Source organism: Malania oleifera, chromosome 12 (assembly GCF_029873635.1).
Source record: "Malania oleifera isolate guangnan ecotype guangnan chromosome 12, ASM2987363v1, whole genome shotgun sequence".
Classification (NCBI taxonomy): Eukaryota; Viridiplantae; Streptophyta; class Magnoliopsida; order Santalales; family Ximeniaceae; genus Malania; species Malania oleifera.
Window position 1 is genome coordinate 6943682 of NC_080428.1, and position 144179 is coordinate 7087860.

General features: G+C 35.5%; 5 protein-coding genes across 5 annotated transcripts; 4 read left to right on the forward strand and 1 right to left on the reverse strand.

Moving 5' to 3' along the window:
* The first annotated feature begins 5715 nt into the window (after positions 1-5715).
* LOC131144995 (protein trichome birefringence-like 20) lies at positions 5716-7063 on the forward strand. Its single transcript, XM_058094008.1, is given in 9 exon segments — positions 5716-5932; positions 5935-5976; positions 5979-6075; positions 6077-6109; positions 6111-6162; positions 6246-6313; positions 6315-6642; positions 6645-6944; positions 6947-7063. Coding segments are annotated over 9 exon segments (1254 nt in total).
* Positions 7064-8036: 973 nt separating this feature from the next.
* LOC131143804 (uncharacterized) lies at positions 8037-42201 on the reverse strand. The gene is made up of 6 exons (XM_058092173.1): positions 41737-42201; positions 32201-32323; positions 20603-20791; positions 20404-20485; positions 8611-8675; positions 8037-8471 (listed from the first exon to the last, which is right to left on the reverse strand). The coding sequence occupies exons 1-6, from the start codon at positions 42022-42024 to the stop codon at positions 8166-8168; spliced, it is 1053 nt and encodes a 350-aa protein (XP_057948156.1). The 5' UTR covers positions 42025-42201; the 3' UTR covers positions 8037-8165.
* A 4808-nt stretch (positions 42202-47009) lies between these two features.
* On the forward strand, positions 47010-47666 carry LOC131144997 (uncharacterized). Its single transcript, XM_058094011.1, has one exon. The coding sequence runs from the start codon at positions 47010-47012 to the stop codon at positions 47664-47666; it is 657 nt and encodes a 218-aa protein (XP_057949994.1).
* A 168-nt stretch (positions 47667-47834) lies between these two features.
* LOC131144998 (uncharacterized) lies at positions 47835-49085 on the forward strand. Its single transcript, XM_058094012.1, has 2 exons — positions 47835-48530; positions 48636-49085. Exons 1-2 carry the CDS (start codon positions 47835-47837, stop codon positions 49083-49085), a joined length of 1146 nt encoding a protein of 381 aa, XP_057949995.1.
* A 32997-nt stretch (positions 49086-82082) lies between these two features.
* On the forward strand, positions 82083-83996 carry LOC131143805 (transcription factor MYB60). Its single transcript, XM_058092174.1, has 3 exons — positions 82083-82426; positions 82733-82862; positions 83039-83996. Exons 1-3 carry the CDS (start codon positions 82294-82296, stop codon positions 83730-83732), a joined length of 957 nt encoding a protein of 318 aa, XP_057948157.1. The 5' UTR covers positions 82083-82293; the 3' UTR covers positions 83733-83996.
* Positions 83997-144179: the final 60183 nt, after the last annotated feature.

The following is a 144179-nucleotide window of genomic DNA, read 5'->3' on the forward strand; positions in this document are numbered from 1 at the left end:
TAAAAATGCTACCTAGATGCAGTTAGGATGAAGTGAACATGGATTAATCAACTTGATGTTCTTCATTTCATTTGGTTTTCTTGTACAAAAAGATAAAATTGTCTTTGACATAAACAACACTACCTATAATAATAAAAAGATGAATTAGATTTATTTACAAAAAAGGAAACTATTAGAGACAAACAACAAACCAGTGTATAATTGATAGGTGTACCATGTAGGTCAACTTGGTCTATGAAGGATCAAACTACCTTTGACATGGAGTACAAATCACTGCATCATTTGTTGGTAAACCATCATAGTTTACAAAAGAATTCAATAGGGACAAAAGAGGTGAACCTACTTGGTTTGCAAAACTTCATGTCAAATGAGATTTTTTGGAATGATAAGAATGCATAATGCATAATATAAAAATGCTACCAAGATGTAATGAGGATGAAGTGGTCCCTACGTAATCAACTTGATGTTCTTCCCCTCATTTGGTTATCTTAGGTTCTTTTTCCACCATTGAAAGTTTTAAAGCTAGATTCTTTACCACTCAATTGTTTTGAACCTATCTAGGTTTGGGCAATTGAATCCAATCTAATTCATAAGAAGGCTCTGGCTTGTGAGCTTGGAACCTAGAATTTCTTTATCAGAACAAATAAATATCTATTTTATTTTCAAGTGAATCCATGATTTCTCAAATAAGTATATATCTAGATGTAGTATTAAAATAAAATAGAAATAAAGTATGAATAAGGTATAATTCAAATGCGATTCAATTTTCCAATGATCAAATTTGTACGATCAAACTTGTATTCTGTTTTAGTAGCCTAATGCGTAGTCCAATAAACAATAGCTTTACCCAAGATTGAGTTATCTTTATCGAAATCTTAATTTTGGAACTCAATTCACTAGATGTTTATCTTCTTCAATGTCTTGGCTTCTATTGATGTCATTTCTAATAAGAATGCATTTTACATAATATAAAAATGCTACCTAGATGTAATGAGGATGAAGTGATCGTGGAGTAATCAACATGATGTCCTTCCCTCCACTTGGCTGTCTTATGCCCTTGTGCTACCATTGAATGTTTTAAAACCAACTTTTTGACCACTTAAATTGTTTCAAACCTATCTTGTTTTGGGCAATTGAATCCAATATGATTTCTAAGAAGGCTCCTTAGTTGGCTTACGAGCTTGTAACTCGTTTAGGGGGATCTTTTAACAAATAGTGCAACCTAGATATCAGAGCACATGGACATCTAATTTATTTTCAAGTGAACTCATGATTTTCTCAAATAAGTATAAATTTAGATGTAGTATTAAACTAGAATAGAAAGAAATTATGGATGAGATATACTTCAAATGAGATGAAATTTCCAATGATCAAATTTGTATGATCAAACTTGTATTTTGTTGTAGCAGCCTAGCGCCTAGTCCAATGGACAATAGCTTTATCTATGATTTAGTTGTCTTTAACTCACTCCACCAAATGATCATCTTCTTCCATGCATTGGCTTCTTTTGACGCCATTTCTTATTTTTATCAAAATTGGTGCTAATTGACTATTGCCTTCATGGTTTTTAATACTTGACTTGGTGCTAAAGGGCATTGCTAACTTCTATCATTCACTAGAAGTATTTTGACTACTCCAACCCCAACTTGAAGTTGTGAACTTGGCCTTGATCCATCAATCCTTGTGTGTAATGAAGGCTTTTTTGAGTATCATAGCTGAATTTTTTAGCCTCGAGGTAATTCTAATGACATGGACAAAACATATGCAAGGTTTTAAGGTAAAAGAAAGATGTGAAACTAGGCTCAAAAACTCCATTGATGGCCTTACCCCCTAGTAACATTATTGTGTGTGCTACATAAGCAATTAGGTTAATATTTTTCAAGTTGCTTCCAATTCTCTATTGATTCTAAAATCCAAGTATATGTAGTAGTCAAATGCATTGTCTTCCAAAGATTGGAAAAAAGTTTGGAAAAATTATTTGACAAAGGTCACCCTATATGCCAACATGCTTGTAAGTTTGATTAAATAAGTAATAGTTGTTTGGGTTGCCTTCCTATCAATGTAGTCAAATTTGGGATATTAGTAACCATCTGTTATCTTCATATATTAGTGACCATCTGTTATCTTCATGTTGTCAATGTGCTTTGCATATGACTTTCAATACATGAGAATGCTTTAATGAGGACTACCATATGAAACTTAGATCATGTTCATTATCATGGCTTTTAGTTGAGATGATAGGGCAACCAAAGTGGAGTTTTCCTCACGATAAGTCTTTAGAGCCTTCTTTTCCTTTCCTTTGGTTACATATGATGTTGGGGGCAAAGTCACAACAATATGTGTTAACCTTACAAGTCATATCTCATTTTGATTATGACAAAAACTTTAGTATTTAATGGTGGCCGAGTTTTTGTGCAGGATAAAATTGGCAAAGCTATATGGCGACTTGAAGCAAATGAAGACCCAAAGTGTTTATTGTTGTAATTTATATTTCATTTTATTTTGGGTCTGTAATATTAATTATGGTTTGTAATAATTAATACATTGCATGCATGATAGAACAGATAAGCTCAAGATCATAGATTGACCTTAGGGATCACCCTTCGGTCGATTGATGCCGAATTTTTGGGATTAAGTAAAAAACCTTAAAAAAGACCGTAGGTCCTTGCACAAGCACTTAGGAAAGTCCTAATTATCATATATGCTATCAGGGGAAATCAATTTTTTTAATCAAGACTTAAGTGTACACTTTTAGTGTGTTCAGTCGAACGGACCCAAACCTGCATAGACTATTCGGTCGACCGAACCTCCCAGGGTCAACAGGTTGACTATTCGATCGACTATTTTTAAAATGAACTTGAATAGTCTGGTCGACCGAATTGGCACGTGGCTAATTCCCAACGCCCTGGTCGGCCGAACTTTTAGTTGTAAAATGACCTGATCGATTGAACCTCTAAATTTGGTCTACCGAACATATCCTGGTCGACCAAACCTCGGAGGGTCCAAAATCACAAGAATGTGGTTGACCATATGTTGCAGTTCAAAAGCCCTTTGGTCGACCGAATTTACAAATACGGCCGACCGAACTTAAAATGTGGTCAACTGAAAACTCTCAGGTCGCCAATTTTTACTGAGGTAAAACTGAGGTTATTTTTAATTAACCATACTTAAACTTTTCAAAAAATATTGAATGAGTGCCGAACAGTTATATTTTTTGGAGTGTATAAATACTCTCTCATTTGGTTTGATTAGGAATTGATTAGCAAACATCATTAGCAAACTATCCTTTGAAATTTCTTAAGTCCTATTTTCACATTCAAGCTTACATACTCCACCCATTCTCATTCATTTGCAAAAACTACTTTGGTGAAAGTACTTTGAGATAATCTACACTGCCATTACAAGCTTACACTCTCATTTGTGTTGATTGATTTTGTGATTTTATTGAGAGTAAGCCAAAAGTTTTCCTCCGTGATTTAATCCATAAATCTATTTCGTGGGGAAACTTTCATAAGCTTGTGAGTCTTTGCATTCTTGTTGCAAGACTCATGAGCTTGTCCTTTGTTGCGAAGAAAATATTTTTGACAAGCTGATTTTCTAAATATCTCGTGAGCTTATCTTTGAAAAATATTTACGAGATTCTTGCTTGGGTATTTCAGATCTTTGATAGTGAGCATTGTGATTGATATTGTTATTTTGAATCAAAGATCCCTACACATACACTCTCACACTCTGACTACTATACTTGCATTATTTTTAAGAGTGGACATTAAACTACATTGAGCTTATCATATCCTATCATATTGTAGTGTATTGATTATACTGGTACAAATATGCTTGTTGGAGAAGCATTCATTTTGTACACACTTTGTATTTTGAATTGATTGTATTCCAAGAGTGGCTTGAGGGGGCATTAATCTAGCCTGGAAGGATTGGTTGTAAAGGTTGAGGTCAGTTCTGCTTTAATTTGACTTGATTGTATTTGGTCCTGCTCCACCCATTAAGTGAATCGTAGTGGAATCCTTATACTTGTGGGCCAAGGCGGGGACGTAGGCAGTATTGGCCGAACCCCGATAACTTATTTTGTGTCGGCTCTCTATTTAATTTCCGCACTTTCAATTCCGTACATGTACGTTGTACTTGAACTGCTGTGAATGTTTAATTGCTTTAAATATTTGCATACATATTTGCTTGGAGCATTGAGTCTATTTTAGAAAGACTCTAGGCTGTGTAATACTGTTACTGGATTAGTTGAACCTAGGGGAGACATTTTTTAAATCTCTAATTCACCCCGCTCCTCTCTTGGGATTGCACTAAAACAACATGCAAGCTCTTGGCTCGAGTCATGCTTTTTTTGTACTGCTACTAATTCATGAGCTAGGCAACTTGGGAATTTCTCTTTGATTTTCTTTTCAAAAACCTCCTTTCCATTTATATGATATTCTTCTCCAAAGTAGTGGTGCTAGTCATCATGAAATGCATGACATTGATTTGTGAAGGGGTATGTAAAAAAGTGGATGAGATCTCTCACTAGAGCTCCCAAGTGATGACTGTCATATGAGCTAGTTGGAAGAGTAATAGTTTGTCTTATAAAGATTGCTTTGAGATGAGCAATGCTCCCCAGTTTAATATTTTTTGGCAAGGAGATCAAGCATTATTGTGGGTCTAGGTTTAGTCCTCTCGATTTGTGAGTGAATTTCTACCCTCTTCTAGAGGGATTATCTAGAAAGCGAGCCATTTTGAATACATTCAGACAAAAAGCTGACATAGATATTATGGTTCAAATTTTATATTTTTTTTATAATTTCATTCATGTCTTAGATCTGGAAATTCAACAGTTTTCCATACCATAAAGAGTTACTAGGCCTTAAAGGTAGGATTGTTGGTGAAACTCATATCAGCAGTAGAAAATTTGGAAGCCATGAAAAAGTAGTGGAAGCATTCCTAGCTTGATTTTTAGTTGGGAGTGTTGAATAGAACAGCATGAAGTAAAAAACATAGTGCAAAAGAGAAAGCCAAGTAAAAAACATGGGCTATCCGAGTATGAAAAGAACAATAATTATAGAGATATTAAAACCCATATTAAAGGGCCAAGTAAAAAACATGGGCTATCCGAGTATGAAAAGAACAATAATTATAGAGATATTAAAACCCATATTAAAGGGCCAAGTAAAAAACATGGGCTATCCGAGTATGAAAAGAACAATAATTATAGAGATATTAAAACCCATATTAAAGGGCCAAGTAAAAAACATGGGCTATCCGAGTATGAAAAGAACAATAATTATAGAGATATTAAAACCCATATTAAAGGGCCTACGTATCACTGAACTTCGAAACCATAACTTTAAAACTTTGCTGCAAAGCCATGCTTGTGCTGTGCCACTAAACACTGCAATCACCGTTGTGGCCCATGGTGGCAGCAAAATGCATCGACGAGTGCATTTGAAGTTCTCAAACGCACCTCTTACTCATCACACTGATCATGACATGTTATCCATATTTCGAATCCGTTGCCAATGAAGTTCTTCCTTCACTTTCACAATCAATCAAACCCCACAAAAAAAATAATAATAATATAAAATAAAAAAGGACAAAATTTCCAGATGATAGAAACTGTTTACAGCGAATGCATCCTTTTATAAATAGATTGATGAAAAAATATATTCACGCACACGCCCAAAAGCAAAGCTCCTTGCTTCCTACTTCTCCAAGATGAAGCTTCAAGTCATTGAGCTTCTCCTCCCTAGGAAGAATGAGCAGCGCAACAGGACTACTAATAACAAGGCACTCCTGCTGGTGACCTTACTTCTCCTTACCACAATCCTCCTACATCTCTCGACCAATTTGCGTTTGCCAATGCAATCCCAGAACATTGGCATCACCAGTTAAAGAAGCACAGAAACAGAGTACAAGTGTTATATATTTAGCGGAAATGGGTTCCTGTTGGTCCTTACTACACAAATGCAAGTTGCTTGAGATCATGGACCAGCAGAACTGCTTGAAGTTTGGGAGGCCCAATACTGAATTCCTGAAATGGAAGTGGCAGCCCAACGAAAGTGAGCTGCCTCTTTTATGCTGTTGGGTTCTTGGAGCTTGTTGCCTTCGTTGGACTCTCTCGGAAGGAATCAAATGCAGTCATTGTTGTGCCTGTTAGCCACTGTAGGATCTAAAAATCTTCAATCAATTGAAACTTATTTTCCTTCACGCAACCCAGAAAATGGGACTAACTCCACATTTTTAAGGTAGTCCATGCAGTGGATATTTCTCTGAAGCATACAGCTGATACAAATTTCAAGCGCCGGTTGTACACATTATAACTTTACCTTAGCAACATTCTGGTCACCACCCTTGGTTAAATCCGCTGATTCAGGTCCCAATGGCCATTCCCTCAACAGCCTCATGAGCCTACATTTGGACAAGGTCGATTAGGCATGGGCAGCTCAAGTCGGGAAATTTGACTATGTGATCATCTCAGCTGGCCAATGGTTCTTTCGGCCACTGATGTTCTATGAAAACAACCAGCTTGTTGGGTGCCACATTTGCCATAACAAGAACGTAGCAAACCTAACAAAGTATTTCAGGTATAGGATGCCTCTTCAAACTGCCTTGAGACACCTTCTGAACCTGGAAAACTAACGCAGAGAGGGGGGGGGGGGGGGGGGGGGGGGAGTTCACTGGCACATTTTGAGAATGGAGAATGGAACAAAGGTGGGAGTTGTACTAGAACAAAGCCATTTGTAGAATGGGAAATGAAGTTGGAGGGGTATAATCTAGAGTTCCATTCGACTCAAGTGGAGGAACTAAGGACAGCAGCGAGGGAAGGAAGGAAAACGGGCATGGAATTTAGGATGCTTGATGTTACAAAAGCTATGTTACTCAGGCCAGATGGTCACCCAAACCATTATGGGCACTGGCCACATTAAAATATGACAATAGCTGATTGTGTGTCCACTGGTGTCTGCCTGGCCCCATTGATACAAGGAATGAAATTTTGCTTCAGATGCTGAAGATAGTAGGTGAGAAACCAATTGATGGAGTGCATCATATAAAGGCTGGATGAATCTCAGTTGCGCATCTGATAGTTATCAATATGATTGATTCTATTTATTCATTATGTAACTAGAGGAATTTAGACGTATATAGCAGAGAATCAAATAAGTGCATATATTCTTATTCACTTTGTAAATGTTGCTTATCTACCTGTTTATTTCAGAATTCTGCTTTCAGAATGCAAAACCAATGCCAATTCCATTGTCTCTCAGAAATATTTGAACTAACAGACGATTAAAAAGGCCCTGGTGGAATCTCCATAGCAACTAATAATGAAATAGAGGATGGCAAGAATCATGTAAGATAACTAAAACTGGCGAAACCCCATTAATTTTTATGAATCATGAGAATGCCTTAATAAAACATTTGCCTGTGACAATAATTGATGGAATTATGACAATCCTAACTGAATTTTCTATAATAATGGCACATTGAGCTTCAAACTCTCAAACATGAAAAAAAGATAGAAGATTGAGCTTGCACCATGGAACATACCATCATGATTATCCAATCACCAAAAATCCACATACACAACTTAGGTAGTTATATAATTTTATATCGATTGTCCAAAACATGACAGATGCAGACTCAGATGGGCACTTGCAAGCTTTTTTTTTTCCCCAAAATTCATTACAAATTTTTCGAAGACAAGAAAATATTCAATCAAATACTTCAAGCTCAAAAAAGGATAGTATAAACCAATATGAATACAGCAAGAGGTCAGTGCAATTTTTTTTGGGATTCTTAATTAATTAAACTTCAGGTCATATTACCTAATTAGTCAACTGTTGTTTATTTGAGAGTTCGACAGCATACAGATCAAACTGCTTCACAGAATGCAGTAACAGGAGCAAGGGTTTGACAATACCATCAGACATCAAATCCCAACTTCCATACCCTGCATTCCTAATGAAGAAATTAACAAAAAGAAGCTTGATACTGTATGAAAAAATTCAGCAGCATGTTCAACTCCTAAAAGAAAGTTAGAAAAGAGAAGATTATATTACATCCACATCAGAATGTATCATACTATACATAACCAAGAATGCTTCAAGTTCAACATGGAAACAGTATCTTGATAAAATTTCAAAGTAAAAAGCATCGGGTAATCTTCAGAACAAAATCTTGATGAAGACCAAAATGTGCAGGGCTAATATGTAAAGAACAAAAGTCGACCTGAGTAGCATTAGCTTCTTCTGGTTCTCAGTTCTGCCCGCATGGTAATAAGAGGGCTTCTGATGAGGGTCTACAATGTAATCTGAAGAAGCAGATCCTTTCATGGAGCCATTTCTTCCGAACCGATTCCTGGCAGCACTTGCCTCCATATTCCTGGTTTCAAACCTTCTCCACAGCCCATTTAATCTTTCTAGCTCCTTCTCTTCCGCATGAACTTCACTAACCAAAGCCTCTGCTTGTGTCTATAAACACGGATGAAATGACAGTTACTTTACTATCAAGAGAGGAGATTGGAAACACTAGTTTACGATGAAAAATGAAATTATTACAAAGTCATATTACTGAAGTGAGAGAAAATTATTCACTCTAAAAAAGTCTTACCTGCTTTGCTGCTAGTTGCTCAATAAGGCTGTGAAGCTGTTTATCCAAAATCCTCTCTCTCTGAGCTACACAAAAATTTCCTTCAGTGAAATATAGTAAACAACATATGCTTAGTGAGCATGTAAAATTTGATATAGTGATTTTTCGGTATTTTATTTTGCAAAACAGAGGAAAGTCATATGATGAAGTTTCCATATAATAATAATTTATGACACAGGAAAAACCAACTATTAACTTTATGAATGGCAAAGATGTAATGAAGCATAAAAGGAATCTGCAAAACATGCCTGTCCCGGGGGGGGGGGGGGGGGGGGGATGGAGTGCCCACTGCCCAGGAAACATGCTGTTGACCCAAACAACATAATGGAAATACCAGTTCTTGACGACATTGAGAAAGATGCAAATAGGAAATGGGAAGCCCACTTCCTTGGAAACATGCCATTTAAGCATGCAACATAACGCTTCCTAGGACAGGTTGCAATGGATCCAACATAGAATGCAAAATAATGCTTCATCCATAGTCCTGTTATCCGATCAGACATTGTGCAAGAGTTTGATCCAATCATCTGATGAGGACCAAATCCATTAATCCATTAAATACCGTTAAACAAACAAATCAAGTTTGGATTTGTATTGATATGCTCCAATAATATTCTGATCAAACACACATATATACAGAGTCAGACACACACACAGAAAATGCATTAAGTAATCAAATATTATGTTTTGAGAAAAATATGCATCCAATCATGATTTTATACAATGATATCCTTATATAGGGCCATAGGCCAACTTTAATTAATAACTATAATATTATATTGAATAATTTTCTTTAATAGTACTTCTAAATTATTGAAAGAATGCAACCATGTATTTTTTCCACTGACATATATTATTCAAATTGCAAAATTCTTTCTTTGGGAAAAAAAATAGCAGCCTATACATTTCTAATTCTACAAGCCAAAAATTGTTTTTGTAAAATATTCCTCCACTTATAAACTGATTACACAACAAAAAAAAAATCAGATATCCCCTAACTATTAATATCTTAGAACTTTAGAGTATTTTTAACATCCAAAAAGGGGTTAAATTAAAACGCAAATTAGTACGTGCAAAGCATGCAAAGTTTAATTCGTATTTTGGGGGAATATCTAAAAATTTTCTTAAGGATGCTTCACGAGATGATTTTACTAATCTCATTTTTTCTGATTAAATTCTTTCATTATTATTTCTTATAAAAAAAAAAAATCCTTCAGACTCCTAATACCCTCCATGCATAGTAATAATTTTGCTCACAAATGTTTCTTTGCCTTTTGTGCTTCTTCATGTTATACAAAAGCTTATTGAATATTTTAAAAATTTATTAAGATCCCTAAATTATAAATCAGTGTAAATAAAATTTCACTAATGTTATTTAACTAATATGAGGGCAGTCCTTGACCCAACAGCATGTTTGTCACATTCAAACCTAAAGGTCAAAGGAAACAGTCTCACCAAGAATGGAGGTAAGACTTCGTACACCTTGTTCTCCCCAAAACCCTGATGGTGTGGGAGCCTTGTGCACTGCTTGTTAAATTGTTTTCATTAATTAACTAACAACTTTTTATACTTTGCAAGACTTAAGATTAAAATATTGACAAGTATAATTTAAGTTATTATTTTTAATTCAAACCCTAGTGGGAAAAATAATTTTCATGCAAAGATTATCTATGGTAGAATATTTTTTTTTTTTGTGTAATTTATTATCATTATGTAATCTGTCCATAAGTGGGCATAACTATTTTCTTTTCAAACATTAAAGTTTGGCATTGGAAGAATCTGCACCTTCCTCAAAGACACTCTGCATTATTTTTTCTTAAAGAAATAGCATACACACACAAGCACACATGTACACCCGAATGCACGTTAGTGTGTTTGTATAACTGATTACATAAATATTTGGATAGATGACCCAGTGTCAATGAGGGTTTGTCCACTACCAGAATACGAAAGAAACCTTAAAAACTAAAACAAGGTAAAGTAATATCTCGCCCCTTATTCTCTCCACTACAGTTCTCTGCAGCATGGTGGTTCAGCCATCTTTGTTTTCTCTCATTCTTCTAAAGCAACCACTTTCAAAACCATCACAGGAGCATCAGCACCTCCAAATTCCAGGGAAAAATTGAAAATTTTCTTGTTAATTTAAATTACTATTCAAGAAAAAATTGTTGATCTATGGACCATCTTGATCACTGTTGACAAATGCCGATGTACCCCGTTAGGGATTAGAAGATCGGGAGCATGTACTCCCAACCTTTTCCATTGAAGGATGGTCACATTGAGAAGATGGAGTGGAATGGGCTGGGTTGTGTGAAGAATGGGGACTGTGAATCCAACGGAAATGGTGTGGACTTGGAATTGGCTGGGCCAGGTATTCTTAATGTTACACTAGATCTGGGCAGCTTTTGGGTAGTCTTATATCAGATAAAACATATAAAAATGGGCCTCCAACTCAGGCTTACAAATCTAACCCCCAGCAGGTCCATTTATATATCAGGCTCAGCAAGTTGAACCTGGTAGCAATCAAGACCAAATCTCAGGTTATTTTTTCAATGGGCAGCATACGATTTCCTCCTCCGAAGCAGATCCATCTTCTGGTTTACAGCTGGAGAAAGGGCAGGCGGCTACCTCCTCTTTACTGGGGAGAGATTTCAGTCCAGCTAAGTTTGAAGGACGTGAGTCAATTAACTAGGTGGTTGATGTGGATGCACCTTCAGTGGGAGCAGAAACGCATGCAGAGGAGAGAACTGCAAATGAGTCTCCAATGCTGGTTGTTGATAAGGGGGCTAATACAAAGGACCTGAAAACTGGTGTTATCAAGACTCAAGGGAAAAATGATAAGTCTTTGGGGCGGTGATCTTTTGGTATAGGAACCAAATTTGATAGGTTTAGGGGCCAAAAGGATTATGCTTGTTGGAAGGCAGTTTAGGTGGGTGTGAAAACGAGGAAAATATTTGTTGAAAAGTGAGGTTATCCTAGTGGAATAGCGCCAAAGTTTTAATGAGAGATAAAACGGAAGTTATGTATTGTGGATGATCCAAATGTTCAGAAGGGTGCAACTAGCGAGAGGGGCAGCAAATGTATGGAGAGAAGAAGAAATTGGTGGATCTCTAGGATAATGATAGTTAAGTCCTTAGTGAGTTTCATTGTCATGGGGGGGTGGGGGGGTTGCTTTTGGATGAAATTCGAGAGCAATGGATATGGTTCTGATTCTTGTAATTTACCCTGTGACTTATTGTGTGTGCCTCCATCTCTAATGGAAGGATTGGAGAGGATCCCTATTTTTGAGGATGATGGAATGGATAATAAGCAACAGTGTCAGGATGGAATTCTGCCTGCCCCTGTGCAAGAGGTTTTTAGGAAAGATTCAGAAGCACAGAAATTGATGGATAAGATGGGTTTAAGACTGTCTGATTTTGAAAGTGCTACAAGAAGCATGAAGGGCGAAAGGGAACTAATTAATTTGAAGTGCTTGGTAAACTAAAGTGGAAGGGTTTAAAGAGCGGTTTTCTTGGATAATTCTCATTAGTTTTGTATTCATTCTTTTCCAAAAAAATTTATTCCTATTTTGATTTTGATTTTTTAATTATTAGAGGACTTCCTGTCTTCGTCTAGGTTGTAATTTCCCCTTTCTCTATCTAATATACCTTCTTTTATAATAATAATAATAATAATAATAATAATATAGAAGAAGAAGAGAACAACAACAACAACCAAATAGGCAGTAGCATAACTCATATCTCCAACTTTTCTTGCTAGTTAGAATAATTCTTAGCCATCCATCAATATAATAATGTTTGAAGGTAAATCTAGTAGTATGCTTTCAATTGACTAGAACTCATGGTCATATATTTCCACAAAATTGTCATAGTTTCTGTCAAATTTCTGATTTCAACTACCCTTAAAATTGAAATAGCAGGTGATTTCCATCTTACAACTTTTCCTCTGAAACTTCCACAAATCATCTGAAAAATTTCAAAATCATGAAATTTCAAAGAAATGTTGGAATTCGTTGAAATTGACTACAAACAAAATTTCTTTGAAATTGAAAAACATTTTTTGTATATGGTTCTGATAAATGATGGAAATTTTGAGGGTCTGATAATTTTCATAACAAGTTTTTTTTTTTTTGCAAAAAAAATGGAAAATTTTCATTAAATAAATCTGTTGATTTAGATAAATTTTTAAGTGCTAAAGAAGTTTAAACAAAAATTTGATAATTTTGGCAAATCTTCAACCATATTTTTAGCAATATCAAACAGAAAATGGCCCTTTTTAAAATTTGTTCTACCCCACGCTACCGCGCCCCCCCCCCCCCCCCTTTTCCCCATTTAACACCTTAATGATATCAAGTTATAACTTCATCATCTACTCGATAATTTGGGCATGCAATTAGTTTCAATCTTGGTTAAAAAAAAATTTAACAGACAACTTATATTGTAAATTATTTGTAATTCTAATTCTAAATTTATGGGTTCATTAAATGATTTGATAATCTTGATCTCACCAACAAAATTGTGCCATAATAATAAACAAATAGATCTAAAACTATAAAATACATTTGCTAGATTACTCCTTTTTTTTTTTTCTAACAAATAAATATATTAATAGAGAAAAAAAAAAAACCTAAAGCCAGAAACAACCAAAAAAAAAATCAACAGGAAAAAATAAAAAAGGTTAATTAAGAAAACCCTTTTTAAATCCTTTCCATCAATTAATTGGACACTGCAAGTTTGCTAGCTCCATTTGTCCCTTTTTCACCATTCTCTTCCCATCATCCAATCAAATTTCTTGTGCTCCAGGAAGTGCATTTTTTTTTTTTATAGAAAAAGATATTTATTAGATAGAATAAGAATGTACAATCAGGAGAAGTGACATCTCCTTCACAAAGTCTGGGAAACCTCAGGGAAAAAAAATTAAAAAAACAAAAAATTGTAGAAATCAGCAAGCCCTAAGACGTCAACAGAAAATGCCAATCCTGCTGAGTATCTGAGAAGCATATCCCCTTGAAATAACCATTACCCACACACCACAGAGAATCCAGAAAATGAATCTTCTCCCACACCAAAAAAAAAAAAATGCTAATTTCTTCCACACCAGGAACTGATAGTTACAAACCCATCTTACCCAATAACTGAGCTCTACATCCTTCTCATTAATCTCATCAACAGGAGAGACAGGTAGGCAAAATACCATCCCCAACCTGCTCATTTTCCCAGTGCTTATTCACCATGCTATTATCCTCAAAAATTCGAATACCCTCTACAAACCATCAAGCAGAGTAACTGACACATGAGAAGATTACCAGCAGCATCTGAAGAATCTGATACATAACCGAATTGTTCCCAAAACTCATCCAATATTATTCCACCATCACATGCAAAATTACTATTGAATTCACTCATTATCAGGCATAGCACCACAATCTTTAGTTTCCTTTCTTTACCTCCCTACTGCCCTTCATTATTGTACTCTGCTTGGAATCATTCAAACCTTCCTCAATACAATAACTACCATCTATATTTCTTTTTTAAAACTTTGCTCACCTCATAAATCTTCTTTTTTAATTGAAAACAGAGGACAGGAATGACAGCTTCAAGCCTCTTGAACTTTGTGTGTAATGCTGAAGTTATAGATTAACTAGAACTCTAGAACAATTATGTTCAAACTATTTTATATAAATAAGTGGTGTTTGCATATGATTTAGTTGATTTATGAATTAAATTTTATATGGACTGAATATCTTCAAGATCTTATAGTTTCTAGATATTGAATTAATTTTAATCAGAATTAAATTTTAAATCTTTCGTGGACTATTTCGATATAGAAAGTTTGACGACCATAACTTTCAATTCCTTTTTGATTCATAAGATTTGAACCCTATATATCCCACCTTAACCTTTTAGCACCTAAGCCAAGCCTCATGGGTGACCATGGTGTTCAATTCTTACCAAAGAGTGATGTTTGAGTGCTATAAAAAAACTTAAAATGACTATTTTCAAATGGTCCTTTCCTGAAATGTGGTGTCATTTTGGGTGAAATTATCAAAACTATCCATAACAGGTCAATTTGGCAATAAATCTAAATTACCTGAAAAGAAATCCTAATGTCCTGGGTTGATGGCATTTTTTCCTGAAAATAGAAGATGTAAGACTCTTATTTCACATTCCCTTTCATCCAAAATCCTAACTTTGTTATATTTAGATTAATGTGAACCTGTGAATTCTTAAAATAAAAAAATAAATGAGATATTCCCAATTTTTAGCCTCTGTACCCTATCGGGCCTAACTCAGTTGGGCCATTGTAGACATGACACCCCCCCCCCCCCCGGCCCGGGAGGGGGGGGGGGTGGAGGTGGGGATTTGGTGTGTCGTGGGAGCACACACAGCCCCAAATATTTAAATTAATACAAATAGAGAAACAACTTGCTCCCTTCATTTCAGGAAATTATGGCTACTATTTACAGAAAGAATGAACCATCCTAATATCAAAATGACCCATAAGATAGACAATGCAAGCTTATACAGAGAATCAATTTCAAATGACAGGGTAGATTTTCTCTCTATCCTTTCCCATCCCTTCTGAGTAATCAATTTATACAGGCAAAGAAAAACAACTGGAGCTGTACGCAAGTCTCCAGGAAACTGCTGCCTCAGTCTTTGTCTTCCTTTTTTCTTCTTTTCTTCTCTTCTTCTCTTGTTTTCTTCTCTCATCCATCTCTAAGTTTACAACATGGTATCAGATCATTAATCAGTTCTAAATCTGATTTATCACAGATGTTTCTTTATATACTCTGTTTTCCGTTTTTTCTCTTATCTTCCCCTATTTAATTCTCAAATCTGATTTTATGGCTGGTTTGAGAGTCACTTAAGGACCCTTTTTCATTGTGGTTTGTCTGTGCAGCGTCCTTGATAGGATGCTGTCTGTTTGTGGTGGTTTGCTGAAGTGAAGCATACTGCATGTGCTGTTCTGCTGTTCTGGCTCGTATTGGCATGATGAAGCTGTTTTAATTTTAGGTGTTCATGATTGCCTGTTTGCTCCCAATATTGTTTCAGTTGATGGTGGTTTCAATCGGTGTTCACTTTGCACTTTCTTCTAGTTGCTGCCAGCAGCAATTCCTGTAGCTGCTGTGCTAACATATAGTTTATTAAGTGCCCATTGTGCTTGTATGTGGTGCCTGGTTCTCCATTGTTGCTGCATGATTCATTCATGATACAGGTGTGTGCTGATTGTAGTGTATAGAGGTTGGTTTTGATGGCCTCTACAGATAAAACTTCGGCTGATACTCTCAACGTACAGATCACAGCCATCAAATTGGTTGGATCCTCTGACTACCGATTGTGGTCTCAGGCGGTGTGCATGCATTTTATCGCAAAAGGGAAGTCCAAGTATTTGTTGCATTCTCCTCCATCTCTAGACTCCAAAGATAATGAAGATTGGATGAAAGAGAATGATATATTGCTTGTGTGGTTGTGGAATAGAATGGAACCACGAATTGCTGCGAACTTGATGTTTAATAGAACAGCCAAGGCTGCATGGGATGTTATCTTCATGAAAGCTTCTCTCAAGATAAAAATCAAACTCATATTTTTTACTAGTATGAGAATTTTTTCATATGTGACCAAGAAGATAGGTCCATTAGTGAGTATTATAGCACTTTGAAGGGTATCTGGGTGGAACTAAACATCAATCAACCAGTTAGTTCTGATATTGAGATGATTAAGAGGCAAAGGGCAGAACTTTTGGCTGCCAAGTTTTTGTCAAGGTTGAATCTTGAGCTTCAACCCATTGATCCAATTCTAGCCAATGAATCCATACCATCAATGAATTAAGCATACACTAGAATCCAATGGATTACTAAAGATGCCTCTCAATTTTCTCCTCAAGCTTCTTCTCGTGTGACAGTTCAGCAATGTTTAGCAATACCTCCAACCATAATAAGGGAAATGTAGGAGGATCAAGATGAGCTTTGGAAGGCAAAGGTAGTGTATCTAGGCAAGGAGCCCGTTGTGGCAATTCTCACATTTGCACACATTGCAGCAAGCAAAATCATTTTATTGATTGTTCTTGGGATCTCCACAAAAATCAACTTGAGCCAATAAGTCTGTTGTTGAGGGTGACTCCATCATTGAAAGTTCAAGTGCACCTAGCCACTTCACTAAGAAGTTGAGTACATCACCTGCTGTGTCTCGACAAGAGAATAACAATCTTGTCTGCATGGTTCAACAATTCCAAACTCATTCTTCTACATCTAATGCTACCGTGGCCCATTCAACTACAAGGGCTTCTTGCCTCTTCATCCTCTTCACCTTGGGTTATTGATTTTGGTGCCTCCTCCCATATGACAAGTAGTCCTTATTTATTCCAGTCCTTGAAACCCACTACTTTACACTCTTTAAGGTTACTCTTGCTGATGTTTCAGTGACTCTGGTTTCTGGTTGTAGCAATATTCTCTCCTTTCCTACTATGCCTCTTTCTTTTATCTTGTATTTGCCTAAACTTCCTGTGAACCTATTATCAATTAGTCAACTAACAAAATCTCATGATTGTTTTATGACCTTATTTCCTTCTCATTGTGTTATTTAGGATCTGCAGACATTGAAGATGATTGGTGGAGGGCTTGAGAAGGACGTCTTGTAATATTTTAATGGTGGTGGTGGTCAATCCAGTTCTTGTCATATCGCTTCTTTAATTTCTACTCATGGTGTTTCTCTTGATTAGTGGCATGCTCATTTGGGTCATCCATCCCTTCAAAAACTACAAGTTTTTCCCATGTTCAAGTTTGTTTCTCATTTAGAGCATATTGCACATCAGTTGGGAAAGTATGTTAGTACATTTTTTTTGTCTAATATTGAGTCTTGTAGTAAATCATTGTTTTCTCTTATTCGTTTAAATATTTGGGGTCCATGTAGATCAAGAATTTCATTGGTCATCAATATTTTTGTGTCGTTTGCAGATGATTTTTCGCGTATGACCTAGATTTTTTTGTTAAAAGATAAGTCTCAACTTTTGAATGTATTTACTCAATTCTACCAAAAAATAAAAACTCAGTTTGGCATCCTTGTTCAACCTTTTCGATCCAATAATGCACTTGAATTTGTTCAAAATGAGCTTCAATCGTTTTGATTGGCCAAAGGGATTATTCATCAAGCATCATGTATACATACCCCTTGGAAAAATGGAGTGCCTAAAAGAAAAAAAAATAGACATTTGCTCAACATAGCATGGTCTCTCCTCCTTCATATGCATGTTCCTAAAACTTTTTGGATTGATGCTCTTCTTATAGCTTGTTTTTTGCTCAGTACGATGCCCTCCAATGTTCTAAAGGGACAAATACCCTTCTCTGCCGTGTATCCTAAATCATCAATGTCCTTTGTTGTGTGTCTTCAGTTGCACATGTTTCTTTCAAGTTCTACATATTGGACAAGACAGGTTCTCTCCACATGTTATTAAATGTGTCTTGTCAAGTAATTAAGAACTTGGAAAGGTTATAGATGTTATGATCCCCACAGTAGCAAGAAATATGTTAGCGCAAATGTAATCCTTTTTGAAGGGATGTCATATTTCTCTAATGCAGAGTCCTCCTTGGATGAATCTATTTTGAGTCCATTACTGATTTTTTTCCCCTCCATGTGCTGATCCTCTAGTTCCTTCCATTATGCCTCTCCAAAAATCTTCTAACCCTTTTCCAAATCCATTAGATACAGAAAAAGATAAACAATTGAGGGTTTATGAATGAAGAAAAGCAGGCATAGACAACACAATCATCGTGCACCCACCTCTTTCGCCCATCACTATTTCGACTTCAAGTTCTGGAGTTCCATCCTAGTGTGACTTGGATTTGCCTATTGCTCACTAGAATGGTACTCAAACATGTACATAGTCCTTAGTTACTCATCCTATTGCTCATTATGTTTCAATTCTTAACCTTCCTAGTCCTACGTATTATTTTTCCTTGTCTATTTACCTTGTTTTTATTCCTTCCTCACATGTTGAAGCGCTTGCCAACCTTGGGTGGACACACGCAATGGATGTAGAAATGGATGTTTTTGACCACTCAAGGGACATGGGACTTGGTGGCTCTGCCTCCTTATAAGGAGTTGGTTAGGTGGCGTTGGGTCTACATTGTTAAACGTCTTTCTGACGGCTCTATTGGAGCTCGATTGGTTGCCAAAGGGTACACCCAAACATATGGTATTGATTATTTTAAGACCTTCTCTCCTGTAGGCCGACTAAATTCCATTTGTACGTTGATCTTGTTGGCAGTTAATTTTGATTGGTCCTTATACTAGTTGGATGTGAAGAATGCCTCTTTCTTTTTCTTTTTCTTTTTTTAATGGAGATTTGTAGGAAGAGGTATACATGGAGCAACCTACTTAGCATGTTGCTCAGGTGGAGGATGGTAAAGTATGTAGATTGCATAAGGCCATTTATGGTCTTAAGTAGTCTCCTCAAGCCTGGTTTAACAAATTTAGTGTGGTATCTCCACATTTGACTTCATCCAGTGCTATTTTGATCATTCAGTCTTTCTCTGCAAAACATAGGCAAGTGTGGAACTTCTAGTTGTTTATGTTGATGATATCATCACATTGACAGTGACCAGAGCAAAATTGCAGATGTTAAGCAGTGGTTTCAAGCTAGATACTGTACATTTGTGGGAGGTAATCCTGTTATTTGGCATAGTAAGAAACAAACCAAGATCTAGTGCTAAAGTAGAATACTGAGCTATGGCTCATACTGCAAGTGAGCTTATGTGGCCAAGATCTCTTACGTCCGAGATGCAGTTTTCCTTAACGAAGCCAATAAAATATGTTTTGTGATAATCCCACTACCATTCATATTGCTCACAATCCAGTATTCCATGATAGGACGAAGCACATTGAAGTTGATTGTCATTTTGTGAGGGATTTTGTATTGAAGAAGGTCATGAGGACTCGTTTTGTGAAATCTGCAGATCAGTTAGCCGATGTTTTCACAAAGCCTTTATTTAACAATGTGGGGTTGCGTAATATTTATACACCTCCAGCTTGAGAGGGGGTGTTAGAAGAGAATATGTTATTTCAGAAATTAGGTTGTGTGAGTGGGGGGGGGGGGGGGTGTAATTTTTGTCCTTAAGACTTTTATTGTTATCAATATATAAGAGAGCAGACCTGGAGCTGCACATAAGTCTCCAGGAAACTGCCGCCTCAGGCTTTCTCGTTCTTTCTTCTTCTTTTCCACTTCTTCTCTTCTTTTCTTCTCTCCATCTCTAACTTTCAACAATACACAATCTGAAGCTTAAATAAAATCAATCCTAAATGACCATTTACAGGCACCAATCAGCCATGCAAAACCAAAACAACTCTGGAGAGGGTAAGGGTGACCAGGAAAGATGCAGAAGGTTGTTTGCTATAACCATAAAGCATGATTAAGAAAATGGATGTTGCCATCCTCAGCGCGGAAAAGGTTACTAGATTCACATATCTTTCCAAAATTAGATATCCCAGACTGCACATTGACTGGAGTCCAGGTAACTCATTTGAGAGATGAAATATTATAGCATTTTTTACTTGTTCCACTTCCAACTATCAATTAATAAAAATTATTTCAACTCTATCTGAAAATATAGATTATGCTTGATGGAAGAGAATATAATAAAAGAAATTAATCGCAAAACAAAGTAGAAAGCTTATTTTATTGTCTATCAACATTAAATTGAAATTTTAAAAGGCTATAATCACCTATAATTTCAGATAGATTGTCAATGTAAGATACCTGGGGAAGGTTGTTTCAAGGCATTATCTTGAACCTGTGCCCATTTCTCCTCTAAATCTTGGACCATTGCTTCCATTGAAGCCTGAAGACATTGAGTCATATTTCAGTAAAATTAAAATTAAAGAGGAAAGCAAAAAAAAAAAAAATGAAAGATAGAAAGAATGAGAAAATATTTTTTTTGAACAAAGATGCAGTGAACCAGTTCTTTCTTCTTGCTAGCCAAAATCTCTAATATGTCCAGTTCCAAAGGTTCTGTATCTGTGTGAAGTTCAGCAGATGTTTCAGATTCAGCCATCAAATCACTAGATGCTCCCAATCGTTTTGTGTCCCTTGCAGCTTGTGCACTTTCCAGCTCAGCCCTCAAGTTTTTCTCAGTCATGTCCACTTCCTTCAAGGCACCAAAAACTCACAGCAATGATTATCAGTGTCAATTACAGGCAACAACATTCACGTGTATGAATTCATTTTAACGATAATGTATAAAAATATGCATTAGTATGTATGTGTGTGTGTGTGTACTTAATATATGTATATATGTGAAGTAATGTATATGTATGAAATATAATATATGCATATGTGTGCATTTAAGTATGTAAATTAGTATATAAGCATTAATGTATGTATATAAGTGTGTATCTAAGTATTTGTATAAATATGTGTGTAAATGTGTACATATTAGTGTTTAAGTATTTATCTACAATATTTACAACAAAAACAACAACAAGCCTTAAGTCCCACTAGGTGGGGTTGGCTACATGAATCCTTTTCCGCCAATTCATTCAATCAAGATCATTTTCCTCTATTAGATTAAGGGCTATTAAATCCTTCCTCACTATACCTCATTTCAAGTTATTTTAGGCCCACCTCTCAGACACATTAACTAACTCACTTCTCCTTATAGGTGCTCTACTAGGTCTGCGTTTTAAATGCCCAAATCATCTAAGCCGCCCCTCCCTTATCTTGGTTTCAACTGGTGCTATGCCTAAATTATTACGTATATGTTCATTTCTTACTTTATTTTTTAATGTTAAACCACTCATCCACCATAACATTCGCATCTCAGCAGCTTTTATTTTTTGTACATATTGTTTCTTAGTTGCCCAACATTCTGGACCATAAAGAATAGCTGACCTTATAGCCATCTTATAAACTTCCCTTTTAATTTTAAGGGTATTCTACAATCACACAATACACTGGATGCACTCTGCCATTTTACCCAGCCTGTTTTAATTCTATGTACTACATCTTCTTCAATATCCCCTTCAGCTTGCATAATATATCCAAGATATCTAAATCTATTAGTGCTATTAATCTTTTGATTATCAAGTTTAATCTTCTCTCTATTGCTACTCCTTACACTACTGAAATTACATTTCATATATTTATCTACAATATTTCATGCAAGTAAATAAAATGTCTGCAATAGATAATGCTAGTTATGTTTATTCACAACCAAGCTTCAAGGTCAATCAAGCATCCTTGTGCATTTTAGAATCCAGCTGTTACTTATAAAGCAAAATTTTTGGGCCATCTCATCAAACTTGGTTATTCAAACCATTGATAGACTTAAACTTCAGCCCCAAAGGCTCTCATCAATTTTACAATACCAAGTGGCCCACTCTAAGAAACCAAACAATTGAACAAAAAAAAGTGCAACGGCAGAAAAGACATTAAAGATGATTTATATTCATAGATATTTGGTAGTTTGGCTTCCATTACATTACCATTATTTCAAAGAATGAAAGAAGATGGGAATGAAATAATTGTTGTATAGGGCATGGTAGTTTAGACAAAAAAGGGGGGGGGGGGGGAGAATTCTAAGGAAAACAACCAAGCAAAGTTGGTTTTATTTATTTGATAGAAAAAGAATATCATTAACAGAAAAGAGATAGAATTACAAAAAGTAGAGCGTAAGAAATCCGCTTAAAGATACCAAATAAATAGTTACAATAAACTCTCACCCCACTACTCCCCCCCCCCCCCCCCCCAAAAAAAAAAAAATTCCCATTGGAGATGAGTCAACAACATTCCCTGAAAGAAATGAGTGATGCATGAGATTGTCAACCTTGAGTAACTATAGGCCAATTACTTCGATATCCACAATGGATGCCAATCACTTTTTGCAACAAATTATTATCCTTGATTGAGGGTGGATCCAGGAAATCCCTCCCTAGAGGTGGAAGAAAGAGATGTATTTTTGGGGGGGGGGGGGTGGGTGGGAAGGGAATATAGAGGAGATAATTACAATTAAACCAAAACATCACTAGCTTCAAAAAGCCTCTTTTGATTTCCCTACAAACTTAAGCATCGAAAGGTTTTTTTGAAGCTAGCTTCAATCGCCCTATGTGTTCATCTTTATAGACCCCATACAGAGGCGTATACCCAATCCATGAGGCTGCAGTCTTGACCATTGACATATGTTGCAAAATAGTTGGCCAGCCCCTAAGGCCAATTTTCAAATCAATAGTTTGGCTCCGTTTGTGGAAACCCATAACAACAAAGCCATATCACACCCCTGTGAGGGATAAGAAGGGAAAACAAATCTAGAGGATAGTCGAGAGCATGTTTCCATGTTCTCCTACCCTAACAGCCCTTCTCAACAAGGGGATTGAGGGCCTGCGGCATGTTGTTTTCATTTAGCAACATTTACTGATTGTATTAACTAGCTGACTCATCAAGCAAGTCTTGTAAAATTTGAAACTGTTCGATGAGTAACTAACAAAGCGGGCCCTTCAATCAAGTTAGTTCAACATCAATTATGAGCCTTGCCCTACCATAAAAGCCCGGGTAGTCACTGATTTTGTTGATGAATGAGCCACCCTAGATACTAAAGAAAGGGGAACCCATCATCTTTAGAGGCTCTTTGTAGATAGGGCTTCAATGGCCAGCTTTGGGGCAAGCACGACTCATTGCTCCAAATAAGGGTATTATGAAGCTACCACTGCAGTTTCGAAGAATAAACAAAGAACAAGGTCCTCACCTTTTGGCTTGGCTCGAATGAGGGAGTCAATGATGTAGAGGTGTACAATGATTCCCAACTAGTGCAAACCAACTCCTAGGAGGCTTCAAGGCAAAGGAGACCTTGACGTAGTAATACCTAGCAGCTGCCCTAAAGGAAAAAACCCAATTCCAATTATCTTGAATAAGAAACGTTCCCAAGGAGCCAAGGCAGATGCCCTCTCCAAACTAGCAATCATGGCGACATCCAAAGTCAAAAAGATGGTGGCAATAAAAAGTTGATTGTAGAAAACTATGGAGGACATGGATGCACCAAAAGCTAAGTTCAATGGACCAAATAGTCAATTATCTTGGCTGGGGGGAAGGGAAGGGAGGGGAGTTGTATCATTTGACAAGGTGGAAGCAAGGAAGATTGCTCGCAAGACACCTCGATATACCCTCTAGAGGGAAAATCTGCACCGAACATCATACAACCTTCCTTATTTTGCATTGTTTGACCCTTTAGGAGGCAAAGTATGTCCAAAAATAGGTCCATAGAAGATTTGCAGTTATCAACTTGGCAAAAAAAGGACTTTGGCCCACAAGATCCTTTCCCAGAGGCACTATTGACACAAATTGTAGAGGGTCAAAGAATATATCCACAAAACAAGCCACTATAGGTCCAAGCCACTCATCTAACCCAAATGGAACCCTACGGCCCTTTGCCTAATGTGGAGTTGACTTGCTCAAGCCATTCAAAAAGTCCTAGGCAGAGAAACATCTTGATTGTCACTATAGATTGCTCCACTAAGTGGATCGTGGCAAAGGCCTTAGCCCATATCTTAGAAAAGGCATGTGAATCCTTGATATGGAAGACAATGGTATCTGAAGTTTCAGGATACCACACATAATACTGAAAAATAATGGAAAACAGTTCAAAAGCACTAGTGTCAAGGAATTTTGTGCCAATCTAAGAACATGTACATGGTACACCTCAATGAGTTATCTCAGTCCAATGGCCAAGCCAAGGTGATCAATTGAACCATTCTCCACGCACTGATAACCAAGATAAAAAAAAGGCATCAAGAAATTGGGTAAATGAGCTCTCAACAATAATATGTTCATATACGACCACCACCTAAGCAGTATGAGAACCTAGTCTTTCCTTTAGCACTAAAGCAACGGTCGCGATAGAGAAATTACTATCCCAGCAAGTCTAGTCATACAATCTAGGCAACAACAAGGACTTAAGACCAAATCTAGATCCCTAGAAAGAAGCCAAGGAAGATAACCTCAATCCAAACCACAACATATCAACAGAAAGCAGCTCAATATCACAACAAAAGAGTCCAAGATTGATTGTCTTGGAAAGCAGATATTTTGCTCAAAAGGTCTCAAGCAACTCGTGCTAAAGTGGAAGACATAAAGCTTTAGGCTAATTGGGAAGGGGCTTACATGAATGCTGAGGACATAGAACTAACACTTCCAATGAACTTGAAGGAATAAAAGAACAACAAATGAAGATTGTTAAAATGGTAGGCAAAGGTGAAGACCTAACTATGACGTATATATACGATTGCCAAAAGTTCACTCTTAGTTGGAACAATTTTTTAGCTCTTGATCATATTTAATATTTCCATCCTCCAAAGGGCCATGAGCCCGATATTGGGAGTAAGATTACTAAAGTACTAACAAAAGCCCTAGTCCACAAGGAGCTAAGATCCATCCATTGTAGCAACATCCTTAACATTAGTCTACATGACACTTGCATCTTCAAAGTCCTCTACTGCCTTAGGAGTAGTAGAGTGAGCTTTGGCCTCAACCTTGACTTCTAGAGGAGGTGCCTCATCATCATCCAATAGCTCCACTGTCATAGTGCCCATGCCTTCCAAGAAGCTTAGGGAGGTAATTCTCGAGCATAGAGCCTAAATGACTACCTTCTAGCACAGCTCAAAATCATCAACCCACGCAATCCCACACTCATCATTTAGCTCATTCTAGAAAGCCTTGGAGTCCTTGAATCCATTTGTTTCAGCCTCCTTCGCATTTGATAAAACCTACTCTGCGTTTGCTAGGGCAACCTTTACCTTGGAGACTTCCTCCTTAACATGGACCATAGCAACATCCTTAACATCAATCTACATGACACTTGCATCTTCAAAGTCTCTACTGCCTTGGGAGGAGTAGAGTGAGCTTTGGCCTCGCCCTTGAATTCTAGAGGAGGTGCCTCATTGTCATCCAATAGCTCCACGGTCATAGTGCCCATGCCTTTCAAGAAGCTTAAAGAGATAATTCTCGAGCATAGAGCTTAAATGACTACCTTCTAGCACAGCTCAAAGTCATCAAGCCACGCAATCCCACACTCGTCATTTAGCTCATTCTAGAAAGCCTTGGAGTCATTGAATCCCTTCGTTTCAGCCTCATTCGCATTTGATAAAACCTACTCTGCATTTTCCAGGGCAACCTTTACCTTGGAGACTTCCTCCTTATGGAAGGCATGGACCATAGGAACATCCTTAACATCAATCTACATGACACTAGCATCTTCAAAGTCTCTATTGCCATGGGAGGAGTAGAGTATACTTTGGCCTCGCCCTTGACTGCTAGAGGAGGTGCCTCATTGTCATCCAATAGCTCCACAGTCATAGTGCCCATGCCTGTCAAGAAGCTTAAAGAGATAATACTCAAGCATAGAACCTAAATGACTACCTTCTAGCACAGCCCAAAGCCATCAATCCACGCAATCCCACACTCATTGTCCAGCACATCCTAGAAAGCCTTGGAGTCTTTGAATCCCTTTGCTCCAGCCTCCTTCGCATTTAATAAGACCTACTCTATGTTTGCCAAGGCGCCCTTTACCTTGTAGACTTCCTCCTTAAGGAAGACAAGGCATGCTCCTTCTTTAGCTTTCATATGATCTTGCACTTGGAGACTAGGCCTTCTTGGAGATCTTACTAAGTTGATGATTCTCCAACCTAAAATATCTAACAACTGTGGGCATCTCGGCCTTGCACTTCTTGATGAAATACTGAAAATAAGGCAGAGTAGCAAAACTTGGAAGGACGATTGCACTACAGCTAGGCACTCATAGGAGCCATCACAAACAATGCCCTTTGGAGGGAAGGATGTGAGGTTGTCCAAGGTGTAAGTGAATCCCTTCAAAGTAGTAACAAGAGGAGAATGAGATTCAGACCATTCGTTGTGCATCTAAGGTCCAAGTCTCTTTGCAACCTTCTCTCGCTTAGGAGATCAGAACTTGGTCCACACTTAGGCCCTAAGCTCGGGGCATCCCTAGGTAGAGCCCTAGCAACCCTTACGGTTCTCACCTTTGTGGCCAATGCCTTCCTGGCTAAAGCTAAATTTAAAGCCTTCTAGGCAAACTTGTCAAGCCCCTATATGGTTTAAAACAGTCTCCCAAAGGATTGTTTCGTAATTCAGGGTTGTTGTACTTGAGTTTAGTCTTTGACAGTGTGTAGTGGATCGCTCTAGATTTTATCGTCATACTTCATCGGGTAGGATCCTTGTTATTGTGCATGTGGATGATATTGTAATTATAGGTGATGATGATCAACTTATTTCAAGCCTTAAACATTTTCTACAGACTAAGTTTCAAACCATTGATTTGGGACTGTTGAAATACTTCTTAGGTATAGAAGTATCCAAAATTCATACAAGGACCATTTTGTCTCAAAGGAAAGTGTGTTCTTGATTTGTTGGATGAGACTAGGCTGTTAGGATCCAAGTTGTCTGATACACCCAAGGATCCTAGCAGGAAGTTAGTGCTGAAAATGGGTGATTTGTTTCCTAATCCTAGATCATACCAGAGACTTGTTGGAAAGTTGAATTATCTCACATTCACTTGGTCTGACATATCTTTAGCAACAAATATTGAGAGACAATTCCTACATTCTCAAAGGAAGGGCCATTAGGACATAATAATTTGCATCTTGACATATCTCAAAAGTGCACCTAGGAGAGGTCTTTTATATCAAGATCAAGGTCACACTTATATTCAAGGATATACAGATGCATATTGGGTTAAATCACCTTATGACCGAAGATCCACAATGAGGTATTGTATCTTATTTGGTGGTGATTTGGTTTCTTGGAAGAGTAAGAAACAAACTGTGGTAACCAAGTCAAGTGCTGATTTAGAGTATAGAGCTAAAGCTCACACCAAGTATGAACTTGTTTGGTTAAAGAACATGTTGGAAGAATTGGGCTTTCAACATTCTCAGTCTATGGAGTTGATGTGTGATAATCAAGAAACTCTTCATATTGCCTCCAACCCGGTATGAAGCACATTGAAGTTGATTGCCATAAAATTCAAGAGAAACTTGTGTAGAAACTCATAGCCACCACTTATGTGAAGTCCGACATGCAGCTTGCCAATTTGTTTACCAAAGTTTATGGGGGTGCTCGTGTTAAATTTATTTGTAAACTAGGAGCATATGATATCTATGCACCAACTTGAGGGGAAGTGTTAATGGTTATTTTAGTCTTTTGAGTATCATTACGTGTGATAGTGTTATGTAAATTAGTGAGAGTTAGTAAGGGTATTATGGTCATTAGAATTAAAGGGAGAGACCTATCTTTGAGTTAGATATTCATTTAATCAAAAATTTCAACATGAGGGTAAAGCCACATGTCATATACAACGAGCCAATGACTAAGCACACAGATGCTGCAAATGCAATCCCAAGACTTCTACACAGTGGGTGGAAGGCTTCCACCATCATTAACTCTAGGAAACAATAGCCTGACGTAGATGATGCCGACCTCAACAACCCACAACTTGGAGACACTGGTAACTTGCACACTTGGGGTGCAACTAATGAGGGTAAAATATGCAGGGTACATGCAAATGTGCACACTCACACCCTATGCTAGTGTAGGGCCAACACCAAGTAACTGGCGCAGGCCGATTTTTTTGAGTTTTTAAAAATAGGTTCAAAAAAAGCAGGTCATTTTCTAGGAGAACTAAAGAAGGTGCTTTGGTGGGATCCTCATGGACAGAAAAAGATTATAGTCGGTTTGATAATGATCGAGTGACATTGCTACTTTGGCCCGAACTGAGGAATCCCAGCCCATCACGTCCTGTAACAGCCCATTACACCTGATTAAGGGTGGATTTTGAAAATCCTAACATGTAAGGGTAAGGAACGATGTATAAAAAAAGAGAGAACAAAGGAGAATAGACACTAAACCCTTATAACAATAATAACTAAATCGGGCCGTGTTAGAGAGAGAAGCTCTCTTCCCTCTCTAAGAGATGCACGGTACTAGGGCTGGTTCGTCTTCTTGCTTTGGATTTTCCATTGATTTCTTGGTTCTTGGCTGCTGGATTTGCACTTCTAAAGGTGGACAAAGGTTTCTCCCTAACCTCCAGGGGTGTTCGAGTGCTGTCTCAGATTTTTTTCCTGGTTCCCGCCCACCGAAAGATTTGAAAATTGAATTTTAGGGTGTGCTCATGGGTCGCAACGTTGCGAATAGGGCACGGGCACTAGGAAAATCTGAAAAGGAAGATGATTTGAAGAAAGAAGTGGAAGATGCAATGAAGTTCATTGAGATTAAAGGGGGAAAGAAAGGATTGTGGAGTAAAAAGAAGAATCATGAAAAACTTGCTGAGTTTGCTCGACTTATTGGAGAGGTGTTACAAAAAAACTCAAGGAGATTCAAGGGACATGCAGATAAACTTCAGAAACAAATGGGAATAGTTGCGAGCCCTTCCACCAGCAAACAGAATGATATGGTAATGAAGAATGTCCCTATGATGATGAATGAAAAAATACTTGAAGAAATGGGGTTAACTGAGGATAGTTGCTCGCAGATGGAAGGGGTTAACAGTGATAAGGGGGATGGAAAGAGACAGTCGTGGGATGATGACGAGCCCTCTGTATCAGAAACATTGGGTATGAAGGATACGAGTAATGCTATGGATGATATAGAGGGGACTGCTACTATTTGTGACAGGGTTCAGGAGCCAATCTCAAAGAAACAAAATCCTGTTGAGAGTAAACAATCTCAACAGGAAACCCAAGAAGGGAGGACAATTATGAGGAATAACAAAAGGGTTGCCTAGGTTGAGTTGTTTGCAAACAACAGGAACCCTTCAAATTGTGGTGCTATTCCAGCTTTTACAGCAAATGGTGATGGTAGTTGTATACCTGCTTCAGAGTTGATTGATTGAGTGGGGATTTCAAGCAAACACCTGGTGGGCTATTTCACTGGTAAGCATCCAGGTAAGTCTGCTTTTAACTCTCTGGTTAGATCATTGAAAGTGCAAGTAGACTCTATTCAACATGATAAGGAGTGGATAATTTTCAAATTCCAGAGAGAAGAGGACCTCTGTAATGTATTACAGAATGGCCCTTACATGATTTATGGGAGGACCCTGATATTGAAGAAGATGCCCAAGTTCTTCCAATTTGGCTCTGAACAGAGGACCACTCTCCCTGTTTGGGTGCAACTAAAGAACTTGCCACTTGAGTTGTGGACTCCAATGGCTATTGGCAGAATATGCTCAGAGATTGGTAAGCCAATGTGCACTGATAAATTAACTACTAACAAGGACAAGGTTTTGTATGCCAGGGTTCTTGTTGAAGTAGACATTGCAAAGGAGGTGAAGCGCAATGTTAAGGTGTGGCTTCCTGATGATATACCCATAATGCAGGAGGTGTATGAAAGTTTACCCAGGTTCTGTAAAAGATGTAAAGCAATTGGCCATACAGAGAACTTCTGCAATCCTAGGGAGGGAAATGAAAAAACTCCAGGGGTTAAGAACAAAGGCAAAGATCCTGTATTTGAAGTAATCTCAGAGAAGGTTGGTGGAGGCCTTACAGGTAAAGAGGGTCCTGCTGTTGATGCTGCTGAATGCAGTCATCGGGTGGTTCACTCTCAGATTGTTGGAATAAAGTTAGTGGAAGACCAAAAAGGTATAGGTGCTGACAGTGACACTGATAATCCAGTGGATCCACAAGCAGAGGTTGAAACTCATGTGGTGATAACACCAACACAGAATCTGGAGGGAGAACAGATGGTAAACAAAACCAGGGAAATGCTTCTCCTAAGGCCCAAGTTGGAAAACAGACTGAAATTTCTGATGCTTCTGATGTAGTAGATAATGGAAAAGAAGGAGATACTGATAAGAACAAGGGCAAAGAACCCCTTGTGGATATATTGAAACAGAAGTTTAAAGAGAAGGAAAGAGTAGAAGAGTTCGTACCAGTTAAGAAAAAGAAGAAAGGTAAGGGATCTCAATTCAACATTCAGACTTTTGGAAAGGGGTTAAAGCCCCCTTCTAAATCAAAATGAAGATTGCAAGCGGGAATATCAGGGGCTTTAATAAGCCCCTGAAACACAATGGGGTGTTGGACCTCACTAAATCGAAGAAGATTGATGTGCTTAGTATCTTGGAAACCAAGTTGAATAGTAGAAAGTTGGAGGACTTTATGAAGAAGAGATTAGCCAACTGGTGTAATGTCAACAACTTTGATGTTCATGAAGTTGGTAGAATTTTGGTAGTTTGGAATCCTCAAAAAGCTAGAATCCAAGCGTTAGACAAATCACCTCAGGCAATACACTTCTCTGTTATCTGTTTGATTTCTTCTACTTGCTTTCAGGTAAGCTTTGTATATGGACTCCACACTACGGTTGCTAGAAGACCCTTGTGGCAGAGAGTCCCATGGTTGCTGCTGGGGGACTTTAATTGTGTGATGCAGGCTTGTGAGAAAAGGAATGGTAACTCAGTTACAGCTTATGAAACTAAAGATATTTCCGAGTGTTTTTCTGTTAATGAGCTGTCAGATGTGAGATCAACTGGCTGCTACCTCACCTGGTCTTGGTGTAAGTTGGATCGAGCTGCTGTGAATAATGAATGGATTCGAATGGGGCTGGGGGCACATGCTGAATTTCAATTCCCTGGGTTGCTCTCAGACCTTGCCTCATGCATTGTCTCTCTGTTAGAAGAAGATAACCTTGGGAGAAGGCCTTTCAAATTCTTCAATATGTGGACATTGCATGAAGATTTTCAGAAAGTGGTTAAGTCTGCTTGGAAGGTCAGATTTGAGGGATGCAAATTATTCAGGTTGGCCAAGAAGCTACAGGTTGTTAAGGAGCATGCAAATTTTCATGCTCTCTTCACAAGGTAGATTAATTATTATATTGTATTTAATTTTTTTTATATAGGAAATATATGCTACTAGGGATGCAATTTTTTTATTATTATTTATGAATACCACACGTTATGTATTATGGATGTGGACTACGTTTAAGTTTTTCTACGGCTGATTTGGATACTTGATTGAACTTCCTATGTGCCTATTGCATTGATTTGGGAAAATATCCTATGTCATAAAGAAGACTGAAAGCACAGATTGGTGTGGCTTTTTGCTCAATTGACCTTCTAAATTTGTAACTCCATTCCCAAACCCTAATCTTCTCTAGAAAGAAGCCTTTACAATATTGGAGTCAAATTTGTAATTTTTTTTCTTTTTTTCATATTAAAAATAGTAAGATGATTCATGATCAAAGTAGTGGGATTCCTATAATTTGTATCTAGCAATTAGAGGTGTTGGCTCTTTGATTATGGTACCTATCACTAGGCCTCATGTCATTGCAGTGATGGTCTGCCACTGATCTAGAAGATTGTATGCAAAATTATAACTTCCAACATTTGAGTTTACAGTAATAAGAAATATCCTAAAATCACAAAGTGCATTCCAGATAAAGAAAAGTATACTATCTTCAATAAATCCCCAAGGGCATGGAACTTTTATAAGCACAATAGAAGTATTACTTATCACCACATGGCAATTTTTAGAGCAGCATGTACAAATAGATTTAGAAAACTGGCACTGACCTCTAATTTTCTTTGCAGCAAATCAGCTTCCTGCAACTTTTCCTGTATTCTGTTCTCACAGTTTGATATAGCCTTTTCATATTCAGCATTTTCTTCTTGCAGTGTAACTTCTCGTAATTGGGCCTGGCCACAAGGATTAATGCCAATAATTTAATAAATAAAAATGGGAAATGTCGCCAATTAATGAAAATTTGGAGCCTCAAAATCAAACTCATTCTCATATGTTGACAATTTAAGTATATGTAAGAATCCACAATGCCAAAATAATGTAGTATTAAAATAGAACTGATGATTTCACTTAATTTTGCTTCAAGCACAATATTATCATCCCTTTTTTCTAATGCATATCACAAAGAACAAAAAAGAAAAATTAGTAAAAGCAGCAAAAAAAGCATGGGAGCATACCTCAACCAAAATCTCTTCTATCTAACCTGATAATTGTTATAGCAATATCATGAGAAAGAAACAAAAGCATGTTTGCTGTATGAATTGTGTTAAGGTATAATTTCCATACTCCAACACTGTTCAGCTTACTTATAACTTTGTTAGGAAAGGGAAACTGCTATTTATAATCTTATGGGCGTAAGTCATTATTAAACATACATATATACAAACATACATACATACATACATATATATATATATATATAATTGTAGGGTGTGATTTAGAAATTTGTTTATGTGAAGAAAAAAAAACGTAAATGTGTACTTTGCTTGTGTAAAACAAATTCTTTGTATACACAGTTGATCCCAAGCCCAGATAAAGGAGCAAAGTTGCTGACAACCAGTGTAAAACTTTGTCTGATCTTATTATCATGAATTCTTACCAAATTCACCTAGGTCAAGGGAATAAACCAGGTCAGTATAAAAGGGAGAGGATAAATAAGTTAGCACAAAAAACTAAGATTAGATTAGCAACTTGGAATATAGGGACTCTTATGGGAAAAAGTATAAAAATAGTGGAAATAATATTTAGGAGGAAAATTAACTTAATATGCCTTCAAGAGATGAAATGGGTAGGAGAGAAAGCTAGAGAAATTGAAAAATCAGGATTTAAACTTTGGTACACTAGTAAAGAGAAACATAAAAACGGGGTGGGTATTATTGTAGACAAAGGCCTAAAAGATAATATAATAGATATTAAAAGAATAGGGGATAAGATCATTAAAATCAGGATAGCCTTAGGCTTGAAGATAATGAACGTCATAAGTGCATATGCTCCCCAAATAGTGTAAGAAAAGAAGAAGATAAAGCTGCTGCAGAAGGTGTAAAAACAGAGAAAAGGAAAAAGCAAAGCTGCTGCAAAAGGCTCTGAAAATTGTATTAATTTTCTGTATGCATAAACTGTACACAGGCTTGGTTATTTATACAGGGAAAAGGAAAACAGAATGCAACAACCAAAGAATATTCTAACAAGAAGTTAAAACAAATTGAGTAATTACAAAATGATACAAAGACACCTCAGCTGTGGATGAGGCTATGTGTAAATTCCATGAATTAGCATCACATGAGGTGTACCCAGCTGGTGTAGGAGATGGCTGAGTTGCAGCATGGGCATGGGACTGCTCTGATACCACCCCGCAAGATGGAGAGTAGATGTCAGCTACTCCCAACTTGGAAAGATGTAAGTAGAGTAAGTGAGATGGTAAAGACTTAGTAAACATGTCTGCAACCTGCAACCGAGTAGAAACGTGAGCAGTCCGGAGAGTACCAGCTTGAATATTGTCCCGAATAAGATGACAATCCACTTCAATGTGTTTTGTCCGTTCGTGAAACACTGGGTTCGCAGCAATGTGTAAAGCAGCTTGATTGTCACAAAATAACTCAGCTGGTTGAGGGTGAGAGATGGAAAGGTCAGCCAATAAATGTCGGAGCCATGTGAGTTCAGTGGAGATGGAGGCCATGGCCCGGTATTCAACCTCAGCAGAGGATCGGGAAACCACAGTTTGTTTCTTCGACCGCCAGGAGATGAGAGAGTGTCCCATAAACACACAAAAACCAGTGACGGACCTGCGAGAGTCTGGGCAAGAAGCCCAGTCTGAATCAGAATAACCAATGAGCTGAATAGAAGAAGCTGCAGACAAGAGGATGCCTTGGCCAGGTGTTTGCTTGAGGTAGCGAAGCACTTTGTGTGCTGCAGCAAGGTGAGTAGTGGAAGGGCGATCCATAAATTGACTGAGGACTTGAATTGGATAGCTAATGTCAGGTCTGGTGATGGTAAGGTAAAGCAAATGACCAATGAGTTGGCGATAAGGAGTGGGATTGGACAAGGGAAGGCCAGAGGATTTGGATAATTTTTGGTTCTGATCCATTGGAAGTTTAAGGGGTTTGGAAGCAAGATGTCCAGTGTCAGCTAAAATATCCAATGTGTATTTGCGTTGGCAGAGAAAAATTCCTTTGGGGGATCGAGCCACTTCAATGCCTAAGAAATACCGTAGGGGACCAAGATCTTTGATACGGAAATGGTTGTTTAAAAAATTACGGAGAAGGGAAATGGAGGTAAGGGAGCTTCTAGCAACGATTATGTCATCGACATAGACAAGAAGAGCTGTGAAACCAGTAGTAGTTAGACAAGTAAAAAGGCTATAATCAGCCTTGGATTGTTGGAAACCAAAACTTATTAAAGATTGAGAAAATTTTTCATACCATTGTCGGGAGGCCTGTTTAAGGCCATAAAGACTTTTGAGGAGTCGGCAAACCTGGCATGGGTGACCTTTAGTGTATCCCGGGGGCTTCTTCATATATATTTCTTCATGTAAGTCACCATGAATGAAGGCATTGTTAACGTCAAATTGCTGCAAATGCCATCCTTTAATGGCAGCCAGGGCAAGCAGAGTGCGAACTATAACAATTTTGGCAACGGGAGAGAAGGTTTCATGATAGTCCACACCCTCTTGCTGAGTAAAACCTCGAGCAACTAAGCGTGCTTTCTTCCTTTCAAGAGTACCATCAGAGTTGTATTTGCTTTTATATACATATTTACAATCAATTGGAGATTTTCCAAGAGGCAAATCTGTGAGAACCCAGGTGTTGTTGAGTTCTAAGGCTGCGATTTCAGCTTCCATTGTTTTGCACCAGTCATGGTCCTTGGCAGCTTGAGTGAAAGAGTGAGGGTCTTGTTGTGAAGAAATGGAAGAAGAAAATAAAGCAAAAGAAGGTGATAATCGTGCATAAGAAATGGAAGAAGACAGAGGGAAAGAAATACCTGGGTGAGGGGCTGCCATGTCCAATGGTTGGTTGGATGAAATGAAGCTGGCCTGTTGGCAATGAAAGTCATGTAAATAATGAGGAGCTGTTCTGGCACGAGTGGATCTGCGAAGGAGGGGAGGAGAAACTGTGGAAGGTGAAGGTAGATTTGGTGATAATTCAGCAGGGAAGGTGGGAATTGGAGAAATGGGAGAATATATGATCAATGAGGAAGGTGGAGAAGGAATGTCTGATGTGGAGTTGGGAAGAATTTCGGAAGGAGGAGAAGGGTGTAATGAGGTAGATTGTATGGGATAAGGAGAGGGTAAAGATGAAGATGGAGAAAGGGATGCAGGAGTAGTTAGTTGATGGAAGGGAAAAATGCGTTCATGGAAGGTGACATCCCTAGATATGAAAACAGACTTGGTGTTGAGATCAAGTAATTTGTAGCCTTTTATACCAAAAGGGTAACCAAGGAAAACACAATGGCGACCTCTTGGATCAAATTTGTGGCGATTTTGGGAGATGGTGGAAGCAAAACAAAGACACCCGAATACTTTCATGTGGGAGTATGTGGGAAGTTTGTTAAACAAATGCTCAAATGGTGTTTTATGTGAAAGTAATGGACTAGGAATGCGATTAATAATGTAGGCTGCTGTAAGGATGCAATCTGTCCAACACAAGAGAGGGAGGTTGGACTGAATTCTTAAGGCTCGGGCAATGTTTAATAAGTGCTGGTGTTTACGTTCAACCTTTCCATTTTATTGTGGAGTTTCCACACAAGTTCGTTGATGAATAATGCCTCGGTTGTTGAAGAATTCAGTCATTTGATTTTCAAGACCATTATCACTGCGAAGAATTTTAACTTTGGTGTGAAATTGAGTGTCAATCAGATTGCAAAAGGCCTCAATACACTTCCTGGCATCAGATTTGAGTTTAAGCAAATATATCCAAGTACACCGAGAGAAGTCATCAACTATGGTTAAAAAATATTTGGTGCCATCATATGCCATAATGGAATGAGGTCCCCATATATCGCAGTGTATGAGTTCGGAAGGGGCTGTACTCTGGTGAGTGCTATCAGGAAACGGGAGACGATGATGCTTTGCAAGTGGACAAACAAGACATGGATTCTTATCAGAGACAATTAAAATATGATTACTAATGCAGGGATCTTTGATTACATGAAGCTTTGAAAGGGGAGTATGACCCAATCGACAATGCCAGAGATCAGAAACTAGATTCACATCTTTGGAAATTGCTGAAACAGAAATGGATTTATTTAATGAAATGGGAAAATGATCGAAAAGGGCTGCAGGAGGTACTGGAGCAGTTATCAGGTTGTAAAGTCCAGCTTTCATCTCACCCATGCCAATCGTTGTCCATGACAAAAGGTCCTGGATAAAACAAAATTGGGAAAAGAAAAGAACACAACAAGAAAAGGAGTTGATTAGCTGTTTGACAGAAATCAAATTGAAATGGAAAGAGGGAACACATAAAACATTGTGTAAGGTTAATTTGGGATTGATACTGACAGTACCAATGTGAGAAACAGGAGCTGTGTGACCATTAGGTAGCTTGACAAAACATGAAACAGAAGATGTTATTGAGGAGAAAAAGGAAGTGCTGCAGATCATGTGATCTGTAGCTCCTGTGTCCATTAACCAAGGAGAATGTGAAAATGGAGGGATACCATTCATGGTGGGTGAGTGTGAACATTCTGCCTGGACATTGTTGACTGAATGTGTAGCAATGGAAGTCTCAGAAGGCTTCAAAAGAGCCAACAACTGCTGGTATTGAGTTTTGGTGAAGGTCATCTTGTCTTCTGAGAAATCTTCTACTGGACCGAGAGAAGACATATTTGCATATGGATTGAATTGCGTGGATTTACCATGAAACTTGTGGCCTGGTGGGTACCCATGCAGTTTATAGCACTTTGTAGCAATATGGCCTGTCATATGACAGTGGGTGCAAGTTGGGGGTTGAGCATTTCCTGCTTTGAAGCAAACATCAAGAGTGTGGCCTTGAATTTTGCAATGGGTGCAAAATGGTCGGTCATGTTTGGATGATTTGGAAGGTTTAGGAGAGAATTTATAGGAAGGACAAGGTCGGTTAACAGCAAGTGCCATGGATTCAGTAGATGGGAGATTACGTACCATGAGATGTTGTAGTTCCTGCTGTTGGACCATAGAGAAAACTTTGTTTACGGGAGGTAATGGATCCAAGATCATAATCTGATCGCAGGTGGCATTGTATGAATCATTAAGGCCCGTAAGAAATTGGATTACATAATCCCTTTGATATCGATCAAGGAGAACAGCCAACTTGCCACAGGTACAGTCAGGTAAGGGATCATATAGAAGAAGCTCATCCCACAGAGTCTTCAGTTTGCCAAAATAAACAAAAACAGAGTCATGGTCTTGGGTGAGACCTGTTAATGCCTTTTTAAGTTGAAAGATGTGATGACCATTGGATTGAGTGAATCTCTCTTGGAGTTCTTTCCAGACCTAAGCAGCGTCATCTACCAGAGCAATGCTGGATTTGAGAGATGGATTTATGGAGTTATGCAACCAGGAAACCACCAACTCATTGCATCGCTCCCACGCATCAAAGAGTGGATCTGAGATGGAACTTGGTCTGGAGAAGGTGCCATTGATGAAGCCAAGCTTATTTTTTTGCACGAAGAGCCCTGCACATGGCTCTCGACCAAGTAGTGTAGTTATCGGCAGTAAGAAGATCAGGAACTAGGGGAAGAGATGGATTATCTCCATGGTCAAGTCGGTAAGGGTTGGTTGGGTTGGAGAAATCCAGAAAAGAAGATTTGGATGAGTTGGGAGCTTCAGCAGCCATTAAAAAAAAAACTTTACGCTGAACTTGGCTCTGATACCATGTAAGAAAAGAAGAAGATAAAGCTGCTGCAGAAGGTGTAAAAACAGAGAAAAGGAAAAAGCAAAGCTGCTGCAAAAGGCTTTGAAAATTGTATTAATTTTCTGTATGCATAAACTGTACACGGGCTTGGTTATTTATACAGGGAAAAGGAAAACAGAATGCAACAACCAAAGAATATTCTAACAAGAAGTTAAAACAAATTGAGTAATTACAAAATGATACAAAGACACCTCAGCTGTGGATGAGGCTATTGTGTAAATTCCATGAATTAGCATCACATAAGGTGTACCCAGCTGGTGTAGGAGATGGCTGAGTTGCAGCATGGGCATGGGACTGCTCTGATAAATAGGACAAGCAGAACATCTTAAAAGACAATTTTGGGAAGATATGGATAGTATTTTACAAGGAGTACCAATGTCTAAAAAGACATTCATAAGAGTTGATTTGAATGGTCACATTGGAAAGGATAATATAGGATATAAGAGGATACACGGAGACCATAGATATGGAGATAAAAATGAGGCCAGTAATACAATCTTAGATTTTGTCATGTCTTACCATTTGGTTATATTAAATACTTGCTCAATAAAAAGAGAAAAACACTTAATAACCTTCAAGAGTGGGTATAGTAAAAGCCAAAGAGATTTCTTCTTAACTAAGAATGGGGATTGTCTATCTTGTAAGGAATGTAAAGTTATTACAGGTGAAATTTTGGCTACACAACATAGGTCTTAGTATTAGATATACATATAAAAAAATGGAAGAGAAGGAGTAGCATAAATCAACACCAAAGAACTAGATGGTGGAACTTTAAGGGAGAAAATATAGTAAAATTTAAAGATAAAATTATCAAAGGGCGTGATTGGACAGTTAGGCTTGTTGTTGTTGTTGTTGTTGTGTGATTAGATAGTAGGGGATAAGGTTGATTCAAATACTGTTTGGAATAGAATGGCAAATTCTATTTTAAGGATAACAAAAGAGGTTTTAGATACTCGGGTAGTAAATAAAGTTGGTGGTGGGATCAAGATGTCCAAAAAGTCATTGAGACAAAAAGAAATTGGTATAAAATATGGTCAAATTGTAGAAATATAGAAAATCTTGAAAAATATATAGAAGCAAGAAAAAATGCAAAAAAAGACTATTAGTGAAGCTAAACATAAAGCTTATGATATAGATATACTAAACTAAATATAAAAGAAGAAGAAAAAGACATTTATAAACTTGCTAGAACTACAAAAAGAAAATGCAAAGATTTAGGTGATGTAAAATGTATAAAGGACGAGAACGATAATGTTTTAATTAGAGAAGAAAACATAAAAGAGAGGTGGCAAAGATACTTTGATAAGTTGTTTAATAAAAACCAAAATGAAAATTGAACTTGGAAGTGACAAATGAGGAAAAGACTAAAAATAAAAGATTCAAATTCACAAAATTAGTGTCCTTGAAGTTAAGATGATATTAGAAAAGATGAAAAGTGGGAAATCTATAGGACCGATATAACTTACCAATTGAAGTTTGGAAATGTTTAGGGGATAAAGGAATTAATTGGTTACCTAATCTATTTAAAAATTTTATAAAATTATTAAAAAATTTTATAAAAAAAACAAGTAAATGCCAGAAGAATGGAGGAAAAGTACATTAGTACCTTTGTACAAAAATAAAGACAATATTCAAAACTGTAATAGCTATCGTGGTATTAAGATTATGAGTCATATGATGAAATTATGGGAAGGGGTAATTGAACGTAAAATAAGATTAGAAATGAAGACTTCAGAAAATCAATTTGGTTTTATGTTATGCTTGGGAGATCAACAACAGAAGCTATTTATCTTTTAAGAAGTTTAATGTAAAAGTTTATAGAAAAGAATAGGGACTTGCATATGGTTTTTATTGTCCTGGAGAAAGCTTATGATAAAGTACCTAGGGAAGTTCTTTGGTAAGTCTTAGAAAAAAAGGGAGTTTGTAGTAGATATATAGAGATCATTAAGGATATGTATGATAGATTAGTACCTAGCGTTAGGACTGTAAGAGGTGAATCTAGAGATTTTCCAATCATAGTAGGTGTACATCAAGGTTCTACTTTGAGCTCTTATCTTTTTACTTTAGTAATTGATGAACTAACTAAGAATATTCAAAATAAGATCCCTTGGTACATGTCGTTTGCAGATGATATCATGTTGATTGATGATAGTAGGAGCGCAGTGGAATCTAAGCTAAATCTTTGGAGAGTCACATTAGAATTTAAAGTGTTCAAGATAAGTAGGAATCAAACAAAATATATGAAATATAATTTCAGTTATGTAAGGAGTAGCAATAGAGAGAAGATTAAACTTGATAATCAAGATATTAATAGCACTGATAGATTTACATATCTTGGATCTATTATTCAAGTTGAAGAGGAAATTGAAGAAGATGTACTACATAGAATTAAAACAGGCTGGGTAAAATGGAGGAGTGTATGATCGTAGAATACCCTTAAAATAAAATGTAAATTTTATAAGATGGCTATAAGGCCAGCTATGCTTTATGGTTCCGAATGTTGAGCAATTAAGAAACAACATGTATGAAAAATAAAAATTGCTGAGATACGAATGTCAAAGTAGATAAGTGGTTTAACATTAAAAGATAAAGTAAGAAATGAACATATACATAATAATTTAGGCATAGCACCGATTGAAAACAAGATAAGGGTGGGGTGGCTTAGATGGTTTGGGCATAGGAAATGCAGGCCTAGTAGAGCACCTATAAAGAGGAGTGAGTTAATTATTGTCTCCGGCATGAAAAGGGGTAGGAGTAGACCTAAAATAATTTGGAATGAGGTAGTGAGGCACTCTTGATTAGGTAAATTGACAGAAAATGATTCATGGAGCCGACCCATCTAATGGGACTTAAGGCTTGTTGTTGTTGTTGTATATATATCAACATATCTGGTCAGAATGAGAATCCTTACCACTAATTCCTCTTTCCCATTTCCCACTGTTTTTCACTTTTCAGTTCTCTTCGTCTCTTTTTCCTTCTCTACATCTTATGTGAACCAAACAAGCGAAATGAAGAGAAACCCATTTCTTTTTTCTTCTATTTTCTCCACTTCTCTCTTAAGATTCCAAACTCATGGAACTACAAAGTGTTGTCCATGGTGCGGGATGATTGTTTGTTAATGGGTTCTATAAAATATAAATACAATTCCGAAACACCAGTTCACAATGCAGCCACACATTGAATTTGGATCTTTCACTTTTTATTTAAGTTCGCAAATCCAGACAACCAAACCCAATCTTAATAATATTCCGCCGATTCGCAAAAACCTATGAAGAATCGTGACCATACTGTTCAGAATTAGAGAAATGAACTAAAATTGAAAGACGCGCAAACGAATCCAACGACACGCTAAAAATTCCGCGAATTTGTAGGGAGGCATCGACCACATTGAACAAATACAAAAAAATAAACCACTGACTCACCTGCTCCTTGGTGGCGGAGTGAGAATTCAATTGGAGGGCAAGAGCGGCGTTTGAAGCGAGGGAGTGGGCGTGGAGGTGGGGGAGACGTTGAGAGATGTCAGGAGGAGGAAGTCTCATCCGGAGATCTTGGATCGAGCGGCTGAGGGAAGCCGCCTTGTTAACCAACTCTCTGGCGTATTTTTCCTGCTCAGGAGTGAAAACAACTGGAATTCTATCATTATCGTCTTCCTCACCGCCTTGCCCACCACCTCCGACCACGTCTGCTGCCCATGCTAACAGCCCAGCCATCTCTCTCCTGCCTGCCTCTTGTTAGTCGTCAAACTTTCGTTTCTTCCTTTCTATTCCTGGGCTGGGAGAAGAACGGTGGAGTGTCTACCGGCTGCCGGCGATCACTCCTTTCTCTCTGGGGTCACTATAGGAATTAATTGACAGAATTAATAAAGTTTTGGTCATTGATTCACATTCATGCGACTTTCATAAAAAGTATCATTTATTAGAGAAATAATTATTAAAAATTAAAATTAAAAATTACGAAACAGTAACCTCATAATATTTATAAAATTAATATAAATTAAAAAGTTAATTAAATAAACAAATTAAAAAGTTAATTAAATAAACATACATTTTCATCTTTAAATCAAAATATTTATAATAATATAATTTAAAATAATAAAATTTTAAATAGTATGCATGAAAAAAAATTTCATAATAGAAATATAATTTATTGTGATTATTTTACTTAATTATTTTACTTTATAACAAAAATTTTATTGGAGATGACAATTGAAAAATAATAAAAATATTTTTTTATTGGTTTTATTTTTTTATTTTTTTAAATTATGTCTATTTTCTATATTTAAATTCATATTATCATTTAATTTTGAGTTTAATTTAAAAGTGTGTAAAATAAATAGTTCAATCCTGAAAAACTATTGGTTATTAAAACAATGAAAGCTATAAATTTTGATTTTTAATTTTAATTTTTTTTTTTACAAACAGCTAAAAATCAACAATAGAAATAGAAAAATTAAAAGTCAAAACAAAAGCGCTCTTATAATCTGTTCTTTCACTGTGGAGAAACTAAAACTAAAACAACACTAACACTAAATAGACCCTTGATTTTTTCGTGATTATATCGATTTAAGGAAATTTTGTTTCAATTAATCAAATTATCTAAGTAAAATTGTATATATCTTAGGGTAAAAGATATTACATCTCCTAAGATTTGGCCAAATAAAAAATAAAGGTCTCTCATGAAATTTCAAAATTTGCATAAATATTTCCTGAGATTTAAAATGTTACGAGAACCTTCCTTGACATTTTATTTTTGGAATATTTATGACCCTTAAAAAAATTGGTTTGTATTAAGTATTAGGAAAGGCTTATGTTTTTTTTATAAATTTTAAGGGATGTTTACTAAATTTTTGAAATTTCAAGAAAAATTTTTGAAATTTTTTAAAACATCCAAAAAGGTAGGGTCAAAAATTAAAGAAACAAGAACCAAAATTAGGAATAAAAACTAAAAATTAGAAACCAACAACATTTTTGGTTAACATTTATAAAGCTAAGACAAATTAAAAACATCATTAAAAAAATCTCCTTTTCATTTTTAAATCAAAATATTATAAAAATGTGATTAAAATAATAAAATTACAAATAATACACATTAAAAATTACTTTAATAAAAATAAAATTTATTATGATTATTTCACTTAGTTGTTCTACTTTCATATTTTAGTTTACAATAAAAATTTTATTAGACATGACAGCTAAAAAATAATAAATGTATTTTTTAATTGGTTTTATTATTATTTTTAAAAATTTATGTATATTTTTGTTTTAATTATATTTAAATTTTATTCATCATTTAATTTTTATTTTAATTTAAAAGTTTATAAAATATATAATTTAATTTTAAAAAACTATTTCTCGATATTAAAATTTCTGGCAACAAGTTATTTTTCTTATAATTATAAAAATTTCCTGAGATTTCAAATGTTACAAGAACCTTCTTTGGCATTTTATTTTTGGAATATTTATACCCCTAAAAAAAATTTTTTGTATTAAGTATTAAAGAAGGCTTATATTTTTTTGACAAATCCTAACGGAAGTTTATAAAATTGTTGAAATTTCAAGAAATATTTTTGAAAATTTTAAAACTTCAAGAAAGGTAGGGCCGTTTGATGTCACTGTCAAAAACACCAAAATCAGAAATAGAAATTAAAAATTAGAAACCAACAACATGTTTACTTAACAATTATAAAACTAATACAAATTAAAAACTTCATTAAAAAATTATATTTTTCATATTTAAATCAAAATATTATAAAAATATGAGTAAAATAATAAAATTACAAATAATACATATAAAAAATTATTATAATAAAAATAAAATTTATTATAATTATTTCACTTAATTGTTCTACTTTCAAATTTTACTTTACAATAAAATTTTTATTAGACATGGCAATTGAAAAATAATAAAATATTTTTTAATTAGCTTTATTATTATTTTTTAAAATTTATGTATATTTTTATTTTAATTATATTTAAATTTATATGATAATTAAATTTTGATTTTAATTTAAAAGTGTATAAAATGAATAATTTAATTCAAAAAAACTATTTCTAGATATTAAAATTTTTTACAACAAGTTGTCAAAACAATTGAAAACCATAAAATCTAGTTTTCTATGGTTTTTAGTTTTTTAGCAAATAGCTGAAAACCAATAAGAGAAACAAAAAACTGACAATAGAAACAAACACATTTTTATAATCTATTTTTTTCATTGTAGATAAACATAAACAAAAAATAGGAAATAACAATGATATCAAATAGGTTTGTATGTACAGTTTGTCACTCTGGAATTCTCTCATGACTTCCAACAAAAATATCTCAACCAAGGATATACTCATATACACATGGGGGCTGTCAAGCTCTATTTAACCTTTCACGAGATGAAAGGTCTTCCAGTCAGTTCTATAATTGCTTTACTGGATTCCAAGTTTTGCAAGTATGAGCATGCATGCATCGCTACTATGCAAACAACATTAAACGCAGGAACGGTGAGCTTCACGATCTTTCCAAACTACTGCATACCTTTGACTAATCCAAGTATGAGAACAACTCTCAAGGACCAAATTCAAATTGTTGGAGCTCCGCAGATCTCTGATTCTTGTGCGGCTACTCTTCATCACCAGATGGTTTACAGACAACAAAACCATTCCTTTGACCTGGTTGCGCCAAGAGAAAACCAAAATGCACTCCTGATTAACTATGATACCAGTCTTGTTCCTAGCCATGTCCATATTCCTAGACAAATATCTAAAGAAGAGCTCATCAAACTTTTTCTAGAAGCCTGGATAACCAAATATGAACAACTCCATCATATCCCCAAACTAGTCATCCTTCATGATCCCGTTTACAATAACATGTCAAATGGAGACATCCATATATCCTTTCCAAAAACCCATGAATCCACAACAATTTCCCAACCAGTATTTCCTACCATGATGATTCAGCCATATCACAAAAATCCCATCCATCCAGAAGAGCAGAAGACAGATATCAAACCATCATCCCATAATGTCAACTTGGTAGATCCAAATGTATTGGGATCTAATATCCCAATTCCTTACTTCCAAAGAGATGGCACTCTTGCGTATCAGCCCTACACAAAGGACGGACATAAATGGTTCGATGTTGATTGCATATGCAATAACTGCCTGACAAACCCCATTTATGATTTTGAAGTTGACTAGAATAGAAAAAATGGAAAAAGAAAATAGAAGAAGAAGAATTCTCAACAGCAGCTCAAAGAAAGATACAAAGAAGGAGATCCAACAGTAGGTTTGTTGGGAGAACCCTCCGGAAAGTACGACTACTATGTCAACTACAGAGCTGGATGGCCATATAGATGTCCGGAAGAACATCAAGGCGATGATCATAGATATCCCTAAAAAGGTGATGATGTTCCTCAGGTCAATATGATCAGAACCTCAAACTATGAAGATGATTTTCCACCATTGGAGTATGAAGACCCAAGATTCAAAACAAGACATTCCTAGAAGATTAGAGACCCTGGTATCATCAATCCAGACGGATCCTCTAAGAAAATTTCTGCAGCTGAAGCCACCCTCAACTGGCAATCTGAAAATGCTTTTGCCTATAACAAAATGCTCCAGTAGATTGTTGACAATCAAAGGGAATTGGCAAATAAAATTGACAACAGATTTGACATCATAACCATTCTCATCGATAAGTGCCAAAGCCAAATCCAGAGAGTCAATGAAGAACTCATACAGATAATTTAGCACACTTCATCTTTCTCACCTGCTTTTAAGAAAAAAGAAGCAGAAATGCAACACCTCAAAGATCAACTGAATTCTCTCAAGCAAAGTCAACAACAACAACACAAACAGACCAGGATTGACCCGTTATTCCCACCAACCTGCTTGGCATTCATCTTTCCTCAACCAACATTCCAGCCAATATCAATGCAAGCTTCATTCAAAGGAAGTGATTCCTTTTTGCATCTAAAGAAGAGACAACATACGCAACAGCAACCAACCCAAACCGAAAGGGTTGAAACAACGCAAGCCTCATCTGCCAAGAAGAAAGACAAGCAAAAGATTTGGGAAACAAGCAGTCATGAACCTAATGTGGGAATTCTGGAGAAAGATAATTCCATCTCCAAGCTTCTTTCTAACTTGGCGACACCTTCCCAAGAATCTCCAAAAGAAATCCCTCGAAAGGATGAAACACTCCTAACTCTCCAAATAATGGAGGATGATTCGTCCCAATGTTCATTTGAAGAGGAGGATTCATCGCCTAAAGCGGAAATGATGACTCAACCATCCGCTCATAGATCAGGATACGAAAATCCCTCTGATGAAGAAGAAATCGAAGACAACATCAACCTCTTTGAAGGAACTTTATCAGCCAATCCTCCCCAAAGCTCGAATGCTTCAAGCACAAATGGTCCATCTGTCTCGCTTGAAGGACTTCCATTGAATCAATGGCGAAATAAGATTTTAGAACTTCATGCCTAGTGTATGGCAGAATAATGAAGGAAGGAATCACGTTAAAAGAAGTCATCACTCGAGCTGTCTCAAAGTTTGTTGGCAGATTAAGAATTTGGTGGATTGACCTAGGAGAATATAGACAGCTTCAACTCTCACAGGTTTTGAGCCTGGATGTGTTCATCTCCCAAATCCTCAAAGAATTTTGTGGAGCATGGGAATATCACATTTCCTAAGCCCGAGAAGAGTATATGAAGATTAAATGTTGCTTTCTTAAAAGAAAAGATCTTGAGAAGCATTATAATCTTATCTCTCAAAGGTATTATACTTTGTGCGAACTTGATGACATCAATTTGAAGCAAGCTTACCTGAATAGCTTGCCAAATCCACTTGGAGAAGAAGTGCTTCGAGAACTCCAGATGAGTGGAAAAAGACTAGAGAATACCTCTTTAGGTAAACTCTATCAAAGTGCTCTTATGAATCTGGATGCGCTCTGCAAAAAATACGACACGTACAAGAGAGTCCAAAAAACAGACATAAAAATTACTAGAAAATGTAAGAGGAAGGATCTTTGCATCAAGTGCAAAGGAGATAAACATTGCTTCTGCTCAACAGGAGAACCTAGAGAAGTAGATTTCTGGATACACAAGAAATCTAGAAGGTTGAGACACAAGAAGAAAAAATGGAAGTATCTAAGAAAAAGGAAGTATCGAAGAGACCCAAAAAGAAAAAGATGCTACATCTGCAATCAAAAGGGGCATTATGCCAAAGATTGCCCAACGAAGCATAAACTAGTAAGACTTGTTCATATATTGCACAAGAACACAGAATGGGACTTTGAGGACGACATTGAATCGGTATTCTCCCTCGATGATGATCAAAATGATGAGTCAATCCTCGCGTTCTAGCAGACATATGAGACAGATGGAACAACTGATATTTCAGATGATGAAGATGACAAGCTCGAAAGTTTCTAGATCTATAAGTGCTCCAACATTCGACCCATCAATAATGATGATTGTCCCAACATAACAAAGGAGGATGAAATCCTTAACCTTTTCTCCATCCAAGAGACAATGGCAATTGAGTTCAAAAGAGAAAATCATATTACTCCAACAGCTTCAGTTTGGGTACTAGCTGAAAAATACTCAAAGCCCATCAAGGTCATTACTCTCTTTGATACAGGGTTAGCATTTAGCTTCTTGGATCCCAACTTCCTGCCCAAAGACAAATGGAAACCGTGTTCCCAAGGTTTCAAAACTGCCAATGGAGGAAATTTTGGCGTTCAGAGAAAAAGTGTTCCAATCTACATTAGACTCTACCCTGGTCATTTAATTAAAGCCACATTTTATGGATTCAATTTTCTTGGAGAAGAAATGCTTATTGGGTTCGATATTATCCAACACATAGGAAAGATCCAGTGGACAAAACAAGGACTCAAGTTTCGAAACTATCTGGTCCAATGGATAAGGACTCCAATAGTTTTCCATATTACTCAAACAATGGAAGAGATCAAGGCCCAACTCATCCATTTTAACTGTGCAGATAACCACAATGAATTCTTGAAGAAATGTCTAAAGCCGTTATGGAAGAATTCAGAATTCTTTGTCAACCTTCCTTTCAAGAAAAATGAAGACATTAACCCAACGAAGGCTAGTCACAAAGGAATGAACCCAGATCATTATGCATTGGCCCAAGCCGAACTGACCCAATTACAAGATAAAGGGTTAATTGAACCCACCAAACCACAATGGGCTTGTGAAGCCTTTTATGTCAATAAATGGGCTGATTAGACGAGAGGAAAACCTAGGTTAGTCATCAATTACCAGCCACTCAACCACTTTCTTGCTGATGATAAATTCCCATTGCCAAATCAGGTTAGTCTCTTTTCACAGCTTTCGGTGGCTCAGGTCTTCTCAAAGTTTGATTTGAAAGTTGGATTTTGGCAACTAGGCATTAGCCTAAAAGATAGGCCCAAAACAGCATTCTGCATTCCAAACCACCACTACCAAGGGATTGTCATGCCATTTGGGCTTAAAGTTGCTCCATCTATCTTTCAGAAGGCAATGACCAGAATATTCCAACCCATGCTCCATCATGCCCTGGTTTACATTGATGATATCCTATTATTCTCAAAAGATGAGGAGACACATGGCAAACTTTTGAATGATTTCAAGAAATTAATCACACAATATGGGATTATGCTGTCTGAAAAGATGATTATTGGAGTTAATACTGTGGATTTTCTCGGTATGAAAATTTGCCAAGGAAAGTATGAACTCCAACCACATATTGCGACACAACTTAACACTTTTCCGGACAATTAGATGATGACAAAGCAACTGTAGCAATTTCTTGGTATTGTTAATTACATGGCAGACTCTATCCCAAAGCTGGCAAAATACACAGCACCTCTACATCATCTTTTGAAAAATAAAAATGCACCATCATGGGAATCTAAGCATACCGCAGCAGTTCATGCCTTAAAAGCAAGGGCTAAGTAGTTGCCACCACTCCAGATTCCTAACAAAGGAAAAAGAATCCTTCAAACTAATTCTAGTGACTACTATTGGGGTGCAGCTTTAATAGAGGAAAAGAAAGATGGGACTAGACATGTTTGTGGTTACAAAAATGTGCCTTCAAAGAATCAGAATTACACTATCACTTGACTTTCAAAGAGATTCTGGCAGTAAAAAGAGGAATTGAAAAGTTTGAATTCCATCTAATCGGCCATACTTTTACAGTCGAAATGGATATGTCATCTTTTCCAAAGATGATCCAATTCAGGTAGAAGATCTTACTGCAAGGCCAATTTCTTAGATGGGCAAACTAGTTCTCATAGTGTAAATTTGAGGTAAAGCACATCAAACGAAAGCACAATATTCTTAGTGACTTCCTCTCCAGGCCAACAAATCCTCAAGTCCTTTTCCTTATGTCATCTTCATCCAACCAATCTCTTCCTAGACTTGTCTAGACTCTCCCAAATGAAGTCCAAGATGACCTTCTTCGTTATACAATAGGGAAAAGGAACAAAAAAATGATCTAGAGTCTACAGTCCATCCTCCTTTCTAAATATGGACTTGTTGATGCTCCAATCAAATGCATTGACTGGCATCCACTCTTTTCGTACATCAACGGTCCTTGGGTCCCAACGCTGTCCTACATCAATTTTCCTAAAGAAACCTTCCTTCTCATCTGGTATCTCGCAAGAGCTTACTGTATTGGTATGATCCTCCACAAACCATGAACATTTTCCTTCCTCACCAACCATACCCAAAGGCCTCAGTAGTATAGTTATCTTAAAGACTGGCTTCTTTTTTTCATGATAGAACAGCAATGGGTTGAACACCTCGACTTCATGACCGGATTCCTTTACCTTCTTGGCACATTCCACTTACAGGGAGAAATTCAAAATAACAAAGGGGATGGGTTTGTTAACATTTTTCCAATCTGTGAAAGGATCAGAAGTTTCATGGAAAATCCCTTTGCTGACCCACACTTTTCGGCATGTGACTGGATTAATACTAGAAAGAGCCTTTGTTATATTAACCATGTCAAACCGGATAAGTTACCACAGGACCTGTTCAACCCAGTTCATTTCCAAGATGAGGGAAGGGCAAAAAATACTCATTATCCTGTACGGTTCCCTCATTTTTATAGCATATATCTCATGAATAGGCTAGCACTTTACTACATGGAACAAACTGGCACCAATGGAGGCATTGATGACCTGGAGGTCCTAACAGTTTATCCTCAAGAAGAGGAAGAAGACTATAGAGCCAAACACCTTGACAAGATCGCATGGCCGTCTATCTTTAGTTTTTTCTTCCTAGGTTCAACTAATCCAACAACAGTATTTCATAATCTAGGGTCTGTCTAAGCAAATACCAATCACCCAATAATAAATTAATTGAGAAAATAATCAAAGCAAATATAGCAAGCTCAGTTTATACAAAACATTCACAATAATTAAATTATACACTCACATTCATAATTAATTAAATATAAGCATACATGTGCAGGAAATTGAAGTGTAGGAATTTAAGAGGAGACACAAGATATATTATTGGGATTCGGCCAATCCTGCTTATGTCCCCGCCTCTAGCTCGCAAGTCTGAGGATTCTATTAAAGCTCACTTAACAGGTGGAGCGGCATCGTATACAATTAGGTCAAATTAACGGGGCTGAGCTCAACCTTTACATACAATCTTACCAGGCTGGATTTCTACCCCTTCAGGCAGTGCCTGGAATACAACAGATTCACAATACAAGTATCGTGTACAAAATATGTGCTTCTCCAACAAGTAGATTTGTACCAGTATTAACTAAAGCACGTCAATAAGATAAGAACTATAAGCTCAATTCAATAATGTGTAATCACGCTCAATCCAATGTTAATAAGCAATTAATTGCAGAAGTGTATTCTCAATATATCTTTGAAACAATATATCAAAATATATCAATCACAAATAGGGTTCCAAAGATTTCCAAAGAGTGCAATCAAAATACCTCAAAATGATTTTCTCAAAGCTAAGCACAAGAGATAATAGTAGTATAAGCTTGTCAAAACAATTTGTGCTTCACAATCACAATACAAGTTTAGGAGTTTTGCAATACAAATGTCAAGACTCACAAGTTAAAAAGCTTCCCCACACAATGGATTTATTAATTAAATCGAGGGGAAGACTTTTGGCTAAACTCTCTATAAAAAATCAATCACACAATCAAGGCAATGAGAGTTTAAGCTTAAGTAAGCAATGTAGGATGATTTAGAATACTCTCACTCAAATAGATTTTGCAAGGGAAAGATCAATGGAAGAGTATTTTGACTTTGAGTATGAAGAAGAACTCTTAAAATTTCACATAAAATATTTGCTAATCAAATCACTAATCTATTGTTAATCTTTGCAAATGAGCATATATATATAGGCTCACTCAAAAACATAACCGTTGGGACATAAGGGTAATAATCAAATTTGTTTTTAAACAAGTTTAACCCAAATAACCCTATTTTACTTGAAAAGCAAGGTGTGATCCCAAGGGGGGGGGGTTGAATTGGATTTTAAAACTTTCTTTTAATTCCTTTTGAGAATTTTTAAACTTCTTTTATTTCTTTTAAACAATTATTCACTTGTTTGTTAACTCTTTAATCACAAAAGAACTTAGATTCTTTTATCCAATCAACAACACTATTGTTTAGCCAAACAAGCAATCAATCATTCAACCAAACCAATTAGGCACAATGTTTAAAACAAACAACCAAATGATTTGTCAAGTATAAATTAATTGTAGCACTATTTGATTAATGGAAGATTCAGCACTCTTTGGAATATAAACACAAACCACTCAATATCAAACTTTAAACCATTCAATCACAATATAGCTTATGTTGTCAGCCCTGAAAATTGAATTAAGCCCTGTATGAATGAATTTGTCTCTTTAATATGATGTGTAATATAGAATCCAACACTCTTCCCAATATTCAGAATCCAAATAAACTCTTAGTTAATTCATCTTTGGGATGTTTAACCAAGTAACGTACTCCCGTTTGGTTTCTGCAAGATATAGTTTAACCAACGTACTCTCTTTTGATTTCCGCAACCCAAATCAAAATTAAACTTTAAATTTACTTGATTCCCAAATATACGTAGTATATATGATTTTCAATTTAAACCATCCACACAATTTAAATATGCTGAAAATAAAAAGTAAGGAAAGAGAGAGTGAGACGGAGATTTTTACGAGGTTCAGGTTATACCCAGCCTACGTCCTCACCTTTGGAAAACCACCAAAGGATTCACTAAACCTGTTCCTTTAACGGGTGGAACAATACCTTTACACACTCCTTCAGTAGGCTAGAACCCGCCTCTCCAAACGATGTACCCTCGCTTGGCCACTCCTTCAATTAGGTTAGAGCCCGCCTCTCCAAACGATGTACCCTCGTTCGGTCACTCCTTCAATTAGGCTAGAACCCGCCTCTCTAAGAAATATCCCTTTGCTTAGCCAATGATCCAAAACAATCCTTGGAATCGTCAACCTACAAGAAATACAACCAAAAGGTGTGTACAAAGAATGCTCACACAAAGAGCTGATTAGTACAAGTTAAATCTATATACTTCAATCAAATTCACAATATGAAAAATATGAAGCTCAAGAAGATATCACCATAAGCCTTCTTTCTAGGTTGAAAGAATTAAGAGTAGAATCAGAATTTTCTTGATAAATTCATAGCAAATCTCTGTAGTGAAACTTAGAAATTGATTGCACAAGAGAGCTTTGAGAGAATTGGGAGATTTGAGAGCAAGAAAGCTTGTTTGCTGTATTTTCTAGGTGTATTTAATCCTTAGCCTTGGGGGTTTTATTTATAGATGATAAATCAAGTCTATTTCGTATTCCCCAAGTGGCTTGGAGTGTTTCCCAAGTTTATAGAAAGTTTGGAGCACAAGAAATATGAATTTGAATTTAAAAAATTTTAAAAAATATGGCCATTAACAGTGTTCAGGAGCCTGAAGTACCGGGGTCAGTCGCCTGAAGTTTCAGAAAACTGTAATTTTCAAAGTCAGTACATGTTCAGGCGCCTTAACTCAGAGGGTTAGTCGCCTGAGGTTGTTCTGTATGCTGTTTGGGCGCTTGAAGTTCCGCCGTGAACAGTGTTTGGTCTACTGATAGCTTCGACCTAGCTTCAGTATTCTGATCATAAATTTTTCTACATTTGTTATCATCAAACCAAGAGGTGAAAGCCTTGTTAGGCTAACAATCTCCCCCTTTTTGATGATGACAAATAAGGAGCAAAAATTTATAAAAACTTGTAGAATGCTCCCCCTTACAATAAGCCTAGATTCAAGTAATATTTCCCAATATTTGCATTTGCATAGTTTATTTATATAGTCAATTTTCATATTACATTTTTCAACATTCAGCATAGTATTCAATTCAGCATTTTATATAGTCAACATATAATGTTTTCAACATATAGTCAATTTCGTGCATATTCAATTCAGTTCAATATTCAATTCATATTTTTGCTCTCTCTAAACTATCTCTCCCCCTTTGACATCATATAAAAAGGGTACTCAATTTTAATACAAAGAGCAAAGAACTATATAGATATGCATCTAGAAAACCATCATCACTAAGATGTGACCTATAGCAGTACAATGCATCACAAAAAGAAATGTCAATCATCATGTCCTTCCAATTTTAAAATATAATGTGTGATATCAATTGATTAATAGAAAAATGATTATACACAAGTGATAAATCATAGCACTCCCCCTATCAATCAGCATACTCAATAATTTCTTGTAAGTTATAAGTTCATAAGGTTCAAAGTTTCAAATTTAACATTAACATTAGAACTTATAGTACATCAAACTTATAACAAAACATTTCATAGGTTCAGAGCTAGAAACAAATACATATAGAGATTTATAGTCTTTGCTTACACATACTTCCCATTTTTACATCAACAAAAGAGTAAAATACATTCAGAATTTTAGCATGTGTAGCATACAAAGTGGCAAAAACATCATCAAAAGTCTATGTATCAGAGTTAGTGTCACTATATTCAGCAATTCCTTTTCCTTTGGATTGCTGTGAGCCTTCTTCTTCTTCTTCTTCTTCTTCATCTTCCTCTTCCTCGCCATTACTAGCTTCCTCTTCTTCTTCATCATCTCCTTCTTTCTCTTCTTCAGATTCTTCAGCTGATGAATCATCACTACAGGGTATGGAGCTAGTGTCCATAGGATCACCGTGTGAGGAACTACCCTAAATCATCTCAATGCGCATAAAACGCTGATCTAAAGAGGAATAGTTATCCTAAAGAGTTTTAAGAGCTTTGCATATATATTGGCTAAAGGAGGTGAATTCATTATAGAACGGTGTGAACCATGAGGGAGCTTCAGAGGCTGAACCTTCTGGTTGATCCTGAGGTGAAGGAGGAGATGCAGCAGCTGCTCTTCGTTGTCTACCTCCTTTTAAGAACCACTCATGATTTCATTTGTCATATCCCATCTGTTTGAGAGTGGTTGAGGTAAAGAGTTCATATCTGGTCCTTTTTATGAAAAATTCTTAAGAAGATGTGATATTCTAATTTGCAAAGATCATATTAAGAGCTCCCCCATATGGAAGAGTGACTCGTTTTGCATCCATCTTTTCCCACATCCATTTCATAATGAGACTAGCCAAATCAAGTTTCTTCCCTTTTAATAGACACAACACAAAACAATCGATATACGAGAGATGATCATATGACCCAGCTTGTGGCAAAATATTATTTGTGATGATCTTTTGAAGGATTTGGGCTTTCAAGTTTAGCTGCTTATAGAGTGGCGGATGTCCAAAGTAGATAGGTTCATTGTCCATGATTAGTGGCAAAAACTCTTCTGGTGTAAACTCTTGTTGAAGTATCCAAGATTGGGCAAATGCAGGACATTCAAACTCTCCTGGAGTTATTTGAAGAATGGGAGCTGACGATTGAGGAGTGAGCATTATTTTCCTACCCTTGACTTCAGTAGTTAAGTTATTCTCTCCTTGAACTAAATTAGCATAAAATATTTTGACAAGATTTGGAAAAAGTCCTTTAGCTTGGTAAACAATGAAATTCTTCCATCCTATGGTTTGAAACAACGACAGAATATCCGGAAACTCTGAGTTGAAGAATTGAACATCAAGGACCTTACCAAATATAGGATCTATGAACTGAAGATGGGTTCGATAAACATGCTTTGCATAAGAGGATACCAGCCATCGATCGACATTAGGATCATCTTTACCAGAAGATGAGCCATGATTTGTCGTTTGCTTAGTTTGAGGCATTGTGAGGTTTTCTTGGAGCTGCAGATGCCTTCTATCAAACCCTAGAATACGTATGATTGAGTTGAGAAGCTTGGAATCGAAAGTTTTAGTGCTGCAGATTGAAGGATGTTTGGTGTTTGGAACTTCGGGTGAGTGATAGGTCTTGGTTCAGGAGCCTAAAGTTTAGAAGAAATCGGGTTTCGCGCATTTAAAGTATGAGGACTCTGCGACTTTAGGCGCCTAAAGAATAAGTACAGGTGCCTGAAGAATTTTCTGAGCGAAAATTCAACAGGCAATAGCTGTTCGGTCGCCTGAGGTATGGAGCTCAGGCACCTGAGGTACATGTAGGAGCCTGAGGTTATCTGCTCAGTCAACCGAAGTTCTTCAACTTCTGAAATTTTATTGTTTCCTTGTTTTAAACCTTTCTAACTTATTTCCCTTATTGTATAATGGTTCAAGTTTCTCTTTTTATTGATGTATACCTATCTTTTAACAACACTTATGTTATAAGCTTTTAGAGTTTCTTTTTTGTTTCATTTAATCATCCAACCTTTATGGATCCTTCTACTCTCTATTTTATTTTTGGTACCCATATCTTCTTAGTTCCTTTTGATTTGTCAAGGGATGTTTCTTTTATTTTCCACACCTGTTTAGTCTTCACACCCTTTCTCTTAAATGAACAGTCAAACTTGATATGCCCATTTTTCTTACATTTATAGCATATTGTATTCGTATAGGCTTTACTAGATATGGTAGCATAGTCTTTGGATTCTTTTGAGAAATATCCTATATACAGATTCTTTTTCTTTTTATTTTCAACTCCATTGAAACCAATGCCTTCTTTGTTTAATGACATTCTTTGTGAGCCAATTACCTTATCAAGGTTTTCCTTTCCTTTTGTAAAGTTGTAAATAATTTTATCCTTATCTTTGATTTGATTCTTGAGATCATTTAACTCTATGTCTTCCTTGTTGTCAACCTTCTTTAATGATTTCTCTAGCTCAAGAGATAATTTTCTTATTCTATCCTTTAATCCAGAAATACACATATCTTTCTCATATACCGTAGAGGATAGGGATCGAAGGTCTTCTATCATTTGTTCATTCATTCTTTCTAGTTTCTTGATTTTCAAGTTTTTTTCTTTTTCAGCAAGATTTTTGGATTCTATTTCTTTCATTGCTAATTCATACTTATGTTCTATTTTCTTGATCCTTGAATCCTTTTCTCTTTCATTTTCTCTTTCAGCATTTCTAAGGGATTCTAATTCTTTCATTATACTTTCATTTTTATTCTTCAATGAAGTATTTTGTTTAGTTACTTTAACTAGCATCTTATGAACTTTGAATAAATCATTTTGAAGTTCTTCATATGATGACATGCTCTCATCATCGGATTCATCACAACATGAATTATTTGAAGATTTAGATGAGGAACTTTCCTCGTTGTCCCAAGCCATAAAACATGTATAAGCAACCTCTTGGTCACTTGATTCATTTTCTGAACGACTTGTACTCATCATGTCCCAAGTAGTGGCTTTCATGGCCTTTTTCTTTTTCTTCTTAGATTCTTTCTTTAGTAGTGCACATTCTGGTTTAATATGTCTAGCTTTGTTGCAATTGTAACACGTAGGAGTTTTATTCTTTGATTTCTTGCTAACTTCTTAGATATGAAGGCTTCTTCATCTTCATCCATTTCACTACTTGAGTTTTCTTTTAAGGCTTTAAAGGCTATTGATTCTAGGGCTTTGGTTTTTCCAAACTTTTCATTTATTGCCATTCCGTATGAAAGGAGAGAACCTATAAGCTCATCTAAGGAAGTGATTTTTAGATTTCTTCCTTCCATTATAGCAATGACTTTTCGTTCCCATTTAGGTGGCATCCCTCTAAGAATTTTCCTTATCATCTCATAAGTAGTGTAGGTTTTTCCTAGTGCATTTAGGGAATTAATTATATGAGTGAACCTAGTAAACATATTAGTTATGGATTCATATGAGTTCATCCTAAAGGCTTCATATTCACTTGTAAGCATATCAATCCTATTATCCCTAACATCTATAGTTCCTTCATATGTTACTTCTAATTTGTCCCATATCTCCTTAGCTGACTTGCAAGCCATTACTCTATTAAATTCATTGGCATCTAAAGCACAATATAAAGCATTCATAGCACTAGAATTAACTTACAACATCTTATGATCTAAGTATGTCATATCATTTTTCTCTTTGGGAACTTGTTTTCTATCTACTAATTTAAAGGGAATTTGATCACCATCCATAACAACCTCCTATGTTTTCCAATTCATGGTTTGAAGGTATATTTGCAATCTCTTTTTTCAAAAGGCATAGTTTAAATCGCAAAAGATAGGAGGCCTAGTTGAAGATTGTCCATCTCTAAAGGGAGCTACGCCTAAGTTAGCCATTAAGATCTTTTTATAGCTACTAATTAAGATTTGCTATAACCTCGCTCTGATACCAATTGAAAAGCAAGGTGTAGTTCCAAAAGGGGGGTGAATTGAATTTTAAAACTTTCTTTTAATTCCTTTTGAGAAATATTAAACTTCTTTTATTTCTTTTAAACAATTCTTGACTTGTTTGTTAACTCTTTAATCACAAAAGAACTTAGATTCTTTTATCCAATCAACAACACTATTGCTTAGCCAAACAAGTAATCAATCATTCAACCAAACCAATCAAGCACAATGTTTAAACCAAACAACCAAATGATTTGTCAAGTATAAATTAACTGCAACCCTATTTGATTAATGGAAAATTCAGCACTCTTTGGAATATAAACACAAACCACTCAATATCAAACTTTAAATCATTCAATTACAATACAGCTTATGTTGTCAGCCTTGGATATAAAATTGAATTAAGCCCTGTATGAATGAATTTGTCTCTTTAATATGATGTGTAATATAGAATCCAACACTCTTCCCAATATTCAGAATCCAAATAAACTCTTAGTTAATTTATCTTTGGGATGTTTAACCAAGTAACGTACTCCCGTTTGGTTTCCGCAAGATATGGTTTAACTAACATACTCCCTTTCGATTTTCGCAACCCAAATCAAAATTAAACTTTAAGTTTACTTGATTCCCAAATATACGTAGTATATATGATTTTCAATTTAAACCATCCACGTAATTTAAACATGTTGAAAATAAAGAGTAAGGAAAGAGAGAGTGAGACTGAGATTTTTGCGAGGTTTGGCTTATACCCAGCCTACGTCCTTGCCTTTGGAAAACCACCAAAAGATTCACTAAATCTGTTCCTTTAACGGGTGGAACAATACCTTTACACACTCCTTCAGTAGGTTAGAGCCCACCTCTCCAAACGATGTACCCTCGCTCGGTCACTCCTTCAATTAGGTTAGAGCCCGCCTCTCCAAACAATGTACCCTCATTCGTCCACTCCTTCAATTAGGCTAGAGTCCGCCTCTCTAAGTAATACCCCTTACTTAACCAATGATTCAAATAATCCTTGGAATCGTCAACCTACCAGAAATACAACCAAAAGATGTGTATAAAGAATGCTCACACAAAGAGCTGATTAGTACAAGTTAAATCTATATACTTCAATCAAATTCACAATATAGAGATATGAAGCTCAAGAAGATATCACCGTAAGCCTTCTTTCTAGGTTGAAAGAATTAAGAGTAGACTCAAAATTTTCTTGATAAATTCACAGCACATCTCTGTAGTGAAACTCAGAAATTGATTGCACAAGAGAGCTTTGAGAGAATTGGGAGATTTGAGAGTAAGAAAGCTTGTTTGCTGTATTTTTTTGGTTTATTTAATCCTTAGCCTTGGGGGTTTATTTATAGATGATAAATCAAGTCTATTTCGTATTCCCCAAGTGGTTTGGAGTGTTTCCCAAGTTCATAGAAAGTTTGGAGCACAAGAAATATGAATTTGAATTTAAAAACTTTTAAAAAATATAGCCGTTAATAGTGTTCAGGCGCTTGAAGTATCGGGGTTAGTCGCCTGAAGTTTCAAAAAACTGTAATTTTCAAAGTCAGTACATGTTCAAGCGCCTGAACTCAGAGGGTCAGTCCCCTGAGGTTGTTCTATTTGCTGTATAGGGCCCAAAGTTCCGTCTTGAACAGTGTTCAGTCTACTGACAACTTCGACCTTGCTTCAGTATTCTGATCATAACTTTTTCTACATTTGTTATCATCAACACAAGAGGTGAAAGCCTTGTTAGGCTAACATTACCCTTAATAACTCGCAGTAAAAATAGGCCAACCCAAGAGTTTCAGTCACCCGTTCCATAGGGCCGGTCGCCCGAACACTCACAAAATGAAAAGTTCATTTTATCAATTCGGGTGCTCGGTGAAGGGTTTGTTTGGTTGGTCTAGGCAATTTTTTAACCTGTTCGAAGTTTGGTCGCCTGAGCCTAAGTTCGGTCTGTCGAACTTCAACATTCGGTCACTTGAAGTCAAAATAAATGTGAAGTTCGGGCACCCGTGGATGGTGAAAATGTTCTCAATAAAAGTTCGGTCGACCGAGAACACTTAGTTTATTTCGGTTCGATTGCCCGACCTTTAGTCAACATTTTAACTTTCCACACTTTCAGTCGACCGAAGCGTTTTCAGCACACAAATTTGGTCACCCGAAGACCTTTCCAATTTAGAACTTAAGTCATATTTTAACCCTTGATTGCATGAATAATAGAGGGAAATTTCCTAAGTGTTTGTGCAAGGACCTTGGGTCTCTCCAAGGTCGTTTTGAGCTTGTAGTTCCTACCATGCATGACATGCATTAATTATTATAGACCTTGAATAATTAATATTACATACCTGAATGATTTGAAATATAAATTACAACAATAAATACTTTGGGTCTTCATTTCCCTTCAAGTCCATGTGCACCATATGATACTACCAATTGAACCTGCACACAAACTGAACACACATAAGTACTAAGTGTTTTGTCAGCATCGAAATAGAGATCGGACTCTAAAAGTCAACATGTACTTTTTTTTTTTATCAACCTTTAATAGGAGTAAATGTCATTTTACCTTCTATTATATATATATATATATATATAATACTTTATTTTTTTTGGCATTTGGGCTTTGGCCCTTTACAAAAACACCCCCAAGTTGTCGCTACCTTGACTCTTGAGTCCCAAAACCCAACGCCCTTCATCAGCTTTGCATAGTCCCAAATCAAATAACCTTTAACCCTAATCATTGACCCCCTTCATTCCTTCTTTACTAGTTCATCACCTTCACTAATCACTTTAGTCTTATTGTTTGTTTGCCTTGTGATCTCAGACTCTCATAAATCGCGATCCTCTTGGTTTCTATCCTTCATCATTGATTCGTGACATTTGCCATTTTGCGAGTTACAATCCTCCATTGTTGACTCACCATCCTCTATTAAGTCAATGTGACCCAATCCAAGTCAGATCTCATTGAGTGATCTTCCTTCCTCTTCCACCTCCATCGCCAATTCACCATCCCAAGATTTGAAGCTAGAAGGTAAGGTTTTTTTAACAGTTGATAATATGACAGTATTGTTTTCTTTATTGTAAAAACCCTACCCAAGATATGTAGATTTAATAAATAAAAAAAGGATAAAAAGGTAAATGTAGCAGGCTTCGTCGACAAAGCCATTGTTATCATCGACAAAGGCCCTCATACTCTTTGTCACCAAAATTCAGAGCCTTATCAAAGAAGAGATACCGAACGAGTTGTAAAATATTAGAGTAGGGTTTGTCGTTGAAGGAGCTGGTTCATCGACAAAATGTGTAGATGATTCGTCGACAAATTGGACTAGGTCAAGGGTCTATAAATAGGATATTTTGTTGTTTCATTGCTAAGAAACCTCAAAACCTCTCTCTTTCTCTCTCTCTCTAGAACTAGCTAAATCTCTCCTTCTCTCTTCGATTCTTCACTGTTTATCGCTTGATTCAGCAATCCGAGTTACTGTGTGGATCAAGGGAGGAATCTTTACGTTTTTAGCGGATCAGAAATTCGTTTCAAGGATTTTTGGGTTTTGACCCAAAACCAAGGTAAGGGTCCGATTTCAGTTTCGTTTCGGTATATATGTAGTAGTAAGAATTATAGTGAAGTATAGTTCTTGGATGTTTAGGTTTTGGGAACTCGGTTCATAGTTTTGGAGCCGTAGAGTTCAGGTTTGTAGTATTCGGGAAAAGATAAGGGGATTCTGTTTATATCAGTTATTTTTGAAATTGGGATCGGTAAACCTGTAGTTTACGATCGTATGTATATTTTGGTTACTTATTTGGGAAAATTTATTGAGTGAAAATGCGGAATTTTTGGGTTACAGTTTTTAGGAAAACTTGGGGTTTTAGGTATCATCTCTATTTCAGTTGGGAAATCATATGTTGTATAAAATGGTAGTAATGGGATGATCGTACCTGCATTTTTATTAAACTATATTTCTCAAACTGAAAATGATATAATTTGTGTATGCTCAAATAAGTGTAGAATAAACTGTCGTATGTAAAATGTTCTAGGTTTCGTAAAACAGCTACAGGCGGCTAATTACTGTACACTGATGAGTATAGGAACATGAGTTCCAAAATTGTCCAGGTTTTGTAAAACAGCTAGGGGCGGCTAATTACCATATGCGGATGCTATATCTTAGCTAACTACCGTGGGTGAGAGTGTCCAGCTCTATATCCGAGGGTGTGAAATATCGCTTGTTTGTTCTGGCTGGTCACTGATCGGTGTGAGTGGATACCGTACTAGCAGCGATATCACTGTGAGGCTTTGGTTATTGTAGGTTATCGTGTGTTTGAGTGTGACGACATTGACCGTACATATGGTATCATATGTATTGGAGCTGGATTGTGAAAATACTAGAACTGTATTGTGTTATATTTTATGTCGAAATAACACTTGTATGCCACACACTAATATAAACTGTTTTCTTCCTTACCGAGAGGTGTCTCACCCCGAATATACAAATATTTTTCAAGTCCTTCGAGTAGTCGAAACTAACATCCTAGCATTTGGGAGCATGGGTGTCAGTTAGCTACGTAGAGTACTTATGTAAGTACGGATTTTGTAACTGAGTTGTCATTATGGGGTTTTGTAGACACCCAAGATATGTATGGAATTTTGGAGCTTAGACTCTAGTCATGAATAGACTCTGATATGGTATGATGTATGTACTAGAAAGAATATTTTCGCTGCGTATTTGATGAGTATTGATATGTATTTGAATGTGTATAGGGTGTACGTGTACGCCACGGGGACGGAACCTCATTCAGTATAATATCATGTATGTTTTAAATGATACAGAGACAGGTTAGGTTCCTTTGGATCAGAAAAAGGAAATGAAATTTCTAACCAAGAAGTTTAGCCAAAGGAACTACAGAGTCAACTCCACCATTGAAGAACATGGCATCACTGTCTGGCGTTACAAACTTCCTAACATTGCGGTCGGGGAGCATTGATTTTAGATTTTAAATTTTAATTTGAGTGAATTTTAACAAAATTCAATACAATTTTATATTACTTTTTATCCAAATCCACTGATCTACACAAATCCAAATTCAAAGTATTTCTCAAACATAAGGAAAGGAAAACTAAGGAAAAGCACAGTTAATGTCGAGGGGTGAACCGTTTCTACTCTAAGGCAATGTAGGTTATAGAATGCCTTGAATATGGTCATTTGGAATAATCACCATGTCAAATAAATGTAGTAGTTTCCCATCATTGACACACTAAAGAGGAAGACATTCTGAATGTCATAAATCTATAATCACCAGTACATTAAACTGAGAACATGAGCAGAATTAATAAGAAAAATGGCATTTGGCGGCTGCTCATAACCAGGAAAACATGCCCTGCAACACAATTGGAAAGAACCAAAGAAAGAGAAGACACCATACTTGTTGCTGACAACATTTTCATCTTGCCATTAAATTTCGTGGGCTATTGAAGACCTAAAGGCAGAAACTTTGGTGACCACTAACTGTCACTAACATTGATAAAGCCTTCGATCCTAATTCCAGTTTGACAACATGCCTATGAAGATCATTAATAATTACAACACATAAATAACTATAAATGCCCAAAATTTAAATTGTTATACACATTAAAAAAAAAACATACTTTCTATATCATATTTCAAGGAAATTGGAAGATCCTAATTTCAAGTCCACCACATCCTCGCAAAATCCAAATCATAATTAGAAAACTAAAGCTTTCAAGCCACATAGAATATAGCCAGTAAACTTACTGTACAAACAAACAGTAAAATGAAGCATATATTTTGCAAAAAGTAAAAAAATCAGAAAATGAGTTGCCAAAGTGCAGTGTGTAAAAAGTCATCCACAAGGTCTCAGTTAGTTGCAGGCAATGGGTCTTGGACTCATTTCTGGGAAGACTCTTGGGTGGGTTTTGGACTCTACCCAAAAATCTCAACTAAAACCAAGCATCACAGCGAAGAAATTAATTTTTATATGGTTGAGAAACTTAGAAATTGAGTAAATCGCAAAAAAGGAGATTAGGCAAACAAGGATTCTTCTTATCGAAAGAAGGATTGGGCGAAGAAGGAGGGAATGTTGTGGAGTGATGCTGTGAGAAAAAGCGAGATTAATTGGCAAATGATATATAATTGGATATCACGATGGAATTAATTGGCACAACATTGATGGATAGTTTTTTCGCTATTCATCAAATTGGGAAGTCTTCTTTTTGACAAATGGTTGTGCATTAAGTTGGGTGAGGGGTTCTATTTCTTTATATTTTGGATAATGAATGTTCATAAGATATTAAAGTCCCTTTTTTATTCCTACCTTTTTCAATAACTGATATTAATTCTATTTTTTTCTATGTAAACTGCAATAAATTTTATTTGGTATACAACATTAAGTCATTTTCATTTCTGCATTATAGAAGAATTCATAGTCTCAAACTCTATCTCTCAGAATGGATTAAAAAAACATAATTACTTAGGATCACCGAATTGTTCTTCCGTGAATAGTTCCCCAATCTCAAGCTTGTCGGAGAGTAATAACAATATAAATTTGAAAGCTATAGAGCCAAGGCTTGGTCTTCTTGGATCTTAATCATTGAAACACTTAACATATATGGATAGAGTGTTCAACATGCCAATCAATTTTTTTTTAATAAATGTATTTGGATGGATGAAAGTTTAGAATCAGACAGATCTGGAAAATGTATTTCTTGTGCATAGGAAGCTTTGTTACTCTTCGTACGAAGTGATTACTGATTAGGGGAATTTTCTACAAGATTTTTCCAAGTTAAAGGTTGAATAGGGATAACCATAAAAGAGGGATGATAAGCATTCTTATGGTACGACTCTGATGAATGTAGTCAAAATAAAACAATCATATAATGCCCCAAAGACAAACTACCTTTTACATACCTTCTAATGAGAGGAGTCACCCGCATCATCTAGATGGGATTGGCGCATCATTTGTTTGATCTGCACTTTCCAGTTCTTTATGACTTCCATCTCCACTTCCCAGTTCGACATCTTTTCTTTCAATTGCTGGTTCTCCGCTTCCATCATTTGCATCTGGATAACCATCTCCTCTGCTTGAGCCTGGGCGGTTCGACGCTCTCAGTCAATCTCAGCACGAGATGTCGCATTGAAAGAAGATGATGATGTTGGGGGCGATGTATCCACTCCCAAGACCATTCAATCAGCCACCTGTTTATTGCCCAAGTACCTGAGTGCATATCTCGTCATCCGACATCGGTTGACTGCCCTCTGGAACGGGTGCATCCCTCAACTCAAGAATCTTTGCCTATTTTTAGGCATGAAAATGATGAAAATGAAGAAATAAGAACACAACTGACGTTTTGAATAAAATAATGAACTAAATAATCTACTTGACTTACATGTTTCCTCTGCGCACCCTGGCACCACTCCCCTGATAGCCTCTGATGTGTTCTCTAATAAAGATCTATCCCCGACTTCAGTTTGCTAGTGACAGGATCACGCTACATTATCATATAAAAGTTCATTAATATTAACTCAACGGTTTCAATATAAATAACACTTGTCAGGTAATGGTCAGATAGTTTCGTAGCAATTACCTTTCGATGATTGACGAATAATTTCGAGCCACCGCAATGCGTCGTATCTAGTTTGTTGTGATTCACAACAATTTTTTCATAGATAGCCTACAAAATAGATGTAATGACTTTTTATTAGTCACATAAATATGAAAAAGTAGTTATTGTAATTAATAGAAACACATCACCTGATAGTTAGGGTCGCGAAAATGGTGAGACACCACCCGCCAATCCTCTAGGGAGATGTTATCGTATGGGTGCGCTTTTGCCTCATCTCCTATCTCCCTAAAATGGTTGCACATTTTGCTGCAATAGGTCTTAAATTGAGAGTATAACTACGTGTTCACTGCCTTTTTGACATGGTCTGTGGTGAAAATGTCCATATCAAACTCTTCCTGTATATGAAATATATATTGAATGTTAGACAATCTTTTGGGTAATATATTAAAAGTGAAAGAAATGTTTTAGGGTTTCTTACCAAGATGTGCTAATATAGAACCAAGTGCTGAGCCTCTGTCACCTTTGGCCAAGTGAAGCAGGTGACTGGAGCATATTGTCAACATATAATGCCAAGCTCCCATGACCAGGCTGTGCACCAATCATCAAGTAGGGCCATAAAGCCTGGAGGAATGTTGATACGGATCCACCACCTAGTCCTCTCCAGGTGCTTCTTTAGCGCAATGTTCTTCGCTGCACCATGGCCTGAACTCGTTGTCTGCGTCATAGAGGTCGATGATGAAAGAAGAGTTAAAGAACAATAAGATAATCATACACGTAAAATGACAATAAATATATTATTCTTAATCAAATACTCTTAATCAAATACTCGTAACCTTACCAACACTGCTTATTATGGTCGGTAACTCACCCCGAGCTTGATCCCCAACTAATGGATCCATGTCGGGCTGGGGTCCTAAGGGCTTAGATGGTGCCGCATCAACACCGACGTGCTCAGTTGCTCTTGAGGATGACCCATCATCCTCGCGGGATGATGTCGTGGATAGCCTAGACTGAAGTAAGCGACGATGACCTCCTAGTGCCATGTCTGTAAAATAATTCACAAGTAAATATAAGAAGATTGGATATTAGATGGATGCATAGTAAATATATTTTCACTTATTTTCACATGTCAAATACATGGTGACAACATAACACACTTACCCCTTATACGTCCTCAATATCAGTATCATCCTCACTTTCTAGAGTGTCTTCCTTTTCACTACAGTACTCAACCATAGTTTCATCTTCCCCATCAATTTCATCGCTGTTGATGAAGTCAACGTGTGCAGAAGGTTCAATTCTAATGTCAGAAGTTCCTACGTGTTCTGCCATGGCACCAACCCTATTTAATGGTATAGGATTGGCTCCTTCCTCGACAACATTGATAGTGGAGTGCGTTGCTACACTAACAGATGACTGATCTTCTTAGAAAGCATCATCGCTGACACTCTTCTCCCCATCTGCGACTTTTGTAATATCATACAAACTCCGAGGAGGAATTTTTTGGGCCACATGCTATTCACCCTTCAATTTTGTGTCCTTAAGGTATAACACTTGTTTTGCTTGCGTCGCAAGCACAAAAGGGTCGTTTTGATACCATATTTTAGTAAAATTGACACTAGTAAAGTAGGCATCTGTATTTATCCCACTCTTTTTATTGCTAATGTTCCACCAGGTACACTTGAAGATGTAGATAAGTCTGTTAGCTCCATAGTGAAGATCTAGAATGTCATCCAACACACCAAAGTAGTCCATTCCTCATCTCCTTCTGTGCCTAGCATCGCAACTCCATAATTTTGGGTTCTTCTATGTAGTTCGAGGGATTTCGTATGAAATCATAAGTCGTTGTCAATGCAACCGTTGTAGCGGTTAACTTGTTGATCAGGGCCACATGCCAATGCATACAAATCTTTACTTGTTGTTGGTTCTTTATTATAATACATGAATTTCATCTATTAATTACAAAGGACTTTAGATGAATAAACCTTCAATATTGAAAATGTACATTGTAGGAAACTTAGGCAGTAGTTGTTACTTACATGGCACCCAAACCAATTGACAAATTCCTTCTTATGTCTTTCGTCAATATTCCTTTCATTTTGAGCAAAAAGTTCAGCTTTATGTTCGCTATATGCAACAATAGTACATGTTAATGTCAACTAAGTATATATGCATATGTAAATACAATGCAAAGTAAAGAGTTTTGAACCACGTACTCGATATATGTAATAGTTTCATCACAATTATTGAGGACGTAAAAATGGGCCTTTCGTAGGTCGTCCATATCAATGAAATTGTAAACCCGTGCACCGAACGCCTGAACATTTCCTCGAAATATAGAGCTCCTCGGTTCTTCATCTTCGACATTAATAGCATGAATGTCTGCATTTCGCTCCTCACGAGTGAACCTTGTTTCAATATCATGTACATACATTGAGCAAAATGCAAGACATTCACTGTCAATGTATGCCTCAGTGATTGAACCTTCCGGTCGTGCCTTATTGCGCATATACCCCTCCAAAGTGGGTAAAAACCTGTGCATTTTACATAGCATTAGTGACTTGTACAAAAAAAAAAAAAAAAAAAAAAACAAGGAAATCAGGTGAAAATTGTAGATTTTATAATTTACCTCTCAATAGGATACATCCAATAATATTGGACCGGTCCTCCAATTATGGCCTCCATTGGTAAATGGATGGCTAGGTGGACCATCACATCGAAGAATGCTGGAAGAAATATTTTCTCCAGCTTGCATAGTATGATCATAATGTCCTCCGCTAACCGTTTAAGTGCGTTTACGCTCAATTTCTTGGAGCACAATTGTCGGATCCCCAATTCAATCAGCACCGAGCGAACATCTTCGGTCAAGTGTCCACAAAGGAAAATGGGCAGAACCCGTTGCAAAAGGAAGTGACAGTCATGACTTTTCATTCCTAACATCTTCCTTTCATTCGTGCTTATGCATCGAGTTATGTTCAATGCATATCCATCAGGGAACTTCACTGATTTCAACCATTCGAAGAAATTATTATTCTTATCTTTCGAAAATGTGTAACAGGCTGATGGCATGAGAAGTTTGTCCCCATCATGAATCAGATGCAACTCAGGCCGTATTCCTATATCTTCCACATCCCAATGAGCATTTGCATTGTCCTTTGTCTTCCCATTTATATCCAGCAATGTACAAATGACATTCTCACAAATGTTCTTCTCGATGTGCATGACATCCAAGTTGTGGCATAGTGAAAGATCTTTCCATTATGACAACTCGAAGAAGATGCTTCTCTTTGTCCAATTTAACTCCCACTCAGCACATTTCCTTTTTCTACTTCTCGGTGATTTCCCAAATTTCATATCTCTAATTAACCTGAGCTAGTTTAATATCTCTTCCCCACTTATTCGGTTTGGTTGCAACCTTCGTTCAGGTTTTCCATTAAAGCTTATGACACCATGAGTCCTCCAAGGATGTCCAGGTTGTAAAAAATGACAATGACACATAAAACATAACTTGCGTCCATGCTTTAAGGATAAGGACCCAGCATCCTTATTACACACTGGGCATGCTAAGTAACCTTTTGGGCTCCAGCCCGACAGATTGCCGTAGGCAGGGAAATCATTAATTGTCCACAACAGTACAGCATGCATCCGAAATGTTGTCCCAGTTTCCACATAAAATGTCTCCACTCCTTTTTCCCATAATTCTTTCAACTCATCAATTAATGACCTCAAGTAAACATCAATATCATTACCAGGTGCCCTTGGTTCGGGAATAAGCAGAGACATATAAATGGAGGGTTCTTTCATACATCGTCATGGCGGTATATTGTATGACATCATCATAACTGGCCACATGCTATATGAGTTGTTCATGTTATCGAAAGGATTGAACCCATCTAAAGCAAGGCCAAGTCTGATATTGTGAGGATCACTAGCAAACCACGGATGCATTATGTCAAACTTTGCCCAAGCTTCCGAGTCTGCTGGATGGCTAAGGGTGTTTTCCTCTTGAAAATGTTTCTCTTTATGCCATCTTATATCTGCAGTAGTCTTTCTACACATGTACAATCGTTGCAATTGTGGTATTAATGAAAAATATCGCACAAATTTTTGGGGGATCTTTTTACCCTTCTTCTGATTAGTTGTATGCCTCGGTTCACCATATTCTGTACACTTATTTGCATTTTCATGTTCACCATAAGAGAGTGCACAATCATACCTACACACATGTATTGTAGTATAACCGAGACCCAATTCATGTATGTATGTTTTTGCTTCATAAAAGGACTTCGGAAGTGTTTCACCATTAGGCAATGCTACCTTAATGAGGCTTAAATGCATGTTGAATGCGCTCTGAGATAAACCATGCATTGTCCTTGCATGAAGCAACTTTATCAGGAACTCTAATTTTGAGAACTTTGTACAGTTTGGATATAGGGGCACCCGTGCATCCCTCACGAGATTAGCAAATGGTTTACCAAGTCAATTTAACGTACTAGGATCGCAAGGTATGGTACCTACTAAAGTAGATTCATCACCAGTACGCGACACACTGACTTCTTCCATGTCCACTACAATCCCCCTTTGTAAGTCACCTAACATTTCAATTAACCCTTCCGAATGTGTATCACCACCTACTACATTTGCCCTCTCATCTTCATCGTCATCATCATCACTCTGAACTGTGTAATTTTCACCGTGGAACACCCATGTTGTGTACATTCTCTCCATTATGAAGTCTAATAAATGTGTATGAACCAATTCAATGTGTTTGAATGTTATGTTTTGGCATTTCTTGTAAGGACACCTTATTCTACTAGCACCATCAGCACGAGGACGCGCGAACTCGATGAATTCATGTACCCCTTTCGTGTATTCTGGAAAAAACCTACCCCGAGCATTCATCCAACTCTTATCCATGTTTATTAATTCCCTATAACATGTTCAAGTAAATGGTGTTAATTACATTGTCAGAATGTTTATGACGTATGCATTGTGAATCCTTTAATTAACCACCTTCCGTCTAAAGGGTATGAATCCTATCCCATTCAGGAATGTTGCAATTACATTGCGATCAATCGCTCAAATTCCTTCGTCGTAGTCATTATAAATTTCAGCAGCATCTCCCCATAGCTCTCCAAGTACACGAGATGGGGGAAGTGCACATCACCTGCTAGTTTTCCATCACTAACAAATTGTCACCACACCCCACTATGCACCCAGAGAACACAAGTAGAGACATTCGCAAAATATATAATGATAATGACCAAAGCGTGAATGATGACAACAATGTAAATACAACTTCCTAAATTGTCCACATTGGACAATTCAAGAATGGTTGAAATACAACGTCACTAATCGTAAATGAAACAAATAATCAACATGTTCAATTGATTATTAGTCTACATAATATGACTAATAATCAATTGAATTTTAACAATTGATTTGTCCCATATGTACGATGAGGCATGAATGTATAGTAACCATTCTTGAACGGGTCTAAGCTTCAATGCACACATGAAATGACAATAATTAATTTTGCATAAGGAGCCCGTGATAAGTAGGATTTCCATTTATTGTGCATGGTTTCAATTGAAAAGTTCAACATTAATTTACTTGTAAGGTTAAGTTTCGTGACTACAAAATTGGTAGTCAGTAAGTTTATTGCTCATATCACTTTCTTTAATGTCATGGACACTCTCTTCAATATTTCCTAAAGATCCTATTTATTATGTCAAACACTTGAAGCCTTACCTTTCTTTTTCTTTTTCTTAATCACACAACGATGTCCCTTCTTATTAGAAGTTTCATCTTGAGAAGAGCTTCTAGAAATACCTTTCAAGCTTCCATTACACTGCAGAACACTGTCGCCAGACAGAAAAATAACATTTCCATCATCAACTATTATTGCTTTGCTCTTTCCACCACTACTGAACTTGTTATCCTAATAGAGGAAGCCTTGGCATGCTTATTAAGAGTCTCCATTCAAAACTGCCTTATGCCCTAATTAAATTATAAAAGGAGAATTGAGTAACAGAACCTGCAAAACGTGATGGAAGACTAGAAAGAGAAGAATCCGAAGCTAAGAACTTAAGTCTCCACTCAAAACTGCTTTATGCCCTGATGAAAGTGATGAATGTTTAGGAGGAGTAAGTATCAGAACCTGAACAAGAAGAATCTAAAGCTAAGAAATTAAGCCTCCACTCAGAATTGCTCTATGCCTTGATGAAAGTGATGAATGTTTAGGAGTATGAGTATTAGAACCTGCAGAATGTAATCGAGGGGCATCTGAAACTGACACATCATCATGCTAAAAAAATTCATTCTTTTCCATTTGACCATGTCATTAAAGAATAACTGAGCCATTAAAATCATGAACTCTTACAAATTCAGCAGTCAACACCACAACCTTGCTCAACATCCTCAACAATCTTGTCCTTCACGACATCCTCATCAATACTATTAAGAACATAGAAAGCAGGAATTGGGATCCTGTTTCTTTTCCACCCACTGATGTCTAATTTTGAATGCCAATAAAGCTCAATTTTAGACTCATGATTGAACATTTTATTTTCCTGACTTCTAGCTTTGAATAATGCTCAATTTTATAATCATGATTGAACACATTTTAGAATATGACTGACTTCTAATTGTATAATGCTTTGAATGATGACTGAACATTTAGCAGGCTTTCAAGGATATTCAGTTTCTACTACAGCAAATCACCTTCAGGAGACAGAATCTCAACAGAGTTAGACATATCCTTTGAAAGATTAACCTTAACACAAGTTCTCACACAAGTCAAGTTCTTTATTTGCCTAGTGTAAGGATAATCATATGTAAATACAACACTGCCCATATTAATGTAAGGTAAAGGTGTACAGAACTTTAGCCTATATGAGGCAAGGCATAGGCCTTATGGCATTAAGGTGTAAACCTTTTGAGAATTTTAATTTTTATATAAAAATACATAAATAAATTACATGTACTTTAAAAATAAGGAAAAAAAACAACATAATTATAAATGCAATGTAAAAAATAAATATACTTTTTAAACTATTTTTTAGTCATTCAAAATACTAACTTAAATTCATTAAGTAAATCAAGCCAAGAGAAAGTTATAAAATTGCAAAGTTCATATTACTTTCAAGATTTATGATACAACTCCCAATTATTTTGGAAAGGTTGAGGTTCAAGAGTTTTAGAGATAAACTCATATTAGAACATTCCCTTTATATAGACATGTAGTTAAAATTTTCCAGCCAAATCTAAACTTGAGCTTCATGCACCCCAAATGCCTAAAAAAAAAACAAAAAGGCCACAAAAGTAGTGCCTTTCATACAAATGAGCCTTTTTAGGATTTCAAATTTTGAACTCAGCCTCAAGAAGTTTTAGGACTCAGCCTCAAGAAGTTTTAGGATTTCAAATTTTGGCTTGGTGCCATTCCTAATATTGGGGATCACTATTTGGAGGGCTTTCAAATAATTACAAAAATACTAACTTAAAAAAGTCTCCTCGGTACTTAGTGAGGGTAGAGGGTGAGGATCGTACTGGTGTACGCAGTCTTATCCATGCTTTAATGTAGAAGCTGTTTTCTTGGACTCAAAACTCATAATCAACTAGTCACAAAAGAACAATCTTATCGTTAATCATAGGCTCACCCTCACAAAAATACTAGCTTATCTTCTTATTTTTTAAATTCATATAAAAGTTGGACATTTTTTTATTATTTTATAAATTTTTAATTTCTTACTGTATGTTTGAGGGAATGGAACTCAAAATTTGGATTTATATTTCTGTGGACTACAACAAAAAAGGGTATTCAATTTCAAATCCATAAACCCAAATCCAAACTCCTAAAATCCATGATCCCATACACTCCCTCATATATTTTTTAAAAATTCAAAAATAAATTTTTTGCTGCAATAATTTTGTAATCTAGAAATAAAATGAAAAACCATTTGAGCAACTAAATAAATCCTATTTTCTACACTTCTAATACAAATCTTTGAAAACTAAAAAATAAGCTAGAATATTTATAATCTTTTGAAAAATAAAAAATGGATAATGGATAGTATTTTCCACAGGACCTAAAGAGGTTTCCTTTTTTAGCTTTGGAGACCCAAATTGGGTTTGGACCATGCTTTGAAGATCCGTATTTTTTTTCACCTTTGTAAGATTCAATCTTAAGAACCTCGACATGTGCAGATCAAATTCTAACCATCAAGACGTCTCACATAAGACACATTAAAATTATGTGATTCACATAATGCTTGTTCTTTAGAATAGATTAGTTATAATAAGGTAGTTACAATTAGTTAATACAATAAATATATTGTTAGTATAAAACGAATAACAAAATGAAACTTTTTTATGAATCCATAACAAAGCTAAGATAGGGAAAAATTAAATAAGACGCTTTTATTCATGGGCGAAGTATTTTTGAAAATATTACACTGGCTCAAGAAATGGTTCAGTCTTTGCACAAAAAAATAGTTGGCGGCAATGTGATGATAAAACTAGATATGACTAAGGCTTACGATAGAGTGAATTTGAATTTTCTTCAGGAGGTACTTAAGGCTTTTGGTTTCTCTGAAAGGTTTTGCAAGCTCATAAAAAATTGTGTGGAGTCTCTATGGTTTTCTGTTTTGATGAACGGAACCTTTAAGGGGTTTTTCCAATCTACAAAAGGCTTGCGGCAAGGGGATCCACTATCTCCTTATTTATTCATCATAATGGAGGAGGTTTTAACAAGGTTGTTTAGGAAAAACTATAAGACTGGTCGGATTGGTAAATTTAATCATTCGATTGGGACCTCATTGGTTTCGAATTTGTTATATGTGGATGATATTCTTATTTTTGCGAATAGTGGGAAGAGGTTTATGAGAAGTGGTCGGGTAAAAAAATCAGTAAGACTAAGTTAGCATTATTCCTCTCAAAATACATCACTCCCGCTAGGAAGTGTGGTTTATTGAGAATCACGGTTTTCATGGAAGGTAATTCCATGTTTCATATTTGGGTGCGCCTTTGGTGTCTGAAAAATTGTCTTTTAGGACATTGGAGCCTCTTGTGGAGAAGATTAGAAAGAAAATTGTAGGGTGGAAATCTAAGTTGCTCTCGCAAGGTGGAAGATTGATTTTATTAAGACATATTTTGTCTAGCATGCCTATTCATTTGATATCTGTTATTAAGATTTCGCAGGTCACATATTCTCACATTAACTCTCTTCTTTAAAATTTTTTATGGGGAGAGGTGAAAGATAAAATTAAGATTCATTGGCGCTCTTGAGGGAAAATTTGTAAACTTACCTCGGAAGGGGGTCTGGGCCTGAGAGATCTTAAGGAAGTTCAAAATTCTTTTCTCTTGAAATTTGCCTTCAGATTGCTCACTTCTAACAATCTGTGGGCAGATTTTTTCAGAGCTAAATATTGCAGAAATGATCATTTATTAATAAGGAAGGGGAGACCAAATGACTCTTAGTTTTGGAAATCAATTATGGCCACAATTCCAAAAGTTATGGATAATGTTAAAATTTTGGTGAGAGGTGGGAACTCTTCTTTTTGGTTCGATAGGTAGTTGTCATCAGACCCGTTATCTGTAAGCATTGAGGATATTTTGAACAAGAAACTGTGTATTAAGGATTGCTGGCTAAATAATAATTGAAACTCTGATTTAGTATGGGAATTGGTTGGTGCTAATAAAACAAGGGAAATTTTGCAACAGGTGCCGGTGGGTAAAAGTGGACAGGATATTTTTGTCTAGAAGCCTGCCCTGGACGGTAATTTTTCTACAAAAACGGCTTGGGAGGCAATGAGGAGCAGAATTAATAAGTTTTAGTGGAATGGCTGGTTTTGGCATTCTTTATTGCCCAGAAGAATCTCAATTTGTTTATGGAGAGCCTGGTTTAGATGCTTGACTGTAGATGATAGAATTCAGACCAAAGGAATATCGCTGGCTTCAACTTGTGATTGCTGCGTTCAGAGAAGTCAGGAAAACATTGATCATATTCTTTCTTTAGGAGAGGTGGCTTCAGAGGTTTGGTGTTGGGCTAGTGTGGCATTGGGGATTCCTTTCCAACGATCTCTTCTTTGGAAAAATAAAATGGCAAATTGGTTCCACTATGCAAAAAAAATCATCTATTAAAGGTATTTTAATCGGGCTGATTCCATGTTTGATTACGTGGAGCCTCTAGAATCGAAGATGTAAAGCGAGAATGGAAGGAGTTTATCAAAGTGCAGATCAGATGTGGAGAAGTGTTCGATTCTTGGTTAGTTTTATTGCTAAGAGCATCATTTCTTTTCAAAAATTGAAGAAGTCGGACATTAAGATTTTGAATGAGTTTCAAATTAAGCATCGGGGAGTTTGCGATAGGCCTAGAAAAATTATTTCATGGGTTAAACCTCCAGTAGGGTGGATAAAACTTAATTGTGATGGGAGTTGTAGGGGCAATCCGGGTACTTTAGGAGGTGGAGGAATTATTCAGGATTGCCATGGCATGGTAAAAGCTATTTTTTCAAATTATTTTGGCAATGGTATGAATAATAGTGCGGAATTAAAAGCAATCAGGGAAGGAATTCGTTTGTGTAAATGTTTGCATTATGTTAATGTGATTATTGAAAGTGACTCGTGAATTGTAATTGATTGACTTCGGAAAGGTAGATGTACTTTATGGTATCTTTGGGAATTTTGGGAGGAACTCGTGGCAAAATTAGAAGGAGTGAATGTCATGGTGATGCATCAGTATAGGGAAGACAATAGTGCGGCTGATTTTCTTGCTAAAGAAGGAGAAATGGGAAACAATGTAATCTACGAAGAACAACATCTTCTACCACGTTATCTGAAAGGTATCCTTCGGATGGATAGGTAGGGTCTTGTTTCCGTTCGTCGTTAGTTCATCTCTAGAGTTTTGTTTAGTGTATTTCATTTTGTTTTTGGTTGTTTTTATGTTTTTATCTCCTTTGTTAGTAATGTTTAATTTTATTTGTCCTAGTTTGGTTGGTTGGTTTTAACTTGTAACCACGGTATTCCTCCGCCATAAGTGAGGGTTTATTAATAAATAAATGGAGGTGCTGCCCTCTTTTAGTAAAATATATATATATATATATATATATAGGTGCCGCCCTCTTTTAGTAATATATATATATATATATATATGGAAAAATTATTTTCAAATTTCACCATGAAAATATTTATTCCTTTCTAAATACACAACGGATGAAATAATAAGTAATATACAATAAATAACTGCTACCTCTATGACTAAATTTCTTATAATTTTTCATCTTATTTCAAACATCACGTAATTACATGTTAAAATTCAAGTCTCAACCTTAATCCTTTCCTTTTTCCTCCAAAAAAAAAAAAAATGTAATTACATGTTAAAAGTTTGATATGATTCTATTCGTTGGATGAAATAGAACAAAGAATGGAAGGGAACCGGACCCAACCAACCATAAGACTACGGACTTTCTGAAAACAAAACTTACCCTAAACTTTATAACTCAAATGAGGACTTTATTTAGTGTTTTTCTTCTGTTTATTGAGGGAGAAATACTTGCATGTCCCGAATTATCGAGCTCCCACTAAAATTGTGCCAATTCCTCTTGACATACATATTATGATATCTGGAGGGGCAACAATCTTTATTTTTTTCTCATCGGGTTCCTAAACGTGAGAAGCTCAAGATCATTGAAGTTGGCGAAGTGTGGAGAACTAGGACTTTCTTAGTTTCTTTGTTGCAGGACTCATGAGAATTAGGTAAGAGGTAGCGGTATTGGGTTTGATAAAGCAGAGTAGCATTGTTACCAATAATGGCAATGTGACCTTGGCCTCTGCCACCTGTCTCACTGCTCAGTACTGCTCACTCAAGTTAATGAGCTAGGATTTTCCCTTTTCTTCTTTTTTAATAAAGAAAGAAAACTCCATGCCATTTAAGGAGCCTTATCCTTCTTTTAGGAAAAGATTAAGGTTGAGACTGGAAGACAACGCAGACCACCTAGAAGAAGAAGAAGAAGAAGAAGAAGTAGCAGCAGCAGCTTACCGTGGAAGAAAAGAGAGGAGAGGCGGCTGTACGTAGATGCTGTGGGCAGCGGCAGCTGGCGAATACGCTATGGGCGGAGACGCTGTGGGCGGCAGTAGCAGGTGGAGACATTATGGGCGGCGGTGAAAGGCTGAGACGCTCTCTGCTGTGGGCAACGACTTGAGGAGCGAGGAGGGAGGGGCAGGAGTGAGGAGTGAGGAGCGAGGAGGAGGGAGGGGCAGGAAGGAGGAGGGAGAAGGAAATTTGGGGATTTCAGATTTTGAGGGACAGACAGGCAGAGAAGGGATTTTAGGTTTTGAGTAGCACTACTTTTAAATAATTTTTTATTTATTTTCTTAAATAAAAGGACAATTAGTGACGGTTTGTAAAACCGTCACTAATAAAGGGCTAGTAGTAACAAAAATAAAAAACCATCACTACTACTCTGAATTTTTTTTTGTTTATTTTTTTAAATAAAAAGACTATTGGTGATAGTTCTAAAAACCGACACTAATAAGGATCCATTAGTGACGAAAATAAAAAACCGTCACTACTACTCTGAATTTTTTTGTTGGTGATGGTTCTAAAAATCGTCACTAATAAGGACCCATTAGTGACGAAAATACAAAAATGTCACTACTCCTCTGAATTTTTTTTTATTTTTTTAAAATAAAAAAGACTATTGGTGACGGTTCTGAAAATCGTCACTAATAAGGACCTATTAGTGATGAAAATACAAAACCGTCACTAGTGTTCGGAAATTATTTTTTTCTTAATATAAAAGACTATTAGTGACGGTTCTGAAAACCATCACTAATAAGGAACCTGTAATGACGAAAATAAAAAAACCGTCACTAATAGTATGAAATAATACATTTTTTTTTTTATTTTTTTAAATAAACGACCAGTAGTGACGGTGGCAAAATCGTCACTAATATCCCCTTAGTAGTGACAAATTTTCCAAATCATCACTAATACCCTTATATAAATATTAGTAGTGACGGTTAGGTAATCGTCACTAATAAGTGACTTTTAGTGACGAATTTAATCCGTCACTAATGCCCTAAAATCGTCGCTAATATTTTCCCAGAAAAATTTTTGCATGAAAATTGTTTACTGTGTAGTTTTTAGTGACGAAATTGAATTCATCACTAATATTTTCGTCACTAAAAACCAGTTTTTTTGTAGTGTTTTAGGTGTAGATTCCTTGTTTGTATACAAAGTGGATTCAGAATTGTCTTTCATTCTTAGGTTTTCAACATCTTCATTAGCGATTCATTAAAGACAATCGAAAAATATCTTAGGCGAGTTTGCAAGCGCAACGCATGCACCACTGTTTGACCTGATTCGCTACACTAGTTGACTGGTCCAAGCCGACTGGTTGACATGTCCAAATTGTTATTTATTTATTTATTTATTTAATAAAAATATTTTAAACTTTAAAAATCAATAAATAAATATGTTTTATTGCAAAAATTATGAATAGGAGATAGCCAAAAATATTAAATTTTATTTTAAAGCCATTTTCTCATTTTATATTATTTATTTTAATTTAGTTGTTTCCAAATCAAAAAGATAGTTTCTTTTAGGTTCTTTACTTAATTACTTGGTATTTTTTAGGAGATCCAATTATAATATTGAGGCTTTTTAGGAATAAGTTTTGTCCATTTAGATAATTTTAATTAAATTTGCTTGTGTTTTTCTACATTTTTAGGATTTATAAATTATTAAAAATAGTAAAAATTGCAAACAATTTTTGAAAAATACAAAAAATTCCCACTAAGGTTTCTAAAGTGTTTTTTTTAAATTTTTTAAAGTTTTTTGAACTCATTGGCATCTTTATTTGAGTGTGAGGCTCATAGAAATAAAAAAAAACACGAGTCTTAAATGGGTCCTGGTATCTTGTTTTGCTTGCATTTTCTTGTTGTGAATGTTGGAATGATTGAGTTAACTTAAAATGCAGTTGATGGGAACTTTGATAAAGTTTTTTTTGAGAGGTTCATGTTTTCAAATTATATGTGTTGCTTTCATGATGTATGCTGCTGCTTTACTATAATATGATGACAGACCTTAAGATGGCGTCTTGTGTATACTTTTGAGAATCTCATGATCAAGGTAATCATCATCTTGTACAAGGTTGACCTAATATCTAATGGAGGTTAAATATACATCAAATCACATTCACATGATAAAATTCATCCTATTGATTTCTTATCAACAATTCATGGAGAAACTTGCTTTATAGTTTAGATTAATATCCTTTGAGCATCTACCAAGGACAAAGAATAGATTTGCAGATGCATTAGCAATTTTAACTACTATAAAAAGAATTACTGATAAAGAAATGATCCAACCACTGAGTATGAATATATAAAATGATTTAACTCATTATATGGTCATCGAAGAAGTGAATGGAAAGCCTTGATACCACGACATCAAGTAATACTTGCAAACTTAGCAGTATCCATCATATGCATTTGACAATGATTGGAGGACAACTCACAAGTTATCCATGGGATATTACCTTAGTGGGAATACTTTGTAAAAAAGGGGGGCAGATATGACTTTGTTGAGATACATGGATGCTAAAGAAGTAGCTCAAACTATAGAAGAAGTTCACGGAGAGTCATGCTTTACTCACTCACATGGGAACATGTTGGCAAAAGGATCCTAAGAGCTGGCTATTATTAAACTACTATGGATATTAATTGTATTGACTTTGTGAGACGATTCTACAAATGTCAAATATATGCAGACAAGCTAAAAGCCCTATAATTCCATTGCATTCCATGGTGGCTCCTTCGCCATTCCCAGTGTGGGGTATGGATGTAGTTGGACCAATTCAACCGAAGGCATCAAATAACCATTTCATCTTGGTGGCCATTAATTATTTTACAAAGTGGGTTGAGACTATGTCTTAGAGATTTTTTTTTATTGGTCTTTTATAGTAGTGACGGTTCAAAAATAGTCATTGCAGACTTATAATAATGACCAATATAATTTTGGTCACTTAAAAGTCAATAGTGATGACTACAAAATCGTCGTTACAAATCTTGACATATATTTTATGTAAAAGAGAAAAGGGAAATACAATAATGATGGCTTAGAAACCATCACTACAAACTCTTATTAGTGACCAATTTAATTTTGGTCATACTATAAAAATAATAATAATGGTATATAAATCGTCACTACAAATCCTAGCATATATTTTATGCCGAAGACTAAAGGAAAATCCAATAGTAACATTTTGAAAACCATTGCTACTGACACCTAATAATCACCATTTTATATTGTGTCACTACAAACTTAATAGTGATGAATATGCATGGACCATAAATTTGTTGGGAATTAACAACAAATTCCCGAAACCTGTGAGAAACAAAATAGAGAAAGAATACACGCCAAAGAAAAATCAATCACATGCACAAGATAGTTTTTACGTGGTTCGACAATTTTGCCTATGTCCACGGACTTGTAGGAATTTCACTATTATCAGAAAGAAAAATATAGAGAGTGCGGTGGTACAATGCTCTCTCTTTTGTTCTCTCGCGAAGTGTGATCGCTTACCCTAATCACCTAAAAACAATCATTTTATATGCTGCGACTTGGGCCTTACGACCCAATCCTTCGCCCCATGGACTAAGCCCTAGGATAGAGATCTCTCATTAACGAAAAGTCGGGTCATCATCCAAATATAACGCAACTAGGCTCCACAAAAGCCCAACAAAATTAGGAATGTGTCAGTAATACTTTGGCACCAAAATTAGTATGGAAAATGAGACTTTTGATTATGAATTTGTTAGTGATAAATATGTTTTTGTCATTTTAGTGATGGTTTTGTTTTCATCACTAATAATGTGATAGTTGTGATGAACTTGATGTTTGTTACTCTACAAACTCATTGTTTGTGACAATTTTTTGTTTCACTAATTATAATTATGTAACTCGATCCTATTTTTTGTAGTCACATCAAACATATCCATTTCTGTAATATGGTTTAAAATATATCAACGGTAAAATATTTGAATGAAAAACCCAATTCGATTAAATAAACGGAACCTATCAAGCTGATCAAAATCTAGTGCGTGTGTACAAAACGTACATGAAATAAAAAAGACAGTGCTCGTGGTTTTCGAAGACTGCACGGTTTACCACTAAAATTAAGCACAGAAAGAAAACCTAGTAGAGATTCATCATAGCCTTCTTTCTTCCTTGCAACCATATTTAATGAGAAATTATTGTGGGTTTTCATCAGCATCAACCGACGACGTTGACATCATATATTTTCGTGAGTGAGGTGTTAAGAGAGACATTAATTTATTATTTTGATGTGCTCTGGCAAGAGCTGTAGAAATAAGAAGTGAAGACTGAAACTAAGCTCCAAACCTTGGCACGTGATCCCACCAGAAGGGAAAGACGCAGAAGCAACTCAACTCACTACCCCTCCTATATATGCTGGTCCACCCACTCTTAATTCTGCGTAGACCATTTAATATAAAGCAAGGAACGAGAGCCAGGTGGCTGCATCAGCGTGGTACATCTTATCAATTGGTGAAAAAGGGGCTTCGGATCACCACTTATATAATTATATTATCTTTCCTTTCGATCTGTATATATATAAACATTCATATGTTCATGGCACTGTTTGACAGCAAGAGAGAGAGAGAGAGAGAGAGAGAGAGAGCAGTGAGCCATGGGAAGGCCTCCTTGCTGCGACAAAGTGGGTATCAAGAAAGGCCCTTGGACTCCGGAAGAAGACATCATCTTAGTCTCTTATATCCAAGAACATGGTCCAGGAAATTGGAGATCTGTCCCAACGAACACTGGTAAATAATGCTTGCTAGTTATGCACATATGAAAGCTAGCTCTTCAAGTTATATGTCTTTTTTTTTTTTACTTTCTTTTCTCTCAAAGTGGTAGCTCTAATTTCCTTCATGACCAAGACTGACTGAAACCCAGCTGGAAGTGGAATTTCCCATGTTTCTTCTCCTTTGAAGTTATAATGATTTGTGTGATTTCTTGTTTCGGATTTTTTTCTTTACTTACAGTTGCAATTAATTAATTTCCTTCTCTTCGAATATGCTGATGGGAATATTTTCTTATGCATATATATATACACACACACACAAAAGGATTGTTAAGGTGCAGCAAAAGTTGCAGGCTTAGATGGACTAATTATCTAAGACCAGGAATCAAAAGAGGGAACTTCACTCCTCATGAAGAAGGGATGATTATCCATTTGCAGGCTTTATTGGGTAACAAGTAATTCTCAGATATATCTATCTACCTGTCTTAAATTTCTTCATGGGTTGTATACAATTCAAAATTTGCTTCATATCCTCTAAAATTTTCTCTGCAAATAAAATAAACTAAGATAAAATTCCTTCATTTTTTTTTTTTCCCTTAATAATTAATTTAACTTCGGATCATTAATACAGATGGGCAGCCATAGCTTCCTACCTCCCACAAAGAACTGATAATGACATAAAGAACTACTGGAACACCCATCTGAAGAAAAAGCTTAAGAAATTTCAATCAGCTTTGGAGCCCCAAGGGGGATCAGATCACTCGAGCACTACTACTACTACTAATCATTTCTTCTCCAAAAGCATTGTGGAGAGAAGAAGCATAGACATCAGCACTACTGCCCATTCTCCAACAACTACTACCGCGTATGCCTCAAGCACGGAAAACATCTCAAAGCTCCTAGAAGGCTTCATGAGGGCATCCCCAAAGACCAGTATGGCTAATACTACTGCAACCCCTTTCAAGGGAATTAATCATGAAGATGAGAAACCCCATGACTTAGCGACTCGCTTTGGGAATACTTTTGCGGAGGCCGGGACAGGTACTGGTAATTCTGCTGCCGGCCAGTGCTACCGACCCAAGGTTGAGCAAGAAAGCATAATCTCCCAGGAAGAATTCGAATCCATATTATCTTTCGAGAATTTTAATGGGGTTTCCTGGGACAAGTCGTCAGGCGATTCTGCGGTCCGAGATTCCGCCAAGCATGATCAGAAAGGCGATGAGAAGAAGGCAAACAATCCTCCATTGACATTCCTGGAGAAATGGCTTCTGGAGGAAACAAGTGGCCAAGTAGATGAGATTATGGAGCTATCGCCAATGTTCTAATAAAATCATATATCCATGCATCCTCTCTCTCCCCTTTTTCGTTTTGTTTTCTCTTGTTTTTTTTTTTTTTCGGTAATTTAGTTTTACATAAGGTACCAATAAAGAATGCATGGAGATCATTTCATCTCTATCTCTAGTTCCATAAGTTTACCATACACATGCTTTAGCTGGGGTTTCTAAAAAGTTGGAAGCTCTATGCATGCATGCAAATTGTAACCCTTAATATTGATCTGAATGGATTATATCTAAAGAATTGATATGCAAGCGTGAAATATATAGAACTTTCTGTTTCGTTTTTCAAAGAAAGAATGGAGAATAAATGAGAAATAATACAGCTAATTTGTGATAGTTATGCATATTGAATTACGCTCCAATTATGGAGTACTACTACACAGGGATAGGGTCTGAATCACCCCCCATAAGGACTATCGTATATCTGACCCACATTTGAAAAAAAAAAGGAACATTGAAAATAAAATTGAAAGCATTCAAGTCGGCCACCATATAATTATATCTGACAGCCAAAAAGTTGAAAGTAATAACGAGAGCTTAATTTACATAAAAAATAAATATATCTATAACTTGAGCTTTTATTAAGCTTTTATTTATGCACCTACCCACGTCGGTTGTGGGTCATCTTTCAGCATCGGCGGTGGTCACTGGTCACAACACAGATTGATTTCAATTACCAAAAGAATCAAGACTCTCAAATATATCTCCAGTTAACATTGTGTTTGAAAGTTTGAAGTTGGATTTTATGTGAATTTAAATGAAATCAAAGGTAAAATTTCAAAAATACAAATAATAGCTTATTATTTGACATTTTTGAATTTTAGATTTAGATTTCTTCGAACATGAATGAAAATGGTTTATATAAGTTGGGAGACTCGGCAAATCTAATTGGATTACATAATGGGGGAGATGTGCTCATGAGAAGTAAGTAGATGTCACACCAATGGCATTACATAATTAAGTTGTGTGACATGACTGCACAAGCTTAACTTTTGCCATTTTATTGTAGGAGAAACCTAAGGGTCCATTTAGTTATGAAAGGTGGTTTTTATTTTTTAAAAGAATTATAAAAATTTCATCTTATTTTTAAGTTTTTCAAGATTTTTATTAAAAGGTGGAAGTAAAGAGCGTAAGTGCTTATTTATGCAATAAAGATTTTCATTTTTTATTTTTAGATTTTAGAAAATAATCACAATATAAAAACAACTAATTTTTCAATTTTCTAAAACTTATACAAGATAATGTTTTGGATTGTGGATTTTGGGACTTTAATTTGAATATGCGTGGGTTTGTAATTAAGAAATTCAATATAATTTTATGCTATATTATGTTTAAATCCATCCAAATTCAAATCCAAATCCATTATCCAAATTCCATGCTTCCAAATGTAAGGTAAGGAATCAGAAATCGATATTTTCAATTTTCCCACATAAATTTTAAAAATTAGAATTAAAATTATTTGAAAATTTAAAATTAGAAAATAAACTATTTTCCCAAATGAGTAGGACTAAAACTTGTGACAAATTATTTATTTATTTATATTTTTCATATATTCGAATTTTACAAAACTGAAAATAAGCTACCTTTTTAATTCTTTAAAGAACTATAAGTGAAAAATAAAAATTGTTTCTACTCCTAAATGGGCTTAACTTTTTTTGACTTTTCTAAACCTTCTCTGTCTAATTTTAATGTTTCAATGACTTGACGCTAAGTACATTTAAACTCCGTTTGAAACGTTAATTAATTTATAGTGTGCACATGAGACTGGCTTGCAGCATAAGGGAGTGGAACATCTGACATAAAATTAAGTTAAAAAAAAAACGAGACGCACAAGCTAGGCAAAATGAGAGAAGGTGTCACGAAAGTCTTGCAGCAATTTAATGCATGGTAAGAGAGAGGCAGCATGCTCGGCCTGCGACCCTCTTTTAGAGAAATTGGAGGAGAGAACACGTGACCTTTTTGACCTTTCGGTGCCAAGAAAGGGAGTGGAATCCATGGCCTCCTTTCGTGAGCACCATGCCAAATTTTCACAGGATACTGAAGACTACCACACCACTATATGCTACCTTTGTTTCCTTATTGTCACACAGTCTAAATCTCATCAATCTCTGCATGCCATGTTGCAAAGCTCTAGCTTATTATAATTTCTGGTTGGCTTAGTATATCAAGGGTTTTTGTTTGCTTATCTTTCTTCTTCTTCATTTTTTTTTTTTTTTTTTTTCACTTTTAAGTTGCATAGCATGCACAGTGATACTGGAAAATGTATTATTAAAGGTCGCCTTAGTCGAGATAAAAGAGCTAAAAAAATATATAAAAGCTGCACTTAGAGTAGGGAACGCAGATGCTGCTTCCAGGAGAGTGGGATTTCTTGGCCTGACGTACGTGCATGGTGAGATTCTCAGTTTCAGAAACAAAATGTCATGAAAGACGAGTACTCCATCCGCGCATCTTTTGTTTATTATGTCATAAAAGGAGAATACTCCATCTTTTTTTTTTTTTTTCTATAAAAATCAACAGTCTACTGCGATTTAATTAGACTTCAATTCTTGATCTCTGTAGAGACTTGGAAAATAATAATAATTAAATAATACATTGAATAGTATAAAAGTCCTAGATGGGGAGAAGAATGTCATCAAGGATGGTTTCCAACAAGCTGAGCCATTTGCCAGTACAGGAAGTCAATATGATTCGAATGTGGCATGACATGGTGACAATTATGTTGTGGCACAACATGGTGACAATTATGTTGTTGAGGAAGAAGTTGATTCTATAGTATTGAATAGGGTTGGTGCCACAGTAGAACATGTAGGAACTATTGACATTGAAATTGATGATGTACATGTTGACTTCATCAACAATGATGAAACTGATATCAAAGATGAAACAATGGTGGATTACTATACTAAGGAGGACGAGATACTAGAAAGTGATGATGATACCGATATTGAGGATTTGTAATCATACTACATTTCATAGGGGATAAACATATTATGTTGTCATATTACATTCCATGTATCTGATCTGTATAAATAACTAAAAATACATAGCAGACCCGATACAACTAGAGCATGTCGATGTCGATGCATCATCAACATAGTGTTGTAATAATGGTTGGATAAAAATGCACAGTGGAATAAAACACAACAAGCAACACAACCAGTATATAAAAACAACAAGAACAACAATAACACGAAAATTTACATGGTTCGACAATGCCTACATCCACAGAAGCAATCAGAACAACAATTTCACTAAGAAATTATAGAGTACATAATAAACTTCTCAAAATAATCTCTCTATTCTCACAATACCCTCAGATAAGGATATATAGACTTTCCTTCGGAGGTTTCCCCCAAAAAACCAACCAACTTAACGTTCAAATTCAAATTTTGAATTTCTGTCTCGCAGCCTAGAAACAAAACCATCGACGGTTTTCCTGAGATTTCCTGAAACCATCAACGGTTTGAGATAACGAGAGCAGTTTTTGAAGATGTTTGAGATTTCAGTGAAACCGTCGACGGTTTCAGAAAAGCCACAACTTACACTTTGCTAGTCTTCGAGCAAAGCAAAATCTAAGAAAACTACTAAATCCTACCTACATCCTCTTTCGCGGGAAACATGTTTTCATTTACCGTATGCAACAACGCTTAAAACCCCTAGGTTGATCCTAGTGGACGAGTTCTAGTCTCGTGAGGGTTTCCAGGGCGACACCCACAAACACCAGTTCAGTGAATCATGAAATAAAGTCAAATGCAATAAAGTTTATACTAATTTACTTACAAGAATATACCCTGATTACATCCAGGCCTTTTCATACACGACTCTAGTATACACACTAGGTTGATGAAGCATAGAAACCAAAACAGGACTTAAAAGCATAAATTTAGTGGTCTCGATTGACTGAACCATTAGCATTATAAATGCCTTCGTCTACTGAATTGGTCAGAAGTCAACATGTTGACTTCTCTCGATCGATCATTCTATTTTGAATGCACCGTCCTAGGTCGATCAAACCATAATGTAACAACCTGAAAATTTATGCCTTTTTTTTTTTTATACTGTTAAATTATATTATTCTGATATCCCTGGTAAATTTTACTATAACATACCTATGCAGTAGAAAACATAAAATCATAAAACCATAATTACAATACTAGAATTTCAATATTATCCCCAAAATATACATACACATCATTCTAGAAACATCCCTCAGACCTCCTAAATCACTAAAAAATATAGCTCCCTGAAACACTTACCCTCCAGAAAGGGCAGTACAAATGTCCCCTCTATCGCCGAGCCTGATCTATTCGTCTAACTGGATCACCTAAAATATTTAAATTACTAGGATGAGAAAACTCTTAGTAAGACGAAATAAGCTATTACCAGTGTGTGGCAACTGAGTTTACATGAATAATATACTGTTAAACAACTGAAACTGAGATGACATGTAAAATAATATACAGTCTAACTCACACCTATGTGGCTTAAAGTACAATTGTTTCTGGATTTTCTATTTAATCATACTTCTAGTAATTATAAATATATCTGCTATTTTTCTGAAAATCTATATATATATATATATATATATATATATATACATAACTATAAAAAATTCTTTGGATGGTTGTATGTCATGATTTAACCCCTCACGACAGGGCTATGCGGCCCGAAGGCGGGACTTAACACTGGTTGGCCTACTAGGATAAGTCAACTGAAACCTTTATCGTCAAATCAACCGCCTTAACCCAGACTACTGGGGAGTCTGCAATCTCTCGCAAGGCATGATCGACTACTCATAAAATCCACACACTATCTGAGATATGTGGTCGCACTCTAATCTGAATAGCTACGCTACCATGCTCTAAAATATGAACTGTCCCATTAGGGTCTGATAATATATAATACTGTTTAATATATCTTATTGTTTTACCATAATTTTGTTCAACTGTAATAACCATGATACTATGAAACTGTGTTAACCATAACATTGTAATAAACTGATTTGTATAAGTTGAAATATCTGTATGTTATGGCTCTGAAGTCTGTATATCATGGTATTCTAAAAATGTTATAAAATATATATTTTCGTGTGTAAACTGTAAATCATGATATTCTAAAAGCTGTATAAATTCAGTACTGATTTGCTATTAACTCATGCGATACAACTAGATAAATAAAAACCCCTATACTGAAATCAGTATTTTCCCTGATAAAAATAATCTATAATTTGTAAAATTTTCTTGGAAACATATAATTTCATACTATAAACCAACCATAAATCATATCCCAGAATACACATGTTTTACTGATAAAAATTTTAGAATTACTAGCATAGCATATTTCCTTTACCTAACTAACTAGGAGGTCTGACTCCAACTCTATCTCCACACCTATAGTGTATCAAACACAATATTTGCCAGAGATAGAGTTGGAGTCAGGCCTCCTAGTCAGTTAATAACTATATTCCCAAATTCAATCAATCCAAATTCAGATAATAACTATATTCGGCTTTTCCCCCAGCTCACATATTTCTTTATTCATAAAATTCTAAACTACTAATTATTTGCCAACATTACCGGCCTGAATTTTGGAGTAAATACCCACTAGGCTCCTCAACTCATGTCTGAGGTATTTGGAAACACAAACCCTGAAATCACAACACCCTAGTTTATTCAACTCAAACTTCAGTATATTCCCATCTTATACAAAATATGAGTTTAGAAAAGTCTGATAACTACAAAAGCCTTAAATAACATACTTACCCTTATTTTGGGATGGTGCCTAAACTTCTCAAACCAAAATTTTGTTCCGATAAGTTGTAGAGAATCTCCTTAGGATCATCGTGGTAGCTTCTTATCATCGAACCAAGGAAAAACAGGGTCGAAATCTTAGAGAGAAGTGAGAGAAACCATAGGTAGAGAGAGAAAATATAGAGAGAAGTATTTTCCTCACTGAAAATGTGATTTTTGCTCTTATATAGACGAATGGTCATGTGGTTTCGTCAACGAGACACGTCGACGAACTAAAAAAGGTAGTTCATTGATGAAGGTGATGAGCTCATCGATGAACCAAAGGGTCTAAATTTCCCCCTCTTGGTATCTCTTCATCGACGAGACATTGAAACTTGTCCACGGACCATACAAGGTGTTCGTCAATGAACCATGCTTTGTCCCTTTTGAATTTTCGTTTCTCTCTATTATTTAATTGTTATTATTTCCCGAGTCTCTACATTTTTCCCTCCTTATAAAATTTCATTCTCGAAATTTTCTAACTGTACTATACACCATCATCTGAGAAAAGATTTACTACTTATTTTATTAATTACCCTCACTTGTGGCGGAGGAATACCGTGGTTACATTTATGATTCTGGGACATTACAAGTATACACATAAAATAAAATTCTCCCAAAATCAAAACACTACGTATCCTATGATCTACATCATTTTCTTAGAATACAAAAATTTAGTTCATTCCGAAAATTAAATTCAACATAACATATTTCACCATATTTTCTTCTATTTGGAGTGTACGGGAAAAATCAACACTTGCAGCAGTGCAGTCGCGCGTCACGAACACCCCGAACACCACCGTTGTTCGCCGCCTTTCGATTCTGAAAAGATATTATTTTTGCGTGCCTCCAACTCTCCTTTGCTGGCAGTGTATGTATCTTCACAACACCCCCAAAAGAAAACCACAAGAAAGCTAAAAAAAAAAAAAATTTTTTTCAAAAAAACTCTGTGGTGCGGCCTCCTTTAAGCTCCAGCGCATCCTCCTCTCCAGCGCCTACTGCCCCCTTTTCTCTTCTTGCGCACGACTCCCCCATAGAAACCCTATGCCTCCTTTCCTATTTGACTTTTCCAAATTCATTTTTCTTTCCTTTCTTTTCTTTCTTTCTTTCCTTTATTTGCCTTTCTTTCTTTCCTTTTCTTTGTACCCAACGCCTCACCCTGCTGAGATGAACCAGCTGCATGGCCGGGTCACATCTCATTTTTTTATTTTTTAATTTTTTTTTTCAAAGGTACACGAACTGCCCTCCTCCTTCAAGCCCATAACTCTCAAAGATTAAAACATAAAAGGTGTAGAGGTCTTTTTTATATTTCCTTATAATTTTGAATCGTCTCGATCGAAGCTCGGATGAGAAAGTTACGCCAAGATTACAAAGAATTGTCGAAATAGTCCATAAAACGGCGTATGCTAACTTCACATCTAATTTCGATCTTGATGCACCCAGTATTTTGCAAAATGCAAAACATGAAAATTTTAAAACATTTTATTATCTTTCTATGGAATCCTAAGTCATCTGAATCGGAGGTTGGATGAGAGAGTTACGCACAGATTAAAAAGTGTCGTCGGTTTTTAGCTTCCGATAGTTGCCCTGCAATAAAAAATACCAAAATTTCATAAATTACTTAATAAAACTCAAATATTATAAATAGAACACAATGTTAGAATATTGAGAGTAATTAGGTATTTAAATATAAAATATAATTCACAATGCATGAATTAAAGCACCTAATTACACAATATAAGCGCATAATCAATAGCAGGAAAATATATGTCGAAAAATACCTCCCTAAATCAGCTCTAGGTCATAGCCACTAGTATAGGTCTCTGGTCCGCTAATAATTTTGTAGCCATCAACCATCTCTCGGCCTTGCCTGTCAACTTATATGTGGCACAGAGGACCCTTTGCTCATCGGTTCAGTGAAGCATCGTCAGTACTTTCTCAATCTCCTACATCTAGTTCTCAAAACCTGTAGGATCAACTCCTTCTAAAAATGCTGGAGGATTCATCTTCATAAACTTTTCTATCGTACACCCTTGGGCTACAGATGGGCCTCCTTGTTCCTTAGAGCTCTGTGCAATCTCAGTCATACCCTACTAAGCAACACTACGCAATACTTGAATCCCCGCCACCCATGCTAGAAGGCCCTGCACCATCATCACCACTAGCGTGAGCACTACTACCTCCAGGGTCCATCCTACAATATTACCAAATTATTCTGAGAATCCGAACCTCATAATGCTATTCTTACATTGATATAACTAAAATATCCTCATGCCACCTATTACTAATTTAAGGCGTAGTCCCACCATATGGAAATAGAAACCGACCATAGTTTACTATGGTTTTCCTGAAATCGTCACCTTAGGAAAAATACAGAAACCACGCCAAAGTTCCCACTTCTAGACTGCAGAACAGAACCCTAAATTCTCACATCCTAATTTTTCAACATTAACTTACTGAAATTCTATTGTATCCCAATTCCTATCCTTTCCAAAATTCCATCCTATATTCTGGTATGGTTTTTCGCTGTACATTAAAGTGTACAGAACCTAGCAACCTAGGCTCTGATACTAAATTCTAACGACCTAAAAATTTATGCCATTTTTTTTATACTATAAAATCATATTACTCTGATATCTCTAATAAAATCTACTATAATATACGTATGCAGCAGAAAACATAAAATCATAAAACCATAACTACAATACCAGAATTTTAGTATTATCCCCAAAATATACTTACACATCACTCCGAAAAGATCCCTCAGACCTCCTGTTGGCCTTACAAGGCTTAACATCTTGTTTTTATGCTAACAAACAAGTATAACTTAACATGCTTTGTTTAAGTGATGTATTTTCAGGACTCAATGATGAATGCAAGGTTAAAGAATTCATGAAAGCTTATATTTCAAAGAAGGATGATCAGTATAAAGCTTAAAGCATGGATTCAAAAATGGATTTAAAGATAAAGCTTGAAGATCATGAGAGCATGAGGATTAAAGAGAACTTGATGAAAGCTCAAAGAAAGATGAAGCAAGCATAAAGACCTCAAGGAATTCAAGAATTGAAAATTTGAAAGAGTTTGTAGGAAATTTCATGTAAGTACTTCAAAGAATTTCAATATGGATGCATGAAACTCTTAAGTAAATTTATTGGACCTAGATACCTTTGAACATACTTGGAAAATATTTTTATAAGGTCAAAAATTGTTTCAAAAAGGTTAGAATTTTTTTTGGAATGAAAAGCACCAAAAAGAGGATTTTCCAAATGCTGTCAATTTTTATACATCCACATTGAGGTGTATTTTTCTCTTTCCAAAACTCTTTATATTAAAAAGTGTTCAACAAAAATGTTGTATAATTGTATCTTAGCTTTCATTTAACACCAAGATCATTAAATTTGGAGTTATATAGAAAATTTTATGACTGAAATACTGAAGGGTGCTTGAAGCTGATAGCAGCATTGTGTTCCACTAGTAGATTGCCTGAACCATGAAAGGTGCTTGGGTGGTCAAGCCAGGCGACTGGCTGTGTCCTGTAAGGTGACTACCACCCTAATGCCCCTATTGCCCCTTTAAAAATAACATGGTAGGCGACTGCCAGATCGTGGCAGGCCACTGCCACTCGAACAGAATTTCAAAAAACTTAACGGAAACATTTTTTAAAAGATTTGCTGAGGGCTCAAACTTTGTGAGAAATTGGGGAATACTCCAAGTCACTTGGGGATCAAGTTAAATACCTTTTAAACTCTATAAATAAGCCTTAAAGATCATTGAATTAAGAACCAAGAACCAAGAATTCAAATAAGTATTCAAAAATTCTCTCAATTGCTCTCAACCCTCAAAGGCTCTTTCACTCTTATCTTGTGTACGAAATTTTCTGAGATCTTGCTAATTCAATCACCAATCTTGTGCTACAAATTCTAAATCTTTCAGTCTTTGAAATAATTAATCAGCGATATACTTCATTGAGCTTCAAGTTAAATTCTATATTGTTATTTACTTTGAAGTATATTAGTTTCTAAGTTGTTGTACTAATCAGCTCTTTGTGTGAGCAAGTTCTTGTACACATCTATTTGATTTATTTCTTGTAGATTGATGATTCCAAGGATTGTTTGGATCATTGGCTAAGCAAGGGGATATTACTTAGAGAGGCAGGCTCTAGCCCTGTTAAGGAGTAACCGGACGAGAGGATATCGTTTGGAGAAGGCAGGCTCTAACCTTAACCAAGGAGTGTTGTAAAGGTTTGTTCCACCCGTTAAAGGAATAGGTTTAGTGAATCCTTTGGTGTTTTGCCAAAGGTAAGGACGTAGGCTAGGTATAAGTCGAACCTCGTAAAAATTTCCATCTCACTCTCTCTTTCCCTTACTCTTTATTTTCTGCATATTTAAATTGTATGGATGGTTTAATTGATAATCATATATACTATGTAATAGAATCAAGTAAAATTGAAGTCTAATTTTGATTTGGGTTGCGAAAACCAAAAGGGAGTACGTTGGTTATACCATACCTTGTGGAAACCATATGGGAGTACGTTACTTGGTTAACAGCCTAAGGATAAATTAATTGAGAGTTTAGTTGAGTTCTGAATTTTGAGAAGAATATAGATATTGTGTTGATTGGATGTTGTATTGCACATCATATTGAAGAAGAAAAACAATCAATACAGGGCTTTAAATCAGCAAGTAGAAATTTTATATATACAGGGCTTATATAAGCAAACAAACTATTTTAAGTGCTGCAGGTAACTTGTGATTGGCAAATCATTTGGTTGTTTGTTTTCAAATTGTGGATGATTGGCTTGGTTACTTGAATGATTGGTTTGGTTATTTGGTTGTTTACATAGTTGTGTTGATTGATTGAATTAAAAGAACTAAGTTCTTGAGTGATTAAAGAATTAAACAAGCAAGTCAAGAATTAGCTCAAAGAAATAAAAGAAGGTTAAGGATTCGTAAAAGGAATTAAAAGAAATTTTTATAATCCAATTCACCCCCCTCTTGGGACTACATCTTGCTTTTCACCTCCTAAATCACTCAAAAATACATCTCCCCGAAACACTTACACTTCTGATAGGGTAGTACAAATGTCCCCTCTATCGTCGAGCATTATCTGCTCATCTAGCTGGATCACCTGAAATATTTAAGTTACTGGGATGAGACTGTAATGACCCGAAAATTAAGTAAGTAGGAAATATAATGAATAGAATGGATTAATGGATAATAAGGGGAAGAAAGGAAGAATTTTTAAGAAAATAACAGGCCTCGTCAACGAATGTCCTGTATTCATCGACGAGTGTCCTACAAAGCTTGTAGACGAACTCGGTTTCTTGTTGACGAAGGAATCCCAAGAGAGTATATTTGGAACTCTGAATTTCGTCAACGAAGGTATCTTCTCATCGACGAAGTCTCTATAGTTCCTCGTCGACGAATCGACGTGTCTCATCGACGAAGCCCTACCTATAAGTAGAGAGTTCTTCATTTTCAACGTGAATTACACGAACTCTCTCTCCTCTCTCTCTCTCTCTCTCTCTCTCTCTCTCTCTCTCTCTCTCTCTCACTCTTTTTCTCTTTAAAACGAAGCTCCAGCCTTCTCTCTTCGATTTCGGGCCGATTTTGACCTAGTTTGACGACCCGGAACCGCCACGAGGTTTGTACGATCATTCTCATCAAGGCTGTAGGAGCTGATCATTGGATTGTGAGGTTTGGGAAACATCCCAAAATCAGTTAGTTATTTTGGGATTTTCTTAAGGAATGTTGTTATTTGGAGCCTAGGAAATAGTAAATAAGTATTTTATTTAAGATTTAAGTTAATTGGAATTTATTTTAATTAAGTTAGGATTTTTGGATTCAGAGTCCAGGTGAACGCTGTGGGTATCAGTTCGGGGATCTTACAGGCGTAGTTTGAAAGTCAGGTAAGGGGGAAATTTATATATTAATTAGGTTTTTATGAATGAAAATGGACGATGTGTTATTTGTGTATATATGTTTATATGTGGGTTTAAAATGCCAGCCATGAAATTTATGTTTTTTGAGCCTAGGATTGTTATATAGTTATGTATATGTGAAAGTAAACGAATGAAAGTGAAAGAGATTTTCTGAGAAATTAAGTAAGAAATGAAATGTAATTTCAGTATATCAATGTTAATTATGAGTTGGCTTATTTTTTAAGAAATGCATATGAAATTTACTGCTAAAACTGTGTGACATGAGATTCTGTGCAAATATATGTTAGATATATGAGATGCATGTTAAGTAAGTAAAGCTTTATGAATAAAATATGATATGGACAATGTTGCTTGAGTATGTTAAATACAACCATGAAAATGTAAGACAGCTGAAAGATAGCCATGTTAGCAGATTCTAGCGCATTTCTATGTGGTAACTAACTGTAGCAAATTCTAGCACATTTCTAAGTGAAAACTAACAAATGATGGATAAAGACCAACTGTAGTACAAAGGAATGAAATGAAAATTTTATGTAATGAAATGACAATGCAATAAAATTAAATGTGAAATGTGAACGATACAAGTGGGAAAGAGTCACCTAAAGTGAAACGAAATGTATAGTTAAGCTATGAACATGAATGAATGTGTATGAACGAATAATGATAGAAAGAATGATGTATTATGATATTAGAAGTATGTATGTACGTAAAACATGTTATGATTGGGCGAGGCAAACTCTTCGCCTAAGGGCTTGCTGAGTAAGGCGAGTGCACTAGTAGCTTCAGATATGGTAGTAGTTACATAACGTACTAGGGCAGAGGGAACCTACTTTTATGAGCGGGTAGATTTCCCTATCCTTAGGGCCTTTGCCAGTAAACTATTGTTGAATGTGTGAGTCGGAAATAAAATAATTAGGAAATATAATGAATAAAATGGATTAATGGATAATAAGGGGAAGAAAGGAAGAATTTTTAAGAAAATAATAGGCCTCATCGACAAACGTCCTGTATTCGTCAAGGAGTGTCCTACTAAGCTCGTTGACGAACTCGGTTTCTTGTTGACGAAGGAATTCTGAGAGAGTATATTTGGAGCTCTGAATTTCATCGACGAAGGTATCTTCTCATCGACGAAGTCTCTATAGTGCCTCATTGACGTATCTCGTCGACGAAGCCCTGCCTATAAATAGAGAGTTCTTCATTTTCAGCGTAAATTACGTGAACTCTCTCTCCTCTCTCTCTCTTGAAAACGAAGCTCCAGCCTTCTCTCTTCGATTTTGAGCCGATTTTGACCCAGTTTGACAATCCGGAACCGCCACGAGGTTTGTAGGATCATTCTCTTCAAGGCCATAAGAGTTGATTGTTGGATTGTGAGGTTTAGGAAACATCCCAAAATCAGGGTAATTTAGTTATTTTTGGATTTTCTTAAGGAATGGTTTTATTTGGAGCCTAGGAAATAGTAAATAAGTATTTGCTTTGAGATTTAAGTTAATTGAAATTTATTTTAATTAAGTTAGGATTTTTAGATTTAGGGTCCAAGTAAACGTTGTGGGTATCAGCTCGGGGATCCTACAGGCGTAGTTTGAAAGTTAGGTAAGGGGAAAATTTACATATTCAATCAGGTTTTTCATGAATTAAAATGGATTATGTGTTATTTGTGTATATATGTTTATATGTGGGTTTAAAATTCCAGCCATGAAGTTTATGTGTTCTGAGCCTAGGATTGTTATATAGTTATGTATATGTGAAAGTAAACAAATGAAAGTGAAAGAGATTTTTTGAGAAATTAAGTAAGAAATGAAATGTATTTTCAGTATATCAATGTTAATTATGGGTTGGCTTATTTTGTAAGAAATGTATATGAATTTTACTACTAAAACTATGTGGCATGAGATTCTGTGCAAATATATGTTAGATATATGAGATGCAGGTTAGGTAAGTAAAGCTTTATGAATAAAATATGATATGGAAAATGTTGCTTGAGTATGTTAAATGCAACCATATAAATGTAAGACAGCTGAAAGATAGCCATGTTAGCAGATTCTATCACATTTCTATGTGGAAACTAACTGTAGCAGATTTTAGTGCATTTCTATGTGGAAACTAACAAATGATGGCTAAAAACTAGCTGTAGTACGAAGGAATAAAATGAAAATGTTATGCAATGAAATGACAATGCAATGTAAAACGTGAAGGATATAAATGGGAAAGAATCACTTAAAGTGAAACGAAATGTAAAGTTAAGCTATGAACATGAATGAATGTGTATGAACGAATAATGATAGAAAGAATGATGTATTATGATATTAGAAGTATGTATGTACGTAGAACATATTATGATTGGGTGAGGCAAACTCTTCGCCTAAGGGCTTGTTGAGTAAGGTGAGTGCACTAGTAGCTTCAAATGTGACAGTAGTTACATAACGTACTGGGGTAGAGGGAATCTACTCGTATGGGTAGGTAGATTTCCATATCCTTAGGGCCTTTGCCGGTAAGCTAATGTCGAATGTGTGAGTACGAGATTAATCTAGCACTTGAGGGCTTACTGAGTTAGGTGAGTGCCCTGGTATGCTTTAGTTGTGGCCTTAGGGTTACCTAAGTATCAAAGCAGAGGGGCGCTACTTGTATGGGCGGGTAATCACCCCTATCATTGGGTAATCTCGAGGGTTAAATATTTGCATGTGATTGTGTAGGTTTAGAAAATGATTTTAGTGTTGCATGACGATTTGAAAATGAAATCAAAATGTTGTGTATTTACCTCATATTGGCCTCGCGCTATTTTAATATGTATGTTTCTTCCCTTACTGAGACGTGTCTCACCCGAATATGAATGTTTCTTTTTTAGGACATCCTCGAGGTCGGGCTTAGGAGGTCGAGGGTATTTTTAGCATTTTTGGAGGACTATATAAAGAAACAGGGTATATGTTGATAATATTTTGGGGATGTATATGCTATGTTATAAGTCTTTATGTTTTCAGTCTATGGAGAAAAGAATGTTTGTGGACATACTGGAATGTTATGAAATTATGTATTTATGGAAATGCAGGTGTTGGACAAATTTTATGGATTTCTAGATAGGTTATAGCAAACTCTGGTATTATGGAATGTTGGTATTGTAGAACTATGTTTATGGAGATTATGTTTATGTTTTCTGCTGCGTATGTATGGAATTATGGGATGTCAGGATTTTATCAGGTATAACGCGCCGGACCCTGGTTTAAGGGTTCAAGGTGTTACATTTTGGTATTAGAGCAATGGTTTTGGGATTTTGAGGATTTAGGAATAATCTATACCAGAGTATAGGAAATAGTTAGGATAAGGATACTAGATGAATATATTAGATATTGAGAAGTAGATATGGTGTAGGGAAGTATAGGATCTTGTTTTTTGATTTAGAGGCGAAATTACATCAACGATTTCTTGTGATTTTTCTGAAGCAGTTGACGGCCTTAGAAAAGCCACGGTAAACCTTAGATGTTTTTGTTTCTGAATTGTGAGACTAACCCTTAAATGGAGATTTTGGATTTTGTTTAATGATTATATTATTTAAAGTTTTAATATGAAATTCTTATCTCTTCTTTGTCCTATTTTTCAGGATGGATTTTGGAGATGAGAATATTGAGGCTAAAGGAAGAGAGGATTTAGTGACCTCTAGCGAGGAAGAAATAGATACCTTTAAGGTGCTGCGAGGTATCGTCCGTCAAGTTAAAGCAGAAATGAAGAAGGATCCAAAAGAACAGAACTGTCCACCTGCAGGGCAGGGCTGCATCATAAAAGAGTTTATGAGGATGAACCCTCCAGCCTTTATAGGAGGACCTGATCCAGTGGTAGTAGAGAACTGGGCACAAGAGATAGAAGAGATCATGACTGTACTCGACTGCACAGACGAGCAGAAGGTCCGTTATGCCACTTTCAAAATGATAGGAGAAGTGAAGTTTTGGTGGCTTTCTGCGAAGCTGCTGGAGGATTAAAGGGTCGTAAAGATAGCTCTTACCTGGGAGAGGTTGAAGGAGTTTTTCTTTGACAAGTATTTTCCTTCATCTGTCAGAGATGAGAAGATTGAAGAGTTCACCAATCTGATATGGGGAGACATGACAGTTACGGAATATGCGGCTAGATTTATAGAATTGTCACAGTTCACTCCATTTCTAGTCCCAAATGAAGCAAGGAAGGCTAGGAAATTTAAGAAAGGTCTAAGGCGCAGAATCGACGAGCTGGTGGTCAAGTTTCAAGTCCAAAATTTTTTAGAATTAGTTGACAAAGCCTTAGTGTTGGAAAAGAGTATCCAGGGCAGCACTGAGCCTTCATGGCAGAAGAAGAGCTCTGTACCATCTGACTTTCAGTCTGAGGCCAGTCAGGGATCAGCGAAGAAAGGGAAAGAAGCAATGGGATTTGTATACCCGAAATGTGATAATAGGAGCGAACGCTGGTATGACACTCTGAATTGTTATAAGTGCGGTAAGCCAGGGCACCACAGGAAAGATTACTGAGAAGCTGCTCAGAATCAAGACAAGGGAAAGCAGCATATACCACTTGGAAGAGGTGGTCCGCCTCGACTGTACACACTCCGAGCTGAGGAGGATGCCATCAGAGAAGTAGCTATGAGATAATTCAATTTAATGAATAATGATTAAATGAATTATGTGATTACATGCATGTTAAGTTCTTATGATGGTATTTAGTAAATGAGTTTAAGTCATGTAAAAGAATGATTAGATAGTAAAATTTCGAGGACGAAATTTCTTAGGGAGGAAAGAATGTAATGACTCAGAAATTAAATAATTAGGAAATATAAGGAATAAAATGGATTAATGGATAATAAGGGGAAGAAAGGAAGAATTTTTAAGAAAATAATAGGCCTTATCGACGAATGTCTTGTATTCATCGACGAGTGTCCTACTAAGCTTGTAGATGAACTTGGTTTCTCGTTGACGAAGGAATCTCGAAAGAGTATATTTGGAACTCTGAATTTCATTAACGAAGGTATCTTCTCGTCGATGAAGTCTTTATAGCGCCTCGTCGACGAATCGACGTGTCTCGTCGATGAAGCCCTACCTATAAAAAGAGAGTTCTTCATTTTTAGTGTGAATTACGCGAACTCTCTCTCTCTAAAACGAAGATCTAGCCTTTTCTCTTTGATTTTGGGCCGATTTTGACTCGGTTTGACGATTCGGAACCACCATGAGGTTCATAGGATCCTTCTCTTCAAGGCTGTAGGAGCTGATCGTTGGATTGTGAGGTTTAGGAAACATCCCAAAATTAGGGTAAGTTAGTTATTTTGGGATTTTCTTAAGGAATGTTGTTATTTGGAGCCTAGGAAATAGTAAATAAGTATTTTATTTAAAATTTAAGTTAATTGGAATTTATTTTAATTAAGTTAGGATTTTTGGATTTAGGGTCCAGGTGAACGCTGTGGGTATCACTTCGGGGATCCTACAGGCATAGTTTGAAAGTCAGGTAAGCGGGAAATTTATATATTAAATTAAGTTTTTCATGAATTAAAATGGATTATGTGTTCTTTGTGTATATATATTTATATGTGGGTTTAAAATGCCAGCCATAAAATTTATGTTTTCTGAGCCTAGGATTGTTATATAGTTATGTATATGTGAAAGTAAACGAATGAAAGTGAAAGATATGTTTTGATAAATTAAGTAAGAAATGAAATGTATTTTCAGTATATCAATGTTAATTATGGGTTGACTTATTTTGTGAGAAATGTATATGAATTTTACTGCTAAAACCGTGTGGCATGAGATTCTGTGCAAATATATGTTAGATATATATGATGCAGGTTAAGTAAGTAAAACTTTATGAATAAAATATGATATGGACAATGTTGCTTGAGTATGTTAGATGCAACCATATAAATGTAAAACAGCTGAAAGACAGCCATGTTAGCATATTTTAGCGTATTTCTACGTGAAAACTAACAAATGATGGCTAAAGCCTAGCTATAGTACGAAGGAATGAAATGAAAATGTTATGCAATGAAATGACAATGCAACGAAATGAAATGTGAAACTTGAATGATACAAATGGAAAATAGTCACCTAAAGTGAAACAAAATGCAAAGTTAAGCTATAAACATGAATGAATGTGTATAAACGAATAATGATAGAAAGAATGATGTAATATGATATTAGAAGTATGTATGTATATAGAACATGTTATGATTGGGCGAGGCAAACTCTTTGCTTGAGGGCTTGCTAACTAAGGCGAGTGCACTAGTAGCTTTAGATGTGGCAGTAGTTAGATAACGTACTAGGGCAGAGGGAACTTACTTGTATGAGCGGGTAGATTTTCCTATCCTTAGGGCCTTTGTTGATAAACTATTGTTGAATGTGTGACTATGAGATTAATCTAGCCCTTGAGGGCTTACCGAGTGAGGCGAGTGCCCTGATATGCTTTAGTTGTGACCTTAGGGTTACTTAAGTATCAGAGTAGAGGGGTACTACTTGTATGGGCGGGTAATCACCCCTATCCTTGGGTAATCTCGAGGGTTAAATATTTGCATGTGATTGTGTAGGTTCAGAAAATGATTTCAGTGTTGCGTGAAGATTTGCAAATGAAATTAAAATGATGTGTATTTACCTTATGTTGGCCACATGCTATTTTAATATGTATGTTTCTTCCCTTACTGAGCCGTGTCTCACCCGAATATGAATGTTTCTTTTTTAGGACATCCTTGAGGTCGGGCTTAGGAGGTCGAGGGTATTTTTAGCATTTTTGGAGGACTATATAAAGAAACAGGGTATATGTTGATAATATTTTGGGGATGTATATGCTATGTTATAAGTCTTTATGTTTTAAGTCTGTGGAGAAAAGAATGTTTGTAGACATACTAGAATGTTATGTAATTATGTAGTTATGGAAATGCAGGCGTTAGACAAATTTTATGGATTTCTAGATAGGTTATATCAAACTCTGGTATTGTGGAATGTTGGTATTGTAGAACTATGTTTATGGAGATTATGTTTATGTTTTCTGCTGTGTATGTATGGAATTATGGGATGTCAGGATTTTATCAGGTATAACGTACCGGACCCGGGTTTAAGGGTTCAAGGCATTATAGAGACAACTCTCAGTAAGATGAAATATGTTATTACTAATATGTGGCAGTTAAGTTTACATGAATAATATTCTAATAAAAAATTTAAACTGAGATGACATGTAAAATAATTTACAGTATAACTCACACCTATGTGGGTTAAAGTACAACTATTTCTGGATTTTCTATTTAATCATACTTCCATTAATTATAAATATCTCTACTGTTTTTTTGAATATATATATATATATATTTGTTAGCTTTATTGTAATCCCAAGAGGGGGGTGAATTGGTATTTTAAAAATTTGTTCCCTAAGTCAATTCACTAACACCAGTATCACACAAGCCTAAGGTCAATCTAGTGTATATAAAATAAATCAGGATAGATAATCAGCAAAATTTAAATTGCACAATTGATTTAACTAAGCATGCATAATAAAGCAGTAAATGGAGACGACACCCAAAATGTTATCGAGGTTCGGCAAACTACCTACGTCGCTGCCTTGGCTAACAAGCACAAGGATTACACTATAAGCTCACTTAACGGGTGGAGTAGCACCTAAACAACCAGGTCAATTAGCACAGGGCTGACCTTAACCTTTACATACAATCCTTATCGAGCTAGATTACCGCCTCCTCAGGCCATGCTTGGAATACAACAAGTATTTCTTAATAATAAACTGGGTACAATGATTATGCTTCTCAATCAAGAAGATATGTACCAAATGTAATCAATCAACCACGCATCAACAATATAGGAAATTATAAGCTCAGTGATGTGATTTTGTGCAATCAAACACTCAGTAAAGTATAATCACAAATATTCTCAAGAGTGTTCATGTAATGCCCCGAACCCCTAAGTGAGCCCGGAGTGCTACTAATCCATTCATTTACTTGATATTCCATATTCTAATATCATTTATGCAGCGAAAAACATAACCATAATCTTCCAACAAATATAATACCAGAGTTTTCTACATCCATCTACATTCTAACAAAAATCATACATCCACCTGTATTCACATATATACATATCTTCGAAACATAACCTACACTTCCAGTATTCAAAAACACCAACATGTTTCATAACCATCCATTTCTCAGGAGACTTAAAACATAAAATATTTACATCCCAAAATATTATCAAAATTATACCCTTTTCCTCAAAAGTACTACAACAGCTCGAGCTCTCTAAGCTCGATCTCGTGGAGGTCCTGAAAAAGATTAGTTCATATTCGGGTGAGACACATTTCAGTAAGGGAAGAAACAATATATTAAAATAGTGTGTGGCCAACATGAGTTTATATAACAACATAATATTTAACATTTGAAAGTCATTAACATAATTTCTGAAATCATTTTTTGATTCTATTTAAACACATACAAGGTATTTTACCCACAAGATTACCTAAGGATAGAGGTGATTACCCGCCCATACAAGTAGCATCCCTTTGTTCTGATACATTAGGCAACACAAAGGTCACATCTAAAGCATACCAAGTTACTCACCTTACGCAGTAAGCCCTCAGGTGATAAATTAATCTTATACTCACACAGTTCATACAAAAGTTTACCGGTGAAGGCTCCCAAGAATAAAGAAATCTACCTGCCCATACAAGTAGTTTCCCTTTGTCCTATCATGTTATGTAGCCTACTGCTACACCTGATACAACAATGACACTCGCCTTTCTAAGCAAGCCCTCGGGCGAAGAGTTTGTCTCGCCCAAACGTAACATGTGCTACTAGCATAAATACTAATAATACCATAATACATTATTTTGTTTGCCATTATTCTGCATTTCTTAGCTGTTCATGTTTCCATCTTTTACTTTTCATTTCATTTCTCTTTACTTGGCTCTTTCCCATTTTACATTGTTCACATTTCACATTTCATTTTCATTTCATTCATTTCCATTTTCATTTCACACCCAGCATCTTTCAGCTATTTTACCCAGTATTTTTTAGCTGTCATACATTTACCCAACATCTTTCAGCTATTTTACCCAGCATTTTTCAGCTGCCATACATTTACCCAACATCTTTCAGCTGTTTTACCCAGCATATTTCAGCTATTTACATTGTTGCATTAACACACACATGCATCATAATTCATATCATATTTCATACTCAATGTATTACTTACTTAATCTGCATCTAAGGCATTTAATATATATTTGCACATAACTTACATTTACTCATGCCACACAATTTAGTAATAAAATTCATACACTGCCTGTAAAATAAGCCAACCAACATTTAACATTTATATACTAAAAATACTTTTCATTTCTTATATAATTATCTTGAAAATATTTTCCACTTTCATCAGTTCATTTTTGCATATACGTATTTAATAAACAATCCTAAACTTGGAAGAACATAATTTAAATGGTTGACATTTTAAACCCATACCGCAACATATACACGTATATATAACACAATTTATTTTCTATTAAATTCATAAAAATTCTGGTTTAATATATATTTTTCCCCTTACCTGATTTTTTGCACTACACCAACAAGGACCACAAAAAGATGCCTGCGATGCTCACTCATACCCTGAAATTAAAAATTCTTCTTCCATTAAATTAACCCTAAATAAAATATTATTTTAATATTTTCTAGGCTCATGAATTCCAAATCATTAATTATAACCTCAAATATAGCCAATTTACCTAATTTTTCAAATTCAACTATCGCTTTGGAGTGGGGTCTAGAAAATCCCAATTGGAAATTTACCCACGTCAAAATGACGACAATCGTGACCAGGACCACGTGGTGGTGTCCAATTGTCGATTTAGCGGCAGATTTAAAGCGAAATTGAAGAATTAGGAAAAAATTTCCTTACTCTAGAAATAATGCCTAAGCCGCTCTCACGACAAATCCGCTCCAATAGAAATGTCGGCGGAGAAACTAGGAATCTAACGGCACCTTCCATTTCCCGATCTGCCGCAAATTCGTCGAGAAATTGAGAGAGAGAGAGAGAGAGAGAGAGAGAGAGAGAGAGAGAGAGAGAGAGAGAAGCTGGGCGCACAGGAAATCTATTCAGGGGGGGTGCGACCTTCTCTGGATCTCTAGCTTTACATATATACTTATATATATATCAAATATTATATTATATTATATTATATTATTTAATTAATAATAATAAATAAATAAATAATTAATTAATTTTAATTATTATATATATTTGGATCACTACAGTTCTAACAAGCTATTTCTTTGAAACAAAGTATAACAAATCTCAATAATAGTTTAGGGTTTCAAAGATGCTAATCAAACATTCAAATCAACTAAAAATAGTTTCCTCAATGAAATAAGCACAAGAGTTGTTTGAAAAAATATAGCTTGTGAAGAATTTTGCACAACATAAATTATAGCCATAGGAATCTTGCAATAACAATGTAAAGATTCACAAGCTAATGAGTTTTCCCAAACACAAGATTTATCAAATTAAATCTATGGGAAACACTCTTGCTTAACCATCAAAAATCAAATAATCAACAACCAATCTAATGAGAGTGTTAAGCAATCTATATCAAAGTAATAAGCACAATAAGAACTCTCACAATGCTAGGATTAATCAAAGGAATGATTGTATGAGAGGATTTGAAGAAGATTTGGCAAAATAAGTTTTTTGGGTTTTAGAGGATTTTTGCTAATGATTTTACTAATTTCTTGCTAATTAGCACAAATGAGGCACTATAAATAGAAGTTGCCCAAATTATGAACGTTAAGGACTCATAGGGCATTATTAGAATTGTTTAAAAGTCATTTAGAGAAAATAACCTCGTTTAACCAATTTTAACCTTAGTAAAAAATAAACAACCCGAGAGGTTTCGGGTGGCTGAACCATGGTTCAGTGACCCGAATAGACTTAGTTAAAAGAGCAACTTTTGAACGTTCGGGTGCCCGTGTGTATGTTCGGTATGCTGAACTAAAGTGATTTCATTATGTCCATGTTTCGGTCGCTTGGCCTATCATTCGGTTAACCGAACTCAAGTGTTCGGTCAGTCTAACCATTTTTATCGTAAAGTTCGGTTGGCTGAGTTGGTGAGAATGGGTCAGCATAGCGGTTCGGTCGCCCATGGACGGTGTGTTCATTGCAGTTCAATTTTCTAAACTTAGGTCAACTTGTTGACCGGTCCACGATTCGGGTGCTAGAGGTGTTTTGAACACCAAGGGTTCGGTCTCCCAACCTCTCACATTTTTTCCTATTAAGTCCATTTACACTTCAATTTATTCTCCTGATATTATAAGTGATTATGGGGACTATTTTGTGCATTTGTGTAGGGACCTAAGGTCTTTTCTAAAGTCTATGAGCTTACAATAAACCTATATGCATGATATGCAGAGAATATTACAAACTTTTTTCTTATAATTACTATTACAGACCCCGAATTGAACAATGATATAAATTACAACATAAAGTAATCTTCAGGGTCTTCAAGATTTACTTCATGTGCCATCGATGTATATGCTAATATAAACCTGCACACAAACTAGATAGCCATCAAATATTTGAGTATTTGTCATTATAAAAAATGGGTATGACCTGTGAAGTCAACATTCTCCCTTTTTTTTGATGATGACAAATACACCATGTAAAAAAATGGGTATAGTCTTGAAAGGCTCCCCCTGAAAATATTCATAATGTTAAGGATTTATTAATACAAACTTTTTCAAGTACCCAACTTTTGCCCTTTTCTCCTCCTTTTGGCAACAGCAAAAAGGGTTACGAAACATATAAAATGTGTAGTCATAGGCATTGGGTATGATGCATTAATATACAAGATAGATTTGGGAAATTTTTAGAAATTTCGGCAGCATGCTATTTGAAAATAGGACATTTTCCCAAAAATACTTGTATAAAAATGACATGTTTTGAGTATTAAAAGTTTAGCCGCAACTACTTAATCCAAACAGTCTAGTATGATCAAAACATAAAACATAAATACAATCATCATCATGCAATAGATATGAAGATTATGCATTTCAAAACATAACCAAATTCATAAAGCCTAAACCAATGAAAGATTTAAAGTGATACCAATTGTTATATTAATTGTTAGACTTAAGATTCTTAGAAAGCTCCCCCTAAGTTTATGCAATCTATTAAATATCTAGGAGGCATCCCTATTATGCATTAGACCTAACTCATGTCTAATCTGTATGAACCTATCTTCTAAAAGTAATTTAGCGAAAATGTTTGCCCATTGTTCATTTGTGCACACAAACTCAAGTGTCACATCCCCTTTCTTTACATGATCATGAAGGAAATGATGTCTAATCTCAATATGTTTAGTTCGTGAATGTGAGATAGGATTCTTTAAGATATTGATTGCACTAGTATTATCACATTGAATTGGTACAGTATCATAGTGCAACCCAAAATCCACAAGTTGTTGTTTCATATATAGAGTTTGAGTAAAACAACTACCAGCCGCAATATATTCTACTTCGGCTGTGGATACGGCAATTGAGTTTTGTTTCTTGGAGAACCAAGAAATCAAGTGTTGACTTTTTGGTCAGCTCCCTATTTTGATTATGACAAATCATAGTATCTCATCTATTTGCTTTGCGTGTATGAACAGGATTATTTGTCTAAGCATAGATGATAGATGAGAGATGGAAGCTAAGACACACTTAAACGCTCACATCTTTTGGCATATTCTATGGATTTGCAAAGTAGCAGCGCATAAAGACCAATGTCTATTTCTAGTTGTATCTTTATATTTTATTTTATATTTGAGTCTGTAATAATTTATATCAGTTTGTAATAATCTCTGCATGTCATGCATGTAGGTAATTATAAGCTCAATAAGACCGTAGATTGACCATAAGGACCGAATGACCTTAGGGCACCCTTCGGTCGACTGACGCCGGATTTTTGGGACTATCTCAAAATGGCCTCACTAAGACCCTAGTATGACTCTAAGTCCCAACACTCATACGCATATCATACAAAATATAGGAGTGTTAAAAATGCATTTAATTGAATATTTTTAGGGAATTTGAGAGAGCTCTAGTGATCGAACCCTAGGAGTTCAAAACTTCTCGGGTGCCCGAACTGTTGAGAAGTCAACAGTTGACTTAGGCTCTCGAGCGACTGAACAAAATTGTGCACACCTTCCACGGGCGCCCGAACCACCTGAAAAGGACATTCCACCAACTCGGGCTACTGAGTTGTTTAGTTCAAGTTGAGCCTCGGTCGACCGAACACACGAGTTTGGGCTACCAAACCTAGGACCGGGCACCCGAATTTACGAAGAAATGTTTCTGACTTTGATTCGGGCCACTAAACGGAAATTCGGGTTGTCGAACCTATTTAAAGTTCTTATATTATTGTTTCTGTTTGAGCGACCGAATCACGGTTCAGCCACCCGAACCGCGCTGGGTTAAAAATTATTTAGTTGTGGTAAATACGAGTTATTTTGGGTCAATTTCATTTAAACATTTTGGAGCTTTTCTAAGAATTCCCAACATGTCCTAAACGGTTATAATTTTACCTTAGCCTATAAATATAGGTTCATTTGTGTGGATTAAGGAGAGATTAAGAAAAACCATTAGCCAAAATTCTCTCAAACCCAAAATCCCATTTTGCCTATAATACTTCGAAACACTCTCATACCTTCATTCCATTGATTAATCTTAACCATTAGCCAATATATATTAAATGCTCTCATGATTTTCATCTTTTATGCCCATATGCCTTCATAAGAAAAGCAGTAAATTCCTACTATTCATTATGTGTTAAATGATTATATTTTCTAATGGATAGTTTATCTTATATATCATTTTTTGATTGCTACTTGATTGCATGCTTGTATTGAAAGCCTCCTACATGGCAGATTCAGTTGATGTGTATTGCATGCTAGTAGTGGATATGAGTTCTCGCATGCTCAAATTGAATTATTTTGAATTGATTGCTTGAATCTATCAGGTCCTGGTGCATAAAAATTTGGGAAATGTTCAATTTACAGTCGGCATGTTGCCAAAATTTCAGTGGAATTTTCCCAAACCAAATCCACGCACAAAGATGTTTATGATGATAAAAATGTTAAAATCTTTTTGAAAGAATGAGTGAAAACTTAATGAAAATTAAATTTCATCATCACATAATCATCAGGTATTTAAGGAGCATAGCTCCATCCCTAGAGAAAGAGCATAAAGAACTCATATGCATCATGCTTTGATTTTTGAATATTGAGGCTTTTCTAAGAACCCTGAACATCATATCCCATTTTTAAAGCACTATGTTTTGATATGGATTGTTCTTGGTTATGTGCTTTATTTCATGCCTTAATGTATGTTTTTTGATGCATGTGTGATTTATAAGGATGATTATACTGGTCGAACTGTAAAATGAATAAATCTTAATCCATTATATTCTTTTCAAGAAGACTTAAAAAAAATTTGATTGCTTATACTTCTTGGCATTCTCAATGAAATTAATCCTTATTAAGTCTAAGCAGTTTATTTCATCTAAGCTTGGATTCAATTTGAAAGGGGGAGCATCTTAAACTAAATTCTTATCATGTTATGCTCACTAACATTTTCGGCTTAGATGTGTTTTGAAATTTCTGTGGCATGTGCTTAAATGAAATGATATTATTGAAAATCTTAATTTGAAGCATGATGCTTATTTTTGCCACAATCATCCATTTCTACCATATGATCTTGTATTTAATTGATTAAGTTTTTAGGATTTATATGGTTGTTCTTTTCTGGTTATATTCTTGTATGTGCTTAATTGAAAAACTAGAAAAATGTTGCTTGCTTGGCTCAATATATAGTTTTTTTTTCAGCATGCACCCCTAGTATTTCTTGAAAACATCAAAGAGGATATATATTTTTATACACATATATAATTATATATACATTTTTATTTTTTTTGCAAGAAATAATTTTTTCATGACATATATTTTATTTCTTACTTATGTGCTTAAATGCAATATTTTTAAAACAGTTTTAAATTTTTACATGCCTTTTTGATGATGCCAAAAGGGGGAGATGTGTTATAAGAGAAAAATTAATCTTTTCTCCCTGAACTTATGTTATTCAATTTGAAAATGATACGATTGAACTTTAATGCATAACTTGGAATATTATGATGTCTTCATGCTTGTATGTGAACTTTATGTTATTCAATTTGAAAATGATACGATTGAACTTTAATGCATAACTTGGAATATTATGATGTCTTCATGCTTGTATGTGAACTTTATCGAATATCATTTTTCTTGTTGCGCATATTGTTAGGGGGAGCCTTGTTAGGCAAACCCACATTTTGTTCCTGTGTTTGTCATCATCAAAAAGGGGAAGAATGTTAACTTTTTGGTTAGCTCCCTGCTTTTATTATGACAAATCACAGTATCTCATTTGTGTGTTTTGAGTGTATGAACATGATTACTTGTCTAAGCACAGATGACAGATGAGACGCACTTAAACGTGCACATCTTTTGACATATTCCATGGATTTGCAAAGAAGCAACGCATGAAGACCGATGTCTATTTCTAGTTGTATCTTTATATTTTATTTTATATTTGGGTCTGTCATAATTTATATTGGTCTGTAATAATATCTGCATGTCATGCATGTAGGTAATTGTAAGCTCAACAAGACCGTAGATTGACCATAGGGACTGAATGACCTTAGGGCACCCTTCGGTCGACCTTCAGTCAACGTACGCCGGATTTTTGGGACTATCTCAAAACGACCTTAGTAAAACCCTAGTATGACTCTAGGTCCCAACACTCATACACATATCATACAAAATACATAAGTGTTAAAAATGCACTTAATTGAATATTTTTAGGGAATTTGAGAGAGCTCGGGCGACCGAACCCTAGGAGTTCAAAACTCCTCAGGCGCCCGAACTCTTGAGAAGTCAACAGTTGACTTAGGCTCTTGGGCGATCGAACAAAATTGTGCACACCTTCCATGGGCGCCCGAACCACCTAAAAAGGATATTCCACCAACTCGGGCTACCAAGCTGTTTAGTTCAAGTTGAGCCTCAGGCGACCGAACACACGAGTTCGGGTTACCGAACCTAGGATCGGGCACCCGAATTTATGAAGAAATGTTTCTGACTTTGATTCGGGCCACTGAACTGAAACTCAGGTTGCCGAACCTATTTAAATACCTTTTATTATTGTGTATGTTCGAGCGGCCGAATTACAGTTCAGCCACTCAAATCGCGCCGGGTTAAAAATTATTTAACTATGGTAAAGATTGGTAATTTGGGTTAATTTAATTTAAACATTTTGGAACTTTTCTAAGAATTCCCAACATGTCCCAACCGGTTATAATTTTACCCTAACCTATATATATTGGTTCATTTGTGTGGATTATGGAGAGATTAAGAAAAACCCTTAGCAAAAATTTTTTCAAACCCAACATCCCATTTTGCATATAACACTTCCAAACACTTCCATACCTTCATTCCATTGATTAATCTTAGCTTTGTGAGAGTTCTGTTGACTCTATGAGTCCAATCCAGTTTTGATAATGACAAATCATTTGGTATTTGATTTGTGCATTGAGATTGTGAACAGGAACAATATTTAGTATGCTCGGAAAGATAACAAGTCATGGAAGCCATGAAGATTAAAGCATACACATCTTGGAAAAATTCATGGAACTAAAAGAGTTGAAGAATGAAGATGCAAGTGGCAAGTTCAAGAACGTCATGGGAATGAGTATTTAGAACTGAATGTATTTACATATTTCAAATGATTTAATTTGAGGCTCAACATATACCCTAGAATGACCTTAGGACTAATGCATCTCATGAACATCATTAGGGGATATCTATGGACTTAGATATATTTTCAAAACTCCAAAAAATATTTTTATAAAAGGGCAAAGAAAAAAGCAAAACATATTTTTGAAATTAAAAAGAAAAATTCAAGAAAGGTTCAGTTCAGAAGACAAAACTCCACGTTCAGTCATTTGAAGATTGAACTTCAGAAGACCAAAGATTAAGTTCAGTCATCTGAAGAATTTATGGTGAAACACAGAACCTGGCAGAAGCACCACAGAAGATTGAACTCAGACTTCAGTCGTCTAAACTCGAAACTTCAAAAGACTGAACCCTAACTTTAGTCGTCTGACCCTGTGTCCAAGTTAATTATTTTTAAGCTCTAAGGAACTTCACTCGTATTGGCCTTAACCCTCAGTCATATGAACCTGCGGGAAAGTTTAAAAATTTAATTTTTAATGAGAGAACACGAGAGCTAATTTTTGGTCCAACGATTAAGATTGATTCTAAGGGTAAGGTACCTATATATTCAACATCTAAACCCTAGTGCCCTATGCTTTTGGAATAGAATTGAGGGACTTGAACATATTGCTATATGTTTGCCTGCACTCCAACTTATACTCATCAAGCTTGGGCAAATCAACTTAGAAAAATGAAGGGATTTCAAATACAAATCTTGATTTCTATTTGGTATTAAGGTTTGGTAAATCCATTTGTTATTTTCAAGAGTTTCTCATCTCATCATTTATTATTGAATATTATTAGAGAGATTGATCTTGAGTGTTCATATACATATAGAGATTGTTTTGACAAGATCATTACTTGAGAAACCTTTTGCCATTGGTTAAATAGTTCTCATTCAAGTGTGTATTTAGTTAAAGATTTGACATTTTTGATACATCAAAACCATTTGATTAAATATCCTTAGAAGTTTATAACTATATATATTATTGAGGGATATTTTCTGAAAAATCTTATATTAGGTTTTGATCTTTGGTAATCACATCATATATATATTAATTTGCATATTACAAAGATCATATTGTGGTTGAAATTTTGGGAGAAAGCATATTGATTTAGATCTTTATAATATTCAAGACAAACTTTTTAACAAGATCATATTTGATATTTGTGCATCTTGTCTTCAAAGCTATTACTCATACAAATATTTTGGGAGAATTGATAAAAGAAAAATTTGGTGAAGCATATTCATTCATTAACGATTGTATCGTAACATGCATATTGAGCTTCAAGTTTCATCATATGGATATGTGTTAGGAATTTCGATTGTACTCACTAGCTTTGTTAGAAGCGAATCTTGAGTTGTTTTGTAGATTTGAAATTGTAGTTGTAATCACGGTTTGGATTGTGAACTGGGTGAGGAGGAAGCTGTGCCTCTTGTAAGCAGCAGATGTAAGGGAAGTTCTGTCCAAATTAAAGGAGCACGGATTTTAGTGGAATCCTTGAATGGGTTGCTCAAGGCGAGGACGTAGGTCGAGTTGGCTGAACCTCGTAAAAACTGTGTTTGCCTTCTCTTTTCCCTTATCTTTTTATTTTCCGCACTGCATTTCATTACTCGTACTGCATGTGTATGTTGAATAATTTCACATGCACTTAATTGGGTAAAAAGAATTCATTGATAAAATAAATTTAAATTAGCTTCAAATTCTTGCATTTAATTTGTTAAACATAGAAATCGAGATTAAGTGGTAAATAATCTGAAAGAATTTAAAAATACCCAATTCACCCCCCCTCTTGGGATTACACCTAAATTAACGTTTGGTATCAGAGCGGGTTTACATAGAAGTAATTGTTCATTTGTAAAAAGATCACATGGTACACATCGGTGTAACTCCTTTCGGTGAGGGACACTCATCCACTAGACCACTAGTTTTCTGTGGTGTAAATTACACCTATTGGAAACGTAGGATGATCATATACCTGTTAAATGTAGATTGGAAGGTATGGAAAATAGTTACTAAGGGAAATCATGTTCCCATGAAAGTAATTGATAAGGTAAATGTACCTAAAATAGAAGATGAGTATACTGAAGAGGACTGGAAATCAGTGCAAATAAATGCTACTGCGATGAACTTGCTTTTCTGTGCATTAGATGTAAATGAATTTAATAGGGTAATGACATGTAACTTTACTAAAGAAATTTGGGAAAAAATAGAAGTTACATATGAAAGCACTAACGAAGTAAAAGATAGTAAAATAGACATGCTCACCAGTGAATATGAAGCATTTAAAATGACTGCTGATGAATCTATTCAATCCATGTACACTAGATTCAAACACATCACAAATTCTTTAAATACACTTGGAAAATCTTACCCTACTTATGAGTTGATCAGGAAAATACTTAGGGAACTACCTCCAGTTTGGGAAGCTAAAGCTACAGCAATAGAAGAATGAAGAAATCTCAAAGAGCTGTCTTTTGACGAACTCATTGGATCACTCATCACCTATGAGCTTGCAATAAATGAGGGGAAAAGTGAGAAAAAAAAAAGCAAAGAAAACCACAGCACTTAAGGCATCGTCAAACAACTCTAGTGAAGAAAGTGATTTTGATACAGAAGATGACATGGCCTTGCTAACAAAGAAGTTCGAGAAGTTCTTGAAGAAAAATAAGAAGTTTAACAAAAAATTCTGGAACTCAGAATCAAAAAGAGGAGAGTCAAGCATGAAGAAAAAGAAGGAAGATCCACCAACATACTACAATTGCAAAGAGGTTGGACAAATCAAGCTTGAGTGTCCAAAACTAATGAAAGCCTCTAAGAAAAAGAAGAAGACGCTAAAATTCAGTTGGGATACGCACAACACAAGTAATTCAGAATCTAAATCTAGTGATGACGAGATTGCAAATCTATGTCTAGTGGCACATAATGACTTTGAGGTACAATCATCATTCTCATCATCTTCTTATTATTCTAGTGATTCTGAAAATGAGAATGACATGCTTTCATATGATGAACTGAAACAAGAATATTTGTACACTATTAAAATGCTTGAGAAGAAAACTAAGAAAATTTCTGATTTGAAAAATAAAGTCAAAGAACTTTCAAGTTTAGTTGAATGCCAAAATGAATCTCATGCATCTTTCATGAAAGACAAGAATTTGAAAATTGAGGAGTTAGAAAAGAATTTGAAAGATAAATCTAAGATTATTTGTAAATTTACTGAAGGACAAAATAATTTTGAAAAACTCCTAGGAGTTCAAAGAAATTGCTAGAAAAAGGAAGGTCTTTGTTTTAATGGGAAGGAGAATCTAAAATAGAGACATCTTTACATGGGATATTTTGTAAGAGAGTTTAAATCATATGTTCCAACTAAAGACTATCACAGAAATATTATATGTTTTAAATGTAAGAGGTTGGGTCACATCAAATTTGACTATCCTTTCAAAAATAAAGATGTCAAAATTAAGAAAGTCTGGAAAGTCAAAGGAGAATCTAGTACTAATCCCCATGAACCCAAGAAAATCTGGGTACCAAAAGTAGTCATCTGATTGTATCTTACAGATATGCTTAAGATCATCCTCCTTAAAAGACAGATGGTATATGAATAGCGGATGTTCACATCACATGATTGGGGATAAAGCGAAGTTCACATCCATCATGTTCACTTCACATGATTGGAGATAGAGCGAAGTTCACATCCATCACACCCAAGGATGGGGGATTTGTCACTTTTGGGGATAATGCTAAGGGAAGGATCACAGGTGTAGCTAAAGTTGGTAATGATTCATCACTAATTATAGATGATGTTTTAGTGGTTGATGGTTTAAAGCACAACTTATTGAATATAAGCCAACTGTGTTATAAAGGTTACAAAGTGTCTTTTGAACATGACAAGTGCATGTTGAACAAAAAACTGATAATAAGATACTATTCACTGTTGAGCGTCATGAAAACATTTATACCATCAGTTTTGATAACTTAACCTCAGAGAGTGTGACATGCTTCTCTGTTATGAATGAAATTAGTTGGATTTGGCATAGGAGACTAGGACACGCAAACATGGATTTAATATCTAAACTTGTTAAGAAAGAATTAGTTAAGGGATTGCCTAAGACTAAATTCGTGAAAGATAAAATCTATGATGCATGCCAACTAGGAAAACAAGCAAGAACGAGCTTTAAAATGAAGAAAGAAATTTCTACTACTAGGCCACTTCAAATGTCATACTTAGATTTATTTGGTCCAAACCCAATTGAGAGTCTAGGAGGAAAATCATACACATTCGTTATAGTCGACGATTATTTAAGATATACATGGGTTCTATTTTTTGGTCACAAAGATGAAGCGTGTGAACAATTCATAAATCTGTGTAAGAAAATTCAAAATGAAAAGGGGTATACTGTCACTAAAATCTGAAGTGATAGGGGTAGAGAATTTAAAAATCAAAGCATGGAAGACTACTATAATTCATTAGGAATTGCTCATAATATTTTGGCTCCTAGAACACCACAGTAGAATGGTGTAGTTGAAAGAAAGAATAGGACTATAAAAGAAATGGCCAGAACTATGCTTAATGAACATAAATTACCTAAGTTTTTTTGGGTTGAGGTAGTAAATACCGACTGCTATGTTCTAGATAGAGTTTTGATTAGACCATCTCTTAATAAGACTCCATGCAAATTATGGAATGGCCATTGACCAAACATATCATATTTTCATGTCTTTGGCTATAAATGTTTTGTGCGTAGAGACAACGAACATCTAGGAAAGTTTGATGTGAAATCAGTTGAAGGTATCTTCCTAGGGTATGCCTTAGATAGTAAAACCTACAGAGTATACAACAAACAAACATTAACCGTTATAGAATCCATTCATGTAGTGTTCGATGAGTCAAATCCATTCTCAAAAAGAACTGATGAAGATGAAATTGAGATAAATATGGAATTTGAAAAAATATCCATTAAGAATGATTCAAGAAAGAAAAATGAAATTAAGGAACCATCTGCTGAAACTAATAAAATTGAAAATGAGGTTAATGAACCACTTAGAGAATGGAAGTACATAAAGAATCATCCCATTGATCAAATAATAGATGAACCATTACATGGAGTAGCCACTCAATCCACACTTAGGAATATGATTAGTCATTGTGCCTTTCTATCTCAAGAAGAACCTAGGAATGTGAGTGAAGCAATTGAGGATGAATCATGGGTCTTGTCCATGCAAGAAGAGTTAAACCAATTTGAGGGAAACAAAGTATGGACATTAGTTCCTAGACCCGAGGATAAGAAAAACATTGGAACAAAATGGATGTATAAGAACAAGAAAGATGAACATGGGATAGTTGTTAGAAATAAGGCTAGACTAGTAGCTCAGAGATATAACTAGGAAGAAGTAATAGATTTTGAAGAAACCTTTGCACCTATAGCTAGAATGGAAGCCATTCGAATGCTTTTAGCCTATGTTTCTTATAAGGATTTCAAGTTGTATCAAATGGATGTCAAAAGCGTATTTTTAAATGGCTACATAAGTGAAGAGGTATATGTAGAACAACCCCCAGGCTTTGAAAACCATAAGCATCCAGATCACGTGTATAGACCTGACAAAAGCCCCATACGGTTTAAAGCAAGCTCCTAGAGCTTGGTATGAAAGGTTAAGCGATTTTCTACTAGAAAATGGATTTATTTGAGGAAGGATAGACACAACTCTTTTCATAAAGTCTAAGAAAGATGACATGCTTCTAATTCAAGTATATGTAGATGATATCATATTTGGTGCCACAAATAAAGACTTGTGCAATGAGTTTGCTAGCACTATGCAAAATGAATTTGAGATGAGCATGATTGGTGTACTAAATTTCTTCCTAGGACTTTAGATAAAACAAGAGAAACATGAAATATTTATAAATCAATTGAAGTATATTTGAGATCTACTCAAAAAGTTTAATATGGAAGATGGAAAAATACTAGGAATACCTATGAGCTCTTCATTGAAATTAGACAAAGATGAACAAGGTATACCAATAGATGTCAATTTTTATCGTGGAATGATTGGTAGCTTACTATATCTAACTGCCAGCAGACCTAACAAAATGTTTAGCGTATGTTTGTGCGCAAGATTTCAGGTGGCACCAAAAGAGTCACATTTGTTAGCTGTCAAATGAATACTTAGATTCTTGATACGAATCATGGAACTTGGGTTATGGTATCCTAAGTATACATCTTTTAAGATTATTAGCTATTCAAATGCTGATTTTGTTGGTAGCAAAGTGGATAGGAAGAGCATGAGTGTTACTTGTCATTTCTTAGGACATTCGTTAGTCTCTTTGTTTCCAAGAAGCAGAATTCAGTTGCTCTTTTCATAGGTAAGGTAGAATACATAGAGGCAAGTAGTTGTTGTGCTCAAACGCTATACATGAAGCAACAACTGACGGATTTTGGATTAAGCTATGAAACAATCCCTATAAGATGCGATAATACGAGTGCAATAAACATCTCAAAGAATCCCATATTACATTCATGAACTAAGCATATAGAAATACGACATCACTTTCTTCGTGATCATATGCAAAAAGGGGATGTGACACTTTAGTTTGTATGCACGGATGAACAATGGGCAGACATATTCAAGAAACCACTTGCGGAGGATAGGTTTATCCAAATTAGGCGTGAATTAGGCCTGATGCATAGTCGATAGGTTGCTTAGATTTATATTAGATGACATAATTTAGAGGGAGTAATGTCACTTAATATTCAAAATTGATTAAAACTTTCAATTTTAGCTCATTTGTACTCATTTGGTATCACATTAGTTAACATTTGGTATTACACTCAGCTGACGATGAGAGCATATTAACTTCCACATGTTAATCCTCACATAATCATTGAAGTTTAATGACTGTGTTTGCTTATACATTTATTTGACATTTATCACACTGTGTATGTTCGCATTGAAATTTAAATTCAGCAACACAGTTATTTGTACTAGCAAGGGGGAGAAGTAAATTAAAGTAACACAGGGAGACATGTTTCACAGTACAATCCTTTCACAGATGCTGGTTGAATAAGTTCAAAACTTTAACAGTTAAAGGGGGAGAAGAATATAAGACTATGTCCACTCATGTATTATTATACACCTTTTAGTTGATTTCAAAAAGGGGGAGAAAAATCAAGAGCAAAAATTGTTGGCAAAACTAATTGTGCAAAGGGGGATAAGAATAATAACAAAAATTGTTGGCAACACTAGTTGTGTAACGGGGGAGAAAAATCTGGCTATAGGAGAAGAATCGGCTATAGCAAGCAAAAATGGGAAAAAATTGTTTGGCAAAACTAATTGTGTATGAGCATGAGCATATCTTATTTGACATTAGCATATTTCACTTGCTGAATATTTAATGCATTATTTGAGGGGGAGCCTTGTTAGGCGTAACCAATTTTATATTTTTGCTCGTGTATTTGTCATCATTAAAAAGGGAGAGATTGTTGACTTTATGAGTCCAATCTAGTTTTGATAATGAAAAATCACTTGGTATTTGATCTGTGCATTGAGATCGTGAACAAGTCGGAACAATATTTAGCATGCATGGAAAGATAACAAGTCATGGAAGCCATGAAGATTAAAACATATACATCTTGGCAAAATCCATGGAACTAAAAGAGTTGAAGAATGAAGATGCAAACGGCAAGTTCAAGAACGTCATGGGAATGAGTATTTACAACTGAATGTATTTACATATTTCATATGATTTAATTTGAGGCTCAACATATACCCTAGAATGACCTTAGGACTAATGCATCTCATGAACATCATTAGGAGATATTTATGCACTTATATATATATATATATATATATATATATATATATTTTCAAAACCCCAAAAAATATTTCTATAAAAGGGCAAAGAAAGAAAGAAAAACATATTTTTGAAATTAAAAAGAAAAATTCAGGAAAGGTTCAGTTCAGAAGACAGAACTCCACATTCAGTCGTTTGAAGATTGAACTTCAGAAGACCGAAGCTAAATTCAGTCGTCTGAAGAATTTTTTCAGAAGACCGAAGATTAAGTTCAGTCATCCGAAGAATTTATGGTGAAACATAGAACTTGGCAGAAGCACCTCAGAAGACTGAACTCAGACTTTAGTCGTCTGAACCCGACACTTCTGAAGACTGAACCCCAATTTTAGTCGTCTGACCCTATGTCCAGGTTAATTATTTTTAAGCTTTAAGGAACTTCACTCGCCTTGGCCTTAACCCTGAGTCATCTGAACATGCGGGAAAGTTTAAAAATTTAATTTTTAATGAGAGAACACGCGAGCTAATTTTTAATCCAACGGTTAAGATTGATTCTAAGGGTAAGGTACCTATATACTCAACATTTAAACCCTAGTGCCTTATGCTTTTGGAATAGAATTGAGGGACATGAACATATTGCTATATGTTTTCCTGCACTCCAACTTATACTCATCAAGCTTGGGCAAATCAACTCAGAAAAATGAAGAGATTTCATATACACATCTTGATTTCTATTTGGTATTAAGGTTTGGTAAATCCATTTGTTATTTTCAAGAGTTTCTTATCTCATCATTTATTATTGAATATTATTAGAGAGATTGATCTTGAGTGTTCATATACATATAGAGATTGTTTTGAAAAGATCATTACTTGAGAAAGGTTTTGCCATTGGTTAAATAGTTCTCATTCAAGTGTGTATTTAGTTAAAGATTTGATATTTTTGATACTTCAAAACCATTTGATTAAATATCCTCAGAAGTTTATAACTATATATACTATTGAGGGATATTTTCTGAAAAATCTTATATTAGGTTTTGATCTTTGGTAATCACATCATATATATATATATATATATATATATATTAATTTGCATATTACAAAGATCATATTGTGGTTGAAAATTTGGGAGAACGCTTATTGATTTAGATCTTTATAATATTCAAGACAAACTTTTTAAGAAGATCATAATTGATATTTGTGCATCTTGTCTTCAAAGCTATTACTTATACATATATTTTGGGAGAATTGATAAAGAGAAATATGGTGAAGCATATTCACTTATTAACGATTGTATCGTTACATACATATTGAGCTTCAAGTTTCATCATATGGATATATGTTTGGAATTTCAATTGTACTCACTAGCTTTGTTAGAAGTGAATCTTGAGTTGTTTTGTAGATTTGAAATTGTAATTGTAATCACGGTTTGGATTGTGAACCGGATGAGGTGGAAGTTGTGCCTCTTGTAAGTAGCGGATGTAAGGGAAGCTCCGTCCAAATTTAAAGAGTAGGGATTTTAGTGGAATCCTTGAGTGGGTTGCTCAAGGCAAGGATGTAAGCCAAGTTGGCTAAACCTCGTAAAAACTGTGTTTGCCTTCTCTCTTCCCATATCTTTTTATTTTCTGCACTACATTTCATTACTCATATTGCATGTGTATGTTGAATAACTCCACACGCACTTAATTGGGTAAAAAGAATTAATTTATAAAATAAATTTAAATCAACTTCAAATTCCTGCATTTAATTTGTTAAATATAGAAATCGTGATTAAGTGGTAAATAATCTGAAAGAATTTAAAAATACTTAATTTAGCCCCCTCTTGGGATTACACCTAAATTAATAAGTTCTTACTTGGGTTATTGCGTAGTATTATTGCTCATACTCCCATTACTTTGTTTGGTTGATTTGTATTGATTTTGGGGAGTTAAGCAAGGTTTTCCCACATATTTTATTTAGTAAATCTTGTGTTGGGAAAAACCTAGTAGCTTAAGGATCTTTGCATTGTCATTGCAAAGATTCCTATAGTTTAATTTTGTTCTGCAAAATACTTTTAACAAGCTATATTATTCATTTAAACAACTCTTGAGCATATTTCATTGAAGAAGATATTTTTGAGTTAATTTAAAGAATATTGTTGCATCATCTTTAAAACTCTGATTCATTGTTAAAATTTTATATAACTTGTTTCAAAAAAATTGCTTGATTAGAACACTCCTGAGCATTCTTACTATCATATCTCGTTGAGTGTAGCTTGCACAAAAATACACATCACTGAGCTTACATTTCCTATATTGTTGATGTGTATGTGATTGGGCTTATATTGGGTACATATTTACTTAATATGAAAGCATAATCACTGTACCAGTCTTATTGTGAAAAATACTGTTGTATTCAAGGCGTGGCCTGAGGGGGCGATAATCCAGCCTGTAAGGATTGTTAGGGCCTTCTCCGCCCTGCAAGGAGAATTTGTAAAGGTTGAGGTCAGCTCTATGCTAATTGACCTGGTTGTATTAGGTGCCGCTTCACCCGTTAAGTGAGCATTGGTGGAATCCTCGGGCTTATGAGTTAGAGGCGGGGACGTAGGCATAGTTGACCAAATCCCGATAACATTTCTTGTGCATGCTTTTAATTTTCGTTTTTTAAATTCTAGCACATGAATGTTTATATTTTACTGTTGTGAATGATTGAGTTTATAATTGCATAGGAAGACCCTAGGTTGAGTAATACAATTGTTAAAACAATTGACCTAGGCGATAATTTTTAAATACCCAATTCACCCCCATTTTAGGAATACACCAAATCTAACACCAGGGATTGTCCTAAATAGTGACAAGTTCCGCTAGTACTCTTCCTATCAACCTTACTACCAGCAAAGTCAGCATCAGTATAACTGACAATCTCAAAATTCCTATGCTTAGGATACCATAATCCTAACTCTTTCCAACTAGATACTGAAGGATTCGTTTAACTACTAATAGATGAGACTCCTTAGGAGCGGCCTGAAACCTAGCCTACATGCACACACTAAACATAATATTAGGCCTACTAGCTATGAGATATAGAAGATTTCCAATCATGCCACGATACAATTTCACATCAATAGGGATTCCTTTCTTATCTTTATCAAGTTTGATGGAAGAACTCATAGGAGTACCAGGAATTTTGCTATCTTCGACATTAAATTTCGTTAGCAAGTCCTTGACATACTTAGATTGGTATATGAAAGTTCCATTTTTAACTTGTTTAATTTGTAGCCTTAAAAAGAAACTAAGTTTACCTATCATGCTCATTTCAAATTCACTTTGCATGCATTTTTGTAAAATCATTAAACAACTCATCATTAGTGGCTCCAAAAATGATATCATCGACATAAATTTGAACAATAAGCATATCATCAGTTTTGGATTTGATGAAAAGTGTAGTGTCAATTGTGCCACGGGTAAACTCATTTTCTAGTAGAAAACCATTAAACCTCTCATTCCAAGATCTAGGAGTTTGTTTCAATCCATATAAGGCTTTGGAAAACCGGTATACATGATCTGGATATTTATGATTTTCAAAACCGGGTGGTTGTTCTACATACACTTCTTCATTAATGTAGCCATTAAGAAATGAGCTTTTAACATCCATTTGATATAATTTAAAGTTCTTAGAATCAACATAAGCAAGTAGCTTATGAATGACTTCCATTTTAGAAATGGGAGCATAGGTTTCATCAAAATCTATGCCCTCTTCCTGATTATAACCCTAGGCAACTAGTTTAGCCTTATTCCTTGTTACTACCCCATTCTCATCCTTCTTATTTCTATACACCCATTTGGTTCTTATAATTGTATGATCATTATGCCTAGGAATTAAGGTCCACACTTTAATTCTTTCAAATTGATTAAGTTCTTCTTGCATAGACATCACCCAAGATTCATCCTCTATGACTTATTTAACATTTTTAGGTTCTTATTAGGACAAGAAAGTAGTGCGCCTCACTAGGTTTCTCAAGAAAGATCTTGTGGCTACACCATGGGAAGGTTCACCTATGATTTGATCTATAGGATGGTTCCTAATAAATTTTGAATCCCTAGGTAGCTCCTGAACTTCATTCTCATTTTGATTATCTTCAAATGATTCATCATTTATTTCTAAATTTTCATTCACATTGTTCTCAATAGATAGCTTGTTTAAGCATTTTCTAATGTCAATATCATCTTAATCATCTTTCTTAGAAAATGGATTAGATTCATCAAATACAACATGAATAGATTCAATGACAGTTAAAGTTCTTTTATTAAAAACTCTATATGCTTTACTATTAAGAGAATAGCCTAGGAAAATGCTTTCATCAAATTTAGAATCAAATTTCCCTAGATGCTCATTATCCCTAAACACAAAACATTTACAACCAAAAATATGAAAATAGGAAATATTAGGTCTATGGTTGGTCCACAATTCATATGGGCTTTTATTAAGTGAAGGTCTAATCAACACCCTATTCATGACAAAACATGCAGTATTTATAGCCTCAGCCTAGAAATATTTAGGTAATTTATGTTCATTCAGCATAGTTCTACCCATTTCCTGTAATGACCTATTCTTTCTTTCTACCACACCATTTTGTTGAGGGATCCTAGGTGCAGAAAAGTTGTGTGATATGCCCTCTAGGTCACAATAATTTTATATACCATCATATTTAAATTCACTGCCTCTATCACTTCTTATGTGAATTATCTTGTAGCCTTTTTCATTTTGAGTTCTCTTGCATAACTTAGTAAACTATTCATATGATTCATTTTTATATGAGAGAAATAGCACCCATGTGAACCTAGAATAATCATCAACAATAACAAAAGCATATGATTTTCCACCTAGACTTTGCACAGAGTTAGGACCAAATAAATCCAAGTGACTTATTTCAAGTTGTCTAGTGGTAGATATAGATTTCTCTTTCTTAAAGTTGGATTTTGTTTGTTTACACATTTGACATGCATCACAGATTTTTTCTTTCACAAATGGTGTTTTAGGCAAGCCTTTCACTAAGTCTTTTCTCACTAATCTCGACAACAAATCCATACTAGTGTGTCCGAAGCGCCTATGCCATAACCAACTAGCTTCATTTATTGTAGAAAAGCAAGTTACTTGTTGTGACACTAAATTATCAAAAGTAGTAGTATATACATTTGCATGGCGATCTGCAGTGAAAAGAATTATTGATCTGATCTACTTTCAACTATGCATTTATTGTTTTTAAATGAAACCTTATAGCCTTTATCGCACAATTGACTAATGCTCAATAAATTATGCTTCAAGCCATCAACTAATAGAACATTATTAATAATTAGAGAAGGATACTTACCAACCTTACCTATGCCGATGATGCGCCCCTTTGCATTGTCAGCAAACATCACGTACCCTCCATCCTTGAGAGTGATGGATGCAAACTTTGCTTTATCGCTGGTCATGTGTTGTGAGCACTCGCTATCTGTCCTTTGAAGAGGACGATCTCAAATACACCTGCAAGGCAGACTAAGTAACTGACGCTAGTCTCCAAATTTTGTTGGGTCCACGGGGGTTAGTGATTGGATCACCCTTAACTACCCACACCTTTATAATTTTTACATGTTCATTCCTAAGTGGGCAATCAAATTGAATGTGACTGATTTTCTTGCATTTAAAACATTTTAATTGACACCTTGGATCTTTAGGTGGGATTTGAGATATCGATTCACGTGTGAAATGTCCCAAATAAAGATTAGGTCGTCTAATATTCTCAACACCATTAAAACCAAGTCCCTCTTTGCTAAGAGAGTTTCTTTGGGCTCCAAGTAGTTTTTCAAAATTACATTGGCCCTCGGTAAATTTAAAAACAAATTTGGAGCTATCCTCCAATTTTCTTTCAAGCTCATCAATTTACAAATCTTTTTCTTTAAGGATCGAAGCATGAGATTTTTTGCCATTTCAAATAATTTTGTTAAATTTTCACATTTCTTTTTCAAAACTTCATTCTCTTTGGTCATTTTATTCAATAGTTTAGATACATGAATATATTCAAATTGCGATTCTCTAAAAGTAGGCATGTTATCAGAGTCACAATCATTAGAAGAATAATATGAAGATAAAGAGCAAGAAGACACTACCTCATCATCATGTGCCATCAAGCATGGGTTAGCAACCTCCGAATCACTACGGTCTAAGTCTGAGTCACTACTACTTAGTTGATCTAATGAAGTGCCCGATTTCATGGCTTTCTTCTTTTTCCTAGCTTCCTTTTTCAGTAAGGGACAATCCGGCTTGATATGCCCAACCTTGTTGCAGTTATAGCACATAAGAGCTTTTAATTTCTCCTTTATTTTACTCGACTCTCCCTTGTCAGGTGCAGATTCCCTATACCTTTTGTATGGTTTACTATTCTTCTTGAAGAATCTACTAAATTTCCTAGTTAGCATGACCATATCATCTCCAAAATCAGGTTCGCTACACTCACTAGATGTATTAGTGGAAATCTCCAATGCAATCACCTTTTTCAACCTATTATGTTCATTAAGTCTCTCATTTATAGCTAATTCACAGGTGATCAGTGAACCTATCAACTCATCTAATGTCATGGCTTAAGGTCTCTACCCTTAGAAATGGTCGTAGCCTTAGCTTCCCAAACAGGATGCGAGCCTCTAAGGACTTTCCTAATCATCTCATATGTAGGATAGGTTTGCCAAATGCATGCAATGAATTAATGATGTGTGTGAATCTAGTGTACATGCTCTGAATGGACTCACTAGTGTTCATCCTAAATGCTTCATATCATTGGTCAACATATCAATCCTACTATCTTTTACATCTCTAGTACCCTCATATGTGACCTCTAACTTATCCCGTATCTCCTTAAAAGATAAACATGCCATAACTCTATTAAATTCATTTACATCAAGACCACAATACAAAATATTCATAGTAGTGACATTCAAACTAATAGCTTTCATTTCATCATCATTATATTCTTCCTCAGTTTTAGCAACTCTAGTTCTACCCTCAGTTTTCATGGGAACATAATTACCCTTTGAGACAACTCTCCACACCTTCCAATTAGTATTCTGAAGATAGATGTGCATCCTTTGTTTCCAGAAGGTGTAATTAACACCATTGAAAACCGGAGGGTGTGTGGAAGAGGCTCCCTTAGGGAAAGGGGTTACAGTGCTATGAGCCATCTAATTCTTGTGAAAAATAACTATTAAGTCTAAGCTACTAGGCTCTAATAACAATTGTTAACTTTATTGTAATCCCAAAAGGGGGTGTAACACCAGTATCACACAAGCCTAAGGTCAATTTAGTGCATATAAAATAAATCAAGATAAATAATCAGTAGAAGTTAAATTGCACAATTAATTTAACTAAGCATGCACAATAAAGCAGCAAATGGAGACGACACAACAAATGTTATCGAGGTTCGGCAAACTGCCTACGTCCCCGCCTTGGCTAACAAGCACAAGGATTACACTATAAGCTCACTTAACGGGTGAAGCAGCATGTAAACAATCAGGTTAATTAGCACAAGGCTAAACCATGGTTCGATCGCCCGAATGGACTCAATTAAAAAAGCAACTTTTGAACATTCGGGGTGCCCGAGTGTATGTTTGGTATGCTGAACTAAGGTGATTTCATTCTGTTCGCATTTCAGTCACCTGGTCTGTCATTCGGTTAACCAAACGCAAGTGTTCGGTCGCCTGACGCCATTTTGAACATAAAGTTTGGTTGGCTGAGTTGGTAAGAACGGGTCACCACAGCGGTTCGGTCGCCCATGGACGGTGTGTTTATTTCAGTTCAGTTTGCCGAACTCAGGTCAACTTGTTGATCGGTCCACGGTTCGGGTGCCCGAGGTGTTTTGAACACCAAGGGTTTGGTTGCCCGACCTCTCACATTTTTTCATATTAAGTCCATTTACACTTCAATTTATTCCCCTGATATTATAAGTGATTATGGGGACTATTTTGGGCATTTGTGTAGGAACCTAAGGTCTACGAGCTTACAATAAACCTATATGCATGATATGTAGAGATTATTATAGACCTTTTTCCTATAATTACTATTACAGACCCAAATTGAATAATGATATAAATTACAACATAAAGTAATCTTCAAGGTTTTCAAGATTTACTTCATGTGCCACCAATGTATTTGCTAATATAAACCTGTACACAAGCTAGATAGCCATCAAATACTTGAGTATTTGTCATTATCAAAATTGGGTATGACCTATGAGGTCAACAATATATATACATACATAACTGTGAAAACTTCCCTGGATGGTTGTATGTCATAATTTACCCTCTCATGACAGGGTTGTGCAGCCCATAAGCAGGACTTAACATTGATTGGCCTACTAGGATAAGTCAACAAAAACCTCTGTCATTAGACAAGCCGCCTCAACCTAGACTACTGGGGAGCCTACAATCTCTCCCAAGGAACAGTCAACTACTCATAAAATCCACACACTACCTGAGATATGTAGTTGCACACTGATCTGAATAGCTACGGTACCATGCTCTGAAATCTAAACTGTCGCATCAGGGTCTGATAATATATAATACATTTTAATATATCTTACTGTTTTACAATGATTTTGTTCAACTGTAATAACCATGATACATCCTCGCCTTTGGCCAATACCATCAAAGGATTCCACTATTGCACTCCTTTCTAGGTGGAGCAAACCATTACAAGTGATACCCCACACTTAGCCATTCCTTCACTAGGCTAGAGCAATGCCTCTCCAAGTGATACCCCATTCTTGGTCAACGATCCAACAACTTGGAATTGTCCAAGAACTACAAGAAATAAGAACTAATTTCTACATACAAGAATACTCTCACAAAAGGTAGATTAGTACAATTTCAAACATTAGATACTTCAATATTCAAATATCAAATTGAAATAAGATTGAACCTCAAGTAAGAATTCACCAAGTTCCTTCTCTAGATGAGAAATCAGCAATGGGAACTCAAAGAATGGTGATCAACAATATAGAGATTTAGCAATTCAGTTGAGCAAAGATTTGTGCAAGAGAGAGCTTTGATAGCAAGATGGCTTTCAACATATTTTTTAATTCTTGGTGTGATTTGATTTGCAAAACCATGTATGTATAGGTTTATAAAAGAGTTTTCCATGTTGCCCAAGATTACTTGCAGTATTTTCCAAGTTTTAAGAAAATTTAGGGCATAAGAAACCATTATTTGGATTTTAAAAGATTTAAAAAATTTAGCCATTAATTGTGTTCAAACAATTGAAGTATCAGGTTTAGTCTTCTGATGTTCCTTAACACACTGAAAAATTTGAACTAGACACAGAGTCATACGACTGAACTGAGGGTTCAGTCTTCTAAGGGTGTACTGCCTTTTCTGTATTCCTTTAGAAAAATTTTCAGTAGACTGAACTAATTCTTTGATTTTCTGAAAGAAATTCTTCAATAGACTGAAGTAAAACTTCAGTCTTCTGAGGGTGCACCTCAGTCGTCTGAGCAGACCAAATTCTGATATTTCATTTTAGTTTTCAAAAATCTTTTTTGCTCTCTTGCTTTGATTTCTTATAAAACATTTTTTGGGGTTTTGAAATAAGGTCTCTAAATCCACAATTAACCCTAAAGGAGCTTCAAAATATTTCACAAGATATTCAAACATGATATACTTACAATATTGTGCTTAAAGCCTAATACTCTACTCTTCAAGCTTTTCATTGTATTTTTCTTTAAGTTCCTTTTTACTTGAGCTTTGAGTAAGCTTTAAGTGTCCACATATTTTGCTCATGTTGGTGTTGCTTTGAGCTATCTTTTGGATCACTCTACATATAAATGTGGCTTTATGAATCCTTGAGCTTTCCATTGCTTTTCTTTTGAACTTTGTATTTCCTGAAACATCACCACTTAACCAACACATATTAAATTATCCTTTATTTGTTATCATCAAAACAAGATTGAAAAGTCATGTTTAGGCCAACAATCTCCCCTTTTTGATGATGACAAACATGGAGCAAAGATAAGGGTTCCTTAGAAAGGACTCCCCTTTACAATAAGCATTCCTTTTAATGATTTTGAAAAGTGATAATATCAAATATGACAAAGTTCAAAGAAAATCTCAATTTAAGCATATGAACACCTAACAAGTATGTACACTTTCTAGTATATATTTTTCAATATAGCATTGTTTTAACATTTATATCAAGTATGACATAACATTCATTCATGTTTCATATTATAACATATTCAAATCTGCTTCAAAGAAGGTCTCAATCCATAGTTTTCTAAAAATATATTAGCTTTCATAATACATCTTTGCTTACAATAGTTTCTCTCCCCCTTTGACATCATTAAAAAAGAAACAAGGGGTAACAGCAAAAAAGTTATCATACTAGCAAAGAGTCATTACAAGCATACATAAATAATAGTCAAGCAACTTACAAACTTAGTGATTGAATACATGCAAGGATTTCTAAAATTCAGTTTCTTAATACATCAAAAATATTAAATACAGTAGAAAAATCCAACTATCAGCTCCATCATTCTTTTCTTCATCTTCTTCATCTTCCTCTTCTTCCTTAGATCCTCCTTCTACTTCCTTATCTTCCTCTTCTTCATCATCATCCTCACTTCCTTCTTCTGAATCATCATTATCACTGTGAAGAGTTGTGCTGGTGTCCATAGGATCACCACCTTGGGAGGAACTAGCATGATTTTCCTCAATCCGAATATGGCATTGATCTAGTGACGACACCTTATCCTAAATGCTCTAGAGTCTGGACCTCACTTTCGAGCAGAAGGAAGAGAAGTCATTTTGAAAAGCTATAAACTAGGAAGGTGCATCTATAAGAAGACCCTGGTCATGTGCTAGAGGATGAGGAGGAGCTGTTGCAGGTGTGTGTTGAGGCTTGCCTCCTTTAAATTATTGATCACCTTTGTCATATCCCATTTGCTTCAAGGTGGTGGAATTGAAGAGGTCATATCGTGTGTGTTTGATGAATAGTTCGTATGGATTGGCAAGATTGAGCTAGGCAAAGATTAGGTTTAAGGCACTGCCATAAGGAAGAGTGACCCTAGCTAATTCTAGTTTGGCCCACATCCATTTTATAATTAGACTAGCCAAATCAAGTTTCTTACCTTTAAGAACACACCAAAGGACAAAACACTCAATATAGGATAAATGATCAAAAGAACCAGTTTTTTGTATGATGTTGTAGGAAATGATTTTATGGAGGATTTGGTCTTTGAGATTAAGTTGTTTATACAATGGAGGATGCCCAAAATAAACCGGTTCATTTTCCATAACTAAGGGCAAAAAGGTTTCAGGGGTGAAGTCTTGCTCCAAAATCCATAACTGAGAGAAAGTAGGACATTCAAGTTCTCTGGGTGTTATTTTTAAAATAGGAGCCAAAATTTTAGGGTTCAAGACAATTTTCTTACCCCGAACCTCGATAGTCAAAACCCTATCACCATAAACCATGTTAGCATAAAACATTTTGATGAGGTTTGGAAACATGTCTTTGGCTCGATGGATTATAAAATTGAACCACCCAATTTCCCTAAACAGTGGAAGAATTTTAGGAAATTGTTCATCGAAGAAGGAGGTGTCTAATACCTTACCAAGAATGGGATTGGTGGAACGAAGAGAAGCATGGTAGTGAAGCTTTGCTTGAGGTGCAACGAGCCACCTCTCTATATTTTGCTCTTCTCTTCCTGAAGACGTTCCACGATTCACTGTTGTTTTGGTGTGTGGCATGTTTGGAGATCAAGAATGAACAAGACTCAGTTCTTGGAAACCCTAGAATTTGTAGGGATGATTTAATGTTGAGTTTTGGAGCCTTGGATTTAAGAGTTGTTGGGTCAGAATGGAAGGAGACAAAGAGAGAGAGAGAGCTTTGGAGTGATAGAATAGGGTTCAAAAGGCTAAAGTTAGAGTTTTAAAGTGTTTAAATATTTATACCCCGCAACTTCAGAAGACTGATGATTTAGGTCAGTCATCTAAAGATTTTTAGAACAAGAATTTTAAACAGGCAGTAGCACTTTAGAAGACTGAAGTCCAGGTTCAGTCGTCCGAATCTTCAGTGCTGCAGTGTTCAGTTGTCTGAGCTTCCACGCTCAGTCGTCTGAAGCATTGAAAATTTTCAAAATTTTTCTTTTCTAATTATGAATTCTTCTTGAACCACTTGTCTACTATGTAGTAATCCAAGTTCTGTTCTAATAGTTATAAATCTTTCTTTATTGAGAGGTTTTGTAAAGATGTTCGCCCATTGATCATTTGTGTTAATGAATGCAAGTAACATATCCTCTTTTTGAACATGATCTCTTGAAAAATGGTGTCTTATATCAATATGTTTTGTTCTTGAATGTGATATTGGACTTTTGGATATATTTATCGCACTTGTATTATCATATTTGATTGGAATGGTTGAATATTCTAATTGTAGTCTTTTAGTTGTTGTTTCATGTATAGAGTTTGTGCACAACACTCCCAACTGCTACATATTCAGCTTTGGTTGTGGATAAGGCTATGGAGTTTTTCTTTTTAGAAAACCAAGAGACTAGTGATCGTCCTAGAAAGTGACAACTGCCACTAGTACTTTTTCTATCTGTCTTACACCCTGAATAGTTGGCATCCAAATAGCTAATCATTTTGAATCTGACTTGGGTAATTGGATGCTTGAAAAAGGACAGAAATGTACAAGTCTTGTACTTTCGGTCGACCGACCCACACAGGTCATTTCCTCCTGGTCGACCAAAACCGATCCGGGTCAACATATTGACCATGGTCCGGTCAATCGAGCCCTTACAGTTCATTTGACCCCAATCGACCGAACCACCTGGAAGTCAACATTTTGACCTCCCGGTTGACCGACCACTTTTGTACTCCAACTACGTGGTCGACCGGAGGGTCCTTGGGAGAATTCCCAGTGGTCTGGTCGACCGAACCAGGCAGTTCAAAAAGGCCCGGTCGACCGAACCTCAGAAATTTGGGAAATCGCCCACTTATGGTTGACCGAGACCTCAGTTCAAAAACCCCCTGGTCGACCGAACCATAGGAGACTTGGTCAACCGAACTTGTTCTGGTCGACCGGACCTCTTGGGTTGCCCTGATTTTTTTACCGCAGTTAATATTTTTTAAACAGGGTTAAAATGCTCTAAACATCATTAAACTTTCCTAATAATACCCAATGGGTCCTTAACGGTCATATTTTCTCCCATACCTATATATATGAGATCATTTGAGAAAATTAGGAATGGATTAACCACTTTGATTAGGACAAATTCTTTGAAATTTCCAAAGCCTATACTACTCATTTTTTAGCCCCATTCACTTATGCTTATCGTTTAATAGTGCGTACATCATTTGTAAGTGGATTGAGTGTGTGCTTGGTAAGGTTTGCTCTTTTGGTTGTATTTGTTTAACATGATTTTCATGAGAGCCAAACCTAAGGATTCTTAGGGGGCTTTTGCTAATAAGCCTATCCTAAGAAGACTTGCTTAAGCTTCTAAGTATTGCATTTGTGTTGCAATTTCTTTGGAAGCTTGTATTTGTTTTTGGGTTGCAAAATCATTTTCAAAACATACTCAAATATCTTGTGTGATTTATATTGATATATTTGTGAAAAGATATTTGTGTCTGTGATAGTGATCTTTGTGGCAATATTCATCAACTCACATATCCTTTACTGAATACAAAGATTTAATATCTTTTGCAAACCGAACATATATAATATATATTACTGGAGCATCATATGATTGAGGAAACCTGCTCAATGAAATATACATATTGTTTGACTAATATCTTTATGTGAACTATTATATTGAACATATCTTGTGATACAAAGATTGTTTGTTTGACACTCTCACGTACGCATTACACCGATAGAAAATACTTTGAGAGTTGAACCATCTAAACCACATTGAGCTTACATATTGAATCATATTGTGGTGTATGTTATTGCGCTTATTTGGGTACATATCTACTTTTCATGAAAGCACAATCACTGTACCATTTGATTATATACACATTTGTTGTATATCCAGGCACGGGCCTGAAGAGGGAGACTAGCCCTGGAATAGTCCCGGATTGGCTTAGACCTGGTTAGGAAAGCTAGGTGCGTCGTCCTGTTAAGGCATGTAGGTTGAGGTCAGCCCCGCTAATTGACCTGGTTAAGGTTGTGGTCAGCCCTGTGTTAATTTGACCTGGTTGTAAACGGTGCTGCTCCACCCTTAAGTGAGCTATTAGTGGAATCCTCTAGCTTGCGAGCTAGAGGCGGGTAGGGCCGAACCCCGATAACATTTCGTGTGTCTATTTACATTTCAGCACTTTATATTTACCGCACGTATATGTTATTGTATAAATGATGTGCATGATTTAAATTCCACGTATTTTATTTATCAACACATTTGGAACCATGTAGAAGGACCCTAGGTTACCAAAACATATTGACTTCTAACTTAACCTAGGAGAAAAATTAATATTTCCAATTCACCCCCCCTCTTGGGAATACACCTTTTCTAACAGGGACTAATTGCCATACTTTACTTCTTTCAAATTGATTTAACTCTTCTTGCATAACAATTATCCAAGGGTCATCATTTAGAGCTTCTTCAACATTTTTAGGTTCATCTTGAGATAAGAAGGCATAATGATTGCATAGATTCTTTAATGACGATCTAGTGGTTACACCTCTAGAAGATTCTCCTATAATTTGATCTTGAGGGTTATTTCTAACATACTTCCATTCTCTTGGAAATTCGAGATTTTCAATAGGATTATCTTTTGAAGTTTCTTCGTTATTTTCTTCTTTTTCTTTTTGATATTTAGACCATCCTCTTTTTGGGAAATATCATCTTTTTCTTCATTCTTGATTTCTTTTGCGAAAGGATATGATTCATCAAAGTTTACATGAATTCATTCAATGATGGTTAGTGTTCTTTTGTTATAGATCCTATAAGCCTTACTATTAGTAGCATATCCTAGAAAATTCCTTCATTCGACTTGACATCAAATTTCCCTAAGTCATCTTTGTCGTTAAGAACAAAGCATTTACATCCAAAAACATGGAAGTAAGCTATGTTAGGCCTTCTTCCTTTCCATAATTCATAAGGTGTTTTGTTTAGGCTTGATCAAATGGAAACCCTATTTATTACATAACAAGCTGTATTTATAGCTTCAGCTCAAAAGTATTTAGATAGATTATTTTCATTTAGCATAGTTCTAGCCATTTCTTGAAAGGTTCTATTTTTCCTTTCAACAACTCCATTTTGTTGTGGAGTTTTAGGTGCTAAGAAATTATGGCTTATTCCATGGTCATTACAAAATTTTTTAACATCTTTGTTTTTAAACTCTCTTCTTTGGTCACTTCTTATGTTTGAAACATTGCAACCTTCCTCATTTTGAAGTTTCTTGCATAGATTTATTAACATATCACAAGTTTCATCTTTGTTTGCTAAAAACAATACCTATGTATATCTAGAGTAGTAATCTACTATCACGAAGGCATATTGTTTTACTCCTAAACTTTGAGTTTAGTAGGACCAAATAAATCTAAATGTATGAGTTCTAGGGGTCTACTAGTTGATATGTGTTTCTTCTTTTTAAAGCTTGTTTTGATTTGTTTTCCAAGTTGGCAAGCATCACAAATTTTATCTTTAATAAATTTTGTATTAGGTAAGCCTTTTACTATGTTCTTCTTAGATAGTTTAGATAGAAGGTCCATACTTGCATGTCCTAATCTTCAATGCCAAAGCCATCTATTTTCACTTATGGAAGCTAAGAAAGTTACATCTTGAGAAATTAGACTATCAAGATTTATGCAATACACATTGTTCATTTTATATGTTGTGAATAGAATTTCATGATTCTTAGGATTTTGTATTATGCATTTGTCCTTTTTAAAGACTATGTCAAACCCTTTGTCACTAAGTTGACTAATACTAGAGATTGTGCTTTAAACCATCAACTAGCAAAACATCATCAATGGTGAGTGAGGATTCTTTACCTATCTTACCAATTCCAACAATTTTGCCTTTTGCATTATCACTGAAGGTTACATATCCTCCATCTTTTTGAGTGAGGGTGGTGAACTTTGTTCTATCTCCCGTCATATGTCTTGAACACCCGCTGTCCAAGTACCATTTTTCCTTTAATGGAGTAGACCTAAAGCAAACTTACAAGAAAGGATTTATGTTGTTACTTTTGGAATCCAAACTTTCTTAATTCTTTTTAAATCTTGTCTAGTTTTAGTGTTTATCTTACATTCTTTATTTACTTTTACATATTTCTTCTTAACTGGACAATTAAACATTATATGTCCTTTATTTTTACATAAGTAGCAAGTAGTATATTCATGTATGTTTGTGAAGGATGTACTTGCATAGTGTTTAGCTTGTTTTACAAAGTATCCCATGAATAGATTCTTCTTTCTTTTGTTTGTAATTCCATTGTATCCTATTCCCTTTTTATTGTTAGCCATTCTTTGTTGTCCTACCATTTTCTCAAAATTTTCTTTACCTCTAGTAAAGTTGTAAATAATCTTTTCTTTATCTTCAATTTCACTTTTGAGGTCATTTATTTCTAGCACTTCCTTGCTTTGATTGTTTTCTTGTAATTTATTCACTTCTTGAGACATAGTGTTTATTTTCTCCATTAGTTTGTCAATATGAGATTTTTTTTTTCTTTTTCAACAGATTTTGAGGATTCTAGTTGATTTTTAAGTTTCCCATTTTGTTCTTTTAAAGCAATGTTCCTCTTTGATACTTTAATAAACCTATTATGAAGAGCAAATAATTTAGCTTGGAGTTCTTTATAGGATGACATACTCTCACATGAATCATTACACGATTCATCACTAGAATCTTCCAAGGAGGAGTTGAAAGAGTTTACCACTTCGTTGTGTGCCATGAAGCACATGTTTGCCATCTTTTGTTCGTTGGATTTGTTCTCCAATTCCCTTGAGCTTGTGTCGTCTCATGTTGCTTTCATTGCTGGCTTTTTCTTCTTCATTTCTTTCTTGAGCTGAGGGCAGTCCGGTTTGATGTGTCAAACCTTTTTACAATGGTAACAAGTAGGTGGATCATTCTTATTTTTTTGTCCTTTTTATTGACTCACTCGAAAAATGAGCAGCTCGAGAGCTATCCCAAGTATAGGAGTTCTGTCGTATAATACTAAGCCCAAGGGTTAGATCGTCTTCTCAGGGAATGTGTTTTAATCTCAGATTTGACGTTCCTCCAATCAAAAAAAAAAAATGCACTGAACTCGGTTCAGATTCGGGTTTTCAAGATTGTGGAAACTTAAATGAAAACACAAATTAAAGTCCTAAAACTAGCACGCACGGAATTAAATAACAATAATAAAACCCTAATCTACTTAAGGAAACACTAGAGCATACTAACTAAAAATGGAAACCTTAAACATGGAATTAAAAATACGCAACCACAATCACAATTTAAACACGAAACAAACAAAACTCTAAACCTAGCATGCAATGAAATTGAGAGCAAAAACGGAAACTCTAATCTACTCAAGGAAACATTGGGACACGCGTTAATTAAAAATGGCAACCTAGAACATGGAATTAAAAACACAAAATGGAAACTAAATTAGACACACACTAAAAAAAAACCAAACCTACTAAAAATCGAACCTTTAGCACAATTAAGAGATCAAATCAAGACTCACAATTTAAATGTAAACATGAACTCAACGGAAATTTAAAAGACATAAACAATAACGGAACACAATAAAAACACAACCTTTACTAATCATAGACCCTAACTAAATCGAATTTCAAAAAAAAAATATCTGAATTTAATTAAGAATGCTAAATTAAAATAACTATCAATTAGATAAACAAAGAGATTAATTTAACAATAATGAAATACTCAACATTACTCAACTTAAACAAAAAGAAAGAAAACTCCAATAACATTAAAAAAAAATAAACTTTCTTCAATATTCCAAGATTCAAAGAAAAGTAAATAAAAGAAAGAAAGAAAGGAAAAGAGAGAGAGAGAAACAAATCCACGGAGCTGTGAAGTTGCTGTTGTGCTGGAGAAGTTGCTGCTGCGCTTTGGTGGTCCTGTTATGGAGTCGGTTAGTGTTCTGCTGTGCTTGGGGACTGCTGAAGATGGTGGAGGAGGCTGGCCGTACTGCAAGAGGGCAGAGGAGGCCAAGAGAAACAAAGGAAAGGGGGAGAGTGAGGGAGGAAAGACAAAGGGAAGGAAGAGAGACAAGGGGAGAGAAGCAGAATTGAAAAGAACAAAAAAAAAACAAACTAAAGAAGAAGAAGAAGAAGAAGAAGAAGAAGAAGAAGAAGGAGAAGAAGAGGAGAATGGGGAGCCATGGGGGCTGCCTCCACAGGAAGAGAAAGAGAAGGGTTAAATAGGATAGAGGGGGAAAGCCCTAGACCCGAATAGGAAACCCGAATTGCTATATTTTTTTATTTTTTTCATTCTCTTTTCATTGCAAATCTGACTCTTTTGGAGCCTTTATCTTACAAAACTTAAAACACAAAAGTTGTAGATAATCCTTTCCTCTTTCTCTAGAAATTCGAATCGTCTTGATCGGAGCTCAGAAGGAAAAGTTATAGATAAAATACGAACAGGTGTTGGTTTTGATTTCTGGGAATTTTCCTGCGACAAAAAATTACCAAAACTTCATAAATAGTGCAATAAAGTTCAAGAATGATGATTTTGGCATTTTATTAAAATATTGGATAATTTTAGATATTTAATTAAAAATATAAACCGTAAAGCTCGGGTTAAACGTCCAATTACACAGTTTCGGTGCGTAATCATTTACTAGTTTCACCTTTTTTTGCTTTTGAACCTTTGAATTTTCTAGTGAATTTCTTGTTTCTTTTGAAGAATTTTCCAAGTCTTTTAGTTATAAATGCTAATTCTTCATCATCTAATTCACTGGTTTCATTCTTTTCCTCAGTTGAACTTTATTTAGAAGCTTTAAGAGCTATTGATTTCTTATTTTTATTTTCAGTGTTCCTTTCTTTCATAGCCATTTCATAGCTGAGAAGTGATCCTATGAGTTCATATAGTGAAATTTTTTTGACGTTTCTACCTTTCGTAATTGCTGTAGCTTTAGGTTCCCAAATTGGAGGAAGTCTTCTAAAGATTTTCCGAATCATTTCATTAAGTTGAGTAATTTTTTCCTAAGGCATTGAGGGAGTTTATGATATGAGTGAACCTTGTGAACATATTTGTTATGGTTTCATCCGAGTTCATCTTGAAAGCCTCATACTCACTTGTGAGCATGTCGATTCTACTATCTTTAACATCCATAGCTCTTTTATATTTTACTTCTAGCTTGTCCCAAATTTCTTTGGCTGACTTACATTCCATGACCCTATTAAACTCAATAACATCTAAAGCACAATATAGTGCATTCATGGCACTAGAATTTACTTGCATGATTTTGTAATCATTGTCGGTCAAGTATTTTTCTTCTTTAGGAACTTCTTTTCCATCTATGGTTTTAGTAAGAATGTAGTCACCCTGTGTGACAACCTTCCATGCTTTCCAATCCATGGTTTGAATATATATCCTCATTCTTTGTTTCCAAAATGTATAATTTAAAAGATAGGTGGTCTAGTAGATGATTGGACCTCTCCAAAGGGAGCTACTCCTAGGTGTGCCATATAAATCTTTATGTAGCTTCTAGTTAGGATTTGCTACTACCCCACTCTAATACCAATTGAAAGTTGAGGTGTAGTCCCAAGAGGGGGGGTGAATTGGGTTATTAAAACTTTAATGCCTTTTATGGATCCTTAACTGATTTAATAATCAAACAACAAAGACTTAATTACTTAAACCAAAACACAACACAAGTAATCAAAACTTGATCAACTAAATAACCAATCAAAAACTTAAATTAAACAACCAAAGATACCAAACCAAGATAAAATATGTAGCCTTTTTTAAATTTCAACTTTTGATTGTAGTCCTGTATTGAATGAAATTGTTTGCACTTTATTAACAAAGATTTCTGGAAATGATTAAACAATGTACTCCCATTTTAGGTTTCCACAAACGTTTAATAAAAATGTACTTTCTTTTATTAAGAGTCTTCTTGTTAATCTCAGTTCTTAACTTCAGCTACCTGCACTTTGCATTCACACACAAAAAAGTATATAGAAGCTGAAAATAAAGAGTAGGGAAAGAGAGAGACGCCAAGATTTTTACAAGGTTCAGCTTATCCTCAGTCTACGTCCTCGTCTTTGGTCAATACTACCAAAGGATTCCACAATTGCACTCCTTTCTAGGTGGAGCAAACCGTTACAAGTGATACCGCACACTTAGCCATTCCTTCACTAGGCTAAAGCAATGCCTCTCCAAGTGATACCCCATTCTTGGTCAACGATCCAACAACTTGGAATTTTCCAAGAGCTACAAGAAACAAGAACTAATTTTTGCGTACAAGAATACTCTCACTAAAAGCAGATTAGTACAATTTCAAACACTAGATACTTCAGTAGTCAAATATCAAATTGAAATAAGATTGAACCTCAAGTAAGAATTCACCAAGTTCCTTCTCCAGATAAGAAATCAGTAATGGGAACTCAGAGAATGGTGATCAGCAATATAGAGATTCAGCAATTCAGTTGAGCAAATATTTGAGCAAGAGAGAGCTTTGATAGCAAGATGGCTTTCAGTAGATTTTTCAATTCTTGGTGTGATTTGATTTGCAAAACCATGTATTTATAGGCTTAGAAAATTGTTTTCATGTTGCTTAAGAATATTTTGGAGTGTCTTCCAAGTTTTTAAAAAATTTGGGGCACAAGAAACCATTGTTTGAAATTTAAAACATTTAAAATTTCTAACTGTTCACAGTGTTCAGATGACTGAAGTATCGGGTTCAATCTTGTGATGTTCCTTAACACACTGAAAAATTTGAATTGGACACAGGGTCAGATGACTAAACTAAGGGTTCAGTCTTTTGAAGTCCCATATCAGACGACTAAACTGATGGTTCGGTCTTTTGATGGTGTACTACGTCTTCTATATTCCTTCAAAAAAATCTTCAGTAGACTAAATTAATTCTTCAATTTTCTAAAGAAATTATTCAGTAGATTGAAGTAAAACTTCTGTCTTCTGAGGTACATCTTTAGTCTTACGAGGGTGCACCTCAGTCTTCTGGGCAGACCAAATTTAGATTTTTCATTTTAGTTTTCAAAAATCATTTTGCTCTCTTGCTTTGATTTCTTATAAAACATTTTCCGGGATTTTAAATAAGGTCTCTAAGTCAATGAATAACCCTAGAAGAGCTTCAATATATTTCATAAGATATTCAAACATGAAGTTGTTACAATATTGTCCTTAAACCCTAATACTCTATTCTTTAAGTCTTTCATTGTATTTTGCCTTATGTTCCCTTTGACTTAAGCTTTGAGTTAGCCTTAAGTGTCAACATATTTTGCTTATGTTGGTGTTGCTTTGAGCTATCTTTTGGACCACTCTACATATAAATGTGGCTCTATGAATCCTTTAGCTTCCATTTCTTTTCTTTTGAACTTTGTCTTTCCTGAAACATCACCACTTAACCAACACATTAAATTATTATTAATTTGTTATCATCAAAACAAGATTGAAAATCCATATTTAGGCCAACACTAAGAATCTAAATTTTTTCCAAATAGACTAGGCATCTTTGTTAGGTAAATAACTCTTACTGCTTAACTCAAAAAATCATAAGTTAGGCATACATTGTCCATCGCTCAAGCTTGTGGTTTAGGGGTTCCATCTCACACTATATATCATTTAATCCTAAGCCTATCCTTGAACTTAAAAGCCTTGAACAAGTAGCAGTCATTACTCTAGGCTTAAACACTAACAATTATCAAGTTCCCATTCCATCAAGTGCTTATTTAAAAGACATCCCTTCTCAACCAAATTAGGGGCATCCACTAAGGGACTCAAGTCTTCATCTAGTTATCATAAAATTATTCCCTTTGTACTTGAAATATAAAAATCCTCTATTTTGGTTCACCATCTCCTCCTTAGGAAATCTTTACCAACCACGAACACATTCGGTAAAGTTTTATCCTATTCCTTGGTTGTATCCTTGCTCAAAATAGTGATCATATTTAAAGGATACTTTCCAATCTCCAAAAAGCTTGTTTCTACAATAATCATATACCCATAAATGCTCTTTGCCAAAATAGTTAGGACATACCTTCCAGTTTGCTTATACTGAAAAATGTCCTGCTTCTATTGAATACTCTTTTGAACATAATGGAAATTTTTTTTTCTCTTAAAGTATTCATTCATATTCCCTTCACAAGCTCTCAAACTTTAAGTCAAATCTTTCAGAGCTTCAAATTATGTTGAATGACTGAGGTGGATGCATTAGGTTTCAAATATAGATTGAAGGAGACCTATGCGCATGTAATCAAAATTCAAAGCTATTCGAACTTGAACCTCTCACACATTGAGATTCTTAAGAAAAGAGGCAATGTAGGCTTATGACCCAGAGGAAGTATTGCTTGTAACTTTTTGTTCCTCTAAGCCAAAGCATGTATAGCCAAGCTTAAATCACTAAAAATCTTAGGGCATTTGGCTATCGATTTGAAAAATGAAAAAGGCATAAGACAAAGATAATGTGTAACTCAGGGGGAGCATTACTCTTTATAATGATTCCATTAAATGCTCTCATTTTATGTTCGTGTGCCTTTATGAAAATAGCACTGTAGCATACTGTCCATACTTCACTTAATGCTTAAATTACATTGATGGATACTAATTTGTCATTATCTAGTATTGTGAACTGTTATTGAATATACTGATTGAGAATACTGGATTGCATGGAACGCCATTTGTAAGGTTGTTGCAGAAATTTATTTACCTTGTTGATTAAGGTGTAATCCCAAGAGGGGGGGGGGGGGCGTGAATTTGGTATTTAAAAAAATTCTTTGCAACCTATTTACCAATCAATCCCTATATCTAAGTTTAACTAGTCACTTATCAAGTTGATGTGAAATTATTCAACATACACAAGTAAGCTGGAAATTAAAATACGATGCGGAAAATAAAAAGATAAGGGAAGACAGAATGCAACCACAATTTTACGAGGTTCAGCCTACTTGGCCTACGTGCTCACCTTGAGCAACCAGTCAAGGATTCACTAACCCTGCTCCTTAAAGTGGGATGGAGCTTCCCTTACAATCCACTGCTTACAAGAGGTACACCTTCCTCCTACTCCGCTGCTTACAAGAGATACAGCTCTCTCCTCTCACACCGATTCACACACCGAACCGTGTATACAATAGAATTTGGAAAATACACTAAAAAACAATGCTTCTAACAAAAGCTAGTGAGTACAATTCAAATTCCTAGAACATTGACATATGATATAACTTGAAGCTCGTAAATGAATGAAACGATAAAATCGTTTTATGTATGATATGCCTCAACACACAAATCCCTTTTTAACCAAAACTTTGAAGTAAAAATAAATTCAAAACATTTTGAAATAATCTAGGGTTCTTGGTTCACTTTGCAAAAATGCACACTTATATAATTGAAGTGAACTTGTTGGCAAAAACTTTGTCTTGAATAAACACACAATCAAAATCACAAAGTTTTATTTCATGTACTCAACCACAAAACTGAGTATATTAATTTGCAAAAAAATATCCCTCAATTAAAATTATATTTATAAGTATCAAGGGTATTCAATCAAATTCTAATGTATCTAAAGATAGATCCTTTTAGAAACCACACACTTGAATCAAACCTTTCAATGAGTCACACACCATAAAACAAATAACGATCTAGTTCAAAAAGACTTGATATATATAAAGATACTTTCAAGATCACTCTTTTAATAAAAAACTAGGTTTTTCAATAAGAAGCCCTTTGAGACAATATATGTATATTTATATACTCTTAAACCAAAATTTAATCTACCAACTTAGATAAACTTTCTCAAGTAATGATCTCTTAGAAAATTAATTTTTGTACAAAAAGCACACTCAAGATCAGTACTTTTCAACACTTGTCAAGAAACAAACAATGAGATGATAGGCAAAAATCACAAGACTAATAACTTGAAAGATCAAACCTCAATACTAGATTGAAGTACAGTAGAGTAAACAAGTTCCTTTTGAAAATAAGAATTGATTTGCCCAAGA

Coding starts and splice junctions, on each gene's coding strand:
- LOC131143805 (XM_058092174.1), top strand. CDS start 82,294: ATGGGAAGGCCTCCTTGCTGCGACAAAGTGGGTATCAAGAAAGGCCCT. Junction 82,427..82,732: donor ATCTGTCCCAACGAACACTG/GTAAATAATGCT, acceptor CACACACAAAAG/GATTGTTAAGGTGCAGCAAA. Junction 82,863..83,038: donor CAGGCTTTATTGGGTAACAA/GTAATTCTCAGA, acceptor TCATTAATACAG/ATGGGCAGCCATAGCTTCCT.
- LOC131144997 (XM_058094011.1), top strand. CDS start 47,010: ATGAAGATTAAATGTTGCTTTCTTAAAAGAAAAGATCTTGAGAAGCAT.
- LOC131143804 (XM_058092173.1), bottom strand. CDS start 42,024: ATGGCTGGGCTGTTAGCATGGGCAGCAGACGTGGTCGGAGGTGGTGGG. Junction 32,324..41,736: donor ACTCCGCCACCAAGGAGCAG/GTGAGTCAGTGG, acceptor CCTTGTGGCCAG/GCCCAATTACGAGAAGTTAC. Junction 8,472..8,610: donor AGCAACTAGCAGCAAAGCAG/GTAAGACTTTTT, acceptor CCGTGTTTATAG/ACACAAGCAGAGGCTTTGGT.
- LOC131144998 (XM_058094012.1), top strand. CDS start 47,835: ATGGCAATTGAGTTCAAAAGAGAAAATCATATTACTCCAACAGCTTCA. Junction 48,531..48,635: donor GGGCTTGTGAAGCCTTTTAT/GTCAATAAATGG, acceptor TTGCCAAATCAG/GTTAGTCTCTTTTCACAGCT.